General features: G+C 37.7%; 3 protein-coding genes across 3 annotated transcripts; 1 reads left to right on the top strand and 2 right to left on the bottom strand.

Moving 5' to 3' along the window:
• Positions 1-13,791: 13,791 nt before the first annotated feature.
• LOC129135625 (MAM and LDL-receptor class A domain-containing protein 1-like) lies at positions 13,792-52,155 on the bottom strand. The gene is made up of 4 exons (XM_054656488.2): positions 51,979-52,155; positions 42,442-42,588; positions 33,608-33,705; positions 13,792-14,202 (listed from the first exon to the last, which is right to left on the bottom strand). Exons 2-4 carry the CDS (start codon positions 42,506-42,508, stop codon positions 13,987-13,989), a joined length of 381 nt encoding a protein of 126 aa, XP_054512463.1. The 5' UTR covers positions 42,509-42,588; positions 51,979-52,155; the 3' UTR covers positions 13,792-13,986.
• Positions 29,919-30,496, top strand: LOC129135626 (peptidyl-prolyl cis-trans isomerase A). The gene has a single exon (XM_063816836.1). The coding sequence runs from the start codon at positions 29,965-29,967 to the stop codon at positions 30,460-30,462; it is 498 nt and encodes a 165-aa protein (XP_063672906.1). The 5' UTR covers positions 29,919-29,964; the 3' UTR covers positions 30,463-30,496.
• LOC129135627 (MAM and LDL-receptor class A domain-containing protein 1-like) lies at positions 52,099-68,879 on the bottom strand. Its single transcript, XM_054656489.2, has 5 exons — positions 68,676-68,879; positions 67,602-67,748; positions 60,378-60,544; positions 54,803-54,895; positions 52,099-52,186 (listed from the first exon to the last, which is right to left on the bottom strand). The coding sequence occupies exons 2-5, from the start codon at positions 67,717-67,719 to the stop codon at positions 52,163-52,165; spliced, it is 402 nt and encodes a 133-aa protein (XP_054512464.1). The 5' UTR covers positions 67,720-67,748; positions 68,676-68,879; the 3' UTR covers positions 52,099-52,162.
• Between the last annotated feature and the right edge of the window lie 75,300 nt (positions 68,880-144,179).

Here is a 144,179-nt window from a genome sequence, read left to right on the forward strand (position 1 = left end):
GAAAAATTTGAGAGGATTGTTGTTAGTTCTTTTTTACATACTTGGCAAACTTCACCACTGACACTAATGGGACAGTTCCAGGGCTTTACTTTGTTGGCAGATCTTTTATTACTCATCAAATCTCTTTGCTAGTTGTAGGTCCATTCAGATTTTCTATTGCTTTGTGCTTTAATCTTGGTAGGTTTTACATTTCTAGGAATCTGTTTATTATACTTAAGTTATCCAATTTCGTGGCATGTACTTGTATATGGTACTCTAATCTTATAATCTTTTTTATTTATGTAGAATTGAAAGTAATGTCCCTACTTTTTTTTTTTTTTTTTTTTTTTTTGAGACGGAGTCTCGCTCTGTCGCCCAGGCTGGAGTGCAGTGGCGCGATCTCGGCTCACTGCAAGCTCCGCCTCCCGGGTTCACGCAATTCTCCTGCCTCAGCCTCCCGCGTAGCTGGGACTACAGGCGCCCGCTACCATGCCCGGCTAATTTTTTGTATTTTTAGTAGAGACGGGGTTTCACCGTGTTAGCCAGGATGGTCTCGATCTCCTGACCTCGTGATCCGCCCGCCTCGGCCTCCCAAAGTGCTGGGATTACAGGCGTGAGCCACCGCGCCCGGCCATTAATGTCCCCACTTTTATTTCTGATTATAGTAATTTGAATCTTCTCTCTCTCTCTTTGTCTATCCCTCTCTCTGTCTCTCTCCATTTGTCTCTCTCCCTAGGTCCATTTCGTTAAAGGTTTGTCAATTTTACCAATCTTTTTGAAGAATCAATGTTTGATTTCTTTGATTTGCTTTATTATCTTTATATTATTTATTCATTTCTATCAAAGCTTTTCACTTCTACCTGCCTTCAGAATAGATCCAGAATCTGCCCACTTCTGACCATCTCTACTGCTCTCTCCCTACCTAGCTCAAGTCACCATCATTTCCTTATTCAGTCCTTGGAATACTCCCCAACTGCTCTTTCTGCTTCCATTTCTGACACTGGCCAACAGTTGGCAGTTTGCTGGTGATGTCGTCTAGACTTTGGTGTTGCTAGTACCTGAACTTACAATAACAGCTGAGCTGTAGTGATCTTCCGTTGAACATAAAGATTTGCACATATCAACAACATTAAACAAGGTCACTCCATAGACTGAGAAATAAAACCACACAAAAAGAAGGCCACTCTATTCATTTCTGAACACAGACAAAAAAAGATCACAGTGTAAACTCGAAACTCCTCAAATATTCATTCCCCTTTCCTGACTGACATGAGTATTGTATTTTAACCAATTATAACTTTAGTTCAATTTCTCTCACCTCCTAAATAAAATTTGTTCAGATATACAATTACAGAATTATCCTATTTCTTGAAAACATTCCATCAAAAGAAAATTCTTGCTTCCTTGAGCCCTTCTCTAAATGACCCAACACAAGTCCAAATCCTAGAACAAGTTCCTCTTGTTAAGCCACGTCCCAGTTTCTCCTAGTAGGCTATTTTCCTTGCTTAGCAACTATCAATAAACCCAATCTTGTTACAGGTGGTCATTGACGATGGGCATCAATAACCCCCTTCTATCTCTTCTCAATGTAGCAAACACAGTGATTGTGGCAAGTCAGATCTTGCAAGTCTTCTGCTCAAAATGCTCCCAGTCTCATTTAAAAGCTAGTGTCCTTACAATCACCCATAAGGCCTCGGCTGAAATGGTCCTCAACCTTGGCTGCACATAATTTAAAAACTGTGAATGCCAGGATTCTACCCTAGAGATTGTGATTTAATTAGCCCTGCCTCAAGACTTTTTATTTCGACTTTTATTTTAGATATAGTGAATACATGTGCAAATTTGTTACATGGCAATGTTGCACGATGCTGAGGTTTGGAGTACAGATCCCATAACCCAGGTAGTGAGCACAGTACCCAATAGGTAGTTTTGAAACCCACCCACCTCTCCACCCTCCAGTAGTCCATTGTCTATTGTGTCCATATTTATGTCCATGTGAACTCAATGTTTTAGTTCCCACTTACGAGTGAGAACATGTGGTATTTGGTTTCCGTTTCTGTTAATTTGCTTAGGATTCCGGCCTCCAACTCAATCCATGTTGCTGCAAAGAACTCTGAGTGTCTCTCACACACAGCCAATGTTGGGAACCATTGCTCTAGGTGGGCTGCTCTTCCTCAGCCTTATTATCCTATAATTGTTCTCTATAATCAACCTCGTCCAGCCACATTGGTCCCCTTGCTATTATTGTTCAAATTCGCCAGATGTATTCCTGTCCCAATCCCTTAGTTCCTTCTTTCTGCTTAGAACACTCTTTCTTTTCTTTTGAGATATCTCAAAGCTTGTTTCCTCACCTTCTCAAGTCTTTGTTACAATGCCACCTTGTAACTGAGATGTACTATGACCACTCTCTTGGAAATTGCAAAGTTCCCTTGCCTTCCCCCATTGCCCTTTCCTTGCCTCATTTTTTTTTCTACAGCATACATCCCTTCTAAAAATAGTACATAATTTATTCACTCATTGTAAGGGTCAGTCTCTCCCAAGCTAGGAAGCAGGGCCCTAATATTAATCCTCTTTATGCCTTATTTTACAGAGCTATAAATTAGTTTGTGCATGCAAATTTACTTCAAACACTGTCAGCTATAAAGTAAGTGCTTAAAAGTAAGCATGTGAGTATTTATACTACATAAATTAACTAAATTATTATGTGGTCTTTTAGGTGTCTTTCAACGTATAACCCAAAGAGATAATTATATCACATCAGAAGCAGTGTACATTTCACTCCCTACAGTGGTGTGTTTCTGCAAGGCAGGGAGACGTCGATTGCTTGGATGCTTGGAACACTTAGTGTTAGGTGGGGAAGGCTCTTTCCACCCCCTTTTTACCTGTCACACACATAGCTAACCTGAAAATGGAAACAAAATGAACTAGAGTGGTGGCATGTGAGAAAAGAGAAGAACTGAATAGTTTCAGCAGATAAGCAACAAAAAGAAAAGGAAAGGCAGTAATACTTCTAACACAATTTTAAGAGTGAAGAAGAACAATGATCTTGTCAAAAAAAATAATATCCCAGCCGAGCTCAAAGTATGACATGGAAAAAAAAATCCACTCTCTCCATAGTCACCATTAATAATCTAATGTATTGAAACTTAATCTTAAATAATTACAGAAAAAGGCTTTCTTGTTAAATGCCTGACTTTTATTCTCAATAGAATTTTCAATGGCGGAAGAAGAATCACTTATTTTCACTACTATCCTGAATTCTCCTAATTTAACAACATGATTATCTACAGCAAAGATTGATCAAAATAGCATGGGTTATTTATCAGATTTTACCTGACTATAGAAGTAGTTTTCACTTTTCTTTATTGGAGATCAGTGACTTCCATAAATGAGGGTGAATGGACGTTTTCTCCACTTCTTGATTTCATGCCACAGAAATGATGAGCCTTCACCAGAAACAACCTCCCATTAGGGTCTTTCACAATGACATCTGTCTAGAGGGGTTTGTCTGAATAGAAAATAGTTGTCTAGATTTTAAACTTGAGGACAATGAGAAGAGAATGGAAATCCAGTTTACTAAGGAAAAATAACTAGATAGCCTTTTTTTCCCTACAGAGACTTATTTGCCAATATGCATTTAATAAAAGGGGAAGATACTCAATAATTAGCAAGTGTAGGTATATTTTCAGACTTTTTTTCCTTGTATTCAGGGCTATGGAAAAAGAATATAAGATAGAACATAGAAAACCGCAGCTCATTTTTCTAGACCTTACAAAATTAAAAGTAATTTGTAATTATACAGAGAGACACATCATAGAAATCCTTTCATATTATAATTAAGATGAAGTATCTCCAATCTAGCCAAAAAGGCCTACTCAGAAACATTTTTCAGAAAATACACTGAAAAAAGTAGTCCTAATTCAAAGACTGACACGCGCACACACACACACACACATCTCAAAACATATAGAGCAGAGAGTTGCTATAGGAAATTCAAGCCTTCTCTTAATGCATTTATGTAATAAAAGAAAACATAAGTCTCAGTGCAGAGTAATGCAATTATTCTTGGTCAATACTGAGTACATAAGATACATGGCTTGCAAAGTATCAACACACATAAAATGACTTTGTCTCTATTATGCATCTCTGCTGTGGAAATGCCAGTGTCTAATGCACATATTTCTGTATTTAGCAGATATACTAGTTTGAGGAAAATATATAATCAGCATCTAAGATTGAATAAATAAATAAATAATAAATCACTCCTTTTCCTTGTACTATTCAACCTTGGCTAAGGTTTCATTGAATTCAACTACTCAGTAGAGACTTAGATGTTTTTTTTTTTTTCTCATGAGTAGACAGAAAAGTAGAATATAGGAAATTGTTTAGAATTTTTTCATAAAATTAGTACATGCACTTTGCACTAAATAGGTTTTAGACAGAAATAAATTATAGTGCTCACTAAATGTTGTTTGGAAATATTAAAATGTCTTTACAACTTACAGAGCTGCTTAAGTAAATTTTGGCTTTCTTGCCTGCATTACATAGCACAGCCAGAACAAAATAGTTTATATATGTCCTGTTAATACAATGTAGGTGTGAGAAAATGTACCATTTATACTATTTGACACATAATATCTTCATTTTCCAGTATACACATTATCTCTTGGAACGAAAGAAAGCACTACATAAAGTAGCATTATTTATTTTAGTCTTGAGGAAACAAAGTATTTGTTCACAAAAATAGGAACTTATAAATAGTATTTGCATAATCATGAAAAGTGAAAGTAAATTTCAAAATGGACTTCAAACACAGGGACACTGCCACAGTTTTACTTTGTTGATATGATTGTTTATTAGCATAATGTTTTGGGGAAACATTTGGCAAAATGTGTTGAATGTCATTAAATGACAATTTAGGCCAGGCATGGCAGCTCATGCCTGTAATCTCAGCACTTCGGGAGGCCAAGGCGAGTGGATCACCTGAGGTCAGGAGTTCGAGACCAGCCTGGCCAACGTGGCAAAACCCCATCTCCACTAAAAATACAAAAATTAGCTGGGCACGGTGGTGCTCACCTGTAGTCTAGCCACTAGGGAGGCTGAGGCAGGAGAATCACTTGAATCCGGGAAGCAGAGGTTGCAGTGAGCCAAGATCGCACCACTGCACCCCAGCCTGGGCAACAGAGCAAGACCCTGTTTCAAAAACAAAACAAAACAACAACTACAAAAAACTCAAACCCCAAATTTCCCTTTTTATGATCTATCCTAAAGAAACAATTCAGAGTAACAATTTTGATCTAAAAAAAAATAAAGATAAGCTTTCAAAAATGATGAGGTAGCATTTTGATTGGCCTCAACATCAAATAACCCGTCCAGGAGAAATGGACTTTTCAGAACACTGGAACTATGGGAAGACACCTAGGTACTGGCTCTGCTCTCTGGAGCTCACTCCTCATCTGCCTTCTTTTAGGGTTTGTCCTGATGCCAAGTTTGACTTGAGAGCTAAGATGTGCAGATCATGTTAAACATTCCCTTAAATGAAAACATACAGAGTATTTGTCTAGTTCCTCATAAATGGCAACATGATCCCAGGTCTAAAATCCACTCTGGCATTGAACTTTTCTGATACACTGTAATTTCGCTACGTCCAGGCAAAAATTACATCCAACAGTGATTCACCCTGCAGCCTGTCCCTTAGAGTTTCTGAAGGTCCAGAGAAGTTTTGTTGAGATATGTTGTATTTGTCATGCTATGTAGGTTTTTCAGCCCTTCAGTTATCATAAATAAAAATCAGAGATGATTTAACATCATAGTCAGTGTGTGGTGTTTTAACTGGCAGAGAGAGAGAGACTCCTTGAAAACCTGTACACCTGGGTTACATTTTAAGTAACTGCACTTTTATATCATAATATAAATAAGTATGGAAACATTCGATTAAATTATCCAAGGCTATCAAAATTCTGCAAAACTTCCTAACCTCTATGTATCCCAAACAGTTCTTGAACAAATCCAATAACTTGTTCTCTCATTTACCAAAATTGGTTGCAATTTATGTTTGCTATTTTTTTCTACAAAATCTGAAAATATTTCAAGGCACTGAAGACCTAAATTTTTAGCAAACTTAATAACCCGTTTGAAGTAGGTCATAATCAGTCTCATGTAAAAAAGAAACTAAATTGTGTTAAAGATGGTTGTGAAAGTGAGAAAAATTAAAATAAATAGCATTAAAATATTAAATGTTTGAAATTCAAGAATAGCAATGGTCCTTTTTAGGAGGATTTAAGTTCATAAATAGAAATCCTGAGGGTGGCACTGCCTTTTCCTCCTTTTAAGAAACCCCTGTTTTTTCAAGCAGTTAAGGTCTCTGTAAGAGAAGTGATATGCTCTTTTGTTCAACATTAGAATCGCAGCCTAAATTTTGCATGCTTCCTTCAAACCTTTTTGCTGCAAAGAAGACAAGAAAGAAAAAGACTCCTACTTCTCTGTATTCTTCACTGTGTCTTTACCTCACCTCCACTCATTGCCAGAATCTTTAATGAAAGGATTCACAAAAATGGGATGAAGAATTAGCATTTCTATGAATAAACAGATTCACAGTATAAAAATTAGTTTTTTCAAAAAAGCAGGCAAAAAAAAAACCCTCAAAATAAGACTTTAGAGAACTGGAGGTCGTTTGCTAATTTTCTAATTCAATTCCCTATGAGGGTGGGTCCCTTATCCAAATAGTGATCTTTTATTTTCCTTTTATGTCTAAAAAATTATCTTTTAGGTCCCCGAAAAGCACTATAAGAATTAAAAGCAATTTAATACATTTCAGATTATAAAAGGTACTGTGATTAAAGAAATAATTACTAAGGAGAAAGTATTAAGTATTATTTTTTAAAGACATTCATTCCTTAAACTTCTCGACAGCATTTACTAAGTGACCATTTGACATATTAGAGACTAAGGGCATCGGTTCTCCTCCAAAAGTGAAGTTTTGATCATTGGCTTCAAACTTCCCATTGCTTAAACTGCTCATGTAGGGAACTTTTCACATTTTCTAAAAACATCATTCTCAATGTAATGATGACCTTAAAAGGATAGAAAGGCTATACGATTTGCAGTTAAGAGCGTAGGTTTTGGGCCGAGTGCGGTGGCTCACACCTGTAATCCCAGCACTTTGGGAGGCTGAGGCGGACGGATTACGAGGTCAGGAGATAGAGACCATCCTGGCTAACACGGTGAAACCCCGTCTCTACTAAAAAAATACAAAAAAAAAATTAGCCAGGCGTGATGGCGGGCACCTGCTGTCCCAGCTACTCGGGAGGCTGAGGCAGGAGAATGGCGTGAACCCGGGAGGCAGAGCTGGCAGTGAGCCCAGATCGCACCATTGCACTCCAGCCTGGGCAACAGACTCCATCTCAAAAAAAAAAAAAAAAAAAAAAAAAGTAGGTTTTGGAGGCAGACTGTGTTTAAAATGGAATTCTAACTGATAAGAAACTAAATGACAAGAAAGTTCGTAAAATGAGGAAAATAGTACCTCTTATATTTATTTTGCTGATTAAAAGACTATATAGGTAAGGTTCTTAAACCATGTACATTTGGTAACAGTCTTAATGTATATCAGAGACAGGCCTAGAACTGTTAATCCCTGGCAGAACTTGCAATAGACACTCTTCTTACACAGCAAGAAAACTAGAAAACATCTTAAGAAATTTCTAAAGTATAATAATAATAAAATAAAATAAAATTGCTGCTGAGGACTTACCTACTTTCTATTGAATATATTCTCCAACTTCCTAGAGTTAAAATAGCTACTTGTTTACATCTCTATTCCAGTTATCATTACAACACTATTAAATCGATACATTTCTTACCTAATAGACTAAGCTTCTTTTCTTAATTTTTAAAACAAATTTTATTATGTATATTAAAGATATACAACATAAGGTTATGTGATACATACAGATAGTAAAATGGTTATTACAGTGAGGCAAATTATCCATTATCTCACATAGTTGCCCTTTTTTTTCTTTTTTTGTGGCAAGAGTAGCTAAAACTTACTCATTTATCAAATCTCAAATCTCAAATCTGTTATTAACTGTAGTCCTCAAGTGTTATTAACTGTAGTCCTCACGTTGTACATTACATCTCTAGACACATTTCTCCTCCATATCTGTTACATCATATCCTCCGAGCTACATATCTCCATTTCCTTCCCTTGGCCCCTGCCTCCGGTAACCACTGTTTCATTCTCTATATCTGTATATAATTTTTAGATGCCACACATAATTGAGATCATGCAATATTTTCCTTCTTGTGTTTGGCTTATTTCACATAGCATAATTTCCTCCAGATTCGCCTAGGATGTGAAAAATGGCAGAATCTCTTTTTTTAAGGCTGAATAATATTCCACTGTTTTTTAGATACCACAGCTTATCTATCTGTACATCAACAGACACTTAGGTTGTTTTCATATCTTGGCTATCAAGAATAATCCTGCAGCGAACATGGGAGTGCAGACAGCTTTATGAAGTGGTAATTTCATTTTTTCTGAGTATATACCCAAAAGAGAGATTGCTAAATCATAGGGTACTTTTATTGCTAATTTTTTTAGAAACCTCCATACCATATTCCATAATGGCTGCACAATTCACATTTGCACCAACAGTATGAGTACTCTTTTCTCCACGCTCTTACTAAAATGTGTTACGCTTTTTTTTATTATAGCTATCCTAATTGATATGAGGAGGTATCTAAAAGAGTTTTGGATTTGTATTTCCCTGATGATTAATGCCAATGAAATGTGGAATATCTGTTCATATACCAGTTGATTATTTTTATGTCTTCTGTGGAGAAATGTCTATTCAGGGCCTTTGCCCATTTTTTATCTATTTATCTATTTCTGAGTTGTATAAAATCTTCATAAATTTTGAATATTAACCCCTTATCAGATATATGGTTTGCAAATATTTTTCCCGATATGCAGGTTGCTATTTTATTTTGCTGAGTGTTTCCTTTACTGTGCAGAAGCTTTTTAGTTTGAGGTAATCCCATTATTTATTTCTTCTTTTGTAGCCAGAGCATTTGGTGTGATATTAAAAAACCATTGCCAACTCTAATGTCAAGGAGTTTTTCCCCTAAGTTCTCTTCTAGGAGTTTAATGATTTCAGGTCTTAAATTTAGGACTTTCTTACATTTTGAATTTATTTAAGTGTACGGTGTAAGACAAAGGTCCAATTTCATTCTTTCGCATGAGAACGACCAGATTTTCTGGCACCATTTATTGACGAGACTATTTTTTCCCTACTGTGTCCTCTTGGTGCCTTTGTCAAAACTTATTTGGTCTTTTATGTTTAGATTTATTTCTGAGCTCTCTGTAATAGATTATGTTTCTTGAGGGAAATGATCACACTTTCTTCTTACCAAATCTCTTGGTATAGAAAAGATGCTCATAAGGTTTTTTGTGGGTCGCAGCATGGCTGCTTGCCAATGTATTAACAATCAGCAATGGCCCTGATTTTTCTCGTCATTCTCATGTATGTTTTGAATGCAGAAGAAAGGGTCTCTCCAACTCTTTGCGCCACCACACTTCTGGAAAATGTCTGTGTTCCTCCACTGTCTTGACTCAAAACCACCTTGGTTTTCACCTCGGGTATGGGTAATCAATAAAATGGGATGCTTCTCTTGCCTTTCCTCTTGCCTTTTTTTATTGTGTTCAATAGCACAGTTATTAAAATACTTTTGGAAAAGCTTATCCACCAACAGACAACCTTCTTTTTTTTTCTTCTTCTGTATTACTTTTTCAGGGATGCTAGGATAGTTTTAGAATCATTTAAGTAGAATGCAGAAAGAATGGAGGCATTGCCCTGGAAAAGGACAAACTGAAAGGAGACTCTTAAAGGTGGAAAAATATATAGAACTAGGCAGGATCTATAGTTTTATGACCATAGAACTATTTATTGATACACTATCATTTGAAATAACATTTGTAAGCAGTATAAAGTCTTCTACTGCTAGTTGTACTGAAATAGCAACTGCTTACGATAAGAAGAATACTATGATGTTAAAAATAATTTAATAAATAAATGTTTATAATACATATATTGTGATAAGATAATATAAGATCTACCCTCTTTTTTATGGGGGGGGGTGGCAGACAGGGTCTCTCTCTGTCACCCAGGCTGTAATGCAGTGGTGTGATCTCAGCTCACTGCAACCTGCACCTCCTGAGTAGCTGGGATTACAGGTGTGTGCCACCATGCCCTGATAATTTTTATATTTTCAGTAGAGATGGGGTTTTGTGATGTTGGCCAGGCTGGTCTTGAACTCCTGGCCTCAAGTGATCCACCTGCCTCAGCCTCCCAAAGTGCTGGGATTACAGGCTTGAGCCACTGCATCCAGCCAGATCTACCCCCACAACACATTTTTAAGTGTACAATACATTGTCATTGACTTTAGATACCATGTTATACAGCAGATGTCTAGAGCTTATTCATCTTGTTTGACTGAAAATGTATGCCTGTTGATTAGTAATTTTCCACTTCCTCTCCTCCCAGAACCTGGTTACCACAATTTTACTCTGATTCTACAAATATAACTACATGGATACCTCATATAAGTGGTGTCATGTGTTACTTATTTTTCTACGACTGGCTAGATACATCCCTGCTCTTGTGTTTTGAGCGCTATCCTGCATATATTTCAAATGTTATTCTCCAACAGGGCAAAACTGAAAGTTAGCAGGACGTTTTCATTCATCGCCCTAGTTTAAAGAGAATCTGGTTTGTTCTCACCGGCAAGTCATTTCCATCATGCAGAGGTCTCTGTTCTGACTGTCTTCATCATACAATGCTCACTTGAGTAGTGTGCACTTTACGTTCAGAGAGTAAATATGTACATATAAATATCTGCTGAAGGAGTCAGTAATGCACTCACAGCAATTAGTTTCATGTGCTCCCTTTGGGCACTCAGTTGGAAAATCGCATATCTTCCTGGATGAAATACAACCTGCATCCTCACCAGGCACAAATCTGGCTTCAAAATTGAGATTAAGAGCGTAAAACAGGCTCTCTCCCTTTAACAAATAAACAGAATGTAAAATTATTTCATCAACAGTAGCTTTTAAATATTCTGAAGGAGAAGAAGCTTGATTAAAGGCCAAATCAAAGTAGCACTTGCGATTTTCATTACGCGGACTGTGAGCAGAAAACTACAGCTCTAAGACTGCTTTGAAGTGGTGCAGCCATTTTTATGCCTATTAAAGATTTCAAAACTTCAAGTCCTGTACAGGGTCTGGGTAGTCTGGGTAAACCTTTGGCCATTCTGCTCCATACATAAAACAATTTACTGTCAATGGAGCATGGCACGTTTTTAAATATTCCTTTCAGTTTCTCTCCATAAACTTCTGCCCATTACTAATACTGAACTCCACAAATGAGATCCTATAATTGTCTACTGGACATATTTGCAAAAACAATAAGAAACGCCTTTGTTTCCTTTGTGTACATCCATTGATCTTTCAGGAATCATTCATGTCATTTGTCCTAATTAGATATATTATCTATCCAACTGATCTGGTGTTCAGATGGATGCACATATCCATGAATCCTGAGTGAATTTAAGAAAAGAATTCTCCGTAAGCAAGATCAAGTGTCTCAAAAACTTTTGCTAAGGTTAACTTTAGTAATGATTTAAAACCTTTAACCACACTTTTGCCTCGGTAAGAGCTCAGGAAAGGCTGCCCCAAAGTACTTTGAACTGAAGGAGATTGGGAGGTACCCCAGGAGCAAGGTCACTCTGATCTTCCCTGACCTTTCTTTGTGAGCGCTGGTCATAAAGAAATTATCTGGCTTATCTTGCCTGAAATTAGGTCACAAGATCCTCATTCTAGAGGGGTCCTTTCCTGTTCCCAGGGGTGAAGAAATTCTACACAAAGGAGTCAAGGAGACTCTGAACACAGAGGCTTTGCTAAGTTTCCCTGCTCAGTCTGTTACCATTGGATCATACCCTTTTGTCCGATCACATTTCAAAATGGCTGTTTGTTCTTCACCAAAACTAAGCAGAAAAATACACAGTTTTCTAAATAGGAAAAGGGGCTGAAAAACAAATAAAAACGAAAAAATAAAATAAAGCACATGCTTTTCTCTGGGTCTTTGCATCTTCATTTCTGAAGGCTCCTGTGTCAAGTAAAACTTTGATAAACAAATTTGTTATGCTTTTCTCTCATTAAACTGTCTTTCATTCTCGGAGTGTCAGCTGTGACCCTTATGATGGGTGAGGAAAGGTTTTTGTCACACCTTTCTGCCCCTATACCTCCAAATACTACATTACAAGAGAATGCTCTTCAATGTCAACTTTAATGCTTTTCAGCTATTATGATTCTGGGGATGTGGTATTTAATTAGGAGAAAGAAAATCTTTAATTAAACAACAAAAATAAGGTAATCCTGTTTAACCCTTAAAAACTCGTGGATCTTTTTTTTTTTTTTTTTTTGAGAGGAATCTTGCTCTGTCACCCAGGCTTGAGTGCAGTGGCGCGATCTCGGCTCACTGCAAGCTCCGCCTCCTGGGTTCACGCCATTCTCCTGCCTCAGCCTCCCGAGTAGCTGGGACTACAGGTGCCCGCCACCATGCCCTGGCTAATTTTTTTGTATTTTTAGTAGAGACAGGGTTTCACCATGTTGGCCCGGCAGGTCTTGAACTCCTGACCTCAAGTGATCCGCCCGGCTCAGCCTCCCAAAGTGCTAGGATTGCAGGTGTGAGCCACCGCGCCTGGCCAAACTCATGAATCTTTAAATGAATCATTAAATCTGCTGCTCTGCACTCCTCGGTGTCTATCAGAATCATACACACATGTGCACAGACAACCATGCACACACGCATGCACACGCACACACACATGCACACATGCACGCACACACACGGACACACAGGCATGCACACACACATATGCAGACACACAGGCAGACACGCGCACACATGCACACACACACACTTGCATGAACACATGCGCAGAGCTTAGAATGGTCTATTATGCATGCAGGATACACATTCTGAACAAAGTAAATACACGTTAACCCAATATAAGTTAGCACCCAGAAATATACACTCTCTCGAATGAAAAATATCTTTAATAAAGGACCTTTAATTAAAAGTTCTTTAATCGTCTCAATCCAGAATCATGTGACCCAAATTTTTCTTGATTAGTCCATTCAGCTCCTGTAAGAATACAACTGTTGCACTCTCTAAATATGTTGTTTAAGTAAATATAACTTAGGAATATACAGTATGTCTGATTTTCATATGCAAATCTTTTCCATAGATACAGATTAAGAAAAATAAAGTGTGACACTTTTCAGAAAACATTTTTAATATTGTCAGATTCATTGAGATCTGAGGGTAGGAGTGGTCAGAGAGAAACATCAATTAGTACTAGAAAGAGAAAGTAACTGAAGGTATAGTGTAAATTCTTTCAATGTGTACATGATCCCAGAATCTAAATAATGATTAGGTTTTAAAATACATAGTTGACTATATGAGATCCATTTTTATGGCAACATTTCTGGCCTGCAATTGATATTCTCTCCAAAAAATTTAGTCAAAGAATTAGACAAACTCCATCTGTGATTTGAAAATATTAAATTTTGAATAGAAACACAGAATTTTAAGGTCCAGTTTTAAATTTTGGTTGGCCTTACATCATTTTCCCAAACACAACCTTTTTGCTTTTTTTGAACTCCTGGGTGATCCTGAAATATGAATATTATTACATGCTCATTTGAAGTTCTGAATAAAATTAATGGAGAAGTGAATATTTATAAGTGTATTTAAAATATGCAAAATAATTATAATTTTTTCATAATATTTATAATTAAAATATTTGGATGCAATAATTTCAGCTGCAAGCATAGAATATTTTCCATATTACTGGAAGAGAGGCCTAAGGACTAGACCAGTTGTTTACCTTTTAAAATATATATATATATTAGGTTTCAAGAACAGGTGATATAATCCACACCCTGTATTAGGTATTCGTGACTCTAATACATTTTATATTTTGATACTGAGAAGAGCTTAATTCAATGTTTAAAACAGCAACAACGACAAGGGAAAACTTACACTTGCTTTGTGTACTGGTCCTTGGTAGTGATTTATAGGAAATTTCACATTCCTGGGACACACTGATGTCATCTAGAGCAACGGTAGCATTTGATGACAAAACAGTAGCTTCCAAAATTAACTGTAATTACAGAAAGATAAAACTGTTAAAAACACATCACAAAAGTAATGTCTTACAATCATATTTCTTTGTGTAGAGGAACCCTATTTACATCTGTCCCATTCTCCAATCTAATTTTAGAAAACTGTTCTGACCACAACATCCTAATTTAAATTTATAAAACCATAACTGCTTTGACAGCGTCTTATGTACCTTAATGCCAAAGGTAACCTTGTTTCAATTAAAGTGGTAACATTCATCACGAGTGAAGGGCTCTCTTCTCATTGGAGCCATTAAGAGTCATATGCATTTATAATGAGCTCTTTGGGGTAATCAACTGTGTGACTTACAACTCAATTTAATTGAGATATGAATTGATTTGTAATCAGTGTGCTGAAGGCAATGATTTATTTCCATATTAAAATATTTAAATATTATATACATTCATACAAACATAATATATATTATATACATACACAGAAACATACTCACTGTAGTAAAGCACACATCAATAACCACATACAGTGGTTGATAATATTCATATGCTGAAGCACTCAGAGACATCTATTTAATTTTAGTTTATTCTAACGCTGAATAATGACTGATATAATTTGTTTTCTTTCTTGTTAATTACTCATATTATGATGTTATTCCAAGAAGAAACAAAGAGAGAGAGAGAGAGAAAGGAGGGAAAGGAAGAAGTAATTTATGCCAGGAATCTTATGAACCTGCATAGTGGACCACCAGTCCAGGACACAGACAGAAGGTACATTTCTATCCTATCAAGGAGGGTCTCCAATCTCAAGGATCATTAAATTTACTTGTGCCAGGGCTCAGAACATGCTATCTCAAAATACAACACCTTGGAGTCAGAACATGCTGTCCCAAAATATAGCACCTTGGAGTCCCTCTCTGCCTTCCCCTCTCTTTCCTTTGTGAGAGCCAGCCATAAAGGAATTATCCGGCTTACTTCTCCTCAAAATAGGTCATAAGAACCTCATTTAACTGGTGTCCTACCCTATCTATACCTGGATGAAAGAAACACTACACAGAGAGGCCCATAAAGATCTTTGCTGAGTTCTCTCCAAGTTTTTACAATGAGATCATATTCTTTCTGTCCATTTGTATTTCTTCATGATTGTCCATTCATTGTTGAACTTAAGCATAAACATAGAGAGTTTTCCCTGGTCTTCAGGCCTTTGTTTTTGAAGGCCCCTATGTCACATAAAATGTTAATAAATTTGTTATTTTTTTCTTTTTAACCTCTCTTTTGTTATAGGGGTTCCAGCCATGTCCCTTGTGATGAGTGAGGAAACGGTATTACTTTTCCTCTCCTACACTTCGTATGATACATTCACTACCCTACATCATAAATGCTGTATAAGAAATAAGTATAAGATCCTAGGAGACTCAAAGAAGACACTTCATTATTTCTGCCAATAATGAGAGTTTGGGAAAAGATTTGGTGGAGAAGTAATAGTAAGCCTCCATGATACCAAATTTTGTTGGGCAAAACATTTTACCTCGAGAAACTGAGGCAGCAATCGCAGCAAAAACACAGAGATGAGAAAGTGTATGGTGTGTTTAGAAAATGTTGATGGGTGTTAACGGAGTATAAGATTTTAAGAGAACAACAAATTAATCAGATAATAGATGGAGAGGAAAATTCCATGAGTTGGTACTGCTCAATTGGAGAGAAACTAGATAGCATTTGTTAAAAAGAAAAATTGCATAGACTATAAAAATTGAGTTAATTTCTTGGCATTTATCCTAGTGAGACACTCAAAGGTATACACATGAAGGCTTGTGCAGGAATGTTTATTTCAGTGCTGGTTTTGATGACAAATGACAGGAAAGAACTTACATGTGAATGAATCAATCAATAGTGATAAATACTATACCAGTTAAAAATAATATCTATCACCATGTGTCATTATGGAAAGAAATTCAACATGTGTTGTGGAGTAAAAAAATTAAGTTACAGAAAAATATTATAGTATAATATTACTTAGGCTGAAAACATACAATGGTTTAGATTTCCAAGTATATGTGGTACATTTATACATATTAAGTAAATAGAAAATGGACTGGAAGTAAAAATAAACTGGTATCTAAAGATACTCAAGATAAAATCTATGGTGGGTGATGAGGGTGGTCAGCAGGAACTGTTGCTTTATTTGCAATTTTTGATATTTAAATGTGATGTACATAATATTTTTTTAAGATTCTGATTAGAGATGATTTCTGTAGAATCTTAAACTAAGAAATTTAGCCTTCATTCCAGAGGCAGAAAATAACATACGTTTTGAAGAAGGATCTTGGTAAAATATACACAAGTATTGTACTTTAGAAATATATTGTGTTTAATACCATTAAGTGACTGTGATTTTTTTGGACAGCTTAACTTTTGAAAGAGTTTTTCTATATTCATTATTATAATACATCTTGCATTGATGTCAATTAAAATAGATGTTTAATTCTTCAGACTCATTAGACAAGCATTTGTTGACCATCATATTTGAAGGTCTGTGCTACTCAGAGAAAACTGGAGAAAAAAAAAACGACAGTTTGAGGCACTTCTCTATGCTCCTAAAGAGGTACACGCTCACATTATTTGAATGGAATGGGTGGGCCCTGGGATGAGGTGAAGTAAAATCCTGAGGTAGTCTTTAAAATGTGGTTACATTATTTTACCTGAAGGGACCCACCAGGTTCCTTTAGATATTCATATTAAAATGGAAGGATAAATCCAACTTCAAAAGCCAAATAAAAATAATATTAGGTCATTTATATTTTGCTTGCTGACTTCTACATAGTTAAATTCATAATTATACAATTAGAAATTGTAATTCTACCATTAATTAAAATCATACGAATTTTAAAATACAAGCAATTACTTCCTTCAAAAAATGTCTGTTACACCTGTAAATAATGACCATCTCATGGTTTCAAAATCACCTTGGCTGTTCCTATTTTTTATTGCTGGTTTTAACCAAACTGATATATACATATACATATATATGTATATATATGTATATATGTGTATATATGTATATATATGAATGTGTATATATGTGTATATATGTATATACATAACCAAACTGATATATATACACATATATGTATATATGATATATATATCACATATATGTGTAAATACACATATATTATATGATATATATATCACATATATGTATATATCATATATTATGATATATATCATATATATACGTATATACGTGTATATATGTATATATATGTGTATATATGTGTATATATGTATATATAACCAAACTGATATATATACATATATGTATATATGATATATATTCACATATATGTGTATATATATCATATATTATATGATATATATACGTATATAGACGTATATATACATATATACTTGTATATATGTATATATACACACATACACACATATATATGTGTGTGTATATATACACACATAGACATATATATGTGTGTATTTATATACACACATAGACACATATATATGTGTGTGTGTATATATATGTGTGTGTGTGTGTATATATATATATATATATATATATATATATATATATATATATATAAAATGTTGTGACCAATTCCCTTTCGGAACTACAGTCAGCATCAATTGGTAATCAGTAAGTGAGAAAGAGGTCACTCAGAAGAGCTGTTTCAACCACAGATGGAGGAAGAGTGAAAACCTCATTTGATAAGATTCTCAAGGTAATTGAATAATTTACATTTTAAATTGAATTAGATGACTCACTCTTCTAAAACTATTTTTTGGGATCTTGTTGATTTTTGTTTTATTCAATTATATTATTCCTTCTATGAACAAAATAATTTCTTGCTTTTAGGAACCACAAAAATTCATAAATGTTCATAATCAAGTGATTACTTTTTACAAGTGCAAAACTCAGGTGCTTTTCCAGACAAATACGCAATTAACATAGAAATCTTGTTTTCAAAAAAAATAACAGGAGCAAAAAATGAATATGAATCCAAGAGAAAATAGAGATATAGTAAGAAGGAGTAGAGAGTAGTAGGAATATATTAATTTTTGAAGAATGATGATGGTATCAATAATAAGAGCAGCAGCCACCTTTTATTTAGCACTTACTATATGCCAGTCACATTCACTTGTTTTAATCCTGTGAAGATGATGCTATTTTCATCTTATTTTAAGGTGAAAGAAACAGAAGATTAGAGAATAGAAGTAATTGGTTGAATGTCACATGTCAAGTAAGAAAAATATGTAAGCTGAGCCATTAATGATTATACTATCCTGCATCTCTCTAATGAAATAAAGAGATAACTGGGCTTTAGTGGATGCTGCAGAATAGGGCTGTCTGGAGAAACAAGATTTCATGCAGCTCTAGATTAAGCAGGCCAAGGACACAGCAACTTTACGGAGACTCGATCACCTTTTACTTTTGTGTTATGAATCTTACCCTTCACTGAATCGTCAAATAATGTCAGGAAATTGTTATTGATTTATATCATTGACTCCGATAAAGAGAGAACATGGTATCCATCATTGTGTGAAATTTCACAAAAGGTTCATTTCAAAATGAAATCTAAAATATGATACAATTACATTTTAATGGGAAGCTCGAATAAAGTAGAGCAACTTGAAATCAATGGACTACTCAGAAAAAGTGCCACCTTGAGATACTAAAACAGCACAACGGTTGGGGGGAAAAGAAATATTAAAAGAATCTATTTGTGTGAAAATCTGAACATAGCAAGTGGGCAGGCCAAGTTAAAACAGATTTGAAAAATACTATTAACTCTTTGACCTAAATTTTTCCAATAAACTCTCACAAGAAATAGAGGGAATATTGAAATGTCATTAATTTGCTGTTCTTACAGAGAAAACAGTAAACCTAATTCTTTGCCAGCAGGAAGAGCAAATGCCCTACCTAACTTGGGGTGCTTATTTGCTATGAAACCCAAAGCAATCTGTATTCTGTTATACTGTCTACAATTGACATCAAAAGAACCACACAGAATCAGAATTTCATGGCTAAAAGGGAACACAGAGGTCACGTGATTTGATGTCTTTCTTCTTTCCAATATTTGGACTGGATTACACTGTACTGTATAAATATGTTCAGAGCTTAGTCACGTGGAACTGAAAGCTAGACAATGACTAAGGTCACCCTTAAATGATTCAGGCTACTAATCTTAAATCCTAGCCTATATCCAAGAAGACAAACTTTAAATATTTGAATATTTAAAAAGCTAGATTAACTATTTGTAGGGAGAATATCTTTTTCATTTGTTGTCGATAAAAGAACAAAGTAGAACTGTACCTAGCTAGAATCCTCATGTATATTTTCATATCTTTAAAAATACACTCAGAGAAATCAGGTTAAAGCCAGCATAATATTAGCATCTTTTTTTTTTTCTGCAGAGGATAAGAAATGGGATGGAGAGAGATACAAGGAAGACAAAAGTTGCATCTTCATAAGCAAACAAACTTTAACATTATAAGCAAACAAAATGTTAACATTAGTTAATCCTGAGCTGTATTTAGGTATTTGTTTCTCTCTGTTTTAACTACTAGTTAGAAATATTTAATAGTAAATATATGCAATACTCAGGGATTAAATATTACCATGTATGTATCTGTGCAAGTGTATCTATTTTTATATATTGTGTATGTATAAAATCCAGACTGATTCACAGCAGAACATCAATGCAAGTCCACAGTTCCTTATCTAAAGTCTTTGGGGCCAGATGAGTTTTGAAATGTGAATAACTCAGAGCTGAGAATGGTAACATAACACCGAGAGTGTTTATTACATGACACCCTCTGGGAGATTGGGGGCAGCACTGTTTAATCAAACCTATCATGAAATCAGCTGCCTAAAGGCCTCACAGTGGTTCAGGGCAGCTTGGGTTTTGCCTCTAAACTCATTTTTAAAAAGCTTATTGCTTTCCAAACTTAATTTTCTAAATTGCTGATTGGATATTATAGGGCTGTCATGGGCTTCTTGAGAGTGAAATGTGAGGGGATGTTTTTTTCTTATTTTTCTTTTACTCATCTGTAGTTTCCAAAATAAATGTGTGCTGTAGCCAACTCATAGGCAGATTAAGTGGGGAGGCACAGAGGAAAAGTCTTAGCTTCTCTGGGGTGAATTCAATGTGACCGAGGCCTCGAAAGAACTCAGCATTGAGGCTGATTGGAGAGAAAAAGCAACACAAGGTGCTGAGCCACCAGCAGGGGGATGAAGGAAGAGGGATTAGCAGGGCTGGGTTAGAAACCCTCACACATCCATTGCAGCCACATCACAAAATCTAACCAAACCACTGCCCATCTACAAACTAGTTAATATGCCCCCAGATAATAAGGGATAGTCTCCATTTGCACTGCAAAGCAAAACCATTACTATATCCAAAAAGGAGAACATTAAAGAGAAAACAAAAATTGCATTCACTGAAACTCTTCAGTAATGCTGATGGGTCCATGAGAGCTTCCAGCTGTAGACAGAAATGGCATGTGTTTCAACTCATATTTCTAAATTACTTACTGCTAGAAAGGACATTCTATTTTCTTCTCAATATGTCAATTAATGACAAACTCTGAACGATCTTCTTGGTGAGTTTCATTCTAACTCAAAGCAAACCGAATGAAAACAATTTTCTATAGAATATAAATGCAGGAGGCAAAAGATCAAATTGTTCTGATTTCATTGCCCTGCTCCTTGCAATGGAGATTGACACCAAAATGATTCCATGACCAGCCTTTGTGTCAAATGCTTCCCAATTAAGAGCTGCTAGTATTCATGATGTCTTTGTCCATTAAATATGAGAATGGAATAAATTGATCTTTGAGAAGGGACGTTGGGGACCTTCACTGAGTAAAGAAGCCTTTAATGATCAAGCCTAGAGTTCTGATCAAGCGGGAATTCCCTTTATAAAACAGAGAACACTAAGATTTATTGAGTGTCTACTATTTCCAGACAATATCCAAGGAATAACTACAGCAATAAAAACAGCTGAATTCTGTGTTTGTGCCAGATTTGCTTCCATGTGCTTTACAAGTATACACCATATAATCCTCACAATAACTGTATAAAGTAGAGAACAGTAATTGATTACAGTTGATGCTTATGCCCTAGTCTTCCTGCTTTCATGGGGAGGTGGTTCACTGTAGTAACATTGCTGTTACTTACCCCTCACTCCGTGGGAGGAGGAAGATTTACCTGACTGTGAAGTTAGAAGAGTAACCTGGGGGAGCTCGATTCATCCTCTTCTCCCATTCAACACCCACTATTGGGAGCCAGCCTGTCCTCAGGAGGCATGCACACTGATATTACCTCTGGCTAAAGGTAAGAGACTTCGCCTAGAGTATGAGCTCTATATTTCTCCAGCACAGTCAATTGTCCTCTGGGTAATTCTATTTATTCTAAGATCAAGCATTATTTTAAATAAGTGACTCTACATTCTAAAGCCATCTGCTCCAAAATATGTATTCTCAACCTGTTTAACCTCTATATTTATCTCAATTTGTTCAGAAATGAGGATGAGATGACCTTAAATCCCCAACTATTATCCTCACACCCCACTAATGAAAGAGGCATAGAGGGCTTCTGTAACTTCCCTATAATCATACACTTTTTTGTTTTTGTTTTTTTAAGATGGAGTCTCACTCTGTTGCCCAGGCTGCAGTGCAGTGGCGCCATGTCGGCTCACTGCAACTTCCACCTCCCAGGTTCAAGTGCTTCTCCTGCCTCAGTCTCCAGAGTAGCTGGGACTACAAGCACGTGCCACCATGCCCGGCTAATTTTTTGTATTTTTTGTAGAGTTGGGGTTTCACCGTGTTACTCAGGATGGTCTCGATCTCCTGATCTTGTGATCCACCCGCCTCAGCCTCCCAAAGCGCTGGGATTACAGGCATGAGCCACCACCCCCAACCCTTTAACTTGAACCCAAGTTTCCAGAGCCCATGTTCATGGCTGCCATTTTAGCTATATTATCTTTAATATTCAGACTCCCCTGGAGTATTGCTTTTATCATCACTGGTTTTCACACATTAGGAAATTTGATGCACAAAGACAATATTTACACAGTCACTTAGCAACCAATGAGCAGAGCAGAGACTAAAACTCAGACCACTGACTCCAAAACAGTGTGCTTTCCACCATATTCCACTCCATCCAATCTAGTTTCCAAAATAGCTCTTTTCAAATGTCATCCAGAAGACTTATATACAGGAAGGTAGAAATTAGAACACCCATTTGACAAGATACAATTGCCTTCTTTTATTATTATGTTTTATTAATACATAGTAGTTGTACATATTTATGGGGTAAATGTGATATTTTGATACATGCATATAATGTGTCACTCTCAAATAAAGGTAATTGGGATACCATCTCCTCACACACTTCTCATTTCTTTGTGTTGGGAACGCTCCAAATCTTATCCCCTAAATATTTTGAAATACACAATAACTTGTTATAATTGCCCTACTGTGCTATCAAACACTACAGCTTATTCCTTCTATCTAACTAACTACATTTTTTAACCATTAACAAACCTCCCTTCCTAACCTCCTCCTCCCCACCTTTCTCAGCCTCTAGTAACCACCATTCTCCTCTCTACCTCCATGAGATCAACTTTTTAGTTCCCACACATGAGTGAGAACCTGCCATATTTGTCCTTCTGTGCCTGGCTTATTTCACTTTGTATAATGTCCTCCAGTTCCCAAAGGTGGATAACATTCTCAATGTTACCAGGCAGCAGAAAGTGAGGCAATAGGATTAAAATATTACAGCCCACGTCAGACTTTTTTTCACTACATCATATAATCCAATGTCTTCACTTAGAAATGATTTTAAGTTACTCTTCTCTCTGCCATCTTATTCATTTCTTATCTCCATTTTTGCTACTATTCTACACATGTCTTAAGTGCATAGTCAAAACAACCTCTCTACTCATCACAGATCATGTGTTTGATCTCTGAATGTGTTTGCTTCATTAATGTTGAATAAATTCATGAGCTGCGTGTGTTATTTTGTTATCTGAAAGGATTAGCATTAAATAAGTGTCTTCTGTTGCATTGTATTAATTTCATATGTGCTCACCTGAAAAGGTATGAGCTATGTGTGTTATATTGTTATCTGAAAGGATTAGCATTAAATAAGTGTCTTCTGTTGAGTTGTATTAATTTCGTATGTGCTTACCTGAAAAGGTAGAGTAGATTCTCCCGCTTCTGCAATGAGATCAATTTTTGCGTGGCTCCACTGAGATCCGGAGAATCTGATTATTTTGCCTTGCTTTTGCAAGTTTCCATCTAGAGACGTTCTTGTAAAAACTGAGAGATTTGAATGTTGAGACAAATGATACCAAAACTGCACATGTTGAAAACATGTTTTCAATGATATACATATTCCATTGACCTGTCTCTGGTAGTTTTTCCTATAATTTGAAATATTCCTGACCTCAGGTGATCTGCCTGCCTCGGCCTCCCAAAGTGCTGGGATTACAGGCATGAAACACCATCTCTACTAATAATACAAAAAAATTAGCCGGGTGTGGTAGTGCATGCGTGTAATCCCAGCTATTCGGAAGGCTGAGGTAGAAGAATCGCTTGAACCCAGAAGTCGGGGAGGCTGCAGTGAGCTGAGATCACGCCATTGCACTCCAGCCTGGGCAACAAGAGCGAGACTCCATCTCAAAAAACAAAACAAAACAAAACAACAACAACAAACAACAACAACAACAAAATATATATATATATATATGTATATATATATATTCCAAACAACTTCTGTGTTAAATATAATCTTCCCAATTCTCCTTTCCCCCAGATGTGTAACCCAGTCATGGGAAGTACCACTCTTTCCATGGAAGTTTCCAGAATCCTTCTCTCTGGCTTCTTACAAATATGAGAGGTACATGTTGAGACTCAACGTTACAAAATCAAGTATTACTATACAAACTTGATGTTTCAAACAAGAAAAACTTTCCTTAAAAATTATTTTCTTAGGTTAATTTTAAAAACTGTAATTAATACTTTATATCAATTTAGTCTCTGTGGTAGCATTAACAAATAACGGGGAAGCTCACAGGATACTGTTCATCAATAATTGAGCCAAGTAAGACAACATTCTTTGAGGGTAGGGAGGCTTAATCATTTCACTTCCTATTCACCATCAATAATGACACAATCTAAAGGTTTGATGGCTTAACTACATAGTGAAGAGAATAGAGAGGATTATGCCAGGTGCTGATAGCAGTAGCCCTAACATGAAATTGCGTACTGTTATTGATTCAACCAAAATTTACTGACCACTTTCTAAGTACCTGGAGCTGTGTGAGGCAAAAATTAATTCCCTCAATGTTGTCTGGATGATTCATTCTGTAAAATATGCCCACAAAACCTCCATTAAAACAAGTTCAGGTACGCTGCAGTCAAATTTTTTTGCTTCTTCTCATTATCATATAACAGGTCCTAAGGCTGTATGTTTTAAAGAAAAACCCAACATTTAAAGATGAGGTCCCACAAAAGTGGAATACTTCTCTTTAGATTCAGTGACATTTTTTCAGGTTCATTATATTTTAAATTCTTTTTTAAAAATGTTTTCCCATTCATCATTGTGCTTTTATACTGATACATGGACAGATACTAGTGTATATATAGGCAAGCCATGTATTTCACTGTTGGGACCCAATTCCAGTGATGAATGTTGACCAAAAAAAATGTTTTAAATGCTTTTTTAAAAAAATTGTTCATTTTAAAACACCAAGCGTCTATTTGGTACACATTTTTATCAATGTCTACTTAATTGTGACCACCTGATTTAAAAATTCTGATTGTTTATTTCATTTCAGATTTTATTACTGCGCTTACCTTAATTCACACCTTGACAGGTGAGTTAGAAACAAAAATAATGGAAATGTTTAATTAAATTCCATGGAAAGAGAGGATTCCTGTTTCTCAACTGCGATTACATTTTAGATCCCTGCTGTAAGTTTCACTATGTCCCAAGCTTGTAAATATGCAAAACAGAGCTTTAAACCTAGTTGTACAAGAGATGTGCATGTCCCATCAGAATTTTGAGCTGTCAAACTGTCACTCAGTACATCACCAGTGTGAAGTTATTTTAATAGTGTATTAAGTATAAATGCCAACGGGATCCATAGTCAATGGGATAAGAGCTCAGAACTTATATTTAATTTACTTTTTTTATAGAATTTGCATTATGCAGACTTAAATTCTTAAGTCATTAAATACCAAGGAATGTTCCATTATCTTTTGAATTTTTGAGGGTGAAATCACTGAACAAAAGTTATTGATGCAGCCCACAAATTTTTTTAATTCATTGTTTTCCCTTTTTACTTTTATTTTAGGTTCGGGGTACATGTGAAGATTTGTTACATAGGCAAACACGTGTCACGGGGACTTGTACAGATTATTTCGTCACCCAGGTACTAAGCATTGTACCCAATAGTTATCTCTTCTGCTCCTCTCCCTCCTCCACCCTCCCCCCTAAAGTAGACCCCCGTGTCTGTTGTTTCCTTCTTTGTGTTCATTGTTTTTATTATTTAGTTCCCAACTTGTAAGTGAGAACATGCGGTATTTGGTTTCCTTTTCCTGTGTTAGTTTGCTAAGGATAATGGCCTCCAGCTCCATCCATGTTCCCACAAAAGACATGATCTTGTTCTTTTTTTATGGCTGCATATTCCGCAGTACATATGTACCACTCTTTCTTTATCCAATCTGTCATTGATGGGCATCTAGGTTGATTCCATATCCTTGCTATTGTAAATAGCGCTGCAATGACCATTCACATACATGTGAATGTATCTTTATGATAGAATGATGTCTTTTTTTTTTTTTTTTTTTTTTTTTAGACAGGGTTTCACTCCAATTGTTCAGGCTGGAGTGCAGTGGCATGATCACGGCTCACTGCAGCCTCAAACTCCTGAGCTCAGGTAATTCTCCCACTTCAGCCTTCTCAGTAATTGGGACTACAGGCTTGCACCACCACATCCAGCTAATTTTTTTTTAAATTTTTAGTAGAGATGAGGGTTTCACCATGTTACCCAGACTGGTCTTAAACTCCTGGACTCAAGCACTCCACCCACCTCAGCTGCCCAAAGTACTGGGATTACAGGCGTGAGCCACTGCACCTGACCTACAGTAGAAAAATTTCTAGTACTGTAGGTATATGTACCCAGTAATGGGATTGCTGGGTGAAATAGTAGCTCTGCTTTTAGCTCTTTGCGGAGTTGCCATACTGCTTTCTGCAATGGTTGAACTAATCTACACTCCTATCAACAGTGTATAAGCATACTTTTTTCTCCACAACCTTGCCGGCATGTTATTTTTTGACATTTTAATAATGGCCATTCTGACTGGTGTGAGATGATATCTCATTGTGGTTTTGATTTGAATTTCTCTAATGATCAATTTTAAGTTATTGATACAAGCTGTGACTTCACATAAGTAGTAACCAAGTATGGAAACTCTGTGCCTCTCAACCTGGTACATGCCAGTAGCAGAACACTAAACCTTAAACTCCAAATCATGAAACGTGTCATAAATTCCTCACAGAACTTATTATAGTAATTTGTATTTTCTAAGTATTCAGTTAATTGCATTAAAAAAAAGAAGAAAGAAATGAGAAGACTGTCAGTAAATGCTTATAAACATTCAGAAATATATATAGAGAAAGTAACAGAGAGAGAGAGAGAGGAAAGAGAGGAAGAAAGATAATCTATTCTATGTCAAAAAAATGTATAAGGCATTACAGGTCCTTAGGGACCTTTGAGTCTTTTGGAGGAAGAGTGGCAAAAGAAAATGAACATTTAATTATAATGAGCATAACTACAAAATTGTGAAAATAGTGTGGCTGTTAAATTTAAATTAATTAAAATTAAACAAAGTGAAAAATTCATTTTCTCAGTTATGGTTTTGTTTTTGTTGTTGTTGTTGTTGTTCTTGAGACAGAGTTTCACTCTGTTGCCCAGGCTGGAGTGCAGTGGCGTGATCACGGCTCACTGCAGCCTCCACTTCCTGGGTTCAAGTGATTCTCCTGCCTCAGCCTCCAGAGTAGCTGGGACTACAGGCACGTGCCACCACACCCAGCTAATTTTTGTATTTTTAGTAGCGATGGGGTTTTACCATGTTGGCCAGGATGATCTCGATCTCCTGACCTTGTGATCCGCCTGCCTCAGCCTCCCAAAGTGCTGGGATTACAGGCCAGAGCCACTGCGCCCGGCCTCTCAGTTGTTTTAAATGCCCAATAGCTCTATGTAGCTAGTAGCTACTATACTTAACATAGGGAACATTGTCCATCATCCCAGAATGTTGCATGAAACAGGTCTGCAAAGCATGTAAGTGAAAATTACACCAAACATTCAAATTTTATTTACTACTTGATCATTTTTAAAGGAAATTTTCTTGATGCATGCCTGCTTCATTCAAAACAAGTTAAGTAAAATGTTAATAAAAAGGGCTTGCTTTTATTTTTATTGGGTCTCCACTAAGGCAGATTTTATATATAGTATGACTATTCAAGACTTTGAATCACTGCATTCAAGAGAATTTCATGTGGTTAAAAAAGTTTCCAACAAACAGTTCTTTCTGAATATTGAAGATAAAAATGGAAGCTCCAATTATTTCATTTTTAATTGTATCCTTATGATTTTAAATTATTTCTATTTTTAAAAACTATATATGTATACATTAAATCATATATTTTACTACCAAAGGAAAGAACATCTGGTGATTTACACCAGTTACTGCATATGGATGAGTACCTAAGCTGGAGAGGGGGTGATAGTCTTAGTTCCATTGGCTCTCGTGTCTGTACAGTGCCTCTGGGACCTTGGGCTCTCTGATACTTCAGTCTGGGACACCCAAGATCATCATTCAGAGGTTCAAAATGAATTCTTCCTTATTTTTCTGTTTTCTTTCTTTCTTTTTTTTTAATTTTGGTCATCTCCTGTTGAAACCCTCCTCTTCAAATTTTCTGCCAATTTTCTCAACTCTCCTATGGTCTTTGTTCTAATTCCTTCTCAATCTCAGAGCTCCTTGGTGAGATCTTCATGGCCATTCTCGATTTTACTCCAAACCCTCAGCCACCTCTGCCTTCTCTGCTTCACATCAGACCCTTTATGCCTTCCTCAGTCTGCTTATTGCCACACTTGCTGCACCTTTATAAGATCTAGAATACGAAGATACAGAAGGACAAGAATAGCCAAAAAAGCAAAATAAATAAATGGGAGAAAAGAAAAAAAAACAAGCGAAGATATCTATAGCTCCTCAAAATTCAGCTGGGAATAAGTATATATTGAAAGAGGGGATCATTCATCACATACATAAACACACAGACACACACACACATCCCTCACCATTACCATAGTGATTTTTATGGCTCCTAGTCAGTTATGCTTTTTCCTGGGCATTCTTTTCCTGAACAAGCTTATGTTGAGGTTTAGAATCTTCAATAAAACAGAATCTGTTTTTCCTGTTTAAATGATTAATCTTTATGTGCTTTGATATACAGATTGGAGAGAGCACCTGCTCGCCCTTTCCTCTGTAGACTGTTGCTTCCTCTAGAATCCATCAGCTATTCTAACACTGATCTTTGGATTAAACACAATGACCAGGGAATAGAGCACAACTGCACCATTGCAGGACATGATCCAAAATTACTTTTTTTCTAAATTGTTCTTTGACTCCGGTTCATTGTCCTACTTTGGGGACATTGTAAGACATGGCCTTTTAAAACTCTTTGAGAGAGATTTGTAGAGTGTTATTATTATACTGGACTCACCCTCTTGTAGTCTGCAGCATTTTACACTGAATTGCGGTCAGTATCCCCCACTAAACAACACTTTGTTAGAGCAAGCATGTGTTTAGGTTGTTGTCATTATATTCCCTGCATCGAGGACTGTGATCAACGCACAGTAGATAAGCAATATATATGTGTTGAATCGTAGGTATAATGTTTACTTTGGTAATATAGCAAGCACTCGGGAGAAGTCTCAGAAGAACTATTTTCAGTTTTGTTTATTTCTCTTTACTTCCTTGAATCTGAACCACATGTGGCCCTCTCTGCATTGGCAGACTCAAATGTGTAGGCTGGCCCTCATAAACTTTACTTTGGGATCCAACCTATCTCTGGTTTCAACTACCTTTGTCCTGACTTTCTCATTCATATTTGTAAAACAATCTATGAATTATCTTTTACTGAAGGAATATTAATGTACTTGCAAAACAAGTTGGAGAATTAAAAACAAAAGAAAGATCAATAGATGAACATACAAACTAACTTTGAAAGCAAAAGCTTCATATTATCCATCTTCCTGTATTTAATTGTGAAGTCCTAAAAGTAAGAGATTATGTTACTTACACAGTAACTCAAATATGAAAACTCAGAAAATATTAGTACCCACATTAATCCCCTTCATACTTTACATTTCCTAGTTAATTGTAAACAGTAACAGCATTTCAACAGCAGTAAGATAGAATAGCTTTGGGCTCCCTCGTGTTCTGTTTGTCCTATCTTGTATTTCAAAGAAAAATGCCAATTTTCCACTAGTGGCTGAAAGGACTTTTGAAGCATAAATTAAAGTCCGCATCTTGAACAATGATTAGCTGCAAGAACAACTGTCCATGCTGATGGCATGTGTTGGCCACATATGAAGTACAAGGTAATCCATGCAAAATGGCCCTAAAATCGTGCTGTTAGAAATGGCAACTCACGCCGTTTTGCAGACGCCGCCGCCGAGGAAAACCGTGTACTATTAGCCATGGTCAACCCCACCGTGTTCTTCGGCATTGCTGTCGACGGCGAGCCCTTGGGCCGCGTCTCCTTTGAGCTGTTTGCAGACAAGGTCCCAAAGACAGCAGAAAATTTTCGTGCTCTGAGCACTGGAGAGAAAGGATTTGGTTATAAGGGTTCCTGCTTTCACAGAATTATTCCAGGGTTTATGTGTCAGGGTGGTGACTTCACACGCCGTAATGGCACTGGTGGCAAGTCCATCTATGGGGAGAAATTTGAAGATGAGAACTTCATCCTAAAGCATACAGGTCCTGGCATCTTGTCCATGGCAAATGCTGGACCCAACACAAATGGTTCCCAGTTTTTCATCTGCACTGCCAAGACTGAGTGGTTGGATGGCAAGCATGTGGTGTTTGGCAAAGTGAAAGAAGGCATGAATATTGTGGAGGCCATGGAGCGCTTTGGGTCCAGGAATGGCAAGACCAGCAAGAAGATCACCATTGCTGACTGTGGACAACTCGAATAAGTTTGACTTGTGTTTTATCTTAACCACCAGATCATTCCTTCTGTAGCTCAGGAGAGCACCCCTCCACCCCATTTGCTCGCAGTATCCTAGAATCTTTGTGCTCTCGTGGCAGTTCCCTTTGGGTTCCATGTTTTCCTTGTTCCCTCCCATGCCTAGCTGGATTGCAGAGTTAAGTTTATGATTATGAAATAAAAACTAAATAACAAACAAACAAACAAAAAAGAAATGGCAACTCATGAGAAAGCTCAAGTTGCTTTAAATTCCTTTCAAAAAAAGAAAAAATTCTTAACTGTATTAGTCTGCTAGGATTATGTAGGAAAAAAAAAACCATATAATTTCAGAAAATGAAGGCTTTAATCATATCAAAGTACCCCACACTGGTTATCTCACTGCTTGACTCTACTACCTTATAATGAAGAACATTGGTTCCATGAAAGCACTATTATTAATACATTCCAATTCAGAGGATTGGCTAGATTTTCCAGTTACCCAAGAAGGTAAGAATTTGTTTTGTTTGCTTATTCTGTAACTTTTATGTAAGAAAATATCGACCGGGTGCGGTGGCTCACGCCTGTAATCCCAGCACTTTGGGAGGCCAAGGCGGGTGAATCATGAGGTCAGGAGATCGAGACCATCCTGGCTAACATGGTGAAACCCCGACTCTACTAAAAATACAAAAAATTAGCCAGGAGTGGTGGTGGGCACCTGTAGTCCCAGCTACTCAGGAGGCTGAGGCAGGAGCTTGCAGTGAGCCCAGATTGCGCCACTGCACTCCAGCCTGGGAGACAGAGTGACACTCTGTCTCAGGAAAAAAAAAGAAGAAAGAAAGAAAAAGAAAATATCACATATTGCCACAAACTTATTTTAAAAATTCATATTATAGTCTTAGAAAAATCCTGAGAACCTTAGCTATGTGTATCTCAGACTATCAATAACATTCTCCTACAGTCTACTCCTACTTCCTAAACTGGAAAGCATTACAAAGTAACTCAAATATCCTTCTCGCTAACTCAAAGACTCCTAAAATTCAAGCACATAGAGAAAAGCGTGAAAAACAAATATCTATTCTGGCAGTCTGCAGTGGCGCCTTGAAACAGTCTTAGTTTTTCAAAAACCAAGGCAAACCATTAAGTCAGTATCCATAGCCTTTAGAGATCGAAGCCTTGGTTTTGAGATAAACTACCAAGCACCCAAAATGTCCATGACAGCATTTTCACTGAGACCCCACCTAAATAACACCCCAACCCCAACTAAGTTATCAATTTAAGCAAAAATTAAGTGTCCTTAAGTGGAAACAATGATAAACTGAAACTCAATCCCAGTGACCACAAATCAATGGCTATCGGGAAGCATACAATGATGGGAAAGGTAGATTACATTTTAAAATCATATACATGCATATGATTTCTCAGTGACTCTAGGTGAGTCATAGGAATTTCTAATACACTCTTAATATCTTCAAATTTCTGTAAAGCAGGCAGAATTAACACATCATATTCCTTTACATTCAATTTTTTCTATATATCTAACATTTGTGATCTCATCACTTTAATGTATGACCTTGAATTAAATCTAAGTTAGCTTGTACTTTCAAAGAAGAAGTGCTTCTGGAGTTTCCCCTCAAAAAAAAAAAAAACACTCTATATCTATCTTTCTCTTTTTCTGTCTATCTTATAGGATTTAATTAAAATAAAGAGGTGGGAATGGGTAAAAGGCATTTGGATAAAATGGAAATGGAGACCAGGCATTTGCTTTAATTCTTATTCTCACAAAGAAATGGGAAGAAAAAAAAAACAAAAGAAAGGAAAAGAAAGTATCTTTAGGACTTTAAAAGAAAGTATCTAACACCACTATTAAGAACTCAGGGAGGGGGGAGGGGGGAGGGATAGCATTGGGAGATATACCTAATGCTAGATGACGAGTTAGTGGGTGCAGCGCACCAGCATGGCACATGTATACATATGTAACTAACCTGCACAATGTGCACATGTACCCTAAAACTTAAAGTATAATAAAAAATAAAAAATAAATAAATAAATAAATAAACAAATAAAATTTTTATTACAAAAAAAAAAAAAAGAACTCAGGACACTCCCACTTAGACTTATACCAAACTGAAAGTATAATTAGGTTTATACCTCGGAATAATATGTCATTTATCACCAGGAATGCCCAAGTAAACTGCTCTAACACTACACTTACAGGCAATGAATTTACTGTGTGGCACTATTGATCTCTTCATTATTTTCTGATAAGTAAAGATGAAAAAATTAGCTGAAATCCTAAGGGCCGAGAGGCATGTTGGAGCTCTCAAAAGGACTGAAAATAAGACAAGCTGAATACAGACCTCTGATTTAGGTGTTACTTTTATGGAAAGCAAAGGAATTATGTTTACTGAATTAACATTATATTTGGTACATATATACCAATGTTTGGTACAAACATTGTTTACCTACTATGTACCAAATATTTTGCCAGGTGCTTTATTTAATCACATTTTAATCCTTGACATTATTCCATATAATCGTGTATGCTTCCAATGTAAACGCTGACATTTAATCCATACAATCATGTATGTTTCTGGTGTAGACACTGAGTCTCAAAAGGAATATACAATTTGTCTGAGCCACAGTTAGAAAGTGGCAAAAGAGACTTGAACCAAGTCTAACTAGTCCATCCTCTCTAATATGCTGCTGAAATAAAATGGGTATTTCACTCCTTAGTTTGTGTTTGCCTGGCACCAGAGGACTCATTTAAAAAACTCAAATTTCAGTAAATATAATCATTTCCATTTGTCTTTCTTTCAACAAACACTTATTTAACTGACTTTATTTTTCTCAATGTACATTGTTGGCCAAAAATTTTGGCAACACGTATCCACAGCTTTAGATTATTGAAATGACTGTGTGAAAAGAATATAAAATAACAGAAAGCTTTAATAGCCCTCAAAAGAATGGTGCCAGTTATGTGTTACAAATGGTCTTCTAGAAGGACATAGCATTTTGTGTTGAAATAGCGCATGTAAATCTCTTAATTCATTATTAAAGTGCTAGTAAAACATGGCGGGCATTTACTAGCAGAGTAACCCAAGCTCAGCGATTTACAACCACAGAATGGCCAGTGGAAATTCGCAAGAGTTGATTACCTGACATGGGGTAGAGGCAGTGAGCAATTTTGTAAGAACAGGACTTCCAAGCTTGGCCACCCCGGGGGAGCGCTGTGCCTCCAAATAAATAAACGATCCTGCAAAAACAAAGGGAAAGTCATACGGATGCAAGTTCTCTTACACACTTAGCTGTTCTTTGCTCCACAATCTTATCCTTGCACATGCTAAACTATCAATTAGATAAAGAAAAGTACATTTTTTACATATTTACTATTATGGTTTGTAGAAAACAAATAGCATTTATACCGGTATAACATTAAATACCTAAAATAACATTTAATCAATTAAAACAAGGTCTTGATCCAAATCACCTAAACAAACATTTCTGTTGGCTTCATTTATGTCATACAGTTTGACATCAAATTAATGAAGCTTCTAAGCTGACAATTAGATATTCAACACGCCCTTATGAAATACCCACAAGAGCTTTATTTTTTAGTTTCCTCACAAAGTACCGAAGGATATGAGCTTATGGAATGAATTTTAGTTTCTCCCGGGTCTTACGTGTCTGACATTGTTGTCTGTGCTAGAGGGGATCAAAGCTTAATTAAAGATCTAATCTGAACATTAACAAAATCACCACTTTTAGATTTTAACTACGACGGATGTGCTCATGGCAAATGTGCAGGGGATAACATCTCTCAGCAGCTTAAAAGATCACAGGTTCAGAGCTGCTGTCTGGGGTAATTTCATTGAATATTGAAGACTTACAAGGAAGGCTATACCCAACAATGTCAAGGTCTGATACTGCCCTTTGATAATCACAGTGATAGGCAATTTGGAAAACCAACTATTTTCATTGGAAAATACCGTATTCAGAGAGTGATTTTCCTAGATACAAGTCAATGCCGACTGCACACAAAGGAAAGGATTTAGAATTAGAATGTATTATTTTATAGACTCCATCACATGTTTAACCAAACAACCAAGGATGTGAGTCAGCAGTGTCATCTTTGAGTGGGAAAAATAGAACCCAGTTTATATTGTTTTTAAATCTCAAAACCTACTTGGAAAGATAAAGTTTACTGTCCCCAAATTCCAAATTACAGGTAATGGAAACAGTGCATGCGAGCAAGTTCATGAAATTATCTATGCTTCACCTAAAAAGGAAAAGAATGGGAAAAGTTGATTTTGAAAAATTCTTCCACCTAAAAATGCTCAGGTTTAGGTAAAATTCAAATGAATATTTTTAAAAAGATGATCAAAATTCTAAAAACAAATGAACCGATATTCAAAGACCTTACTCCTCCAGTCATTCAAAAGAATATACACAATTTCAAACAAGCTGGTTAATGAAGGTGAGAACATGTACACATTAAGACGCCAAAATCTAAATGAAGCAAAAGGCCTGAATAAATCGTTTAGACAACAAAAGTAACTGAAAAAGTAATGAAAAGAAAATCTAGAGAGAAATGTATGGTCCCACATCTGAGTTAAATTTAATTTTCTTTTCTTTTTTTTTTTTCCTGAGACAGGGTCTGGCTCTGTCACTTAGGCTAGAGTGCAGTAGCATGATTGTGGCTCACTGCTGCCTGGAACTCCTGGGTTCAAACAATCCTCCAGCTTCAGCCTCCCACTGGGTGTACAGGAGCACACTACCAAATACATTTTAAATTTTTTTGTAGGGGCAGAGTCTCAAACTCCTGGCCTCAAGCAATCCTCCTGCCTTGGGCTTTTAAAGTGCTGGGATTTCAGGCATGAGCCACTGCATCTGGCTCCCTATTTAATTTTTAAAAAACAAATATTTGCAACATTATTCGAGAAACCTCAGATCTTAGAAAAATATGGAGAGCTCCCTGATTCATATTAGGTTGCCAGAATATCTTTAATTTTTAATAAAATGGATGAAAATAGGACAAAATTTAAAACTCTAGAGAGCAATCTCACTTGTGAGCATAGGAACAAATATTCTAATTAAAATGATGTCGAATAAATTTGAAATTGTTATCCAAAAATAGTGTGTCTTGATTAATCTGAGCCTTCCAAGAATGTAGGTTTGGTTTAATTTAGGAGCTCGGTCTCCATATTCAGTTACAACAACAAATGAAAGTGTCAAGTCATAGAATCCTATCTAAATGTTGAAAAGACTATGAAAAACCAGTGAACAATTTCAAGTTACAAATCTTAATAAAATAAAAGGAAATAATTAAATAAAGACTAGTGAACAACCTCAAAATAAATAGCATTCTAAATGGCAAATGATATAACAATATTAATTAAAATGGGAAATGACATATTTCTGTCACAACTATCAATTAGAGATAATATTAGGCAATATTTATAATCTTAGACTAATATTATCTTAAAGGTCTGGTGAGTGTAGAAGTCAAGGAAATAAAATATCTAGTAGACATTATAGAAAAAGAGAAGTAAATTTCCCATGTTTTACCAATAATATAATTGTAAAAATAGAAAGCCAAAGTATTCCATTTTTTATAATTACAGTATCATTTAGAAAATTTGGTAAGCTAAATGGAAACAGATATATTACACAATTACTTATCTTATCTTAGCAGTAAGTTTCCAGATACATAAACAGCAAGAAATGTCCAACTCCTGATAGCAAAATTAATTTTTTTAATGTAGGAATAAATTTAACAGAAAAGGGACACGATTCATATGGAGAACATTATAAACTTTGTGAAAGACTGCAAACTCTCTGGTTAGGTGAAAAGAGATAACATGTTTCTAGATGGAAAGATAATAGAATTAAAATATGAAGTTACTGACCATTGATTTGGAAGCTAAATGCTATCCTATAATTTTAACCAAATATTTAGAAAGTTGACAATATTGAGTTAAAATTAATATGTGCAGGTAAGGGGTATAGAGAGTCTAAACTCTGACCACAGGCCCAGGGACTTCTAGGAACATGTCCCTTGATTTATCTTTCTATCAGCCTGCTCTAAACAATGAGCCAAGTTAGAGAAATGTGGAATTTACCAGTTTTATTCCTGGTCATGGCAAGGAGTTTACTTCTGGTAATCAGAATTGTTTATTGTAAAACTCTTTCACACCCACATACCCCAGAGTGGCTATGTGACCAGCACAGTATAAAAATTAAAGGACAGAGTGAATAGTCTCCCTGGGTTAAAGTGTTCACATCTGGCTCGACCTCACCTTCTGCAAAACAGGTACCTTGTTAATGCACTGGCCTAGAAGTAACACCTTACATGTCTTAAGAACGTTAGAGGCCAGTCTCTATAACTTTCACAAATGCAAAAGTTATAAACAAGCATTACCATATAGAATAAAGAAATGAATAATAAATAAAATTACTCCAGTTAGGTTTGGTTCAGGAGTGCAAGAGGGGTTTAATATTTAAAAAATCAATTTACCTTATAGACAAAAAAGATAATCTGACAATCATATCATAATAGATGCTGAAAAATACTGAAAACTTTTAACATACATTCAATTTCTTAATTTTTTTTAAAAAGCACACTCTTGAATAGAAGGGAACATTTTTATCTGATAAAGAATACAATTTTTCAGTAAGCATGGCACTTAAGGTTCAACTATTGACAACTTTTCCTCTGAGAGAGAAATAAGACAAGTCTAGCAGCTACCACCAGTTCTATTCAACACATTCTAGAAATTCTGTCCAGTACATAAAACAACAAAAGGAAGATAGAACTGTTAATATTTAGAAAAAAGGAAATAAAATTGCCATTATTTGCAGACAAAATAATTGTGATCCTAGAAAATAAAATATATATGTATAAGTTCCTAGCTATGATAAATAAAATTAGCAAGGCCACTGGATACAAGGTCAATATTTTCTATAAAAATGCATTTCTATACGTCAGCAATAATCAAAATCAGAAGTTCTTTAAAAGTAACACAAAAACCCAGGAAAATATTAGCAAAAGATTTTCAAAATCTCTACCCTGAAAGCTGTAAAATATTACTTAGTTAAATTAAAGAACACAAATAAATTGAGACACTGGAAACATTTGAAAAACATATTTTTCAGTGAAATGCAAATAAATATTACATATGAGAAATCATTGTACACCCATTAATTGGAAATTTTTATAGAGAATTATAATGCCTCTTGCTGGTAGGAAAATAGGAAAAAGTAGTCCCATTTTGTCACTAAAAATTGGAGTACTAAAGTTTTAGGGTAAATGAATCTATAAATGTTTATTGAAAATATAAATACATATCTTGCTTAAAAAATATAGAAGTCTCACTCCTAGTTATTATCTATTGCATAAAATCGAAAGTATCCTACAGGAGGAAATGTGTACAAGAATAAATTTGAAACATCGTCATGATATTGATGTCACTGGATAGGGGAATAGCTAGATACATTATGGTATATCCAAATCAAATAAATTTAGCTAAATAAACAAACATGAATCCAGTATCACAGACTGGATTTTATCTTCTGTCTTAAATGAGCAAAAGAAAAATATTAGAAAAAAAGCATATTTAGCATGGACTGTCAAATATAGGACAATGGGAATGTAAGATAGTGATAGATCACAGGATAGTGATCTCTGAGAGAGAGGAAATAAATGAGTTAAGTCCTGTAATTCCCACAGCTTACTGCCTAGACAGAGTTTCCAGGTGCCTGTGCAGAGGGGAAACACAGGAGTGTGGTAGTCTCCTCAAGTTGAAACAGATAGAGTCGGTGCTTTGGGGAGACCCACATGGGTAGAATTCATAATACAGAGTGCCAGCTGCCCCTTTCAGGTACTGGAGCTTTGAAAAGACAGCAAGCTCCCGAGATCTGCAGACAGTCCCCCCTAAATTGCCATGTAAGGACCGATCGTGTGCATGGATTGGAGAAACTACCTGAGTCTGGGGGTAAAATCACCTGAAATGAATAGCTGGAACATTTCCCAAAGGTCACAGAAAGTCAGGAAAGGTAGAGTTCTCTCACCAACCAGAGTGCAAAAAAAAACAAAAACAGACATAGGCATTGGATACAGAACTCAAACCAAATAAACACTTATGTCCAGACGAAAACACGTATGCAAATTTAATGGTGTTTTTACTCATATTTGACAATATTTGGAAACAATCTAAGTGTCCTTCAGCTGGTTAGTGGATAAATGAAGTGTGGCTCATCCACACAATGGACCCAACTATTCAGCAGTGAAAAAGGAAGGAATTGTGGCTGAAGCCAGCGACATGGATGAGTCTCAAGTCCTTTATGCTAATTGAAAGAAGGCAGAATCAAAACGCTACATATGATATGATTCCATTTTCAAGACATTCTGGAAGAAGCATACACTAGGGCTAGAAATCAGATCATTGGTGTCAGTGGTGGGAGGTGGGAGAATTATTGAGTACATAATGGCACAGAACAATGTGTTGGGCAGGAATAGAATTGTTTTATATCTTCATTTTTGTGATGGTTACACAATTGTGTATGTATGTCAGAACTCAGTGAACTGTACACTAAAATGGTTGAATTTTACATTTAACCAATACTTTATCATAAGAAAATGAAAAAAAATAGATAGTATTTGATGACTTCGAGCAACTGCCATAAGCTATCTTTAGTAAGAAGATAGGGACAATAGTTACAAGATAATATATTTCTTAAAAAACAAACAATCACAGAAACACATATAATTTTGAATATGTATGTATCTACTATATATATATCTGTGTGTGACTATATGAACATAGATAAAAGTGGAACATAATTAACATGAGTTGCCTATTTCGATGGAAACTTAACAGAGTAGGAATAGGAAGGTAGAAACGAAGCAAAAAAAGGCAGGAAGGAAATTCGAGGCTTAATTACACACATACACACAAAAACTACATAATATCAACATATCCAGCCTGGTCAACACGGTGAAACCTCCGGCTCTACTAAAAATACAAAAACAAAAAACCAGCTGGGCGTGGTGGTGTGCACCTGTAGTCCCAGCTACTTGGGAGGAAAAGGCAGGAGAATTGCTTGAACCTGGGAGGTGGAGTTTGCAGTGAGCATGGATCACACCATTGCACTCCAGCCTGAGCAACTAAGTGAGACTCTGTCTCAGCTAGTTAGATAGGTAGATAGATAGATAGATAGATAGATAGATAGATAGATAGATAGACAGACAGACAGACAGATAGATTTAAAAACTGCAATCTATATGTTCAAGGCCCTAAGAACAAAATGAACTAGAACTCCACTTTCTTAGATATCGGAACTATTAGGCTGCCTCTGACTCTACCAGAAATTTCCATTTCACTTTCCTTTCCCTTCCTGGTCCTTTTTCATTTTTTTAAATTCTCCTCCTCACTTGCAATTTAAAACCACTACTGATTCTCTTTAAGGTTTGATCATGGCAAACATGGGTAAAGAGATGTTGACTCCGTGATCCAGATATATATATATATATATATATATATATATATATTTTTTTTTTTTTTTCATTGGCCCTTTCTAAAATGAGAAAGACTGCGTTTTTGTCCCTCACACTCTGGGTGAGACCAGCTGCCCCTAGTTTTATCAGTCATATTGTTATCTTTCACTATTCTTCAACTCACCGGAAAATAATGGGTCTTTCAACATCTAACACAGGGGCTCTATTAGAATCTTTTTAATGCAAATCATAGTTATGTAGTAATTATAAGATGGCAAAAGACTAAAGGTGAATTACAAACATATTTTCTAATTGTCTTATCTGGTGTTTTTCCCAGTCTTCTTATTAGAATGGACAACAAATATCTATTAATATTTATGGAGCTCTTACTACATGGAAAAACCTTCACAGGTGTTATTTCATTTAATCCTCATGACAACTCCACAGGGAAGCTACTTTTCTTTTCTCTATTTTCTATCTAATAAAACTGAAGCACCCTAATATTTAGACATGGGTGCAGTGTCAACATCGTGTCGGAACCCTGGGCAGCCCGTGCTCTTCCCTAACTGGTTATGGTATGCTCACATCAGACCATCATGACACACTGCCCACACAGCTTCCCTTTGAGAATCACTGCCTTGGCTTAGGCCTTCATCATCTCTCACTGATATTTCTTCAGCACATCCATGTTTTTTTGACTCCAGCCTTTCACCCTCTCCATTCTCCTCATCTCAGACAGAACAGCCCTTTAGAGCAAATTTGATTGGTCACATGCTTTAACATGACTACCTGGGTCACCATCATCCTGCAGACACATTTCCAATTCCTCAGCACTCTCTAGAGTCCCCTTCCTTCCTCTCCTGTTTCATCAGTTCTCTTCTCCCTGTCCAATCACACACGTCTTTCATCCCTAACTACTCCCATCTTTCTGCCCTCTTTGGGGATTCTTCCCTCCAATTAGGACATGATCCCTCCCACCTCTCTTTGGTTCCGTCTTCTCTCAGTAATTCCTTACTTCTGGCTTCCTGACTACTTTTCATTTCCCTTCAGTGCTCAGTTCAAGAGTCATCTCCTTCAACAAGGCATCTCGAATCCATCTGAATCACCTTCCATCCCTCTTAAAGCATCCTTCATAACCGATTGCAATTCCTTGCTTATCTACTTAAGCTACCAGACTGAGACCACCTCAAAGGCAGGGATCGTGGCATTCATCTTTGTGCATCCAGGTATCGTCTATGCTATGTATTTAATAATTGGCTTGAACAGAGAAAAAGAAGTAAAACATTATATGAGTTTAGAGAAAATGTGTTGTTAATACATAGTTCCAATGATTTATAGTCCCCTTTCTATTTTAAACTTTAAACTTAACTTTGTCTGCTACAAAATGTTAAAGAAATGAGTCATGGCACAAAAGCAAAAATTAAGAACTTACCATACTGTTAAACAATTAACTAGGTTTATGGCTGTAGCCAACAGATGGATGGTTGAATTTTCCCACCCCAACCCCTAGCACCCTTACCCACTACCACCAACCCCAATTTCCAATGGCTGTAATTAAAAATATGATCAACACTTATTTTTGGTATAATTCTTTGGAAGTCTGAAAGAAGAAACAAATAGGATAATGTTCAATGAGGTTGAAAGATGATCTACAGTACAAGTACAGTTGTGCTATTGTAAGGTTTGCCAGGTGTGGTGGCTCCCTCTTGTAATCCCAGCACTTTTGGGAGGCTGAGGTGAGAGGATTGCTTGAGGCCAGGAGTTTGAGATCAACCTGGGCAACATGGCGAGACACTCTTTACTTAAAACACATACATTTAAAAAGTAAAGTTAACACGATGCTAACGTATATGGGGGATGACATCCGATGATAAATGTGAACAAAACAAAAGAAAAAAGAGAACAATCCCTTTCTGTTTTATTGGAGTTTCACAGACACTTATTGGAATACCACAGGTAGTTATGGTTCCTCTATTTTAAGATGATATGTAAACACTGGAATGATGGTTAAAAACATATATGTGGAAGAATAAGACTGTTTATTATAAAGAAGCCCGAAGACTGATTAAATTGCATTCAAGTATTTGTAAATTTATTTCACAGATAGTGCTAAATCTCTGTTCTCAGTTCCCAGAAACAAGATTAGACTATTTTTCTTCCTGTTTTGAAAAAATTGGATTGCTCTAAAAAGAAGGCAAGCCTACTGTACTTGATTCTGGGCAACTTGAGAAAATGATCAGAAAACTTTTCCACCTCTTTATGCCTTTAACCCAACTTATAAAAATTGCAACAACAAACATGTTGGTGATTAAAACAATGCTCCTTTCAGGGAACTCAATTACCCGCCAATTATTAACTTGGTCAGGAGGTTTTAAAGCAAGACAAACCAGAGTTCCATGTATACAGTCTACAGAATAGAAATGAAAATACACAGTATCATCATTCCACAACATGCAAGAAAGAAAACTATTTTTTTTAAAGAGGAAAATGTCCTACCATGATTTATGTTTGCTGTGTGATCAGCTGCAGGAAAGTGGTGCTCTCCATTATTCAATCCTTTCATCAGCTTCCAGTGGGAATCTTCTGTGAGAAATGGCTCCCAACCGCAGAAACCCGACTCAAAGTCACAGGTGAGATGCTTTGCTGTTACACGTAGAAGAGAAAACAGGTGAGGAGAAATGAAGAGCATGCAGGCAAACACTGCTCTACGCTAGCTAATCATCTTAGGAGGCCTGCAAAATTATTCTGCTTGGTAGTGAATATTCTCTAATGATCGGAATAGCTTTCCTTTATCTAGTCACACACAATATCTCAGGTGCTGTGTGAGGTATGACCCTTCCACATGCTTCCATCTGTAAGTCTGGTACATTTCATTCTGGTTGGCCATCTCCATTTTATTTAATGATGCAAGGTGGAACTCCAAAGCTTTTCAGGGAGTAACTAATTTGCTTGCCCAGTATAAACCTGCTGAGATGGTAGTTTAAATGAAAAAAATCCACTGGGAAGGGGGAAGTTTAAATTAATTCTGGACACACAAATAACTTGAGGCCAGCATCTCAGTATGCATTTTATTATTCTATCCTAACACTTTCTCAAAAAAAAAAAAAATACCTAGCCATTTTGGAATTGCAGGTAAATTAGATATTCGGAACTGAGCTGGTGTTATCTTTTGTCTTTTTTTTTTTTTTTTTTTTTTTTTTAAGGCAGAGTCTCGCTCTGTCGCCCAGGCTGGAGTGCAGTGGCGCAGTCTCAGTTCAATGTCTGAATGCAATCTCCACCTCCTGGTTTCAAGCAATTCTCCTGCCTCAGCCTCCCAAATAGCTGGGATTACAGGCACATGCAACGATGCTCGGATATTTTTTTATTTTTAGGAGAGACAGTGTTTCACTATGTTGGCCAGGCTGGTCTCGAACTCCTGACCTCAAATGATCTGCTCATTTTGGCCTGCCAAAGTGCTGGGTTTACAGGCATGAGCCACTGTGCCCAGCCTAAGCCTGTCTTCTCTTAATACATAACTCAAAAGTTGCCAAGCACTTAATTTCCTCCATTTATCATAAAAGAACTGGTTCTAGAGAAAGTCGGGGTTTGGAGCATACTTTATAGGCACCTTTCACAGCTTTGACACCAAATTTATGAGAGAAAAATAGATGGTTTCATAAGACTGGGCATTCAACTAGAAAGTCTAAGAGCTTGATTTGTGCTTTCGAGAAATTCATTTTTATGTGCTTAAATTTCATTTTCCTAAAATAAGAATCATAGTATCAGATTATCTTAGTACTTTTGGGAATAAATTAATACAATCAATTTAAAAGCTTATTCCTAAATATTCCTCTTTATGCTGAGGCAGTTTTCAAACAGTGGGGAAGAAAAGGAGAATTAAGTTGTCAGAAAACACCCATAGTTTTGACAGGATTCCTACGATCTTCATGCTATCATCTTTAATAACAATAAAAACAGCCAAACTACCACTGAGTTCCAAGTATGCAGCAGGCATTTTACATATATTAACCTTAATTCTTACACTCTACATAGTAAATACCATTTCCTAAAAGAGAAAATTGGAACTCAGAACATGAAGCAACTTGCTTGTGGTACATTTTAGTAAATGGAACATCTAGACTTTGAACCTGTCTGACACCAAAAGCTCATACTCCGAAGCCTCCTTAAACCAGGAACTCTGTTTCATAATTAAAAAGACTCCATCACCATGGGTTTGCTTCTGACCATTGTGTTCAACTTGTAAATTTTAATACGGTCAATTTAACCAGCATATCAAATAAGCTCACTATATCTTAATAATCAAAGCATCTTCAAGTCTCTGTAATAGGGACACCTGATTTTATGACCACATATTTTATCACTGACATGTCAACTCTTAAAACATTGAAGTGCGGTATGCAAATGACAATGCCACTTCCGATTTCTCTACATGCAAACTGAACCTTTAGATCTGAAAGCCATGCTTGTTAGACAGTCATAGAATAGACACTGGGTCTTCCATATCTGTGGGTTCCTTCTTGCAGATTCAACCAATAGTGGTTCAAAAATATAGTATTAGCAGGATGTGCAACCTGCAGATACAAGAGCTGACTTTTCCCTGGGGCTCAAGTTCTCCAGGGACTTGAGCATCCATAGATTTTGGTACAGCATTTCTTTCATTACAAATGAATATTATTTTTCCCTCTAAATGGATTTCCCTACAAATAAAAAACAAGAAAGTTGACTACAGCATAATAATAAAAACATGTTGCACACCGCCTAATGGTGCACTGATATGACAAGGAAGTGCCGTTTGCCCATACACCTAGCTGCAAATCTATTGCTCTTGGCTATGTTTTTCTTTTCTCAGGTGTGTCTACATAATTTATAGGATATGGCTCTTGATAAAACATTACTCCACAGGGGAGAGTGCCTTCTGTTTTCTGACACAATCTTGAGCACTTACAACCTAGCCGTGACTTTCTCCCTGGGCATTTACAGAACCCTCTGGCCTAATCCCTCGGTCCTCTGTGAGCTCTGCCACCTTCTATGCCACCTCCAAAATGTTCTGTCAGTTGGTGGAGTATAGAAATATTTAAGACTCAAAGTACATATTTGGCCTCTGAAATGTGCTTCAAAGTTCCAAATTCTTGGCTGTGGATTTGACGAAGGAATCCTTCCACCTCTCTACAAGGTTACCTCCAATTCCTAGAACACACTTCCCTGGAATACAAAATCTTCCATGGGTAGAGTGACCACATGTCTTGCCTGGCCCAGGGTTGCCTCAATGCATGCCTGTTGTCCTAGTATAATAATTAATACTTCATCTCTTCTTTTCCCTCTCTCAGTCCCTGTTTGGGTAATAAACTCAATATTGCACTGTTAGGGCAGCAAATTATGCATTGCTATACAAGTCCATGCAAACAGCAATGTTCTTCATTCAGATAGCTGCTGAAGGCACCATCCTAATTTCCCCAACAAGGCAATGGTGTGAAATGGCAATGAGATCGATGAGTGTGAAAATGGAAAGTACCACATGACTGATGCATCCCACACCCTCACCCAGACTCTTCATAATTGAGCTAGTCGCTCAACCGCAAAGACATAAAGAAAGAAGCTCTCAAGATAAAAGCCACTTTTGATTGTATAAATGTTGAAATTTGGCTTTAGGACAAAAGTTCAAACCATTTCTTTGATTACCTAGATGTTTTATTGGTTAAAAAAAGTCAATCATTGTGCTTTTTACAGAATGCTAAACACCACCATCCTTTGAAAAATGAAAATTAGCTTTCAAAATCTGTCACCGTAAAGATGTGTGAAAGCAACATGGTGACATGGTGCAACCACCTCTGTAAAAACCTTGGTGAATTGATTGGCTGTTTTTACTAATGTGTTCCTGTACACGTAAAAGAATATTTTTTAAAGCTAAAAGTTCAAGAACTTCACTGTACTGTAAAATATAAATCAAATTCCGGTAACTAAATTGAAGTTCTTCCATTAATATCTCCCCTGTGTAATTCAAAAACTTTAAAGTGAACTTATAAATATCTGAAGAAAGCCGGGAGAGTCAAATGCATTCTGGCAATTATTAAATGTCTTATCATACTATATGTGTTAAATGTAAACATTTGCAAAATCTAAAAAAATCTATTCATGTTATAAATAAAGTACTTTCATTAAAACAATTATTTTGATTACTTAGTTGCTTTTATTTTAACTTTCTGTGATTACAGAATACGCTTCACCATCTCTAACCGCAGTATGAGATATGGCGCTGTTCACAGTTTTAGAGAAATTTTACTCAGAGTTCATCAGTGAAAGTAATATTTTAAGATTATGACAAAGCTTTCTCTTGCATATTTAACCACTGCAGCATATGGGCAGACAAGAAAGAATTTCATTGTTCAGCTGAGAAAAAATCTGGATCATGAAAAGTAAAATATTTTATGAATCCTCTAGAAGTTAATCAGCTCTCTGTGAAATAAGAAAAAAAAAGCTATGTATGGGAAATGAATGGGGAATATTTCATTTAATGACAATATGTTAGATTTTAACAGGATTACATTATAAATATTTTGTTAATATGTATTGGAAACCCACACAGATCATTGCTACACTAAATATTTTTATATTGGTATTTCCTTTCCCTTCATTAAGTGTTTTAGCATTCCACTTTTTTTTTTTTTTTTTGAGTTAGAGTCTCGCTCTGAGGCCCAGGCTGGAGTGCAGTGGTGCAATCTTGGCTCACTGCAAGCTCCACCTCCCGGGTTCACGCCATTCTCCTGCCTCAGCCTCCGGAGCAGCTGGGACTACAGGCGCCCACCACAACGCTCGGCTAATTTTTTTATATTTTTAATAGAGATGGGGTTTCACTGTGTTAGCAAGGATGATCTCGATCTCCTGACCTCGTGATCCACCCACCTCGGCCTCCCAAAATGCTGGGATTACAGGCGTGAGCCACCGCACCCGGCCCAACATTTTTTTTTACATGAAAGACATCTAGAGACAATATCACACTAAAAATTAATGAATCATACAAGATCCTTGGTTTAAATTTCTTTCATTTGACTATTATACCAATGTCCCCTGTGAAGGTACACAATTCTTATTAGCATTTAAAATTGTTTTTAAAGTCCTATAATTTAAAAAAACCCTTTTTCATGGAATTTCCTGAACTATTTTGATTTGAAGATATATCTATCATGCCAACTTTTTTGGAACACAGTGAAGTAGATTCTATATATATATTTTTTTTCCTATATGAGTTATTGAAAATTTTATATATAAATACAAATGTGTATTTTATTGTGGTAAAATATACATGACAGAAATGTAACATTTTAACAATTTTTAATGTAAGCTTCTATGGTATTAGGTACATTCCCATTGTTGTACAACCATTACCACCATCCATCTCCAGAACTTTTTCATTCCCAAACTGAATCTCCACCCCCATTAAGCAATAATTTCCATCTCCCCTCCCCTCAAACCCTGGCAACCACCATTTTACTATCTGTCTCTATGAGTTTGCCTACTTTAGGTACTTCATATAACTGGGACCAAACAATACGTGTCCTTTTGTCTCTGGCTTATTTCACTTAACGTCTTCAAGGTTCATCCATGTTGTAGCGCGTGTCTGAAAATTAGATCTATTTCATGTATAAACTGTTCAGGGATCCAACGTGTATCTTTGGACATGTTTGGCATGTTGTATTTTAATTATTTTGATAGAGATTTTTAAAACATATTGCATATATATGTATTAATTTTTTAAGCTTTATTGATGTATAAGTGACAAATAAAATTGTAACTAAGGTACGCAATGTAATGTTTTGATATACATATACGTAGTGAAAGGATTACCACAGTAAAGCTAATTAGCATCATTTCATCATATAGTTACCTTTTGTGTGTGTGATCAGAACAGTTCAGATCTACTCTCAGCAAATTTCAAGTATACAATACAGTGTTACTAACTATAGTCACCAGGCTGTACACTAGACTCCCAGAACTTATTCATCTTGTAAGTGAAAATTTGTATCTTTTGACCAACACCTCCCCATTTCGGCCAGGCCTCAACCCTGGACAACTGCCATTCTACTCTCTGTTTCTACAAATTCAACTTTCTTAGATTCCATGTATAAGTGAGATCGTGCTGTATTTGTCTTTCTCTGTCTGGGTTATTTCACTTTGCATAATCCCCTCCAGGCTCATCATTGTCACAAATAGCAAGTTTTTTTCTTCATTATTGCTGAATAATATTCCATTGTGAACACATATACATTTTACACACACACACACACCCCACTTGTTTGATCCATTCTTAGAGAATTCAGTTGTTTTGGCTGGATATTTTGAATAATGCTGCAATGAACATGAGGGTGCAGATATATTTTAATCTTAACTGTCCTCATTTAATACAGGATTATGTTAATAAACATCAAAAATCTATTGTTTGGTTTTAGAGAAATTTTACTCAGAGTTCATCAGTTAAAGTAATATTTTGAGATCATGACAAAGCTTTCTCTTGCATATTTAACCACTACAGCATATGAGCAGACAAGAAAGAATTTCATTGTGCAGCTGGGAAAAATTCTGGATCATGAAAAGTAAAATATTTTATGAATCCTCCAGAAGTTAATCAGCTCTCTGTGAAATAAGAAAGAAAGCTATGTATGGGAAATGAATGGGGAATATTTCATTTAATGAGAATATATTAGATTCTAACAGGATTATATTATAAATATTGTGTTAATATACATTACAAATACACATTATAAATATTTTATTAATATTGATGCTCTTAAGGACTAGCAAAGTAAAGAGAGTTTTTGCTTCTACCCTGAGAGAACTCTGACTTGTTTGCCTTTAGTTTTTCTCAATTTTTTTGGATGCCATCTGTTTCTTCCCCTAGCTGTCTTCCTTCCTGAAGCCTCTTTGGTACAGTGGTTCTCAAAGTTTCATATGCAGACAAATCACCTGGGACCTTGTTCCATGTAGCTTTTGGTTCCGTAAGGCTGGGCCAGGGCCTGAGGTTCTGCATTTCCGCTAAGTTCCCAGGTAATGCTGATGCTCTGGTCCATGGAGTCTGTTGTTGCAGCAAAACGCACAGGCCGTTTTTATTAACTGATTTTGAGAAGCCACCGGTCTGGAGGCTATGTTATGCCATATATTAAAATAATACCTAAAAGTAAGGGCAACTTGATAATGAGAGAAGACCTGAGTGAGTCTGCTTTTGGGGAAAAGCACACTGGCTGTGGAATACCAACTGACAATCCTCACGAGTTCATATTTACTCATTCTCCAGAATTTGGTAAGTATTCCTGGTGCTATTCAAACTGCCTGCACAAGCTATACCCTCCTAGAGATTCATTCTAAAGTGCAATAAAAAAAGATATAAAGATATTTTTCTTGTGCTTCATGAACATGGAAGAATCGTTTATGAAAAAAACTTGATATTACAAATAAAAATTTGTAAAATACAAATGTTTTTGTATGTGTAAAATGTTTCAATATGGTTTTAAATTTCAAAGGAAAAGCCTCTTTTATTTTGTAAGAATATACATATGCATGTGTCTATATGCACAAATATATTAAATACTTTAGTGCAGCAAATAGTGTAAATTTATATCAATTCTAATAATCCAAATCTATATAATTTCACAACATAAATAATTGTATATATATTTACATGAAACACTCATTTTGGTATCAAAATACATGAATACACATATATACTATATGCAATATGGCTACATTTTTATGACATATTCCCTATATCAAGTCAATCTCAATCATGCAAACATGACAGGTTTTCTTTGGACAAATGAGGTTACACTATTTAAAAACTTAAAAGATTAATAAGTAACACTGTTTTTGTTGAGAAACACAATTACTCATTCCTGCATTCACCCCAAGAAAATAGCAGAATACGGCATGAAGATCTACTGAATTGGAAAAATATCATATACATAATCAATGAAACTTCAGTAAATGAGAAAATATGTCAAAAATCAAATGCTAAACAATTTTTTAAAGGTGAACATAAAGTATGATTTACTACGGGGAAAACAATGGAGGGGAAAAAGCTAAGCTTCCAAATATACAAGTGCCCAGGTGCAGTGGCTCATGCCTGTAATCCCAGCACTTTGGGAGGCTGAGGCCGGTGGATCACCTGAGATCAGGAGTTCAAGACCAGCCTGGCCAACGTGATGAAACCTGTCACTACTAAAAATACAAAAATTATCTGGGTGTGGTGGCACATGCTTGTAATCCCAGCTACTCTGGAGGCCAAGACAGGAGAATCACTTGAACCCGGGAAGTGGAGGTTGTAGTGAGCCGAGATCATGCCATTGCACTCCAGCCTGGGTGACAGAGCAAGACTCTGTCTCAAAAAAAAAAAAAAAAATTATATATGTGGAAAGAAAGGAAATATATTTTCCTTCAGTTATTGACATTAAGAATTATAGAAACTGTTAGAAAGAAATATTTCCCCAACAGAAATGAAGCAAATTGTCTGTAAAAAATTTAAATAAAACATAGAAAGAAACTTCACATACATTGGAGTAAATAAATTGCTCTTACATCGCTTGTTTTGAACAAAAGAAGAGAGCAGCCCAAAAGCTCCGTTGAGCTCACACTGGTTAGCCGATTACTTGGTTTAAAGCTGGGAGTCTGAAGTATTAACTGGATTGCTGTTGATGAACATGGCAGAAGGGGATTTTAGCCTTACTTTCTCATCTCCTCTCTCCTGTGTCCCTCCGCATTGCTCTTAATAAAATCCAAGCTTCCCAGGAGAAACCAATTATACAGAGCTTTTCACTTAAAAGGTGGCATTTATCTTATTATAATATTTTCACCTCTGCTCAACAAAACATCTCACTAAAATAAGACACTGCAGTAAAATAAATGTCAAATCTTTAATATCTTTTAAAAACCACCTGTTTGTGATACAGAAATTGGATTCATATCCTTGGAATTCATGTTTTCTAAAGAGACACAGGGATCTCAGTTGCTAAGTTATCTCATATGAGAATTATCCTGTGGATTGTAAATTAAATTATATTTTTGTTGAACTATGACTATGCTTGAATAGTAATGGGATCTCTTGTCATCACTTCTATCAAAGACTCTTCAGAAAAGGCCTGAAAGAAAGGTGTTGGGACACTTTGGCCCTCCCAAACGCCAGTCATGGCTGAAGTGATTTCTTTTTTTTTTTTTTTTTTTTTTTCAGACGGAGTCTCACACTGTCGCCTGGGCTGGAGTGCAATGGCGTGATCTCAGCTCACGGCAACCTCCACCTCCCACGTTCAGGCAGTTCTCCTACCTCAGCCTCCCAAGTAGCTGTGATTACAGGTGCCCACCAACACGCCTGGCTAATTTTTTGTATTTTTAGTAGAGACGGGGCTTTCACTATGTTGGCCAGGCTGGTCTTGAACTCCTGACCTCGTGATCTGCCTGCCTCGGCCTCCCAGAGTGCTGGGATTACAGATGTGAGCCATTGCACCCGGCTGGCTGAAGTGTTTTCTAGGCAAGTAAGAGGAGAGCGGCCCTTCGTCCAGGGCAGCCATGATGGCTGAAGTGATTTCTACAGTCATGGTAGCTGCCCTGGAGGAAGGGCCACCCTCCTCCTACTCATCCCTCCCAGCTACAGCTTCCAAGATGATTGACTAGAGAGGAAAAAAGCATACACAATAAAAGTTAGCAACCCATACTATATGCCTCCAAGGCAAAGGTACAAAAAGTTTCCTTCTACCACCCATCTTCTCTTTAATCAAAGCACACACATTCGCACACCCAGCCAACAATAATCACAACTATTCATTTGTAGAATAAATTGAGAGATGTTGCAGACTTTGCAACAAGCACCAAAACATTAAGTTAAAATAGAGATCCCTGAAGGCATAGTACTAATAGTTTCAGAGCGATAATGCATATTTATCACATTTCATACATATGACTTACCTTTGCCTTGATAGAAACAAAGACTGTTTTAAATCCAACTAACAGTCTTGAATTAGAGCATGTAAACTAGTAAGCCATTCACTCACTTACAGCAAGTTGCTGGGTCTTCATCACTCTCATCGGAGCAGTCCTGCCGAGAGTCACAGACAGATTCTTTGGCAATGCACTGGCCACTAGTGCAAGGGAATTCGTCTGCAGAGCAAAGCTTTCTGGATTGGGTCTGTCCACAGGCATAGACCCAGAGGTGATCAAGGGCAATAAAACTTCTCTGGCTCTAAAGAGTCCCTTCAAAAATAATCTTTAGGAAGAAAAAGATTAATTTATGAGTTTGCAATCTCCTTAATAAGACAAAAAACTAAAGAAGGTTGATAAAGACAAAGTAGTCATTGAGAAAAAGTGTTTAAAGCAACCAAGGCAATATATAACAAAGTTCCTGTTTGATAAGCTCAACCCATGGTCATACGACTGATGTAACAAACCTGCACGTTGTGCACATGTGCCCTAAAACTTAAAGTATTAAAAAAAAAAAACTGATGGAAACATTTGCTCCACTAAAGGCTCAGAGAAACCTCCCAGGATCAGGCAAAACACAAGCATCCACTTAACTATCAAAAATGTCCCTGACTGCAAACTTGTTACTTGGTCATCATCTTTACGGCTCTCTTTCTTTCATTTTCAAGGAAAATAAGAAGTATTGTCATTACTTATAGAACAAGAGCTGTAACTGCACCTGACTTATTTTTTAACTAGTGAAATTAGTATTTGAATACATGAAGAAAAATATCAGCCAAATGGAAACAGACACAATATAGGAATAAAAAAATGTAAGGGAATAAACATAAAACTCTATTCAACTTACATAAAAGAGTAACTTCTTTAATGAGAAAAGAAGTGTCAATTAAAGTAAATAAATTTTGTTGTCACCAATTGAATTGCTAGCTTTTCTGGAGATAAGCAATATTAGCAAATGAAACAACCACACATTGCTGGTCAAGTGTAAGATAATGTCAAAGTATTAGCATTCCTTGAGTTTCTACCAAGAGCAATTATTACTTAACACCAAAAGTACAGAAGTACAAATAGCTGACTGTATCACAGATAACTAATTATTTGCTGTCCAGAACATTAGCCATGAGCTACAGAGGACTATTTCAATTCAAATTAATGAAAATAAAATAAAATTTAGTTCCCTCAGTCACAGTAGCCAAATTTCAATTGTTCAATAGCCTCATGTGATGAGTGGCTACCATACTGGACATCAGATATAAAGCATTTCCATTAGGCAGAAAGTTCTATTAAACAGCACTAAATGTGGTTAAAATTCCAGCCAGATACTAAGAATTAAAATTGACTTCCTTCAGTTTCATCCAGCTTAAAGTTTCTGAATAGATTTTCTTTTCAAAACACGAGGGATAGGTCAGGTGCGGTGACTCACACCTGTAATCCCAGCACTTTGTGAGGCCAAGGAGGTGGATCACTTGAGGTCAGGAGTTCGAGACCAGCCTGGCCAATATGATAAAACCCATCTCTACTAAAAATACAAAAAATTAGCTGGGCATAGTGGCACATGCCTGTAGTCCCAGCTGCTTGGGAGGCTAACACAAGAGAATTGCTTGAGCCCAGGAGGTGGAAGCTGCAGTGAGACAAAATCCCAGCACTGCACTCCAGCCTGGGTGACAGAGCAAGACTCCATTTCAAACAAACAAAATACGAGGGATATATATTTGTTTGTTCATTAATAATTACTTAAGGTCAGATTTTCAGTTTGCAAATATGTCTAATAATTTGGTTTAGAAAATAATATTAAATTTAAATCATATCCAACAATAAGAAAACTTTGTATGCTGCTACATACTTTTCCCATAATGAATATCATACATGTAAAAATTATTAATGTATAGCTGTATATTTTCATAGCAGCAAGAGATCAGAAATGCAGAAATGATATCAATTTGAGGTTCAAAAATTGATGGTTTTACACTTAGATCTCAAAGGCCTATAATTATTGAACAGCTAATTACATTACATATCCACTTGAGAACCTGGAATAATTCTCAAATTCATTTTCTTTACAGTTTACTTTGTTTTATCTTTGAGTTAAAACAAAATTTAATCTTCAGTTTATAAAAAAAGAAACTTGTTTAGTACCTGAGAAGTTATAAAAACAGATATCAGCCTATGAAAATTAAATAGTGTCAAAATGTTAACTCAATAGGCTGTGATAGGATGTATAAATGGAATATCACTATAAAGAAATGAAATTGGCTTCATAACCCACACATATAATCAGTATCATCATTTTATACTCACACTCCAGCATAAATAAACTTACGCATTCCGTATATCATGTTGGTGCAAAAATAATTGAGGTTTTGGCCATTAAAAGCAATGGCAAAAGCCACAATGGCAAAAGCTGCAATTACATTTGCACCAACCTAATACAACACAAATATCAATTTAATTTTTTAAGAGAAAGCATTCCTATTGAGCCTATGTATGTTTCATATGTTTCTTGGTGTACATAGAGCTTTCCATGTGTTATATAGATATGAATTATTGCATTCAAAACATTTGCCTATACTAAGTTTCAATACCAGTTTACTATTTACCTACTTCATAATGCAATTTGTTTCCCTGGGGCAAAGCATGGTGCTGTGGAGCAAGAAAGGAAGGCTGTGGAGAATGAGGAAGCTGTGAACAAGAGTGGATACACTCTATGTCCCCCGCCATGGGAAATTTGGTCTCAGAAGGAAAAGGTACAATTTAAAAAGTAAGCAATCACTCTCCCCAAATATACAAGCACGCATCCCTAACTTAAATGTTAATTTAACTTTAGCAGTGCATGATCAATTTATTACTGCAAAGCTAAAACTTAAACCATGATAAAAAAATACTTTTTTTTTTTCTTTCATACCTGAAATGTCTTCAGATCTTCTGGTATTAACACATCTGCTTTCACCCATTGGCTGTGAGTTGATATGTTGCATGTCCAAAATATTTCTTCTTCCTTTGATTTGAAGAGAAAGACATCACTCATTACCCATATTCTAATCTTCACATTTACATACATGCTCTTTTAATTACATTGTAGTAGGTATTACCTTACCTGTATGATATAAAGTACTAGGAAATCTAAAGTCTTGGTAGTCAAGTTGAAAAAGCTGAATATCATTAAAAAATAAGAAAATGAAGCATGTTTATGTAGTAAAGCTGCTTTTTGTAGATAAACAGTATTAGGATGGAACAAAAATTTGGATGAAATCTTTTAAAAAAACAGTACTGCGTTTCAAAAATAAAATTCTAAATAACAGTTAATAAGATCAGCAATTTAAATGTTGATCTCAATAACATTATTACATTTTGTAATATTGCCATGATACTAGAAAAGAAAAAGATTACAGGCAAACAATATAAAGGTTAAAAATGTTGTCAGATGCATTTTCTGCACAATTTCAATTTATACTAAATATTTTTTCTTGTGGAAACATTTGGTCCAAGTTCCAAACAATACAGTTACATTCTGAAAATTATATTCTTAATTTGGTCATTCTATCAAAGGCCTATTTACATCTTTTAGAGAAATCTATGTTATGTACCTGTACAATGATCATTTTTCAGATTGCAAAATCTATGTAAAATTGTTACTACATGCTATGAGTGTAGTAACAAGCCTTTACTGCATTCAAAACATGTATTGAATGTAAGAAGCTCAATAAAAGTCTATGGTGAAACTCCATCTCTACTAAAAATACAAAAATTAGCCAGGCGTGGTGGTGGGTGCCTGTAATCCCAGCTACTCAGGAGGCTGAGGCAGGAGAATAACTTGAACCTGGGAGGCGCAGGTTGCAGTGAGCCAAGATGCCACCATTACATTCCAGCCTGGGTGACAGAGCATGAATCCGCCTCAAAAAAACTAAATAAAATAAAAAAGTCTATAAGGTACTCAAAATTTTGTCTACAGCATGTATGGCATTGGTCTTTATGATTTATGTTGATGCTTTTATGCTCTGAAATCTTATTTTTATTTACATTTTATTAGACATTCAAATTCACATTTCTTCCCAAAAATAGACCAAATTGTTCATAATGTTTACATATAGAATGCATGAATTTTTAGGTAACAATATGGTAAAAATGTGAAGATTGACATAATTATGTCTCAGGTTGAGCTCTGAGCCTGGCTCTATCCCACTTTCTAGCATGAGATAGAAAACGGCCCTGAAAGGTAACATCTTGTTTTAATCCAAATGATAAGTGATATCAATATTTGTGTCCTCACTCAGCCTCACATATTTTATGCATGCCCAAGATTTTCTAAAAATGAATCTACTTTCAACTTAGTCCTGCACCCTCAGATGCCTACTCCAAATTTCCAAGACCTAAATATTTCAGAAGATAGTCTAAATCCATTACAATTTACTTCATTACTTATTCATATCAACTGTGAAGATTTCCACAAGACAATGAAGCACATGGGGTGGACATATTTTCGGCTGATAGCTTTCATGGCGGATCAGGATGAACTGGAGTTATAAAAAGTTGAGACAAGCAACTAATTTTTCTTCTGCTTATTTCTTACACAACTTCAGTTATTTAGCATCAAAACACTTACACCCTACACAGATGCTTTTAGTGACACCTCTTGGCAAATTGCATTCACCACTTTCCCCCGTTTTCATTTTATGAAAATAATTTAGAGCTATTGTACTCTTTTTTCACAGTGACTAATTGATTCCCCTCTGCTCCCCCTGAAGATGGGTGCACTTACATTTTTGAAAAGTGAGCAGTGTTCTTTCCAAACTTAAATGGTTTTTCATAAGCCAAGTTCATAGTACACAGTGAATGAGATCTAGATTTTTCTATACATTTTCCAGTCTGATGGCACTAGCAATGTTTTGTAAAAAGAATTTATTCTAAGTGAAATCAGGTTTCATTTTATTTCTGTTCTTACTCTTCCACTTTCTAGTTACTTTTCACAGGTGTTAATGTAAAAAAGAAATCTCCAACTCAGCAAAGCTTTTCAAGTGATGTTCTACTTTTATCTTAAAATCAGTAAATAATTTTTTTAAAATATATCTTTGCTCCGCCGGTCCAGAATCAATAATGCCGATTTACCTTTCAAGAAATATATTTAACATATTTATTAACACTCTATCTCTTAGAGATGCCAGTCTATGCTTTTCTCTTCCAGTGAAGAAATCAAGGGTACCAAAGTCAATGTTGTTGAGTTTCACTACTTTTGATCGCATCTAGGAATAAGACCATGTAATTTGGTAAAGAATTACAAGTAAATTTGGTTGTAAAGAAAAACTACATGTAAATTTCTTGGTAAATAATTACATGGAAACCCTACACAGAACAAAAGTAGGCTGTTGCTATGAGTATTATTTTATAGATCATGGACGCAGATCTAACCCAAGAATGGTTAGATGGTACAAACTAGAATTGCTACACACTTGAGCTGATTCTAAAGAGTGAACTTTTTATTTAACAACTTGCCTTCACCTGAGTTTTTCACTTCTCAAGTTCTAATGTCCTCTGGAAATAAGGAAAACAACCTTCAGCATTCTTGCTAGATATTTCTTGGCTTACCTCCTCACATTTATAGAGTAATAGATATTCGCAACACAAAACAGCATTCTGTTCATGGAAAGATGTAAATCATCATTTTCATCAAGAGCTACTTTTTTAAATGATAGGTTTGGAGTCCTTTTAAGTGTGTGACAAAACATTGACTAGGGACTTAAATGTACTTTGATGCAGATTTTGCATCAGTGAGCAACATATGTATAGAGGATAGCAAATAGTGTCAGAAAAGACAGGACACCTCACAGGATACTAACAGATCAAACATCAGTCAACAATCTCTAAGATGTACATCCATTTGGTTCTGGTTAATACACTAGATCATTTCCCTATGATTAACTTCTTTTCTTATAATATGAGAGACAGAATCTTGATAACTGTATTACTGATTAATAGAGTTGATGATGTGTGGTATCTAACGTCATTTTTATATGATGTAACACTTGAAGCCAATTTGTTTTCACTCTTTTCTTGTATGGTTCTAAAGCCACCAGAAGAATGGCATGGCTCATTTTCAGTAATTCCAATCTATATACATTCATAATTACATACATACTAAATACACACATTCATAATTACATAATACATATGCACATTCATAATTACATACACAATACATACTCACATTCATAATTAAATACACAATTCCATTCTACATGCATTGAAACTTTTAAAATACATCACTCATTTTCAGAGCAGATTAAAATAATCCTCAGGATTAGACCATATTATACTACAAATTTCCACTTAAATTTAGGCTAAAAATTCATTCAATTTTCATGAAATAATTAATTATCTGTCATCTGAAAAGCATTACCATAGGCCCACATATATAATTTAACCATTTTAACTGTAATTTAAACTCATCAAAATTATTCTAGAATTTCTCTACTATGCCTTTATTGAAGAAGGAGTTGGAAATTATAGAATGTTGTAGATTGCATGGAGGCTTGCTGGGATTGGTTCAAACAGCACAGGTGACAGCAACTGAAATATTGAGGCATGAATGGTGGAACATACGTGGATACAGTTAAATTTTTTCTCTCTTCCTTTTTGGTAAAATTGATCCCACGTATCTGGACAGTTTGTAATGCTGCAGGAAGGATCGGGAGATGTTGTCCCCTTTTCTTCCTCCCCCCACACCTTACCAAATGGAGTGAAATATATTAAATAGATTGCAGGGCAGTGACTACAAAGTACTATTGCAAAAAACACAAAAACATAACAAGTTCCAGAATGCCAGGAAAATTATATCTCATCCAATTAAAAAAGAATTTATATACATATGTATATTACTTTATATACCTATATGTGTGTATATGGATGTGTGGGGAGATAGATATATATATATATCACATTCACATATCTGCAGATATGTGATATATATATGACATCCATATTTATCTATCTATATATTTATATCTATATGGATGTGTAGAGATATATACCTATAGATATCTCACATACATATAGATGTAATTATGTGAATCATATAAATCTGGATACATAAAATAATGAATATATTGATATATATTATATTACATATAATTATACATTATATATTATTTATTATGAATATATTTATTCACCTCCAGTTTCTGGCAGATAGTTCCCAAAAACCTGTTAATTTCCTAATCAATAGGGATGTTAATAGAATCTTATGGGACTCATCACCAGAAAGATCAAGTTATGATTAGAAGCTTGGAACTTTCAGCCCCACCTCTTTGGGGAAGAAGAGAGGGGCTGGAGATTGAGCTAATAAATGATCAAACCTATGTGACAAATCCTCTATACAAATTCCTGAAGTACAGGTTTCAGAGAGCTTCTAGATTGCTGAACGCATTTTGGTTCCTAGAGGGTGCACCCCCGGGAATGCGTGGAAGCGAAGCACCACCCCTCTTCCCACATACTTTGCCCTATTCATCTCTTCCATATGGTTGTTCATCTACATTTTTAATAATAAATGGGTAACATGAGTAAAGTGTTTTCCTGAATTCTGTGAGTCATCCCAGCAAATTATCAAACCTAAGAAGGGGGTCATGGGAACTCCAATTTATAGCTGGTAGGTAAGAGGCACAATAGGAAGCTTGTGATTGACATCTGAAGTAGGGGTAGTCTTGTGGGCCTGAGACCTCAACCTGTGGAATCTGTACTATCTTCACATAGCAGTGTCAGAATTGAGGCAAATCAAAGGACACTCAGTTGGTGTCCACTAGAGAACTGAATTGCTGTGTTGGAAAAAAAACATGCATCTGGTGTCAGAAGTGAGATATTGGGAGTGCTGAGTGCATAAGAGTAGACAAAGCAAGGTGTTTTCCTATACTATGGAATCAGCTGTCAGTTTGTTTTTATCTGTTATACTAATTGGAGTACTCACCCAGCTTTACACTTTAGAACTCATTGAGCATATTGGACAAGGAGAGAGAGAAGAAGAATGGACTCACTCTACCCAGTGTGCCATTGTTCAATATTTAATCAATAATTACCAGTCTTAAAAATTATGTCTACTGCTACCCAAACAAGTAAGTTTTAACCATTATATTTATAGTTCTAATGATATATAGATGTAATGTCCAAAACAGATCACATCAGAGCTTCAATACAGAGCTCACAATACAGAATCTCAGCTATCCCATTTTTATTAGATCTATAGTTTCTTTAATATAATTCCATGAATTTTGAAAACTTTATGAAATAATATTGGGCAAGTTATCACATTAACTTTTGTACATGAGAGTGTCCCCTATCCTAGTTTCTTAATCATTCTTTTTAAAAGTACACCAAATAAAGTCAAGTTAAAGAATAAAAGCCTATGCGCAACTGAGAAATCAAAACACAAGTTGCCAAGAGTTAGAAACTTCATTGATTCAATGAATTTGAAATAAATGCAACTTTCTTCTTACCTCATTATTATACAGTCTTACTCTCAGGACACTGCTTTCCATTGCATAATAGAATTGAAGATGACAGCTCTTGCCCAGGCAATGACACACAGAGCTATTTAGGTAAGCCCTTCTGTCTAAATGGTTAAGAGTGAAAACATGCTTAGCGCCTACCCATACATAATAACCTGAAAGATAAAAGAAAAAAGAAGCAATTTAGGAAAACATTAGCTTCTTTCTGTCTGACTAAAACTATTACATTTCTGAAGTTTTCAAAACCAGACTTAGAACACAAATATTTTACTTAAAAGGATAGTTTTCAAATGATTACATCAACTACAAATAACAGGTTTTCATTTTTATATATTATTTCCAATATGTAGAGAAATCTCCTAATTTCTATAATCAAAATTTGACAGCACCCTTTTGTAAAAATTCAAAATTCCTATAAAAGAAACCTACATATACAAATTGCTATACCACCAAATTATTGTCATTTTCTTTTAAATATCACTATTCAATCCTTTTTTTAATCAAGAATTTCTCTTCATCCTTCCCAGAATTCTTGCCCCTCTGGATGATTTTTTGATTTACTTTTTGTAGAAAATCATTTATAGTTTTAGGAAATACAACTTAAAATGTCTTCTTTCTTACCAAGCCACATAGAGGTATGAGATATCTACAGTCCTTTTAAACGTCACCTATGGATTTTGTTTTACATAAAGATATTGTATATAAATTTTTCCCCATCTGATGTTTAAAACCAATTTGAGCTGTTCTTGAACTTAATAACAATGACAACACAGATTTATAAAGAGATTTCTATAATTTTACAACTTCATTTTCGAAAATAAAGTCTGAAATGCTTCTTCATGCTACTGAAACTGCTGCACGTCTCTGATGTTTATTTAAAAAGAAGTCTCTAAGGAAACCCAAATACAACAAGAAAGACAAAAACAAGAACATGAGACCAAATTTTAGCCTCAGATATTTACAGCTACAGCAAATACTAAACATAATATGATCCTTAACTGGATAAACGTAATGTAAAAGCTTACACTATTTACATTAACGTCTTTTGCACAGTAAATCATGTCTGACTTTCAACAAAAAATTACAAGACACTTGCAAGGCAAAAAGCAGTTTGAAAAGCATAATTCTAAAAAGTAAAGTCTATTAATCTTTTTAAAAATAGTCTGGGACTTTGCACCCAAGACTGTGTGGTAGATAGAGCTCCCTCTCCCCCTCTCCCCTCTCCCCTCTCCCCTCCCCCCTCTCCCCTCTCCCCACGGTCTCCCTGGTCTCCCTCTGATGCCTAGCCGAAGCTGGACAGTACTGCTGCCATCTCAGCTCACTGCAACCTCCCTGCCCGATTCTCCTGCCTCAGCCTGCCGAGTGCCTGCGATTGCAGGCGCGCGCCACCACGCCTGACTGGTTTTCGTATTTTTTTGGTGGAGACGGGGTTTCGATGCGTCAGCTGGGCTGGTCTCCAGCTCCTAACCGCGAGTGATCCGCCAGCCTCGGCCTCCCGAGGTGCCGGGATTGCAGACGGAGTCTCGTTAACTCAGTGCTCAATGGCGCCCAGGCTGGAGTGCAGTGGCGTGATCTCGGCTCGCTACAACCAACTCCCAGCCGCCTGCCTTGGCCTCCCTAAGTGCCGAGATTGCAGCCTCTGCCTGGCAGCCACCCCATCTGGGAAGTGATGAGCATCTCCGCCTGACCGCCCATCGTCTGGGATGTGAGGAGCCCCTCTGCCTGGCTGCCCAGTCTGGAAAGTGAGGAGCGTCTCTGCCCGGCCGCCATCCCATCTAGGAAGTGAGGAGCGCCTCTTCCCGGCCGCCATCACATCTGGGAAGTGAGGAGCGTCTCTGCCCGGCCGCCCATCGTCTGAGATGTGGGGAGCACCTCTGCCCTGCCGCCCCGTCCGGGATGTGAGGAGCGTCTCTGCCCGGCCGCCCTGTCTGAGAAGTGAGGAGACCCTCTGCCTGGCAACCGCCCCGTCTGAGAAGTGAGGAGCCCCTCCGCCCGGCAGCCACCCTGTCTGAGAAGTGAGGAGCGTCCTCCTTCCTCGTCCGGGAGGGAGGTGGGGGGGTCAGACCCCGCCCGGCCAGCCGCCCCGTCCGGGAGGTGGGGGGCGCCTCTGCCCGTCCGCCCCTACCGGGAAGTGAGGAGCCCCTCTGCCCGGCCAGCCGCCTCGTCCGGGAGGGAGGTAGGGGGGTCAGCCCCCCGCCCGGCCAGCCGCCCCGTCCGGGAGGGAGGTGGGGGGGATCAGCCCCCCACCTGGCCAGTCGCCCCGTCCGGGAGGGAGGTGGGGGGATCAGCCCCCCGCCCGGCCAGCCGCCCTGTCCAGGAGGTGGGGGGCGCCTCTGCCCGGCCGCCCCTACTGGGAAGTGAGGAGCCCCTCTGCCCGGCCAGCCGCTCTGTCTGGGAGGGAGGTGGGGGGGTCAGCCCCCCGCCCGGCCAGCCGCCCCGTCCGGGAGGGAGGTGGGGGGGTTAGCCCCCCGCCCGGCCAGCCGCCCCGTCCGGGAGGTGAGGGGCGCCTCTGCCCGGCCGCCCCTACTGGGAAGTGAGGAGCCCCTCTGCCCGGCCAGCCGCTCTGTCTGGGAGGGAGGTGGGGGGGTCAGGCCCCCGCCCGGCCAGCCGCCCCGTCCAGGAGGGAGGTGGGGGGGTCAGCCCCCCGCCCGGCCAGCCGCCCCGTCCGGGAGGGAGGTGGGGGGGTCAGCCCCCCGCCCGGCCAGCCGCCCCGTCCGGGAGGGAGGTGGGGGGGTCAGCCCCCAGCCCGGCCAGCCGCCCCGTCCGGGAGGGAGGTGGGGGGGTCAGCCCCCAGCCCGGCCAGCCGCCCCGTCCGGGAGGGAGGTGGGGGGGTCAGCCCCCCGCCCGGCCAGCCACCCCGTCCGGAGGGATGTGGGGGAATCAGCCCCCCGCCCGGCCAGCCGCCCTGTCCGGGAGGTGAGGGGCGCCTCTGCCTGGCCACCCCTACCGGGAAGTGAGGAGCCCCTCTGCCCGGCCAGCCGCCCCGTCCGGGAGGGAGGTGGGGGGGTCAGCCCCCCGCCGGGCCAGCCGCCCCGTCGGGGAAGTGAGGGGCGCCTCTGCCCGGCCGCCCCTACTGGGAAGTGAGGAGCCCCTCTGCCCGGCCAGCCGCTCTGTCTGGGAGGGAGGTGGGGGGGTCAGCCCCCCGCCCGGCCAGCCGCCCCGTCCGGGAGGGAGGTGGGGGGGTTAGCCCCCCGCCCGGCCAGCCGCCCCGTCCGGGAGGTGAGGGGCGCCTCTGCCCGGCCGCCCCTACTGGGAAGTGAGGAGCCCCTCTGCCCGGCCAGCCGCTCTGTCTGGGAGGGAGGTGGGGGGGTCAGGCCCCCGCCCGGCCAGCCGCCCCGTCCAGGAGGGAGGTGGGGGGGTCAGCCCCCCGCCCGGCCAGCCGCCCCGTCCGGGAGGGAGGTGGGGGGGTCAGCCCCCCGCCCGGCCAGCCGCCCCGTCCGGGAGGGAGGTGGGGGGGTCAGCCCCCAGCCCGGCCAGCCGCCCCGTCCGGGAGGGAGGTGGGGGGGTCAGCCCCCAGCCCGGCCAGCCGCCCCGTCCGGGAGGGAGGTGGGGGGGTCAGCCCCCCGCCCGGCCAGCCACCCCGTCCGGAGGGATGTGGGGGAATCAGCCCCCCGCCCGGCCAGCCGCCCTGTCCGGGAGGTGAGGGGCGCCTCTGCCCGGCCACCCCTACCGGGAAGTGAGGAGCCCCTCTGCCCGGCCAGCCGCCCCGTCCGGGAGGGAGGTGGGGGGTCAGCCCCCCGCCGGGCCAGCCGCCCCGTCTGGGAGGGAGGTGGGGGGGGTCAGCCCCCCGCCCGGCCAGCCGCCCCGTCCGGGAGGTGAGGGGCGCTTCTGCCCGGCCGCCCCTACTGGGAAGTGAGGAGCTCCTCTGCCCGGCCACCACCCCATCTGGGAGGTGTACTCAACAGCTCGTTGAGAACGGGCCATGAAGACAATGGCGGTTTTGTGGAATAGAAAGGGGGGAAAGGTGGGGAAAAGATTGAGAAATTGGATGGTTGCCGTGTCTGTGTAGAAAGAGGTAGACATGGGAGACTTTTCATTTTGTTCTGTACTAAGAAAAATTCTTCTGCCTTGGGATCCTGTTGATCTGTGACCTTACCCCCAACCCTGTGCTCTCTGAAACATGTGCTGTATCCACTCGGGGTTGAATGGATTAAGGGCGGTGCAAGATGTGCTTTGTTAAACAGATGCTTGAAGGCAGCATGTTCATTAAGAGTCATCACCACTCCCTAATCTCAAGTACCCAGGGTCACAAACACTGTGGAAGGCTGCAGGGTCCTCTGCCTAGGAAAACCAGAGAACTTTGTTCACTTGTTTATCTGCTGACCTTCCCTCCACTATTGTCCTGTGACCCTGCCAAATCCCCCTCTGCGAGAAACACCCAAGAATGATCAATAAAAAAGAAAAAAAAAAAAAAAACACCAGCCCGGCCAACGTGGTGAAACCCCATCTCTACTAAAAATATGAAAATTAGCTGGGTGTGGTGACGCATGCCTGTAATGCCAGCTACTCAGGAGGCTGAGGCAGGAGAATCACTTAAACTTGGGAGGCAGAGGTTGCAGTGAGCCAAGATTGCACCATTGCATTCCAGCCTGGGTGACAGAGCGAGACTCCAGCTCAAAAAAATAAAAACAAAAAATAAAATAAAAACTAGTACTGGATTTTGCAAGAAATAGCAAGTCACCCTGAAGTTATAATTGTATGGCATTTACAATAAAGAGAATTTTAGATTAAAAAAAAAATAGTCTGTACACTATTCACAATAGCAAAGACATGGAATCAACCCAAATGCCCATCAATGATAGACTGGATAAAGGAAATGTGGTACATATACACCATGGAATACTATGCATCCATAAAAAGGAATGAGATCACGTCCTTTGCAGGAGCATGGATGGAGCTGGAAGCCATTATCCTGAGCAAACTAATGCTGGAACAGAAAGCCAAGCACCACATGTTCTCACTTATATGTGGGAGCTGAACAACTTGAACACAGACACAGGGAAGGGGAACAACACACACTGGGGCCTGTTGAGGGGTGAGGGGAGGGAGATCACTGGGATAAATAGCTAATGCACGCTGGTCTTAATACCTAGGTAATGGGTTGACAGGTGCAGCCAACCACCACAGCACATGTTTACTTATGTAACAAACCTGCACATCCTGCACACGTAGCCTGGAACTTAAATAAAATAAATAACCATAATGATAATATTACTGCTACCCCCAAAAAATAAAAAAATAAAAAATAATAATCTGCACAGTAAAATATATAAATATAATACTAAAGACAGCAAAAACGAATTACATTTATAAATTGTACAAAAAAGAAATTAAATTTCATGCAATTCTAATACATTCTATTAAAAACATATTAAGATACACTAGGAAATAAATAAGAAAATATTAGCAAGTATATACTTAAAACAAAAATAAATTAAGACTTTAAATTAAATGCCCAATAGGCAGAATATAACCTAGACTGGCTGTAGTGTCAAAGAGAAAATTCATGTACCAGAAGCCCTGAAATGTAACTCAAAATAGAGTAAATTATATAGAAAATAAAAAGGAGGAATCAGGTTATGGAGTGTGAACATTAGTTGTGTTTAATAGAAACTCAAGATGAAAAGATTAGAGGGAGTAAGAGAGAATTACTTGAATAGAATAACATAATTTCTGCAAGTGATGATATATGTGCATTCTGAGCATTAAAAATTAAACATTTACTCATTCCTGCACTCATCATACTGAAATTTTCAAATAACAAAGATAAAGAAACATTTTTAAAATCTGCATTAAACTAAAAACCATTATATGCACTCAGACTTCTCCGTCACTACAGCACATATCAGGAGCTAAAGAGGGAAAATCACCCTGTACTTAGAAATTTAAAAAAAATTCTAAAATTGTATGACCAGATAAATTATTATTTCGAAGTGAGAACAATTTTAAAACATTTTAAGTTTACAGGTACTATGGGAGCTCATCACCACAGATCTTTTCTAAATAAAACTAAAATTGATTAAAGAATCAACCTTTGCAAGGGGATAAGGGAACCAAGAAGGAAAGCATAAAATCTAAAAGACAATGGTGAGTAAGAAAAATAATGAAATATATAAACTTACTAATTACAAGTATCATAACAAGATATTGACTTTAAAACTCTTTAAAATGTTCAACTGTAACTCAGGACCAAAAAATAATTAAATGATAGTTTGGTCTTTCTCATGTTCAAGAAGGCAGAAATACTAGAGCACTTTAGGTTTTGTTAAAGAAATTTCATATAAAGAATATACCCTAAAAATTAAGAACAGTCATAAAAATAAGATATATAAATTAAAGCTTCCAGATCAGTGAAAAAAATAAAAATAAAAATGTAACAATACTCACCCCTCCAAGAAAAGGAAGAAAGAAAATAAAGCAAAAAGAATAAAAGTAAACAGAAAATACAAATTAATATGTTAGCAAGAGGAAGAAACTCATCGACAACAGAGCAGTGTTGAAAGAGAGAAAGAAAGAAAGAAAGAAGGAAGGAAGGAAGCATGGATGGAAGGAAGGAAGGAGAGAAAGAAAGAAAGAAAGAAAGAAAGAAAGAAAGAAAGAAAGAAAGAAAGAAAGAGAAAGAAAGAGCTGGCCGACTTGGCCGGGCATGATGGCTCACACCTGTAATCTCAGCACTTCAGGAGGCTAAGATGGGTGGATCACTTGAGGTCAGGAGTTTGATACCAGCCTGGCCAACATGGTGAATTCCTGTCTCTACTAAAAATTCAAAAATTAGCCAGGCATGGTAGCACGTGCCTGTAGTCCCAGCTACTTGGGAGGCTGAGACAGGAGAATCACTTGAACCCAGGAGGCGGGGGTTGCAGTGAGCCAAGATCTCACCACTGCATTCCAGCCTGGGTGACAGAGTGAGACTCTGTCTCAAAAAAAAAAAAAAAAAAAAAAAAAAAAAAGCCTTTTAATACTTTTTGTTCACACGATAATAAATCCTGAAGCAAATAATAAAACTTAAAAATATTGTTAACCTAGTATAATTCTTGTTTTACACTGTTGGAAACATAATTGTTATTTTCACCTTCAGCTCCTATGGCAGAATGTATTTTCAATAAAATATACTCAGTATATTCACCAAGGCCTCCTATGTAATGTCTTATAACTACTCACCATAAAGCAGAATTCTGAAAGTAATACATAAAGATATTATTTTTTTTCTACCTTCATCATCACTTCCTTGATCCTGCTGAGGTGTGGATTCGAATGCAGGGATCTCTGTCGCTTTTGTGCGCATCCAGGAAATTTGGCCAGCAGATGCTTCTGACGTCCACTCACACATGTCAAATTCAAACCCACAGGCCTGACACACTAAACGGGAGAAAAAGATCTTGGTGGACTATTAGTCTGCTAGAGTGGCTGCTTAACCAAGTTATGTGTTGTAATCAACCAAAAGGCTTATATACACACATACACATCAGCACACACTAATTTATATCTGGAAATTGGGATTCAATAAGCCTTAGAGTGTACCAGCAACTCCATTTTGCAAAAATTTCTCAGTTGACCCACATGTACAATATCCTCTCAAATGTTACCCATTGCCATAAAAAAAGGAGATTCCTAGTTTTTGTTGTATGTGTCACCACTTCAGTCACAGTATGTTTTAATTTTTTTAAGAGACAGGGCCTTGTTCTGCCACCCAGGCCAAATGCAGTGTTGCAATCATAGCCCACTGTAGCCTCAAACTCCTGGGCTCAAGCAATCTTCCAGCCTCAGCCTCCCAAGTAGCTAGGACCACACGTGCATGCCACCATGCTCAGGTAATTCTTTTTTTTTTTTTCTTGGTAGAGATGACATCTTGCTATATTGCCCAGGCTAATTTTGAGCTCTTGGCCTCAAGCAATCCTCTCATCCCGGCCTCCCAAAGTGCTGGGATTACAGGCATGAGCCACCATACCCAGTCAACGATTTTTAAAATGGCTTTATATTTTACCTTACCTACTTTATGGGATTAGATTAGTTAGTTTAAATTATTTACTATTCATAATCACACTGAAATTTTATAGAAGAAACATTGCATACCATTCCACAATGGCTTTAGTTTGTTTCACAAAATGACATCGCCTTAAATTGATATATTTAGTATAAACCACCACAGCCTCCCAATAACACTCCAGCTAAAACTAGGACATTAATGTCAACAAAGGTTGGCGTGTGCACTTTCCTGTGAGTGGTCTCTGAGTCTCACATATTGCATATATACCAGAAAAGTGAATATCTCAATTTAACACTTACATCTCAACTCTTCATCTGTAGCATCAAATCTGCAGAGATCTGTATCTGGATGACATAGCTCCCGCTCAGCATTCAATGCTTCTTGACACAGTAAAATTCCATCTGTTAAATTTAAAGATTGGCAAGAAGTGAAATGCAGGTGCAACTGGAAAGACTCAAGTATTTTGCTTTAATGTTAATATTCATTCTACAAAGCACTCTGTAACCAATTACCCTTTAGGTAACCCTATCTCTCTCTCTCTCTCTCTCTCTCTCTCTCTCTCTCTCTCTCTCACACACACACACACACACACACACACACACACACCACTCAAATAGAGACAGAGAAAAACAGAACAAAACAACTATGCCAATGTTTCAGAATTTTAATCATATCTCCATAATGACAGGCAAGCCCCAAAGCCAATCCTTCATAGGAGTAAAAAAATTGCCCTAATGTTGGAACTCAGAGTCTACTATGTGAAGGAAAGTTGTACATGTGTCCAATACAAGATATGTTGCCCCTTAAACGTGGAAAGTGGATCTTCCCTGGAACTGCTTTCTCTGGAGCCTTCCCAGATTGTGCCCGTTGGCCGGCCATGGTGGCTCACACCTGTAATCCCAGGCATGGGCTGGCCTTTGGGAGGCCAAGGAGGGTGGATCACCTGAGGTCAGGAGTTCAAGATGAGCCTGGCCAACATGGTGAAACCCCGTCTCTATTAGAAATACAAAAATTATCTGGGCGTGGTGGCATGCATCCATAATCCCAGCTACTAGGGAGGCTGAGGCAGGAGAATTGCTTGAACCCAGGAGGTGGAGGTTGCAGTGAGCAAAGGTCACGCCACTTCACTCCACCCTGGGTGACAGAGCGAGACTCCATCTCAAAAAGAAAAAAATTGTGCCTGTGTTTTTGTTTTCTTTTCCCCAAGCCCCCCAATATAAGACTTGAAGGTAGACTAGGAGTCCTTTCTGCCCATACCACTTGCAGACAATTCTCCCTCTGACCTTCCTAAATACCCAAGCTTTGACTCTCATGTCAAATGGCACCCCTCACTGTTCCAGCTTGTTACAATCACCTACAGACACTGTAGGTGAGCCCTGAGGATGCCCTGCCCCTCAACCCCTGAAGATTCTAGCTCTGAGCTCACTGTCATTCTCTGTCATGTAAATATTCACTTTTATTTGCTTCTCAGTTTCTTCATCTCTTCTTATTGATTACTTTGAAGGAGAACTTTGATGAAAAACAACCTTTGCCACCACTCTTCAAAAGAAGTATTACCATTACTAATGATGATAACGTTTCCTTGTCTTCATTTCAAGTGGTCCACTCACCAACCATCACCCCTATCTGTCCAGCTCACTTCTTTTCATATCTCTACTCTAACAATATTTCAGCTGCGCCAGCTTCTACAAGCCCAGGATCCTAAATTATTTTCAGTTATTTCCCTCACCTATCTTGTCTTCATTCCCTTTATTAGAGATGTTAGACAAGCAATCACTCCCTTGCCATGCTCATACTTCTCCATACTCTCATGGCAAAAACTCTAGAAAATAAATCCCTTCACTTACTCTAGCCTGTATCTGTGCAGTTGAATGAGTGAAGAAATCATGCAGATTTCACTTTGTCCACAATCATGCAGACTGAAATGATTTCGTATTCATGACTACTCACTCCATTGCCATCAGGGTGACCCTCATTCTTTCCTTTTCCGCATTCCTAGACAACTATTCAAAGCTTTCTATTCCCTCTTTTAACTTCCAGCTCTTCCTTCCCTATTGTCATTCTCAGCTCACCACCTTGCTTCACATTTCATTGGGAAAATGAGAGAAATCAGAAGAAAACTTTACTAGTCGCATCATCAATCTCACTGGCCAGCTGTCCACACGCTTTGCCCCCTGTAGGAGCGGGTCAACTCTCCATGCCCTTCTCTGGATGACGTCTTCCATTTAGACAGAAATTTCATCTCTGCTTGGCTATTTAAGGAATCATGCTGCCGATTTCCTCTCCTCTCATTTACAACGATGTGTTCTCTTCCTCTACAAGATCATTTCCTTCAGGACCTAAATGGCCAAAACTTCATCCATCTTAGAAAAACATTCTCCTGATCCGACAACCTTCTCCAACTAACTTCTCAAAGTTCTGCCTATTCTCACACTGACTCAAACACCAGTTCTTTCCCCTCCTATTCTCTCTTGAATCTATGTCAATAACAGTTTTTTTAATTGAGATAAACTTCACAAAACATATCATTAACCATTTCCATTTTATCTATTTTAAAGTGTACAAGTAGGCTGGGCACAGTGGCTCACAACTGTAATCCCAGCACTTGGGAGGCCGAGGCAGGTGGATCTCTTGAGTTCAGGAGTTCGAGACCAGCCTGGCCAACATGGTGAAACCCCATCTCTACTAAAAATACAAAAATTAGCAAGGCATGGTGGCACACGTGTGTAATCGCAGCTAGGAAATCTGAGGCAGGAGAATTGTTTGAACCCAGGAGGCGGAGGTTGCAGTGAGCCGAGATCGCACCACTGCACTTTAGCCTGGGCAACAGAGTGAGAGTCCAACTCAAAAAAAAAAAAAAAAAAAAAGGCCGGGCACAGGCACAGTGGCTCATGCCTGTAATCCCAGCATTTTGGGAGGCTGAGGCAGATGGATCACCTGAGGTCAGGAGTTCAAGATCAGCCTGGCCAACATGGTGAAACTCCGTCTCTACTAAAAATCCAAAAATTAGCCAGGTGTGGTGTTGCATGCCTGTAGTCCCAGCTACTCAGGAGGCTGAGACAGGAGAATCAATTGAACCCAGGAGGCAGGGTTGCAGTGAACTGAGATCGTGCCACTGCACTCCAGCTTGGGCAACAAGAGCGAAACTCTGCTTCAACAACTACAACAAAAAACTGTACAAGTCAGCGGCTTTTATTAAATTTGAAATGTTGTGCAATCATCAAACTACCTAATTCCAAGACATTTTCATCACTTGTACCCATCAGTCACTTCACCATTCTCTCTTCTCCCCCCTACCCTGGCAGCCACTACATCTGCTTTCTATCTCTATGGATTTGCCAACTCTGCTATTTCACATAAATGGAATCATGCAGGCTGTAGCCTTTGTGCTTGGTTCCTTTCACTCAGCAAAATGTTTTTGAGGTTCATCCATGTTGTAGCATGGATCAGTATTTTATTCCTTATTTGTTTGTTTGTTTTTTCATCACCTTTACCACTCCCCTGAAACTGCATATATCAAGATTGACCTCTATATTGCTAAATCTCATATTTAATTTTTTTCATCAACATATTTGACATATCAGTAATACTGGACAGAGCTGATCCCTCCCTTTTTCTTGAAATATTTTCTTCACCAGGCTTTTGCATAAAACTCTTTTCTGGTTTTCTGATTGTGTTGCCACCTATTTTTTTTTCAGTCTCTCTTGTGGTTTTCCCTCATCTGCTCAACATGAGACTGCCTGGAAGCTCAGTCCCTCCATCTCTTCTCCTCTCTACACACCCACAACCTTGTTAATATCACCTAGTAACATGCTATTAAACCCTTTCCTAAATGCTGGGGAGTCATAAAATTATACCTCAGGCCCAAAATTTTTGTGGACTCCAACTCTACACTCCAGCAGTATCCTGATACTGACTTAAGCCTCTTCCCTCGGGTCACAGAAATAGGTCTAAATCTTGAAACCACCTTTGCAAAAGTATGACTGAGACAGTGAAAGAGATCTAATTTAATCGACTCCATCTTGCTTCTAACTTCCAAGCTGTCCTTGCTCATTCCTGGGTAGAGACTGGACTAACTTTGGGAGGAACTTAGCTTATAGTTTAAACAAGGACGGTAACAGCCCTTTCCCAAAGCAGACCTCTTTCTTGTCTGGGGACTAGATTGCCTTTGTAGGACTAACATTAGCCACAAGAATAGAAATTATAGTTTAGGAGTCATGCAGCTGGAGGCTACAAGATTCTGACCCTCCCTAAACTGCTTCTAAGATCAGTGCTTGACATATTTCACAGAACCTGCACTTGATGGATCAACTGGCACCATCCAGGTCAATAAATTGGCTCATCTGATCTTGTGGCCTCAACCCAGGAACCGACTGAGCACAAGAAGACAGCTCCGACTTCCTATGATTTCATCTCTGACCAGTCAGCACTCCTGGCTCACTGGCTTCCCCCCACCCACCAAGTTATCCTTAAAAACTCTGATCCCTGAATGCTCAGCGAGACTGATTTGCGTGATAATATAACTCCAGTCTCCCACATAGCTGGCTCTGCATGAATTACTCTTTCTCTATTGCAATTCCCATCTTGATGAATTGGCTCTGCCCAGGCAGCTGGCAAGGTGAACCCCTTGGGCGGTTACTATCTCAATAAACTTCTGATTTTTCTCAATGTAAACTTTCTCTTCCCACAGCCTTTCTTATCCCAGTTAATGAAACTCCATCCTTCTAGTTAAGGCGAGAAATTTGGGGTCTTCCAAGACTCATCTCTTTCTCTCTCTCTCACCAAACATGCAATCCATCAGCAAATTTCTGCATTATCAATAAACCACATCCAGAATCCAACTACATCTTACGACCTCCACTACTACTACCAACTCTGGCTCAGGAAACATCATCTCTTTCCTGATCATCTTAGTAACTTCTTAATTTGTCTTTCTGTCCTTGTCCCTGCTCCACTATAATCTTGAGGGTCAGATCATGTCTCCTCTGCTTAAAGCCCTTCCATGGGTTTTCATCCTACGTGAAGTAAACATCAATGCCTTACTATGACCTTCCTCATATAAACCAAAGCCTCTTTCCTCAAGGCCTCTGCATTTATAGCTGGATATATAAATAAAAAAATTAAATCCTAAGCCCCCAACCATCTGAATGGACTCCTCCTCTCATCTACAGACATTCCGAAGTTAACCTGTAAAACTAGTTCAGGCCATGATGGGAAAGTGAAGCCAGACATGCCTCATTATACCCTCCTCCCTTTTGCAATTACTGGTAGAATAAACTAAGTATGATAAGAAACATCTACAGTCTATTTTCTCTGAAGCTTGCTATCTGGAGGCTTCATCTACATGGTAAAACCTTGGTCTCTACGAGATCTTATTGTAACCTAGACATTACTTTCTATTGATTCCAGGTCTTCAGATAATAACTCAACCAATGGTCAACCAGAAAATCTATGAATCTACCTATGACCTGGAAGCCCCCTCTTCCAGTTGTTCTGCCTTTCTAAACTCAACCAATGTACATCTTGCATTCATTGATTGATATTTTATGTCTCCCCAAATTGTGTAAAACCAACTTGTAACCCAACTACCTTGGGCACCTGTTCTCAGGATCTCCTGAGGACTGTGTCATGAGCCATTGATCACTCATGTTTGGCTCAGAATAAATCTCTTTTAATATTTTACAGAGCTTGACTCTTTTTGTCAACATATGTAATATTCACATGGCTTATTTCCTCTATTGTTTGGCTATTTTTCTCAGATTATATGTTTTAATGTGACCATACTGACTATTTAAACATCACCATCTCATCCTCATTTCTAGAACTTCTTATCACAGTTTTTTGTTTTACTGTTCTCCATAGCAAATATCACCACTTGACATAAAATATATTTTTTATTTATTTGCTTAGTATCATTTTTCTCCCTGACTAAATTGTAAGCTTGGTGAACGCAATGATTACTATTTGCTTTTTCACTGCTATCACACGACTATCTAAAAAACTTATTGGCATAATAGGTGCTCAATGTATACTCGTTTGATAAATGAATAAATGGCCTAAGAACAACCTGATGAAAAATTTTAAAACATTGTAGACTCAATATACATCATGTTCACTTTTATTTGTGATAAAACTGAAGCAATTGGTTATGGAAATGATTTATGAATGCATCCACAATCTGGTTTCTCATAATGGGAGTTTACAAATGATGAATATGCAAATCCTCTTGAATGTAAGATGCACTGAAAACAAAGCTGCATATGCAATTAAGGGAATGTTGGCAATAAATGAAGCTAAGATTGCACAATAACGATTACCATGAAACAATTAAAACTGTAATTTTTGTAGATTCATATAATAGCTACAAATCTTCTGTCCCTAGAGCTACATAACTGAATATTGGCCATAGTTCAGTTAAATGTTGCATATTATCTCTAATTCATCACTATTTACACAAGACAAAAAAAAAAAAACCCAGAAGCACTATAAACAAAAATAGCAAAACAGTTGAGTACAAATTGCATGGAATTAAAAACGTAGCTTTTGTCAAAAGTATTACATTTCTTTCACCAGTGTCTACCACTTTAACTACCTTTGGCCTGAAAACTGGAATTTACAACCATAAAACCGGTGGTATATGAGTAAGTATTTTGGCCTGGTATGCATAAATTGTCAATTAATGAATCTGGACAGCTATTTTTATTTTAGTGCATTTAATCCCAGAGCTCAAAGTTATTAAAGATGTCAGTTATTTATACTCATATTAATTCTCCCTTCTTCCCTCTCTCCTCTCACTCTTTCTTTATTTATTTCTTTTTTTTTTTTTTTTTTTTGAGACAGAGTCTCACTCTGTTGCCCAGGCTGGAGTGCAGTGGCACAATCTCGGCTCACTGCAACCTCTGCCTCTCAGGTTCAAGCGATTCTCCTGCCTCAGCCTCCCCAGTAGCTGGGACTACAGGGGCCCACCACCACGCCTGGCTAATTTTTGTATTTTTAGTAGAGATAGGGTTTTGTCATGTTGGCCAGGTTGAGGCTGGTCTCGAACTCCTGACCTCAGGTGATCTGCCCACCTCAGCCTCCCAAAGTGCTGAGATTACAGGTGTGAGCCACTGTGCCCAACTCTCTTTCTCTTATTCTTACATTGTACCACAATCTGGCAGTACAATATTATTTTAGGGGTTTTCAAATCCTCCGTCAATGATACATGATTGGTGGAATAAGGCTTTGCCAACCATTTCAAGGTGTCTGTACCACTGAAGTCACATGTCTAGGGCCTGCCATCCTTCCAATCTTATCTTGCACAAACAGATTAAATGAAATTGTCCAGACTCTCTCAGAGGGTAGAAAATGAAGTCCACGTGTCAAGGCCATTGTGGTAAAAGTTATAATTGACACCGAGTTTTTACTCCAGAGGTTTTAGACAATGTGTCAGTTATCCTTATTGGTAGAGGATTTCAAGGAAGGAACAGTTACTGTCTCCTAAAAGAGAACTGGAAGCTACTAAAATAAAAAAGGTCCTTAGTTATTTAACTGGATAATATATATGCATCATTCAGATTCTAATAAAGGGATGATTGGTATATTTGAGGGCTTTACAAATAAGACTTAAGCAAAGTTCTGAAAAACCAATCTAAAAATATTCACAGAATATTCAAAATATTCTGATTGTGAGCCACAGCATGAAATCGTTATACAAAATTATAATCAGCTGTTTCTTTAAGAATCAGTGTTATTCAAGAATCAGTGATTAAACATGTTCTTATTTAATCACAATAGCAAGGCTTGATTTTTTTTTCATACTAGCTACTTTGGTAAAATCTAAAGTGATCCTGTTTTCAATAAATGTACAATAAAATTTCATATCTTGGAAGGAGCAGAGGTTAGAACGGTATTGTTTGAAAATCTGGAAATAGGCTAAACAATTTCTTTCATATTAAAAATTAGTTTTATTGTCCAATTTGCAAAGTGTTCAGAAACTGTGAACATACCTAATACTAAGCAGTTTTATAAATAAAACAGCTTATATGTATTTTTTTCTTTTTTCTTTTGTTTGAGATGGGATCTCACCCTGTCACCCAGGCTGGAGTGCAGTGCCATGATCTCAGCTCACTGCAACCTCTGCCTCCTGGGTTCAAGCGATTCTCCCATCTCAGCCTCCCCAGTAGCTGGGATTACAGGTATGTGCCACCACACCTGGCTAATTTTTATATTTTTAGTAGATACAGGGTTTCACCATGTTGCCCGGGTTGGTCTCGAACTCCTGACTTCATGATATATTTTTAGAGTAAACAGAAATATATATGGTAAAATAATAGTTTCATTTTCATAAATAATGGTATAATAAATAAGCCATATATTATAAACTTCCTCAACTCAGAATTTTTCAACTTTAAAAGTTGGTCATTTCATTTTCAAATTTATTTATAAATTTACATATGGTAAAGTTCCTATTTTCCAGTATTCAGCTCTATGAGTTGTTTTTTACTTTTAAAAAAAAGCTTTTATTTTAAATTCGGGGTACATATGTGGGTTTGTTATATAGGTAAATTCGTGTCATGGGGGTCTGTTATACAGATTATTTGGTCACCCAGAGTATAGACCTCCTCTTGGGTGTCTCTAGACACCTCCTCTCCAAGAAGAGGGAGCACGTGGGAAAGTCCCAGCGTCAGTCAGGAGGAAGAGGAAGAGGAGTGAAATGTGGGTAAGAAACTTTCTTCTGGTTTCTAGGAGAAGAAGCAGGGGAGGCAGGGTAAGCAAGCCTAGGACTGGCTAGTTTTAATGATGTCAGCAGGCCCTAGAACATAGAAGCTGTTTCTAGTTGTCTGGAACTTGGTTATTATGGGCTAAATCATGCCTCCCAAAATTCCTATGTTGAAGTGTTAACCCAAAGTACCACTGAAAGTGACTGTATTGGAAATACAGCCTTTATAGAGCTAACTAAGGTAAAATGAGGTAACCAGGGTGGCCCTAATCCAATATGGCTGGTGTACTTAAACTAGAGTTTAGGTCATAGTCAGGTATAGAATGACCATGTGAAGACACAGGGAGAAAACAGCCATCTATAAGCCAAGAAGAAAGGACACAAAACTCAATCAATCCTGCTGACATTTTGAACTTGGATGTCTGGCCTCAATAATCAAGAAAAAATAAATTTCTATTGTTTGAGTAACATAGTCTGAGGTACTTTGTTATGGCAGCCATAATAGACTAATATACTAGCCCTGGGGTGTGTAGGGCAGGTGCATAGTGGCCCACGTATGTGAAAAGAAGTCTTTTTAGGAAATCTAAATATCATTTTTTTTCCAGGACAGAGTCTTTTTTTGTCACCCAGGCTGGAGTGCAGTGGTGCCATCTCAGCTCACTGCAACCTCCACCTCCCAGGTTCAACCCTCTGGAGTAGCTGGGATTACAGTGGCACGCCATCATGCCCAGCTAATTTTTGTATTTTTAGTAGAGATGGGGTTTCACCATGTTGGCCAGGCTGGTCTTGAACTCCTGACCTCAAGTGATCTGTCCACCTCAGACTCCTAAACAATCATTTCTATAAACCAAAAAGACTTACCACAAGACGGCTATGTTACAACTTAAGTCCACTCATTTTCTTTAAGTCCACTCATTTCTAAATACAATATTTCTGTTATAATATGGCAAAAGTACCTGTATGTATATTAAAATATGGGAAATGCTTGGCCCAGATTAATTCTTCTTCAATAAAGCCTCATTATATACTTTGAGGACTTAGCTTCATTTTTCATACTAAAACAAAAACCTAGAAATAATATAATATTCTTAGCACAAATGTAAGTACTGTTAAAAACATCTTCCCTTGATATTTTATTTAAATCTGATTTTTTATGGAATAGAGCATATGTATCTCACAAGGAAGAAGAAATAATCCAAAATCTCAAATATTTGGCATTTGAATAACTGCACATGTTCTTTGTTCAATCATTTGGTCAATCTATATTTATTAAGTCCTTGTACGGTTCTAGGGTCCACAAATGAATTAGACAGGGTAGGAGCTATGCCTCAAGGCACTTAGAATTTAGTCATGGAGATAAATCAATACACGTGTGTCTGTGTGTGTGTGTCTGTGTGTGTGTGTGTGTAGGGGGTGGTAGTGGCAATGTGGAGGGATAGTCTATAAGGGAAAATTCCCTGCACAAGAAACCTCAACTCACAAGAAATTTTGCTCAGAAATCTGAGCATAAATGGTGGAAGGACATATCAAAACAAAGAAAAGAAAGAAAGAAAGAAAGAAAGAAAGAAAGAAAGAAAGAAAGAAAGAAAAGGAAGGAACAAAGAAGGCAGAAGGGAGAAGAAGGAAGAAAAAGGAGAGGAAGAAGGCAAGGGAGGTGGAGGAAGGAGGGAGAAGAAATGTAGGAGGAGGACAGAGGGGAGAGGAATGGGGAGAAAAGAGGGAAGAGAAGGTGGGGAGGATAGGGAGAGGACGAAGGAGAGGAAAAATGAGAAGAAGAAAAAGAAAAGTCATGGAATGAGGCTTTCGGGCAAAGGAAAAGAGGTTTGCATAATACCCAAGAATTAGAGGACACTGTGTTGCTGAACTCACAAGTAATTTGTTTTGACCAGAGTATGGGATTCTTGGGGGAATTGTGAAGGAGGACATTGGACTACTGAAAAAGAGCAGTATCATGAGGAGCTAATACCATGATAAAATATTTGAATTCTGTCCTGGAGGCAGTAAGACTTATTGATGGATCTATGAGAAGTGCAGACCTGGCCATAGGTGTCTGTTATAAAGTATAATCTGTTGGAAGTAGATTGTTGAGTAGAATACATTAAAATTGGAAGAAAAAAATATCCCATGGGGGAAAAAATGTGGGCTGGAACAAAGTCAGGGTTGGATAAATAGTAGTAATAAAGAAGAGGAGAAGATTTAAGAAATAAGGTAGGACATTCCCTCCATAATATTTTTTAGCCAAATTCATATAAAGGTGAAAAAAAGAGAAGAATATGTAAAAATTACTCTTAACTTTTTGAGTGAGAAAAAACAACTGCCAATGACTAAAACAGGGAATGAATGAGAGGGAACAGATTTTGAAAGAAAGTAGGAGTTTACTTCTAAACATTGATGATTTCCAGTTTCTGTAGCAAATATATTTGCTTATTCCACTCATAAATCTGTTCTCCTTACTTACCTCTATTTCAAAGGCTAAAAGTTAAATATTCAGTTTTGTTAGCCTGCCTAGCAAATAAAGTTACCCAGATAAAATAGTCAAGCCAATGATATGGCCAAAAACTTTGCCCCTTCTTATGTCTACCTTCTTCCTGCCCAAAATAAACTTGGAAATATCTACACCGCTATCGGTATAAACGTGGAAATATGTACACCGCTGTCTGTACAAACGTGGAAACATCTACACCGCTATCTGTATAAACGTGGAAATATCAACACCGCTGTCTATATACACGTGGAAATACCTACACCAATGTCTGTATAAACGTGGAAATACCTACACCGCTCTCTGTATAAATGTGGAAACATCTACACCGCTATCTGTATAAATGTGGAAATATCTACACCGCTGTCTGTATAAACGTGGAAATATCGACACCGCTGACTGTATAAACGTGGAAATATCTAAACCGCTATCTGCATAAACTTGGAAATATCTACACCGCTGTCTCCATAAACGTGGAAATATCTACACCGCTATCTCTATAAACGTGGAAATATCTACACCGCTATCTCTATAAACGTGGAAATATCTACACCGCTGTCTCTATAAACTTGGAAATATTTACACCGCTATCAGTATAAACGTCGAAATATCTACACCGCAGGCTCTATAAACGTGGAAATATCTACACCGCTATCTCTTTTAACGTGGAAATATCCACTCCGCTGCCTCTATAAAAGTGGAAATATCTACACCGCTATTTGTATAATCGTGGAAATATCTACACCGCTGTCTCTATAAACGTGGAAATATCTACACCGCTATCTGAATAAACTTGAAAATATCTACACCGCTGTTTCTATAAACGGGGAAATATCCACATCACTATCTGCATAAACAAGGTAATATCTACACCGCTGTCTCTATAAACGTGGAAATATCTACACCGCTATTTGTATGAACGTGGAAATACGTACACCGCTATCTGTCTAAACATGGAAATAGCTACAACGCTATCTGAATAAACGTGGAAATATCTACACCGCTGTATGTATAAACATGGAAATATCTACACCGCTGTATGTATAAACATGGAAATATCTACACCGCTATCTCTATAAACGTGGCAATATGTACACCGCTATCTCTATAAACATGGAAATATCTACACCGCTATCTGTATAAACGTGGAAAAATCTGCAGCGCTTTCTCTATAAGCGTGGAAATATCTACACCGCTATCTGTATAAACGTGGAAAAATCTACAGCGCTTTCTCTATAAGCGTGGAAATATCTACACCGCTATCTGTATAAATGTGGAAATACCTTCACCGCTATCTCTGTAAACGTGGAAATATCTACACCGCTATCTGTATAAACGTCGAAATATCTACACCGTTATCTCTGCAAACGTGTAAACATTTACACTGCTATCAGTATAAACATGGAAATCTTTAAACAGCCATCTTTATAAACATGGAAATATCTACACTGCTAACTCTATAAACATGGAAATCTCTACACCGCTATCTCTATAAACATTGAAATATCTACACCGCTATCTCTATAAACATGGAAATATCTACACCGCAATCTGTATAAACATGGAAATATCTACACCGCTATCTCCATAAACATGGAAATATTTACACCGCTATCTCCATAAACATGGAAACATCTACACCGCTGTCTGTATAAACATGGAAATATCTACACCGCTGTCTCTATAAACATGGAAATATCTACACTGCTATCTGTATAAACCTTGAAATATCTACACCTCTGTCTCAATAAACATGGAAATATCTACACAGCTATCTCTATAAACCTTGAAATATCTACACCACTTTCTGTATAAATGTGGAAATATCTACACCGCTATCTCTATAAACGTGGAAATATCCACAACACTATCTGTATAAACGTGGAAATATCTACACCACTCTCTCTATAAACGTGGAAATATCTACATCGCTATCTGTATAAACTTGGAAATATTTACACAGCTATCTCTATAAACATGGAAATATCTACACCGCAATCTCTATAAACATGGAAATATCTACACCGCTATCTGTATAAACGTGGAAATATCTACACCGCCGTCTCTATAAAAACGGAAATATCTACACAGCTATCTGAATAAACATGGAAATAACTACACCGCTCCCTCTATAAACATGGAAACATCTTCACTACTATCTCTATAAACATGGAATTATCTACACCGCTGTCTCTATAAACATGGAAATATCTACACCACTATCTCTATAAACATGGAAATATCTACACCGCTGTCTCTATAAGCATGAAAATATCTACACCGCTTTCACTATAAACGTGGAACTATCTACACCACTGTCTCTATAAACATGGAAATATCTACAACGCTATCTGTATGAACATGGAAATATCTACACCGCTGTCTCTATAAACATGGAAATATCTACACCGCTATCTGTAAAAACAAGGAAATATCTACACCGCTCTCTCTATAAACACGGAAATAGCTACACCGCTATCTGCATAAATATGGAAATACATACACCGCTGTCTCTATAAACATGTAAATATCTACACCGCTATCTGTATAAACATGGAAATATCTACACCGCTGTCTCTATAAAAACGGAAATATCTACACGGCTATCTCTATAAACATGGAAATATCTACACCGCTGTCTCTATAAGCATGGAAATATCAACACCGCTGTCTCTATAAACGGTGAAATATCTACACCGCTGTCTCTATAAACATGGAAATATCTACACCGCTCTCTCTATAAAAGTGGAAATATCTACACCGCTGTCTCTATAAACATGGAAATAACTACACCGCTATCTCTATAAACGTGGAAATATCTACACCCCTGTCTCAATAAACGTGGAAATACCTACACCGCAATCCCTATTAACATGGAAATATCAACACCGCTATCTGTACAAACGGTGAAATATCTACACCACTGTCTCTATAAACATGGAAATATCTACACCACTATCTCTATAAAAGTGGAAATATCTACACCGCTGTCTCTATAAACATGGAAATATCTACACCGCTATCTCTATAAACGTGGAAATATCTACACCCCTGTCACAATAAACGTGGAAATATCTACACTGCAATCCCTATTAACGTGGAAATATCTACATCGCTGTCTCTATAAAAGTGGAAATATCTACACTGCTATCTCTATAAACGTGGAAACATCTACACCGCTATCTGTATAAACGTGGAAATATCTACACCGCTATGTGTATAAACATGTAAATATCTACACCGCTATCTCTATAAACGTGGAAATATCTACACCGCTATCTGTATAAACGTGGAAATATCTACATCGCTATCTCTATAAAGGTGTAAACATTTACACGGCTATCTGTATAAACATAGAAATATTTACACTGCTAAGTGTATAAACATGGAAAAATCTACAACGATATCTCTATAAACATGAAAATATTAACACCACTATCTGTATAAACCTGGAAATATTTACAATGCTATTTCTATAAACAAGGAAATATGTACACTGCTATCTCTACAAACATGGAAATATCTACAGCGCTATCTCTATAAACAAGGAAATATCTACATGGCTATCTCTATAAACATGGAAATATCTACACCACTGTCTGTGTAACCATGAAAATATCTACACCGCTATCTCTATATACATAGAAATATCTCTACCGCTGTCTGTATAAACATGGAAATATCTACACCGCTATCTATATAAACATGGAAATATGTACACCGCTGTCTCTATACACATGGAAATATCTACACAACTATCTCCATAAACATGGAAATGTTTACACCGCTCTCTCTATAAACATGGAAATATCTACATCGCTCTCTCTATAAACATGGAAATATCTACACCGCTGTGTGTATAAACATGGAAATATCAACACCACTGTCTGTATAAACATGGAAATATCTACACCGCTATCTGTATAAGCAGGGAAATATCTACACCGCTGACTGTATAAACATGGAAATATGTACACTGCTATCTGTACAAACATGGGAATATCTACACCGCTCTCTCTATAAACATGGAAATATCTACACTGCTATCTGTAGAAACATGGAAATATCTACACCGTTGTCTCCATAAACATGGAAATATCTACACCGCTGTCTCTATAAACTCGGAAATACCTACACCGCTATCTGTATAAACAAGGAAATACCTACACCGCTGTCTCTATAAACATGTAAATATCTATACCGCTAACTGTATAAACATGGAAATATCTACACCGCTGTCTCTATAAAAACGGAAATATCTACACAGCTATCTGAATAAACATGGAAATATCTACATCGCTATTTCCATAAACGTGTAAACATTTACACGGCTATCTGTATAAACATGCAAATATTTACACTGCTATGTGTATAAACATGGAAAAATCTACAACGCTATCTCTATAAATATGAAAACATTAACACCGCTATCTGTATAAACCTGGAAATAATTACAACGCTATTTCTATAAACAAGGAAATAGGTACACTGCTATCTCTACAAACATGGAAATATCTACACCGCTATCTCTATAAACAAGGAAATATCTACACCGCTATCTCTATAAACATGGAAATATCTACACCACTGTCTGTGTAAACATGAAAATATCTACACCGATATCTCTATATACATAGAAATATCTACACCACTGTCTGTATAAACATGGAAGTATCTACACCACGATCTATATAAACATAGAAATATCTACACCGCTGTCTCTGTAAACATGGAAATACCTACAAGGGTATCTCCATAAACATGCAAATATCCCCACCGCTGTCTCTATACACATGCAAACATCTACACCGCTATCTCTGCAAACATGCAAATATCTACACCACTGTCTCTATAAACATGGAAATATCTAAACCGCTATCTCTATAAACGTGGAAATACCTACACCGTTGTCTCTATAAACATGGAAATATCTACACCGCTATCCTTATAAACATGGAAATATCTACACCGGTGTCTCTGTAAACATGGAAACATCTACACCGCTATCTCTATAAACGTGGAAATATCTACACCGCTATCTGTATAAATGTGGCAATATCTACACCGCTATCAGTATAAACGTGGAAATATGTACACCGCTATCTGTATAGACATGGAAATATCTACACTGCTATGTCTGCAAACGTGGAAATATCTACACCGCTATCTGTATAAACGTGGAAATATCTACATCGCTAAGGGTATAAACGTGAAAATATCTACACCGCTATGTGTAGAAACGTGGAAATATCTACACCGCTATCTCTATAAACGTTGGAAATATCTACACCGCTATCTGTATAAACGTGGAAATATCTACATCGCTAAGAGTATAAACGTGAAAATATCTACACCGCTATGTGTAGAAACGTGGAAATATCTACACCGCTATCTCTATAAACCTTGGAAATATCTACACCGCTATCTTTATAAACGTGGAAATATCTACACCGCTATCTCTATAAACGTGGAAATGTCTACACTGCTATCTGTATAAACGTGGAAATATCTACACCGCTGTCTCTATAAACACGGAAATATCTACACCGCTATCTCTATAAACGTGGAAATATCTGGACCGGTGTCTCTGTAAACTCAGAACTATCTACACCGCTATCTCCATAAACGTGGAAATATCTACACCGCTGTCTCTATAAACGTGGAAATATCTACACAGCCATCTGTATAAACTTGCAAATATCTACACCGCTATCTCTATAAACGTGGAAACATCTACAATGCTATCTGTATAAACGTGGTAATATCTACACCAGAATCTATATAAACGTGGAAATATCTACATCGCTATCTGTATAAACGTGGAAATATCTCCACCGCTATCTCTGTAAATGTGGAAATATCTACACCGGTATCTGTAAAAACGTGGAAATACCTATAACACTATCTCTGTAAACGTGTAAACATTTACACCACTATATGTATAAACATGGAAATATTTACACCGCTATCTCTATAAACATGGAAATAACTACACCGCTATCTCAATAAACATGGAAATATTTACACCGCTATCTGCATAAACATGCAAATATTTACACAGCCATCTCTATAAACATGGAAATACCTACATCGCTATCTCTATAAACATGGAAATATTTACACCGCTATCTGTATAAAGTTGGAAATATTTACACAGCTATCTCTATAAACATGAGAATATCTACACCGCTATCTCTATAAACATGGAAATATCTACACTGATATCTGTATAAACACGGAAATATCTACACCGCTGTCTCTATAAACATGGAAATATCTACACGGCTGATTGTATAAACATGGAAATATCTACACCGCTATCTCTATGAACATTGAAATATATACACCGCTGTCTCTATAAACATGAAAATATGTACACTGCTCTCTGCATAAACATGGAAATATCTACACCGCTGTCTCTATCAACATGGAAATGTCTACACCGCTATCTCTATAAACGTGGAAATATCCAAACCGCTGTCTCTATAAACATGAAAATATCTGTACCACTCTCTGTATAAATTTGGAAATATCTACACCGCTGTCTCTATAAACATGTAAATATGTACACCGCAATCTGTATAAAGATGTAAATAACTACACTGCTGTCTCTATAAAAACGGAAATATTTACACCGCTATCTGTATAAACAAGGAAATATCTACACTGCTGCCTCTATAAACATGGAAATATCTTCACCGCTATCTCTACAATCGTGGAAATGTCTACAATGTTGTCTCTATAAACGTGGAAATACCTACACCGCTGTCTCTATAAACGTGCAAATATCTCCACTGCTGTCTCTACAAACGTGGAAATATCTACACCGCTATCTCCATAAACGTGGAAGTATCTACACTGCTGTCTCTACAAACGTCGAAATATCTACACCGCTATCTGTATAAACGTGGAAATATCTACACTGCTATCTGTATAAACGTGGAAATATCTACACTGCTATGTCTACAAACGTGGAAATATCTACACCGCTATCTGTATAAACGTGGAAATATCTACACTAGTATGTGTATCAATGTGGAAATATCTACACCGCTTTGTGTATAAACGTGGAAATATCTACACCGCAGTCTCTATAAACGTGGAAATATCTACACCGCTATCTCTGTAAACGTGGAAATATCTACAATGCTATCTCTATAATCGTGTAAACATTTACATGGCTATCTGTATAAACATGGAAATATTTAAACCGCTATGTGTATAAACATGAAACAATCTACACCGCTATCTCTATAAACATGGAAATATCTACACCGCTGTCTGTATAAACATGAGAATACACCTCTATCTCTATTTACATAGAAATATTCTCACCGCTGTCTGTATAAACATGGAAATATCTACACCGCTATCTGTATAAACATGGAAATATCTACACCGTTGTCTCTATAAACATGGAAATATCTACACGGCTATCTCTATAAACATGGAAATAACTACACCTCTGTCTCTATACAGATGCAAATATACACACCGTTGTCTCTATAAACATGGAGATATCTACACTGCTATCTCTATAAACGTGGAAATATCTACACCGGTGTCTCTGTAAACATAGAAATATCTACTCCGCTATCCCTATAAACGTGGAAATATCTACAATATTTGTATAAACATGGAAATACCTACACCGCTATCAGTATAAACGTGGAAATATCTACACCGCTATCTGTATAAACATGGAAATATCTGCACTGCTATGTCTGCAAAAGTGGAAATATGTACACCGCTTTCTGTATAAATGTGTAAATATCTACACCCCTATGTATATAAACCTGGAAATATCTACACCACTGTCTGTATAAACGTGGAAATATCTACACCGCTGTCTGTATAAACGTGGAAACATCTACAACGCTGTCTGTATAAACGTGGAAATTTCTACACCGCTATCTGTATAAACGTGGAAATATCTACACCGCTGACTGTATAAATGTGAAAATATCTAAACCGCTATCAGCATAAACGTGGAAATATCTACACCACTGTCTCTATAAACATGCAAATATGTACATCAATGTCTCTATAAACATGGAAATATCTACACCGCTATCTCTATAATCATTGAAATATCTACACCGCTGTCTCTAGAAACATGGAATATCTACACCGCTATCTCTATAAAAGTGGAAATATCTACACCGCCGTCTCTATAAACATGGAAATATCTACACGGCTATCTCTATAAACGTGGAAATATCTACAATCCTGTCTCAATAAACGTGGAAATATCTACACCGCAATCCCTATTAACGTGGAAATATCTAAATCGCTGTCTCTATAAACGTGGAAATATCTACACTGCTATTTGTATAAACGTGGAAATATCTACAACGCTATGTCTACAAACGTGGAAACATCTACACCGCAATTAGTATAAACGTGGAAATATCTACACCGCTATCTGTATAAACATGGAAATATTTACATCGCTATGTCTGCAAACGTGGAAATATCTACTCCGCTATCTGTATAAACGTGGAAATGTCTACACCGCTATGTGTTTAAACATGGAAATATCTACACTGCTGTCTGAAGAACAATGGAAATATCTACACCGCTGTCTGTATAAACGTGGAAATATCTACACCGCTATATCTATGAACATGGAAATATCTACACCGCTATCTCTATGAACATCGAAATGTCTACACGGCTATCTGTGTAAACGTGGAAATATCTACACTGCCATCTCTATAAACATCGAAATGTCTACAGGGCTATATGTATAAACGTGGAAATATCTACACCGCCATCTCTATAAAACATGGAAATACCTACACCGCCATCTGTATAAACATTGAAATATCTACACCGCCATCTATATAAACATGGAAATAACTACACCGCTATCTGTATAAACAGGGAAATATCTATACCTCTATCTGTATAAACATGGAAAAATATACACCGCTGTATGTATGAACGTCAAAATATCTACTCCTCTATCTGTATAAACGTGGAAATATCTACACCATTATCTGAATAAACATGCAAGTATCTACAACTCTATATAAACGTGGATATATCTACAATGATTTCTGAATAAACATGTAAATATCTACTACGCTATCTCTGTAAACATGGTAATATCTACAATGCTATCTGAATAAACATGGAAATACCTACCCCGCTATCTCTATAAACATGGAAATATCTACACCGTTATCTCAAAAAACATGGAAATATCTACAACACCATCTGTATAAACATGGAAATATCTACACAGTCATCTGTATAAAAATGGAAATGCCTACACCACCATCTGTTTAAACATGGGAATATCTACACCGTCATCTGTATAAACATGCAAATATCTACTCCGCCATCTGTATAAACATGGAAACATCTACACTGATATCTGTATAAACATGGAAATATCTACAATGGCATGTGTATAAACATGGAAATGTATACACTGCTATCTGTATAAACATGGAAATATCTACAGTCCTATCTCTATAAACATGGATATATCTACACCGCTATCTGTATAAACATGGAAATATCTACACGGCCATCTGCATAAACATGGAAATATCTACACGGCCATCTGTATAAACATGGAAATGTCTACACCGCCATCTCTATAACCATGGAAATATCTACACCGCCATATGTATTAACTTGAAAATAACACCACCATCTGTATAAACATGGAAATATCTACACTGCTATCTGTATAAATATGGAAATATCTACACGGCCATCTGAATAAACATGGAAATATCTACAACGCCATCTCTATAAACATGGAAATTTCTACATTGCAATGTGTATTAACATGGATATATCTACACCGCTACCTCTAAAAACATGGAAATGTCTACACCGCCATCTATATAAAGATGGTAGCATCTACACAGTCATCTGTATAAACATGGAAATATCTACACCACAACCTGTATAAACATGGAAATATCTACACCGCGATCTGTATAAGCTTGGAAATATCTACACCGCTATCTCTATAAACAGGGAAATAACTACACCATCATCTGTATAAAAATGGAAATATCTACACCGTTATCAGTATAAACATAGAAATATCTACACCGCTATCTCTAAAACCTGGAAATAACTGCACCGATATGTGTATGAAAATGGAAATACCTACACTGCTATCTGTGTAAACTTGGAAATAACTACACGGCCACCTGTATAAACATGGAAACATCTACACATCCGTCTGTATAAACAGGGAAATATCTACACTGCTATCTCTATAAACAAGGAAATATCTACACCGTCATCTCTATAAACATGGGAATATCTACACCACCATCTGTATAAACATGGAGATATCTACACTGCTATCTGTATAAATATGGAAATATCTACACAGCTATCTGTATAAACATGGAAATATCTAAACCGCTAACTCTATAAACATGGAAATATCTACTCCGCTATCTGTATAAACGTGGAAATACCTACACCGCCATCTCTATAAACATGGAAATATCAACACGGCTATATGTATAAACGTGGAAATATCTACACCGCTGTCTCTATAAAACATGGAAACACCTACACCGCCATCTGTATAAACATTGAAATGTCTACACTGCCATCTATACAAACATGGAAATAACTACATAAGTATCTGTATTAACATGGAAATATCTATACCTCTATCTCTATAAACATGGAAAAATCTACACAGCTATATGTAAGAACGTCGAAATACCTACACAGCTATCTGTGTAAATGTGGAAATATCTACACCGCTATCTCAATAAACATGGAAATATCTACACCCTTATCTGTATAAAAACCGAAATGTCTACACTGCTATCTGTGTAAACATGGAAATATCTACACCGCCATCTCTCTAAACATTGAAATATCTACACCGCCATCTGTATAAACATGGAAATATCTACACCGCTATCACTATAAACATGGAAATATCTACACCGCCATCTCTATAAACATGGAAATATCTACACGGCTTTCTGAATAAACATGTAAATATCTACACCGCTAAATGTAAAAACATGGAAATATCTACAACGCTATCTCTATAAACGTGGAAATATCAACATCGCTATTTGTATACACAGGGAAACATCTACACCGATATCTCTATAAACATGGAAATATCTACACCGCTATCTGTATGAACATGAAAATATCTCCACCACTATCTGTATAAACATGGAAATATCTACAACGCCATCACTATAAACATGGAAATATCTACACGGCTATATGTATAAACTTGGAAATATCTACACCACCATCTCTATAAAACACGGAAACACCTACACCGCCATCTGTATAAACATGGAAAAATCTACACCGCTGTCTCTAGAAACGTGGAAATAACTACACTGCTATGCATATAAATGTGGAAATATCTACACCATTATCTGTATAAACATGGAAATAGCTACACTGCTATCTGTATAAACGTGAAAATATCTACACCACTATCTGTATAAAGATAAAAATGTCTACACCGCTATCTCTATAAACGTGGCAATATCTACACAGCTATCTCTGTAAACATGGAAATATCTACACCGCTATCTGTATAAATGTGGAAATATCTACTCCCCAACCTCTACTAACGTGGAAATAACTACACCGCTATCTGTACAAACGTGGAAATATCTCCTCCGCTATCTGTATAAATGTGGAAACAGCTACACCCCTATCTCTATAAACGTGGAAATGTCTACACCGCTATCTGTATAAAGATGGAAATATCTACACCGCCATCTCTATAAACATGGAAATATCTACACTGCTATCTGAATAAACATGGAAACATCTACACCGCTATCTGTATAAAGATGGAAATATCTACACTGCTATCTCTGTAAACAAGGAAATATCTACACCGCTGTCTGTGGAAACATGGAAATATCTACACCGCTATCTCTATAAACATGGAAATATCTACACCGTTATCTGTATAAACATGTAAATATCTACACCGATTTCTGTGTATACATGGAAATATCTACACCGCTAACTATATAAATATGGAAATATCTACACCACTATCTCTATAAACATGGAAATATCTACACCGCTATCTCTATAAACATGGAAATATCTACACCGCCATCTGTATAAAGATGGAAATATCTACACAGTCATCATTACGAACATGGAAATATCTACACTGCCATTTGTATAAACATGGAAACATCTACATGGCTATCTCTATAAACATGGAAATATCTACAATGCTATCTCTATAAACATGGAAATTCCTACACCGCTATCTGTATAAACATGGAAATATCTACACTGCTATCTGTGTAAACATGGAAATATCTACACCGCTGTCTGTATAAAGATGGAAATATCTACAAGGGTATCGTTATAAACATGGAAATATCTACACCGCTATCCCTATAAACATGGAAATGTCTACACCGCTATCTGCATAAACATGGAAGTATCTACACCGCTATCTGTATAAACATGGAAATATCTACACCGCCATCTCTATAAACCTGGAAATATCTACAATGCTATCTGTAGAAACATGGAAATATCGACACCGCTTTCTCTATAAACATGGAAATATCTACACCGACATCTGTATAAACATGCACATATCTACACAGCCATGTGTATAAACGTGGAAATATCTACACCACCTTTTCTATAAACATGGAAATATATACACTGCCATGTGTTCACACATGGAAATATATACACAGCCATCTGTATAAACATGGAAATATCTACATCGCTTTCTGTTTAAACATGGAAATATCTCCACCGCTATCTGTATAAATATGGAAATATCTACACCGCTAATTGTGTAAACATGGAAATATCTACAAACCTCTCTGTGTAAACATGGAAATATCTAAAAAGCTATCTGTGTAAACTTGGAAATATCTACACCACCATCTGTGGAAAGATGGTAATATTTACACCGCAATCTGTGCAAAGATGGAAATATCTACAAAGCTACCTCTGTAAACATGGAAATATCTACACTGCTATCTGTATAAACATGGAAATACCCACACCGTCATCTGTATTAACATGGAAATATCCACACCGCTATCTGTATAAACATGGAAATATCTACACCGCTATCATTATGAACATGGAAATATCTACACCGCTATCTGTATAAACATGGACATATCTTCACTGCTATCTCTATAAACACGAAAATATCTAGACCGCCATCTGTATAAACATGTAAATATCTACACCGCCATCTCTATAAACATGAAAATATCTACAACGCCATCTCCATAAACATGGAACAATCTTCACCGCCATCTGTATAAACATTGAAATATCTACACCGCTATCTGTATAAACATGGAAATATCCACACTGCCATCTCAATAAAGATGGAATATATACACCACGAGTTGTATAAACATGGAAATATCTACACTTCCATCTTTATAAAGGTGGAATATATACACCACGAGCAGTATAAACATGGAAATATCTACACCGCCATCTGCATAAACATGGAAATACCAACACCGCTATCTGTATAATCATGGAGACATCTACACCGTTATCTGTATAAACTTGGAAATACCTACATCAGTATCTCTATAAACATGGAAATAACTACACCACCATCTCTATACACATGGAAATATCTACACCGCTATCTCTATAAACATATAAGCATCTACACTGCCATCTCTATAAACATGGAAGTATCTAAACCGCCATCTGCATGAACATGGAAATATCTCCACCGCTGTATGTATAAACATGGCAATATCTACACCGCTATCTGTATAAACATTGAAATATCTACACCGCTATCGGTGTAAACACGGAAATATCTACAACGCTATCTGTGTAAACATGAAAATATCTACACAGTTATCTGAGTAAACTTGGAAATATCTACACCGCTATCTGTGTAAAGATGGAAATATCTACATCGCAATCTTTGCAAAGATGTAAATATCCACACCGCTATCTCTGTAAATATGGAAATATCTACACCGCTATTTGTATAAACATGGAAATATTTACACCATCATCTGTATAAACATGGAGATATCTACACCGCTATCTGTATAAATATGGAAATATCTACACCGTTATCTCTATATACATGGAAATATGTACAGCGCTATCTGTATAAACATGGTAATATCTACAACGCTATCTCTATGAACATGTAAATATCTACACCGCCATCTGTATAAACATGCAAATATCTACACTGTCATCTGTATAAACCTGGAATTATCTACACCACCATCTCTATAAACATGGAAATATCTACAATGCCATCTGTATATACATGGAAATATCTACACAGCCATCTGTATAAACATGGAAATATCTACACCACTATCGCTATAAACATGGAAATATCTACACCGCTATCTGTATAAACATGGAAATATCTACTCCGCTATCTGTGTAAACATGGAAATATCTACGCCGCTATCTGTATACACATGGAAATATCTACATAACTAGCTGTATAAACATGGAAATACCAACACCGCTACCTGTATAAACATGGAAATATCTTCACCGCTATATCTATAAACACGGAAATACCTACTCCGCCGTCTCTATACACATAGAAAAGTCAACACCGCCATCTGTAAAAACATGCAAATATCTACACAGTCATCTGTAAAAACATGGAAATATCTACACCACCATCTCTATGAACTTGGAAATATCTACACTGCCATCTGTATATCCATGGAAATACCTACACAGCCATCTGTATAAACATGGAAATATCTACTCCACTATCTCTATAAACATGGAAATAGCTACACCGCCATCTCTATAAACATGGAAATATCTACATCGCAATCTGTATAAACATGAAAATATCTCCACTGCTATCAGTATAAACATGGAAATATCTACAACGCTATCTGAATAAACATGGATATATCTACAACGCTACCTGTGTAAACATGGAAATATCTACATAGCTATCTGCGTAAACTTGGAAACATCTACACTGCAATCTGTGTAAAGATGGAAATATCTACACCGCGAGCTGCATAAACATGGAAATATCTACATCGCTATCTGTATAAACATGGAAATACCAACACCGTTATCTGTATAAACCTGAAATATCTACAATGCTATCTGTATAAACATGGAAATATCTACACCACTATCTCTATAAACATGGAAATAATTTCACCACCATCTCTGTAAACATGGAAATATCTACACCACTATCTGTATAAACATGGAAATATCTACACCACTATTTGTATAAACATTGAAATATCTACTCCGCTATCGGTATAAATATGGAAATATCTACAAGGCTATCTCTGTAAAGATGGAAATGTCTACAACGCTATGTGTATAAACATGGAAATATCTACACCGCTATCTTTATAAACCTGAAAATATCTACACCGACATCTGTATAAACATGGAAATATCTACACAGTCCTCTGTATAAACATGGAAATATCTACACCACTACCTGTATAAACATGGAAATACCTACACTGCCATCTGTATAAACCTGGAAATATCTACACAGCTATCTCTACAAACGTGGAAAGATCTACACCGTTATCTGTATAAACATGGAAATAACTACACCGCTATCTGTATGAATCTGGAAATATCTAAACCACTATCTGTATAAACAAGGAAATATCTAAACCGATATCTGTATAAAAATGGAAATATCTACAACGATATCTGTGTAAACATGGAAATATCTACATAGCTATCTGTGTAAACTTGGAACTATCTACACCGCTATCTGCGTAAAGACGGCAATAACTACACCGCAATCTGCGCAAAGATGGAAATATATACACCGCTATCTCTATAAACATGGAAATACCTACAACGCTATCTCTATATTCATGGAAATATCTACTCCACAATCTCTATAAACATGCAAATATCTAAACCGCCATCTTTATAAACATTAAAATATCTACACCGCCTTCTCCATAAACATGGAAATACCTACACCGCCATCTGTATAAACATCGAAATAACTACACCGCTATCTGTATAAACATGGAAATATCTACACAGCTATCTGTATGAACATGGAAATAACACCGCAATCTGTATAAACATGTAAATATCTTCACCACTATCCCAATAAACATGGAAATAACACCGCCATCTCTATACACATGGAAATATCTACACCGCTATCTCTATAAACAAAGAAATATTTACACCGCCATATCTATAAACATGGAAATATCTACACCGCCATCTGCATGAACATGGAAATATCTACACCACTATCTGTGTAAACATGGAAACATCTACACTGCCATCTGTGGAAAGATGGAAATAACTACAACGCGATCTGCATAAACATGGAAATATCTACACTGATACCTGTATAAACATGGAAATATCTACAACGATATCTGTATAAAGATGGAAATATCTACACCACGATCTCCATAAACAAGGAAATGTCTCCACCGCTATCTGTATAAACATGGAAATATCTACACTGCTATCTGTATAAACATGGAAATATCTACACCACCATCTCTATAAACATGGAAATATCTACACTGCCATCTGTGTACCCATGGAAATACCTACACAGCCATCTGTATAAACATGGAAATATCTACTCCGATATCTCTATAAACATGGAAATAGCTACACCGCTATCTCTATAAACATGGAATTATCTATACGGCAATCTCTGTAAACATGGAAATATCTACACTGCCATATCTATAAACAAGGAATTATCTATATCGCTATCTCTATAAACATGGAAATATCTCCACCGCTATCAGTATAAACATGGAAATATCTACACCGCTATCTGTATAAAAATGGAAATATCTACACCGCTATCAGTATAAACATGGAAATATCTACACAGCTATCTGTGTAAAGATGGAAATACCTACACCGCAATCTGTGCAAAGATGGAAATTTCTACACTACTATCTCTGTAAACATGGAAATATCTACAGTGCTATCTGTATATACATGGAAATATCTACACCACTGTCTATAAATATGGAAATATATACACCGCCATCTCTATAAACATGGAAATATCTACACCACCATCTGTATAAACATGGAAATATCTACTCGGCCATCTGTATAAACATGCAAATATCTAGTCAGTCATCTGTATAAACATGGAAATATCTACACAGCTATCTGTGTAAAGATGGAAATACCTACACCGCAATCTGTGCAAAGATGGAAATTTCTACACTACTATCTCTGTAAACATGGAAATATCTACAGTGCTATCTGTATATACATGGAAATATCTACACCACTGTCTCTATAAATATGGAAATATATACACCGCCATCTCTATAAACATGGAAATATCTACACCACTATCTGTATAAACATGGAAATATCTACTCGGCCATCTGTATAAACATGCAAATATCTAGTCAGTCATCTGTATAAACATGCAAATATCTACACAGTCATCTGTATAAACATGGAAATATCTACAAAACCATCTCTATAAACATGGAAATACCTACACTGCGTTTTGTATACACATGGAATTATCTACACAGCCATCTGCATAAACATGGATATATCTACACCGCTATCTCTATAAACATGGAAATACCTACACTGCTATCTCTACAAACATGGAAATATCTACACCGCAATCTCTATAAACGTGGAAATATCTACACCGCCAGCACTATAAACATGAAAATATGTACACCACTATCTGTCTAAACATGGATATATCTACACTGCCATCTGTATAAAGATGGATAGATCTACACCACGAGCTGTATAAACATGGAAATATCTACACGGCTATCTGTATAAACATAGAAATAACAACACCGCTATATGTATAAACATGGAATTATCTCCACCGTTATCTGTGCAAACATGGAAATATGTACAACGCTATCTGTGTAAACATGGAAATATCTACACAGCTATCTGTGTAAACATGGAAATATCTACACCGCAATCAGTGCAAATATTAAAACATCTACACCGCTATCTTTATAAACATGGAAATATCTACACCGCCATCTGTATAAACATGGAAATATCTACACCGCTACCTGTATAATTTTGGAAATATCTACCCCGCTATCTCTATAAACATGGAAATACTTACACCGATATCTCTATAAACATGGAAATATGTACACGGCCATCTCCATAAACATGGAAATATCTACACTGCTACCTATATAAAGATGGAAATATCTACACCGCTATCTGTATACACATGGAAATATATACACCACTATCTGTATCAACAAGGAAATATCTCAACCACTATCTGTATAAACATGGAAATATCTACACCGCTATCTGTATAAACATGGAAATGTCTACACCGCCATCTGTATAAACATGCAAATATCTACACTGCCATCTGCGGAAAGGTGGAAATACCTACACCACGATCTGTATAAACATGGAAATATCTACAATGCTACCTGTATAAATATGGAAATATCTACGCCACGATCTGTATAAACATGGAAATATCTACACCACGATCTGTATAAACAAGGAAATATCTCCACCACTATCTGTACAAACATGGAAATATCTACACCACTATCTCTATAAACATGGAAATATCTACACCGCTGTGTGTATTAACTAGGAAATATCTACGCTGCTATCTGTATAAACAAGAAAATATCTACACCGCCATCTGTATAAACATGGAAATATCTACACCGCCATCTCTATAAACATTTAAATATCTACACCGCTATCTGTATAAATATGGAAATATCTACACCGCTATCTCTATAAACATGGAAATACCTACACCGCTACCTCTATAAACATGGAAATATCTACACCGCCATCTCTATACACATGGAAATATCTACACCGCCATCTCTAAAAACATGAAAATATCTGCACCGCCATCTCCATAAACATGGAACTCTCTACACCGCCATCTGTATAAACATGGAAATATCTACACCGCTATTTGTATAAGCATGGAAATATCTACACCGCTACCAGCATAAATATGGAAACATTTGCAACGCTCTTTGTATAAACATGGAAATATCTACACCACGATCTGTGTAAACATAGAAATATCTACACCGCCATCTGCATGAACACGGAAATATCTACACAGCTATCTATATAAACATGAAAATACCTACATCGCCATCTGTATAAACATGTTTATACCTATACCGCTATCTGTGTAAACATGGAAATAACTACACCGCCATCTGTATAAACATGGAAATATCTACACCACCATCTCTATAAACATGGAAATATCTACACTGCCGTCTGTATACCCATGGAAATAACTACACAGCCATCAGTATAAACATGGAAATATCTACTCCGCTATCTCTATAGACATGGAAATACCTACACCGCTATCTCTATAAACATGGAAATATCTACACCGCAATCTCTATAAACATGGAAATATCTACACTGCCATCTCTATAAACATGGAAATATCTACATCGCTATCTGTATAAACTTGGAAATATCTCCACCGCTATCAGTATAAACATGGAAATATCTACACCGCTATTTGTATAAACATGGAAATATCTACAACGCTATGTGTATAAACATGGAAACATCTACAACTCTCTCTGTGTAAACATGGAAATATCTTCACAGTTATCTGTGTAAACTTCGAAATAACTACATAGCTATCTGTGTAAAGATGGAAATATCTACATTGCAATCAGTTCAAAGATGGAAATATCTACACCGCTATTTCTGTAAACATGGAAATATCTACACCGCCATCTGTATAAACACGGAAATATCTACACCGCTATCTGTATAAACAAGGAACTATCTACACCGCCATCTGTATAAACATGGAAATATCTACACTGCCACCTAAATGAACATGGAAATATCTACACCGACACCTGTATATACATGGAATTATCTACACCGCTATCTGTATAAATATGGAAACATCTTCACCGCTATCCATATAAACATGGAAATATCTAAACCGCTATCTTTATAAACATAGAAATATCTACACCGTTATCTCTATACACACGGAAATATCTACACCGCCATCTGTGTAAACATGGAAATACCTAGACAGTCATCTGTATAAACATGGAAATATCTACACCACCATCTCTATAAACATGGAAATATCTACACTGCCATCTGCAAACACATGGAAATATCTACACAGCCATCTGTATAAACATGGAAATATCTACACAGCTCTCTCTATAAACATGGAAATGCCTACACTGCTATCTCTATAAACATGCAAATATCTGCACCGCAATCTCTATAAACATGGAAATATCTACACCGCCATCACTATAAACATGAAAATATCTGCACCGCCATCTCCAGAGACATGGAACTATCTACACCACCATCTGTATAAACGTGGAAATATCTACACCACTATCTGTATAAAGATGGAAATATCTACACTGCCATCTGTATAAAGATGGAAAGATCTACACTGTGAGCTGCATAAACTTGGAAATATTGCCACCGCTATCTGTATAAAGAAGGAATTATCTACACCGCCATCTGTATACACATGGAAATATTTACACAGCCGTCAGTATAAACATGGAAATATCTACACTGCCATCTGCATGAACATGGAAATATATACACCGCTATCAATATAAACATGGAAATACCTACACCGCCATCTGTATAAACATGGAAATACCGACACCACTATCTCTGTAAACATGGAAATAACTACACCGTCATCTGTATAAACATGCAAATATCTACACAGTCATCTGTATAAACATGGAAATATCTACACCACCATCTCCATAAACATGGAAATAACTACACCGCTATCGGTATAAACATGGAAATATCTACACAGCTATCTGTGCAAACTTGGAAATATCTACACAGGTATCTGTGTAAAGATGGAAATATCTACACCGCAATCTGCGCAAAGATGGAAAAATCTACACCGCTATCTCTGTAAACATGGAAATATCTACACCACTATCTGTATAAACATGCAAATATCTACACTGTCATCTGTATACACATGGAAATATCTACAAAGCCATCAGTATAAACATGGAAATATCCACACCGTTATCCTTATAAACATGGAAATACCTACAGCGCTATCTCTATAAGCATGGAAATATCTCCACCGCAATCTCTATAAACATGGAAATATCTATACCGCCATCCCTATAAACATGAAAATATGTACACCGCCATCTCCAGAAACATAGAACTATCTACACCGCCATCTGTGTAAACATGGAAATAACTACACAACAATCTGTATAAACTTGCAAATATTTACACTGCAATCTGTATAAAGATGGAAATATCTTCACCGCGAGCTGTGTATACTTGGAAATATCTACACCGCTATCTGTATGAACATGGAAATACCAACACCGCTATCTCTCTAAACATGGAAATATCTACACCGCAATCTGTGTAAAGATGGAAATATCTACACCGCAATCTGTGCAAAAATGGAAATATCTACACCGCTATCTGTGTAAACATGGAAATATCTACACCGCTATCTGTATATACATGGAAATATCTACACCACTATCTCTATAAACATGGAAATATCTACACAGCTATCTGTATGAACATGAAAATATCTACACTGCTATCTGTATAAATATGGAAATATCTACAAAGCTATCTCTATAAACATGGAAATAGCTACACCGCCATCTGTATAAACATGGAAATATCTACACCGCTATCTCTATAAACATGGAAATATCTACACTGCCATCTGTATAAACATGGAAATATCTACAGAGTCATCTGTATAAGCATGGAAATATCTACACCATCATCTCTATAAACATGGAAATATCTACACTGCCGTCAGTATAAACATGGAAATATCTACACAGCCATCTTTATAAACATGGAAATATCTACACTGCTATCTCTATAAACATGGAAATACCTACACCGCCATCTCTATAAACATGGAAATATCTACACCGCAATCTCTACAAACATGTAAATATCTACCGCGCCATCTCTATAAACATGAAAATATATACAACGCCATCTGCATAAACATGGAACTATCTACACCGCCGTCTGGATAAACATGGAAATATCTACCCCGCTATCAGTATAAACACGGAAATTCCAACATCGCTATCTAAATAAACATGGAAATATATTCACCACCATCTCTATAAACATGGAAATATCTACACCGCCATCCGTATACACATGGAAATATCCACTCCGCTTTCGGTAAAAACATAGAAATATCTACTTCGCCACCTCTATAAACATGGAAATATCTACACCGCCATCTACACGAATACGAAAATAACTACACCGCTATCTGTATAAACATTGAACTATCTACGACGCCATCTGTATAAACATGGAAATATCTACACTGCCATCTGTGGAAAGATGGAAATATCTACATCGCGATCTGTATAAATATGGAAATATCTACACCGCTACCTACATAAACCTGGAAATATCTACACTGCTATCTCTATAAACATAGAAATACATACACCACGATCTGTATAAACAAGGAAATATCTCCAACGCTATCTGTATAAACATGGAAATATCTCCACCGCTATCTGCATAAACATGGAAATATTTACACCGATATCTATATAAACATGGAAAAATCTACAGCGCTATCTCTATAAACATGGAAATATCTACACCGCCATCGGTATAAACATGCAAATATCTACACAGTCATCTGTATAAACAAGGAATTATCTACACCTCTATCTCTATAAACATGGAAATATCTACACTGACATCTGTATACCCTTGGAAATACCTTCACAGCCATCTGTATAAACAAGGGAATATCTACTCCGCTATCTCTATAAACATGGAAATACCTACACCGCTATCTGTATAAACATGGAAATATCTACACCACAATCTCTATAAACGTGGCAATATCTACACCGCGATCTCGAAAAACATGAAAATATCTACACCGCCATCTCCAGAAACACTGAACTATCTACAACATCTGTATAAACATTTAAATATCTACACTGCGAGCTGTATAAACATGGAATTATCTACACCGCCATCTGTATATACATGGAAATACCAACTCCACTATTTGTATAAACATGGAAATATCTACACCGCTATCTGTATAAACATGGAAATATCTAAACCGCTATGTGTATAAACATGGAAATATCTACACGGCTATCTGTATAAACATGGAAATATCTACACCGCTATCCCTATAAACATGGAAATGTCTACACCGCTATCTGTATAAACATGGAAATATCTACACCGCTATCTCTATAATCATGGAAATACCTAGACAGCTATCTCTGTATACATGGAAATATCGACACCGTAATCTCTATAAATATGGAAATATCTACAACGCCATCAATATAAACATGAAAATGTCTACACCGCCATCTCCAAAAACATGGATCTATCTACCCTGCCATCTGCATAAACATGGAAATATCTGCACCACTATCTGTATAAACATGGAAATATCTACTCTGCAATCTGGGTAAAGATGGAAATATCTACACCGCTATCTGTATAAACATGGAAATACCAACATCGCTGTCTGTATAAACATGGAAATATCTACATCGCTCTGTGAACAAACATAGAAATATCTACACCGCCATCTCTATAAACATGGAAATATCTACACCGCCATCTGCATAAACATGGAAATATCTACACTGCCATCTGTATAAACATGGAAATAGCTACACCGCCATCTGTATAAACATAGAAATATCTACAATGCCATCTGGAGAAATAGGGAAATATCAAAACCGTGATCTGTATAAACATAGAAATTTATACACCGCTACCTTTATAAACATGGAAATATCTACACCGCTATCTGTATAAACATGCAAATATGTACACCACGATCTGTATAAACATGAAAATATCTACACCACTATCTGCTTAAAGAAGGAAATATCTACACCGCTATCTGTAAACATGGAAATATCTACAGCGCTATCTCTATATACATGGAAATATCTACACCGTTATCTCTATAAACATGGAAATATCTACACCGCCATCTCTATTAACATGGAAATATCTACATCGCCATCTGTATAAACATGGAAATATCTACATTGCTATCTGTATAAATATGGAAATAACTACACCGCTATCTCTATAAACATGGAAATAGCTACACCGCTATCTGTATAAACTTGGAAATATCTACACCACCGTCTCTATAAAAATGGAAATATCTACATTGCCATCTGTATACACATGGAAATGTCTACACTGCCATCTGTATAAACATGGAAATATCTATATCGCTATCTCTATACACATGGAAATATCTACACCGCCATCACTATAAATATGAAAATATCTACACTGCCATCTCCAGAAACATGGAACTATCTACACCGCCATCTGTATAAACATGGAGTTATCTACACCACTATCTGTATAAACATGGAATTATCTACATTGCCGTCTGTTTAAAGATGTAAAGATCTACACCGTGGGTTGTATAAACATGGAAATGTCTTCACCGCTATCTGTATAAACATGGAACTACCAACACCGCTATCTGTATAAACATGGAAATATCTACGCCGCTATCTGTATAAACATGGAAATATCTAAAACGCTATCTGTGTAAACATGGAAATATCTACACAGCTATCTGTGTAAACTTGGAAATATCCGCACAGCTATGTGTGTAAATATGGAAATATCTACAACGCAATCTGTGCAAAGATGGAAATAGCTACACTGCTCTCTGTGTAAATATTGAAATATCTACACCGTTATCTCTATAAACATGGAAATATCTACACCGCCTTCTGCATAAACATGCAAATATTTACACAGTCATCTGTATAAACATGGAAATAACTACACCACCATCTCTATAAACATGGAAATATCTACACTGCTTTCTCTATACACATGGAAATATCTACACAGCCGTCTGTATAAACATGGAAATATCTACACCGCTATCTCTATAAACATGGAAATACCTACACTGCTATCTCTATAAACATGGAAATATCTACACCGCTGTCTCTATAAACATGAAAATATCTACACCGCCATCACTATAAACATGAAAATATCTTCACCGCCATCTCCAGAAACATGGAACTATCTACACCGCCATCTGTATAATCATGGAAATATCTACACCACTATCTGTATAAACATGGAAATATCTACACTGCCATCTGTATACAGATGGAAAGATCTACACCGTGAGCTGTAAAAACATGGAAATATCTACACCGCTATCTGTATAAACATGGAAATATGTACAATGCTATCTGTGTAAACATGGAAATATCTACAGAGCTATCTGTGTAAACTTGGAAATATCCACAGAGCTATCTGTGTAAATATGGAAATATCTACAACGCAATCTGTGCAAAGATGGAAATACCTACACCGCTATCTCTGTATACATGGAAATATCTACCCCCCTATCTGTATAAACATGGAAATATCTACACCGCTATCTGTATAAACAAGGAATTATCTACACTGCAATCTTTATAAACGTGGAAATATCTACACCGCCATCTGTATAAACATGGAAATATCTACACCGCTATGTCTTTAAATATGGAAATATCTACACCGCCATCTCTATAAACATGGAAATATCTACACCGTTATCTCTATAAACATGTAAATATCTACATGGCCATCTGTGTAAACATGGAAATATCTAGACAGTCATCTGTATAAACATGGAAATATCTACACCACCATCTCTATAAACATGGAAATATCTACACTGCCATCTGCATACACATGGAAATATCTACACAGCCATTTGTATAAACATGGAAATATCTACACCGCTATCTCTATAAACATGGAAATGCCTACACTGCTATCTCTATAAACATGCAAATATCTACACCGCAATCTCTATAAACGGAAATATCTACACCACCATCACTATAAACATGAAAATATCTACAACGCCATCTCCAGAAACATGGACCTATCTACACCGCTATCTGTATAAACATGGAAATATCTACCCCACTATCTGTACATACATGGAAATATCTACACTGCCATCTGTATAAAGATTTAAAGATCTACACCGTGAGATGTATAAACATTGAAATATCTACACCGCTATCTGTATCAACATGGAAGTACCAACACCGCTATCTGTATAAACATGGATATAACTACACCGCTATCTGTATAAACATGGAAATATCTACACAGCTTTATGAGTAAACTTCGAAATATCCACGCAGCTACCTGTGTACACTGGGAAATAGATACACAGCTATCTGTCTAAAGATGGAAATATCTACACTGCAATCTGTGCAAAGATGGAAATATCTACAACGCTATCTCTGTAAACATAGAAATATCTACACCGCTATCATTATAAACATGGAAATATCTACACTGCTATCTGTATAAACCAGGAAATATCTACACCACCATCTGTATAAACTTGGAAATATCTACAATGCCATCTGTATAAACATGGAAATATCTACACCGCTACCTGTGTAAATATGTAAATATCTACACCGCTATCTCTATAAACATGGAAATACCTACACCGCTATCTCTATAAACCTGGAAATATCTACACTGCAATCTCTATAAACATGGAAATATCGACACAGTTATCTGTATAAGCGTGGAAATATCTACACCACCATCACTATAAACTTGGAAATATCTACATTGCCATCTGTATACACCTGGAAATAACTACACCACCATCTCCAAAAACATGGAACTATCTACACTTCCATCTCTATGAACATGAAAATATCTACACCGTTATCTATATAAACATGGAAATATCTACACCGCTATCTGTATAAACATGGAAATACCAACAACGCTATGTGTATAAACATGGAAATATCTACACCGCTATCTGTATAAACATGGAAATACCAACAACGCTATCTGTATAAACATGGAAATATCTACACCGCTATCTGTATAAACACGGAAATATCTTCACCACTATCTCTATAAACATGGAAATAGCTACACCGCCATCTCTATACACATGGAAATATCTGCACCGCTATCTCTATAAACATAGATATATCTACACAGCCATCTCAATAAACATGGAAATATCTTCACCACCATCTGCATGAACATGGAAATATCTACACCGCTATCTGTATAAACATGGGAATACCTACACCGCCATCTGTATAAACATGGAAACATCTACATTGCCATCTGTGGAAAAATGGAAATATCTACACCGCAATCTGTATAAACATGGAAATACCTACACCGCTACCTTTATAAATGTGGAAATATCTACACCGCTATCTGTATAAACATGGAAATATCTACACCACAAACTGTATAAACAAGGAAATATTTCCACCACTATCTGTATAAACATGGAAATATCTACACTGCTATCTGTATAACATGGAAATATCTACACCGCTGTCTGTATAAACATGGAAATACCTACAACGCTATCTCTATAAACATGGAAATATCTACACTGCCATCTATATAAACATGCAAATATCTACACAGTCATCTGTATAAACATGGATATATCTACACCACCATCTCTATAAACATGGAAATATATACAAAGCTATCTGTGTAAACTTGGAAATATCTACACAGCTATCTGTGTAAAGATGGAAATATCTACACCGCTATCTGTACAAACATGGAAATATCTACACCTCTATCTGTATAAATATGGAAATATCTACACCTCTATCTCTATAAACATGGAAATATCTACACCACTATCTCGAAAAACATGGAAATATCTGCACCGCAGTCTCTATAAACATGGAAATAACTACACAGTCATCGGTATGAGCATGGAAATATGAACACCACCATCTCTATAAACATGGAAATATCTACACTGCCATCTGTATAAAAATGGAAATATCTACACAGCCATCTGTATAAACAAGGAAATATATGCACCTGTATCTCTATAAACATGGAAATACCTACACCGCTATCTCTATAAACATGGAAATATCTACACCGCCATCTGCACGACCATGGAAATATCTACACCGCTATCTGTGTAAACATGGAAATATCTACACCGCCATCTGCATAAACATGGAAATATCTACACTGCCATCTGTGGAAAGATGGAAATGTGTACACCGCGATCTGTATAAACATGGAAATATCTACACCGCTACCTGTATATATATGGAAATATCTACACTGCAATCTCTATACACATGGAAATATCTACACCGCCATCTCCAGAAACATGGAAGTATCTACACCACCATCAGTATAAACATGGAAATATCCTCACCACTATCTGTATAAACGTGAAAATACCTACACTGCCATCTGTATAAAGATGGAAATATTTACGTCACGAGCTGTATAAACATGGAAATATCTACACCGCTATCTGTATAAACATGGAAATACCAACACCGCTAATTGTATAAACATGGAAATATCTACAAAGCTATCTGTGTACACTTGGAAATACCTACACAGCTATCTGTGTAAAGATTGAAATATCTACACCGCCACCTGTATAAACATGGAAATATCTACACCGCTATCTGTATAAATATGGAAATATCTACAACGCTATCTCTATAAACATGGAAATATCTACACCGCTATCATTATAAACATGGAAATATCTACACCGTTATCTCTATAAACATGGAAATATTTACACCGCCATCTGTGTAAACATGGAAATATCTAGACAGTCATCTGTATAAACATGGAAATATCTACACCACCATCTATATAAACATGGAAATATCTACACTGCCGTCTGCATACACATGGAAATACCTACAAAGCCATCTGTATAAACATGGAAATATCTCCACCGCTGTCTCTATAAGAATGGAAATGCCTACATTGTCATTTCTATAAACATGCAAATATCTACACCGCAATCTCTATAAACATGGAAATATCAACACCGCCATCTGTATCAACATGGAAATATCTAGACAGTCATCTGTATAAACTTGGAAATATCTACACCACCATCTGTATAAACATGGAAATATCTACACTGCCATCTGTATACACATGGAAATGTCCACACAGCCATCTGTATAAACATGGAAATATCTACACCGCTATCTCTATACACATGGAAATACCCACACTGCTATCTCTATAAACATGGAAATATCTTCAACGCAATCTCTATAAACCTGGAAACATCTACACCGCCATCACTAAAAATATGAAAATATCTACACCGCCATCTCCAGAAACATGGAACTATCTACACTGCCATCTGTATAAACATGGAATTATGTACACCACTATCTGCATAAACATGGAAATATCTACACTGCCATCTGTATAAAGATGTAAAGATCTACACCGTGGGCTGTATAAACATGGAAATGTCTACACCGCTATCTGTATAAACATGGAAATACCAACACCGCTATCTCTATAAACATGGAATTATCTACAGCGCTATCTGTGTAAACATGGAAATATCTACACAGCTATCTGTGTAAACTTGGAAATATCTACATAGCTATCTGTGTAAAGGTGGAAATATCTACACCGCAAACTTTGCAAACATGGAAATATCTACACAGCTATCTGTGTCAACATGGAAATATCTACCGTGCTACCTGTGTAAACAAGGAAATATCTACACCGCCATCTGTATAAACATGGAAATATCTACACCGCCACCTGTATAAACATGGAAATATCTACACCGCTATCTGTATAAATATTGAAATCTCTACATCGCTATCTCTATAAACATGGAAATATCTAGAATGCTATCTTTTAAAACATGGAAATATCTACACCGTTATCTCTATAAACATGGAAATATCTACACCGCTATCTGTGTAAACATGCAAATATCTACACAGTCGTCTGTATAAACATGGAAATATCTACACTACCATGTCTACAAACATGGAAATATCTACACTGCCATCTATATACACATGGAAATATCTACACAGCCATCTGTATAAACATGGAAATATCCACACTGCCATCTGCACGAACATGGAAATATCTACACCGCTATCTACATAAACATGGAAATACCTACACCGTCATCTGTATAAACATGGAAATACCTACACCGCTATCTCTGTAAACATGGAAATAACTACACCGCCATCTGTGTAAACATGCAAATAGATACACAGTCATCTGTATAAACATGGAAATATCTACACCACCATCTCTATAAAGATGGAAACATCTACATTGCCGTCTGTATACCCATGGAAATACCTACACAGCCATCAGTATAAACATGGAAAAATCTACTCTGCTATCTCTACAGACATGGAGATACCTACACCGCTATCTCTATAAACATGGAAATATCTACACGGCAATCTCTAAAAACATGGAAATATCTACACTGCGATCTCTATAAACATTGAAATATCTACATCATTATCTGTATAAACATGGAAATATGTCCACCGCTATCTGCATAATCAAGGAAATATCTACACCGCCATTTGTATAAACATTGAAATATCTACACCGTCACTTGTATAAACATGGAAATATCTACACAGTCATCTGTATAAACATGGAAATATGTACGCCTCCATCTGTATACACATGGAAATATCTACACTGCCATCTGTATACACATGAAATATAAACACAGCCATCTGTATAAACATGGAATTATCTACACCGCTATCTCTATAAACATGGAAATATCTTCACCGCTCTCAGTATAAACATGGAAATACCTACACCGCTATCTGTATAAACATGGAAATATCTACACCGCAATGTGTATAAACTTGGAAATATCCACACCGCCATCTGTATAAACTTGGAAATACCTCCACCGCTATCTGTATAAACATGGAAATATGTACACCGCTATCTGTATAAACATGGAAATATGTACACCGCTATCTGTATAAACATGGAAATATCTACACCGCTATCTCTATAAACCTGGAAATATCTGCATCGCTATCTGTATAAACCTGTAAATATCTACACCGCTATCTCTATAAACATGTAAATATCTACACCGCTATCTTTATAAACATGGAAATATCTCCACCGCTATCTGTATAAACATGGAAATATCTACAACACTATCTGTGTAAACATGGAAATATCTACACAGCTATCTGTGTAAACATGGAAATATCTACACAGCTATCTGTGTAAACATGGAAATACGTACACCACTGTCTGTGTAAAGATGGAAATATCTACACCACAATCTGTGCAATTATGGAAATATCTACACCGCTATCTCTGTAAACATGGAAATAACTGCACTGCTATCTGTGTAAACATGGTAATATCTACACCGCTATCTGTACAAACATGGAATTATCTACACCACGATCTGTATAAACGTGGAAATACCTACACCGCTATCTGTATAAACTTGGAAATATCTACACTGCTATCTGTATAAACATGGAAATATCTACACCGCTATCTATATAAAAATGGAAATATCTGCTCTGCTTTCTCTATAAACATGGAAATGTCTACACCCCTATCTGTGTAAACATGGAAATATCTACATGGCTACCTCTATAAACATGGAAGCATCTACACCGACATCTGTATAAACATGGAAATACGTACACAGTCATCTGAGTAAACGTAATATCTACACCACCGTCACTATAAACATGGAAATATCTACACCGCCATCTGTATAAACATGGAAATACCTACACCGCAATCTCTATAAACATGGAAATGTCTACACCACCATCTCAATAAACATGGAAATATCTACACAGCCATCTGGATAAACATGAAAATATCTACACCGCTATCTGTATAAACATGGAAATATCTACACCGCTATCGGTATAAACTAGGAAATATCTACACCGAGATCTGTATAAACATGGAAATATCTACACCGCTATCTGTATAAATATGGAAATACCTGCACGGCTATGTCTATAAACATGGAAATATCTACACCGTTATCTTTATAAACATGGAAATATCTACAACGTTATCTCTATAAAGATGGAAATATCTTCACCGCCATCTATATAAACATGCAAATAGCTACACAGTCATCTGTATAAACTTGGAAATAACTACACCACCATCTCTATAAACATGAAAAATCTACACTGCCATCTGTATACAGATGGAAATATCTACACAGCCATCTGTATAAACATGGAAATATCAACACCACTATCTCTATTAACATGGAAATACCTACACCGCTATCTCTATAAACATGGAAATATCTACATGGCAATCTCTATAAACATGGAAATATCTAAACTGCCATCTGTATAAACATGGAAATATCTACCCCACTATCATTATAAACATGGAAATATCTACACTGCCATCTGTATAAAGATGGAAATATCCTCACCGCGAGCTGTATAAACATGGAAATATCTACACCACTATCTGTGTAAAGATGGAAATATCAACACCGCAATCTGTGCAAAGATGGAAATATCTACACCGCTATCTCTATAAACATGGAAATATCTGCACCGCTATCTGTATAAACATGGAAATATCTACACCGCTATCTCTATAAACATGGAAATATCTACACTGCCATCTGTATAAACATGGAAATATCTACACAGTCATCTGTATACACCTGGAAATATCTTCACAGCCATCAGTATAAACATGGAAACATCGGCACTGCTATCTCTATACACACGGAAATACCTACTACGCCATCTCTATAATAATGGAAATATCTACGTCTCTATCTGTGTAAACTTGAAAATATATACACCGCTATCTGTATAAACATGGAAATATCAACATCACTATCTCTATAAACATGGAAACACCTACACCGCCATCTCTATAAACATGGAATTATCTACACTGCTATCTCTATAAACATAGAAATATCTACACCATCTCTACAAACATGGAAATACCTACACTGCAATTTCCATAAATATGGAAATATCTTCACCGCTATCTGTATAAACATGGAAATACCAACACCGCTATCTGTATAAAAATGGAAATATCTACACCGCTATTTCTATAAACAGGGAAATACCTACACCGCTGTCTCTATAAACATGGAAATATCTGCACCGCTATATCTATAAACATGGAAATATATACACCGCCATCTCTATATACATGGAAATATCTACACCGCCATCTACATAAACAAGGAAATATCTACACCGCCATCTATATAAACATGGAAATATCCAAAACGCCATCTGTATAAACATAGAAATATCTACACTGCCATCTGTGGAAAGATGGAAATATCTACAGCGCGATCTGTATAAACATGGAAATATCTACATCGCTATCTTTATAAACATGGAAATTTCTACAACGTTATCTGTATAGACATGGAAATATCTACACCATGATCTGTTTAAACATAGAAATATGTGCAGAGCTCTCTGTATAAAGATGGAAATACCTACACCATTATCTGTAACCATGGAAATATCTACACCGCTATCTGTATAAATATGGAAATATTTACACCGCTATTTCTATAAACATGGAAATATCTACACTGTCATCTGTATTAACACGGAAGTATCTACAGAGTAATCTGTATAAACATGAAAATATCTACACTGCCATCTTTATAAACATGGAAAAATCTACACAGCCCTCTGTATAAACTTGGAAATATCTGCAGAGCCATCTGTATAAACATCGAAATATCTACACCGCTATCTGTATAAACATAGAAATATCTACACCGCTATCTCTATAAACATGGAAATACCTACACCACGATCTCTATAAACATGGAAAGATCTACAGCACCATCTGTATAAATACGGAAATATCTACACCGCTATCTCCATAAACATGGAAATCTCTACTCCGCCATCTGCATAAACATGGAAATATATACACCGCTATCTCTATAAGCATGGCAATATCTACACCGCCATCTGTAAAAACATTGGCAAATCTACACAGTCATCTGTATAAACATGGAAATATCTACACCGCCATCTGTATACACATGGAAATATCTACACTGCCATCTGTATACACATGGAAATATCTACACAGCCATCTGTATGAACATGGAAATATCTACACCGCTATCTCTACAAACATGGAAATACCTACACCGCTATCTCTATAAACATGGAAATATCTACACCGCCATATGTAAAAACATGGAAATACCTACACAGTGATCTGTATAAACATGGAAATATCTACACCACCATCTGTATAAACATGGAAATATCTACCCAGCTATCTCTATAAATACGGTAATACCTACACCGCTATCTCTATAAACATGGAAATATCTACACTGCCATCTGTAGAAAGATGGAAATACGTACACCGCGATCTGTATAAACATGGAAATATCTACACCGCTATCTGTATAAACATGGAAGTATCTACACCGCGATCTCTTTAAACACGGAAATATCTACACCGCTATCTGTATAAACCTGGAAATATCTACACCGCCATCCGTATAAACATGGAAATACCTACACAGTCGTCTGTATAAACATGGAAATACCTACACTGCTATCTGTATAAACATGGAAATACCTACACTGCTATCTGTATAAATATGTAAATATCTACAGCGCCAGCTGTATAAACGTGGAAATATCTACGACGCTATCTCCATAAACATGGAAATACCAACACCGCTATCTGTATAAACATGGAAATATCTACACCGCCATCTCTAGAAACATGAAAATACCTACACTGCCATCTCCATAAACTTGGAACTATCTACTCTGCCATCTGTGTACACATGGAAATAGCTACACAGCCATCTGTATAAACATGGAAATGTCTACACCGCTATCTGTATAAACATGGCAATATCTACACCGCTATCTGTATAAACATGGAAATACCTACACCGCTATCACCATAAACATGGAAATACCTACACCACTATCACTATAAACATGGAAATACCTACACCGCTATCACTATAACCATGGAAATACCTACACCGCTATCACTTTAAACATGGAAATACCTACACTGCTGTCTCTATAAACATGGAAATATCTACACCGCTATCTCTATAAACATGGAAATATATACACCACCTTCTCTATAAACATGGAAATATCTACACTGCCATCTGTATACACGTGGAAATATCTACACAGCCATCTGTATAAACATGGAAATATCTACACCACTATCTGTATAAACATGGAAATAACTACACCGCCATCTGTATAAACATGGAAATATCTACACCGCGATCTGTATAAACATGGAAATAACTACACCGCTATCTCTATAAATCTAGAAATATCTACACCGCTATCTCTATATACATGGAAATATCTACACCGCTATCTGTATAAACATGGAAATATCTACACCACTATCTCTATAAACATGGAAATATCTACACCGCCGTCTTTAAAAACATGAAAATATCTACACACTCATCTGTATAAACATGGAAATATCTACACCACCATCTGTATAATCATGGAAATATCTACACTACCAGGAGCTCAAGAGCAACCTGGGCAATACAGCAAGACCTCATCTCTACAAAAAAATAAGAAAAATTAGCTGGCCATGGTGGCGTGCACCTGTAGTCCCAGCTTCTTTGGAGGCTGAGGTGGGAGGATCCACGGAGCCCAGGAGTTTAAGGCTGCAGTGAGCTTGGGTAACGTCTGCACTCCAGCCTGGATGACAGAACAAGAACCTGTTTCAAAAAAGAAAAAAAAACCTAAAAACTAAAAACTGGATGTAGTTTGCTAATAACTAAACAGCAAATTAATTTTAACATGCTTACATATCAACAATGTCTTTCTTCTTTGATCATAAACCTGCTCACTAAGAAGCTGCTGAAGTCCATGGTAGTGACAGGTACATGTCTGCATCCTTGTCCTGACCTGCATCTTCTTTGATTGTCCCCATCTGTGTCTCTGACTGTCACTGCCGAACCCGCTTGCTACCTGATCAATGTTGTACTGAACCGGACTGCTAACTGATCAATGTTGTTGAGCACACTGCACAAAGCTGTTCTTACAAAGTTGATTTCTGCCTGGAATAGTCATACTTACACTGTTTATATTCCTTACTCCTGACCCATCCAACGCAGCACAAGTTCTATTTATTGCCATAGAAACATAGGTCATTTGGAAACACCTCCTTCATTTCTATGGAATGTTCAAACATTTCTGACATTTTGGACTCTGTTCTAGCCTCTTGTTAAATATATCCAGAAAAGAGACAAAGCTTTATGGGGGGGCTATATGCACACATATGCTATAGAATAAGCTATCTAAATGTTTAAAAATACTTTCCATCTGGCTCCGCACCTTAATAGGTAGACAGAAATTAAGTATGTGTATATCTATCTGTATAGATACGTATAAATATATATCCCCAAAACAAAAACTCATTCTCTTACTTATACATAGGTAGAATATAGTTGAATATACATATACATTTATAGGTAGAACAAAAAAACCCCTCAGCCTCTTTAGGGCCATGTGTTTTCTCTGAGTAATTGTCACAATTAATTAAAATACATGTGTATGCCTTTTTAGATAAATTCCATCAGACCAGTTTCTGTCTGGTTGGAAAATAATAACTGCCTATCTGCTAAGTGCCCCTGCCCCCATACTATGTTCCAGTGAACTAAAGACCTCTGGCAATCATAGATTTACAACTCAGCAAGATTAAACCATTTATTGTTATTTATGACAACCAAGCTGGATCTTCTGTATTATATTCCACATTAGCATCTATCACTTTACATTTGGGAGATCCTGTCCAAAAAATGATTATGCCTCCTAACCAAACATTCAGCAGGGCTGCAGGAACAGGCCCCCTGAACAAACATCCTGCCAAAGTACTCTAAAGCACCGTGAGCTCCCACAGCTGTGCATTTTCAGATGACTCAGCAGATTAGCGTGGAGTCTCTTAGCCTCTGCTTGGTCTGTTCCTTTCAGTGATCTCTCACATGGCCCAGTCCACTCGGTTTGAAAATCCTCATGAAATGAGCAGATTATGATCTGGCTTCAGTAGAGGGCCATGGGGTGGGCATGGAGGGGAGAGGGTTTGCTCTTAACACAGCCTGAGCCTCAGAAAGGTTTCAGATGGAAAAGCATGGCACTGACTCAGCTCATGCTTAACAGGAAATAATGCACAGACCACACCAAAAAAGCCCTTTATGTTGTGTGAAAGTCTATGCCGGAACAGCTGCTGCCACCTCATGTACTGTGATAGAGTGTGCATGTGTGTGTTTGTGTGTGCGTGAGTGTGAGTATGCACACAAATGTGTGCTGGGAGGGGGAGGAGATCACACCTTCCACAGTCGCCACCTCAGCCTTAGCTAGCAGCATGGAGAAATGCCAAAAGTCAATAGGAAGCTGCACCAAAGCAATGTGATCACCACATCAGCAGGCGCTTTCTGGTTAGTAAAGCTACTGGGACTGAAAAACACACACGATCTCGTCCTTCTTTTATTTTAATCAGAGCAAAATATTTTTATAATAATTGTGTTATATGAATAAATAATTCATAATGCTGTAACCCATTATCACATTCAATCCTCCCAACCCTAGAAGATATGTAGACAAGTATTATTACTTTCCCTATTTTTATAAATGAGGAAATAAACCCCAGGAGGCTAGGCGACTTCCCCACGGTCATAGAAGTTGCAAACAGTAGTATCATGATTCAAATCCAAAGCTTCTCCTTTTGTCTTTATCATTTTAATTTTGAAGGTAATGCATATGCATGCATGATCTTTTAAATCCAGAGATGTATATGGAATAGATAGGAAAAGGGACTCTACTTCCCCATTATACACCCCCTCCACCCAAGCTATATACACTGTTGACTAGAGTATGTCCTTTCAATCCTATTTTCTATGCCTACATTATATACAGAAAAGCAGGATTACGTTACACACAATATTCCAGTCATTGCTGTTTTTCACCAACCAGCTATCATTCACATCTTTTTCATACTACATATAAATTTATATCCTTTATTTTAGTGGTGTATATTGTGCAGTTGTGTCATAAATTATGTACCTGTTCTCTGTTGAACATATAGATTTTTTCTGAGTTTTTCCTTAGCAAAATGCTGCAGTGAGTACCCTTGTACACAGATGTTTGTACATTTGTTCTAGAAAAATCTACAGTAAAGATTCTTAGATTAAGAGATTCCCAGGTTATTAGAAAACTACTCTATTAATTTAGATATATACTTCCAAATTGCCTGACCAAAAAGTTATGTCAATTTAACTTCTATGAACAGTATACAAACATGACAATATTCCATCACCTACACCAACTCTGGGATTGTTTTAATTTATATTTCTCTGGTTATTAATAAGGTTAGCCACCTGTTCAAGTGTTATTATTGATGATATTTGCATTGAATTGTTTGAATTTTCTTGATTTCAAAAAACGTTTTACATGTCATAGATATTAAATATTTGTTGTAAAACTCTCCTTCCAGTATTTTGTATGTGATTGGTCAAGTAGAATAAACTCTCGTCCTCTGATTTCAGATTCCTTTCTCTTTCCATTAGAAATCCCTAAATGTAAAACTACATATTGATAGCTAAAAACCAGGACGTTTATTAGAGAAAAAGAATATAAAGGCAATAATTAAATATTATATTTATACAAAATACCTACTAGTACAAACTTAAAAAGAGAAAGTAAAAGTCAAATGCTTCTACGACTTCAGACTAAGAAAAAGAACTTTTGAGGTTGAATGTTCCTGAAATTTTTCTTTTCATACAACTACGGACATGACTTCAAAAGTTGATGTGACTAAAAATGTAAGATATGAAAGATATTTGAAGACCCAGAGAAGGTGGATTTTCATTTTAACAAGTCACATATATATTCTAGATATCCTCTTATTCGTAACTAAGAGAGTCAAATCAGATGAAAAAATCTAAAAATTTCCCTTTGACTGTGTTAAGTAGAAGTAGTAGAGGCATATTGGCCAAATCTCGAGTGTTTGCAAATTGACTCTTAAGGCTATAGGCTGGCACAGGTCATTGAAGCCCTAGCTTTTGATCTTTAATTTTAAAATCCCCAAACAATTTATACTAATTTTTCTTGTCCATTATTTCCAAATCATCTTGTTTAAAGGTTATTATAGTGCTTGCTCATGTTACTGTTGTCTAACAGAAGGGTATCCGGGGCCTTAAAACTGAGAGGGTTAGGATTAATGATTCCAATACCTATTCTTGGACATCTCCAAAAGTGGGTTCCAACTTCTTGTCCTCAAGTCTGTATAGAAACTAGCAAACTTCCAGAGTTCACAAAAGGCTCAAAGAGAACAGATGTTTTATAGAAAATTCTTAGAGCAAGTTTCACGCATAATGTTGCTGATGCGTGTCTGCCTTTTCAATAAACATCACTATGCTTTATCACAAGATTTAATAAAGCACCTTAGTTAAAAATGCCATCTGGGTCTCTGGACACATTAAACAAAGCTTAAAATAACCACCCCAGCAACTGGGAGGACCCAGCTGTTCTCATAATCTGTCCCACTCCTTTTACTTCCCCATAAAAAGAGTGAATGAAGACCACAAACTAAAAGCATCCAGAATGAACTGACACAAACAGGGAGACAGATGGAGCCAAGGGCTCCTGTAAGTTTGCTATTGCTCACATAATAGATTTGCTAATTCCACAACCTGCGGATGGTGATTAAGAACGGGAAGCAGAAAGAGGGAAGAGAGAATCATAGAAGGGCTCATTCAAGTTTTCTAATGTATCACAAACCTGTCCTCCCTAATGTCTGGATCATAGCAGCCCATTCCATTCACCTATTCTGTAGTGAACTCCAATAGAAAATACAAAGCCATCACCACCCAGTTCTTTCTCCCTTCTAGAGATGAGATATTAGCCACCCAATCCCAGATTCTCAGATCCATTCCAGGAAAGAAGCCCTAGGTATTGAAGCACAGCTTTCCCTCCCTCCCTTCTTTCTTCCACCCCAAGATTTGTTCCCCAGATAGTTCTAGTAAATGCAAAACCAAGTATATTCTGATTCTTTAGAGCAACCAGCTTTTCATGGCCAACTGCAATCAAATACAACCTGCACAAACATCTATCTGGAGGACACTCCCAAGGCTCCTACTGAGCCAGCCTTCTGCATACCACTGCATTTCAGCTTCCTAGTTCACAAGACACTGAGACATTCTTGAATTCTGCAAGGTGCACTCTGTGGTAATATCTTTGCTGCTCATCATGTGGCCAATAAAGGGCATGACTAGTCAACAAATAAATTTTCTCTTGGCTAAAACTTGCAACAAAACTGTAAGCTGTTTACCAAGGGGCCCACTACAGGTTATATTCAATATATACAGTCAAATCATAACTATCTGAGATATATTCAGTTGACCATACACCTTTATATTTCAGTAAAAGGTCTTTACATTTCCCAGTGCTATCGATGTTACAAAGTGCTTTCATATGCAGTGCTTCATCTGATTTCCAGGATAATTAAATAATCCTGTCATACCTGATTTTTAGATGAGGAAACAAGTGGTTTCTGGGTATTTCAAGAGGCTAATGCATCTGCCCTCCAACTTGTATGTGAAAACCAAAAACAAAATTCCAAGGCCCCTCAAACATCTGAATGGACTTTGACTCTTTTGGTCAATATATGGCAGAGCTAGGAAAAGAAGGTGAGTCTTCCAGCTGCTGATACAGGGTTTTTTCTGCCATACTTCATTACCTCCAAGGCTAAAGTCAAAAGAGGGTGTGGTTATCACATGAAAAAATCTGGTTTGGATTTCCCAAATGTGTATGTAGTATTTGGTGATTTACCTTAATTTAACCTACAGTTCTTTTGGGTTGTAACAGTCTGACTCCATTTTTGAAAACAAAACAAAATCGATTTTAAATGCTGAATTATAGATCTTTGCTGTCCAGTATGGTAGCTACTAACCACTTATGGTTATTTGCATTTCTATTTTAATTAATTAAAATTCAGTAAAATGCAAAATTCAGTTCTTCAGTTGCTCTACCCACATTTCAAGTGTTACAGTAGTCACATATGGCTAGTGGTTGGGACAATGCAGATTATAGAACAGTTCCATCATCAAAGAAACTTCTATTGAACAGTGCTATTATATAATGTCATCTCCAGAGAAAGAAGACTTTAGAAAAAGTCAGAAACGGCCGGGCACAGTGGCTCACACGTGTAATCCCAGCACTTTGGGAGGCCAAGGCAGGCAGATCCCTTGAGGTCAGGAGTTCAAGACCAGCCTGGCCGACATGGTGAAACCCCGTCTCTAGTAAAAATACAAAAAATTAGCTAGGCGTGGTGGTGCATGCTTGTAACCCCAGCTACTCAGGAGGCTGAGTTGGGAGAATCACTGGAACCCAGGAGGCAGAAGTTGTAGTGAGCCAAGATTGTGCCACTGCACTCTAGCCTGGGTGACAGAGCAAGACTCCATCTCAAAAAAAAAAAAGAAAAAGAAAAAGAAAAAGTCAGAAACATCTTGAGGCAGGCATAGTGCTGTCATCTGTCCAAAATTGAAGATGATTTAAGAATAAGAAAGAAGAAGAGAACAAAGAAGAGAAAAAGAAGTTGCCTTAGGTGTACCTACCCAGAAAAGGACAAAGGCATTCTTGTAGTCATTGTGTTGTATTTTAGCTCTTAAACTTTTTAAGAGATTAGAATAATTTGACACATAGAAGATCTAAACCACTGAAGAGGCTCTGAAGCAGATAAAAGTAGAAAGAAAACAAAAAACTAATTAGGTACAAACTAAGCTTAACCACAATTCGTTTAAACGGTACTATTTACTCTTCACATGATTGGTTTTTCTTTTGCTTTATAGTATGACATAGTTTATATCTTTAAAGGGGAATTAAAATATTTCTGGGAATTTTTAAAAGTAAGTTCACACAGCCACATAAAAACTACAGAAACAGATAAAACCTATCTTCTCATTTATTCCCTAATCCATTCAAATTAAATATAAAAATCCAAGCAGCCACAGTGATATTCAAAAAAGCAAAAGTGAGACAAAACAAAATTCATTTGTCACCTGTGGAGGTAGTTAGCTCACCTAATCTTCACTCCAAACACCAGTAATTTTTAAAAGACAGAAATAAACATATGTTCTGCCTTCCCGGAAGGAACTATGTTTCAGGGTAGCCAAATAACCCAGTTGTGAAGAAAATGGTCTGCTTATAGAAAAATGCCAGCTAAAACATGTAGATAGAATTAGAGAATTAGAAATTCACCATTTGGAAACCCCTAATGAAATAATCAACTCAAGCAAGGATCATTAATAAATGCTAAAACAATCAAGTAACTATTGATACAGAATATAACTGAATATACACATGGTACAAAGTTCACTTCACAGACTACTGGCTTGACCCAAGGGGGAATATAGCAGAGGAGATAGGCAGTGATCACCCTAACCTTGCGATCATCTCACCATCACTAATGATGGGATGTGAATACACATTATTGCCTATGAAATAGTCTTTAAAAAAAGAAGTTGAACCTGAATCTAACCAAACCTTGCAATGGGCTGAACGTGTATGTCTTCCCAAAATTAATATGTTGACATCCTAACCCCAAAGGTGCTGGTATTAAAAGGTGGGGCCTTTAGGGGGTCATTAGATCATAAGGACAGAGGCTTCATGATTGGAATTAGTGCCCTTATAAAAGAGTCCCCAGAGAGCTAGCTAGTCTCTCCCACTATGTGAGGGCCCAGCAAGAAGGCCAATCTATGAACCAGAAAGTTGGTCCTAACCAGATATCAAAACCACATGCTCCTTGATCTTAAACTTGCTAGCCTCTAGAACTGTGAGAAATAAATTTCTGTTCTTTATAAGTCATCCAGTTTTTGGTATTTTGTTATAGCAGGTCTAAAAGCCTTTAGAACTAACTTCCAGTTAACCAGGAAAAAACAGAGTGAAAAGTTAAATGACACCATAAAAAGCAACCAGAAAATTCCAGAAGGGGAAATATTCTACAGGACAACTGACTAGTTTTTCAACAAGTCAATTTCACTAAATAAATACATAAACAAAGAGTATGGGTATTTTCCAGGTTAAAAAAGTCTTGAGCTAAATAATCAAATGCAATGTGTGTCACTTGATTAGAAGAAACTAATTTGAACAAACCAGCCACAAAAGATATTTCAGGGAGACCAAGCTGGAAGGATCACTTGAGGCCAGGAGTTTCAGACCAGCCTGGGCAACGTAGTAAGACCTCCATCTCTACAAAAACAATAAATTAGCTGGGCATGGTGGTGTGCACCTCTAGTCCTAGCTACTCAGGAAGCTGAGGCAGGAAGATCACTTGAGCCCAGGAGTTTGAGGCTGCAATGAGCTATGATTGTTTCACTGCACTTCAGGCTGTGTGAAAGAGCAAGACTTTGTCTCAAAAAATAAAAGGACATTTCATAATAATTGAGGAAATCTGAATGTGGACTGGGTACTAAATGATATAAAAAAGCCATTTTTTATTTTGTTTGAAAAGATGATTTTGTAACTATACAGGAAAATGTTCTTATTTTTTTAGAAATCTGTACTAAAGAATTTAGGGGTAAAATATCATTTTCTTTAATATACTTTCAAACACAAGCAAAAAATAGTCATGACACAAATATAGCAAAATGTTTACAATCTATGTTCTATGCTTGCCTGTGAGTGCCATTAATCTCATCTCTCTGCTTTTCTGAAAGTTTGAAAATTTCAAAGTTTTATAATAAATTTTTTTACATCCCATAATTTTATAATAATTTTTTTAAAGTTTGAAGCAAATCAACAACTATAGCTTCAAAAATATCCTGACCCACAATAAACATTGAACAGGGTATATTTCTCCCATTTCCTAAAAAGCTGGCCCAGGAAGGAGTATGAGAGCTGCCATAGCTCTCCCAAGGCTCATTATTCTCCATCACTCCATGGGAAATCCCAAACTAAATTTTTTAAAAAGTTGTTTAAATTTATAATGTTTTTGATTCTATAATAATTTTATAATAATTGTAAAATGTTTTTGATTTTATATTTTAATTTATAAAAATTTTTATACATGTTTATGTTTGAAATGTCTATTTCAAACTTTATGAGATATTAAAATATAAGTAATATAGTTCATCATTTTAGAAATGCCATGCTTTTCTTCTCCAGCAATTACATAATCAAAGAGTAACTGTAGTTTTTCCCAGAACATTGCTTTGTAGGCTGGGCATGGTGGTTCATTACACTTTAGGAGGCCAAGGCAGACAGATCTCTTGAGATCAGGAGTTTGAGACTAGACTGGGCAACACAGAGAAACCCTATGAGTAGTAAAAACACAAAAATCAGCTGTGCGTAGTGGTGTGCACCTATAGCCCCAGCTACTCAGGAGGCTGAGGTGGGAAGATCACCTGAATCTGGGGAGGTCAAGGCTACAGTGAGCCAAGACTGTACCATTGCACTCCAGCCTGGGCAACAAAGTGAGACCCTGTCTCAAAAAAAATGAAATTTAATTTAAAAAAAGAAAATTGCTTTGTAAAATTAACTTTTTCAATCAAAACCAAGATTTTTCAGATATAGAGAATGCAGCCCACTGGTCAGATTTGTCAGTTCAAAGAGAATAAATTCTAGTTTCCTATTTTTCTAGCCTGCTTATGATTATCCAATAGGATATCAAAAAAGACCAAAGCCTTTGGGATCCATGTTCAGTATTCCTGAATCTAACTCAGGATGCCAAATCAGGAGACAAGCACATTCTCAGCAATTTTCAATCATTCGACACCAATTTTGCTTATAATTATCCAGTTCTTTTAGACCACCTTTCTCCTGAAGCCAGCCTTATGGCTATTCACTTCACTTCAGCATAAGCCCCCAAGAAGGTGAACAAAATGAGGAAACGATTGGTTAAAGTTGGCGTTTGAAATTCTGAAACATGTCCACCATTCCCTTCACCCATGCCCGCCCCTCTTAGAAGTAGTACTTTCAGATTATTTAAGAGTCGATGCTTCTATGTGGATTTTGTCATCTGTCCTTTATAACAGCTAGTAGGTTTAATTTGACTCTATTTTAAGCATATATTGACCTATGCTAATTATCTGTTAAAATAAATTCCACTCTTAGAGTTAATAAAGTGTGTTTGTCATGGAAGACCCATTGAAGTAAGAAGCTGAGGAGCACTTATGGTAAAGTGGGACAAGAAATAATAAGACATAATAATTTTCCCATGCAAATCAACAATCGTAGCTTCAAAAATATCCTGACCCACAACAAGTATTGGACAGCCCATGTTTCTCTCACTCCCTAAAAAATTGGCTCGGGAAGGAGTATGAGAGCTCCCATAGCTCTCCCAAGGCTCATTATTCTCCATCACTCCACAGGAACAGCCTGTCAGAGAAGAGTGAAAGACCATTTGTCAACCTCTCTTCAACTCCCTGATTCTAGCCAAACTTCATCAATCTCAAGTGAGGAGCCAGAGAGAAATCAAACTCCATATATCCAGCATCATTGTCTACTGGAGTCAAAAATCACAATTCCACTACCCACCCCAACACCACTGGCCCTGTTTCTCCCAATTGCTTTTTATTGTGTTTTTTTAAAAATCCTCTTTCCCCATCCCTGCAACACCGAGAAGGAGGAATTATAGTAGGTAAATATGAAGCATGGAGATCCTTTAAAAATGTTTTTAATAATAAATGAGAAAATGAAAAGGAGAGGGTTGGGAAGGAAGGAGGGAATTCAAATGCCAGGGAATTGTTCAGTTTCGCCTTTAAAGATGTTAACACTCACTTATACATCTGCAAGACACTCCCCTTAAAGAAAAGTTCTATGAGTGTGGGTCTGGTTGCATGAATAAGGATAAAATTACTTTTTTAGACGATGTTTCCCACATATCATTCAGAGACCCCTGAAGTTGGGTATCCCTCTTGTAGATGTCCTTGAGATGCTGCTGGACCTGGGAAAGAGGAAACTGGGATACGGGTCTATGCCAAAAGGTGCTTCTAGTTATAGGACAGAGAGGAAAGGGGCAGAGGGAGAAAAACCCGAAGTCTGAGAATCTGGATTGCAGAAGACTACCGAGGTCGTGGGAGAAGGGAGAGAAAACAAGGATGAAAAGTGAAAGGGGAAGAGGCATGAAATGTTGTCAAATGTCAAAAGGCATTTGGAGAGAAGTTGGGAATTGCATTAAGAAAACCACTGCAAATCTCATTTCAGACCATTTAGAGATATGCCCCCTGGGAACTGCGAGCTCAGGCTGTTTAGCATCAAACAAATGGATCCACTCCATCCCTACCCTAATTAAATAAATCATTCAGTAATTCCACTGGGTTAAAGAACCAAAATATTAAAAACCTTCAGGACCTACTCTTGCCAAATATGTCAGGGATCGTGTGTGTGTGTGTGTGTGTGTGTGTGTGTGTGTGTGTGTGTGTGTGTGTGTGTGTGTTCTGAGACACCACTACTGTTAAATAGGCAGAGCTAAGACTTAGGGGACTGGCAGATTATTGCAAAAAGGGCACGGGGAAGAGGGACTATGTTGTGAGCCTGGGAAAGAAGTTTGTGTGGGGACTGTGGGCAGTGAACGCGTTGGGAACAATATGGAAAACTGGGAGCTGCCTTGGAATCTACAGGGCCGGGTAAGAGAATGTCCGAAAGAAAAATGAGCAGGTGCGGGATGTGTGCAGAGTCGGAGAAGAGTCCAGGGCACCCGGAGTGGCTCCAGGAACGACGGACACCCCTCAAGGCTTTTGGGGGCGGTGGGTACTAATAGAACCCAGTGTCCGGGGTGCGCCGGGGAGGCTGCGAGCGCGGCGGGAGTGGGGCGCTGGAGGGTGAGGACGCGGGAGTGAGGAAGCAAAGCCTGGGCCGGGCAGGGGCCTCCCAGCTGGGCCCGGAGGCAGCAGGGGGACAAGGGCTAGGAGAGGGCATGGCGGCAGCGCAGCGGGAAGCGAGGGGCATCCGGACACTCACCCCGTTGGCCGCAGCCATCTGCCCCACGATCTCGATGGCCGTCCTGCTAAAGTACCTGCCGTCGCTGCCCACCACCGTGGTGCAGCCCCGGCGGTCGCGCAGGTCGATGGACGATAGCACGCTCTGGATGAATTTGGGCAGGTAGTTGCGCTGGCCCTCGAAGAGGCCGGTAGGTCGCCGCAGACCCCCGCCGCCGGCCGGCCGCGGGTCCTCGTAGGGCGCGGTGGGCACTGTCAGCACCGGGATGGGGCTCCCCTCCGTGGCGCCTCCTGGCCGGTCCTGCTGAGGCTTCCGGGGCCGGAGGCAATCTGCAGCCTGCCGGGGGCCTCCGCCCGCCTGGCCGCGCACCGGGACTCCGCCTCGCGCCCAGGCCCCCTCTCCGGCAGGTCGGCACCCTGCGCCCTGCGCCCGCCCGCCTGGGGACTGCCCGCCCCTCCTCTCCGTGCGGCCGCTCGCTGACTCCCTCGGCGGAGATTGCTTCTGCCTTCCTGTAAAGTTTTCTCCCGCCCACCTTCTCCGCTGCCAGACCGCCCGAGGTGTCCTCAGTTTCTCCCCAAGTTGGACTCACTTTCGGGGTGTCCCAAAAGCCTGATTCCAGGGCCTGCTAGCCCGACCCCGGTGACGCCTGCACCCGCGCCTGGCCCCAGCCTTCACGCGCGATCGCCGCCCTCCGGGGCACACCCTCCGCCAGAAAACAGCCGGCGGGCGGCGAGACTTTGGGCAGAGTCCGGGTTCCTCTCCGGCGCCAGGCCCGTCTCCCTGTCTCCCTGGGAGTGCGCAGCCTACACGCACCAGTTTCTCTTTAGAACAAGCACGGGGAGGGATTTGGGAGGGGGCTGAAACCTTTTGCCATCAGCGAACAGCCTCAGCCAAAAATAACCCTGGAAAGGCGAGCTAAGAAGGTTATCTCCTGCCAGCGCTGAAATCGGAGGCTGGGCGCTGCGTGTGGGGTGTGTGTGTGTGTGTGTGTGTGTGTGTGTGTGTGTGTGTACCCTCCCACCCCGACCATTTGTTGAAGGGAATCACCACTGTCAGACTTCAATCCAACAGGACCCACTCGAGCCATCCACACTTTCCCCAGCCTCCTCCAAAACAGCACACTTTCCGGTATGGACAATTTTTTTTTTTCACTTGTTTGTTTGTTGTGGTGGTTGCAACAGCAGCAACACAGACGACACATATTTCCCTATTCTTCTCGCCCTTCTCACCCTCCCTACCCAGCTCCTGCCTTAGAAACAGGCTTGGCCTACACTGTATCTGTCCACACTGCCTGAACTCTTCCCTGAATTAATCGTTTTCAATAGGAGGGGGCTAAATCCCTTATTAATGCCCTACCAGGAGTGAATGAATAAAGCCAAGTTAAAGGGGAACTGGGTACCACATACTGTGCTAGGTTCCTTTGCATGTATCCTTTCATTCTGCTGGAGCTAAAGATGTTCTGCCTCCTCTCCATAAAACGCACCCAAACTCCAAAACCAGGAAATTCTCCATAGAAAATAGGAGTGAAGAGAGAAAAGACTAACAGGATAAACCCCAAAGCAGGAAGAAAGTTTTGTCTCCCATTTCGCTCAAGGAATTTTTGGACCCACCAAGGCTACTGTCCTGAAAGATCCTGCTGCTTCTCCTTCCCCAAATATTGTCCACTTCCTGAGAGTAAGGCTGACTTGCCGCAGGCTTATAAAGTGTTTGGTCACAGTAAGACAACTGTGAGTAATAACACACATTGTATACTGTTTTGCAATTGATAAAAGGCTTTGCATCTGTTTTTTCTTTGGAGGCTGAAGAAAAGAAGAATGGTATTCACGCAGTTCCCATTTTACAGATGAAAACAAGAGGACTTTTTCTGTGAAGTCAGGAAAGTGGTTACAATGGTACTTTCCGCCTGTCCGAATTATGTATTGCTCCTCCCCTTTCTATTAATAACATTGAAGTGTGATGGGACAACCACTGAAGCCGTCAGTTGAAACCTGCTGGGACTTTTTAGCCATTCTCTTCAACATAAAGAATGGGTGTTTTTGGAGGGGGTGAGAGGAATGGGGAAATGTTGTCAAAGAGTACAATGTTTTAGTTGAGACAGGAAGAATACATTTTGTTGAGATCTACAGCACAGCATGGTGACCGTAGTTAACAATGAAGTATTGTGTATTTCAAAATTGCTAAGACAATAAATTTCAAATGTTCTCACCACAAAAAAGATAGGTTTTGAGGTGATGAATCTATTAATTCTCTGGATTTAATTATTCCACAATGTATACATATATCATAACATCACATTATACCTCCGTAAATACATACAATTTTAATTTGTCAATTAACATTTTTTTAAAAGAATAGTGTGGCCAGTTGGAGAGGTAGTTTTTTTTTTTTCCTCTAGTCTCTACTCAGTCTCCAAGATCCCATTCCCCATAAAGTTCCTGTCACCCAGGTGGAGTGCAGTGGCACAATCATGGCTCACTGCACCCTCTCCCTCTTGGGCTCAAGCGATCCTCCCGCCTACAGGTACATGCCACCACGCCCAGCTAATTTTTGTAGTTTTTGTAGACATGGGGTTTCACCATGTTGCCTAGGCTGGTCTCGAACTCCTCAGCTCAATCAATCTGCCCACTTTAGCCTCCCACAGTGCTGGGATTACAGGTGGGAGCCACCAAGCCCAACCCATAAAGTTCCTAACTTTTTATCTCCCTGGGAGTGCACAGCCTACACACACCAGTTTCTCTTTAAAACATACTTAAGAGTCTTGGCTTAGCATCCAACAGACAGAACTTTAACACTTCTACGGATCTGTGCACCTGTCTATGGTGTGGGGTTTTTAAGATCTCTTTCTAATGACACTTTATTTTGCAAAGCAGGACAGTTTCATTCCCAGAAGAGCAGGTATGGTAAATCCTTTGTTCCAGTAACGAAGACAATGATCCAAACCCTAAGCCTCAGAGAAGCCCAGAAACCCTCCAGGCCTCCATCTCTCTGCTCCTAGCACCTGCCTCTCTCTTGACATCAACATCATTCTTCCCTCTCACAGCCCAGCTCCTTCCACAGACCCAGGGATTAGGCACCAGCACCTCAGACTAGATTTTAGAGAATTACCATTCAAGAGGCAATCCTCTTCCCTTGGTTCCAATTTCAAGGTTCTCAAAGACTGGAACAGGGCTAGTTTGAGGCAATGTGCCCCATCGCATAGCCAGAAAGAACCTTACAGTGAAAAGGAAAACAATTCTTCCAAAGTAAGGGGGTGCTGATCCCCAGAGGGAGGACAGATGGGCAACCAAACAGTAACCGGGCCACCACATGCTTCACACTCACTGATCAAGGATTTCTAAAACCAATTTTCTTTTCTCTGAATTTATATAGGACTTTGTATCACTCATAAAGGAATGTCTTATAGGCTGATAACACCTTTCTATTCATGCTTATACTTAACATTTAGGCTAGGATAATTTCCTAACCTCAGTGTCCTCACTATAAGATGGGAATTATTATAATCCCTACCTCATAAATTGTTGGGAGGATTAAAATACTTAGTAAAGTGCCTGACTAATAGAAAGGCATTCAATAAATGTTAGCTATTCATGGTGTCATCATCATTATATTTACCATTATTACTAATCTCCTGTATTGCAAGAATTACAGTTTATATTTTTGTAGACCATCACTGTAGCTAAAGGGTCTTTGGGCCATAGGTGATATTCCATAAAGGTTGGTTAAATTGATCTGTGGTTTTTGACTATGGAAACTCAGAACTCCCTCAAAATGTACAAAACAGATTTACCTGCTAAATAAATCTCTTCAAAGCTGACCCCAAGTTTGATTGAATTAATTCCAATGAATTTGTCACAATGATGGAGAAAGGAAACTTAGAGGGCCCCACAGTTGTTTGCTGGTAAAATGAGAAGTTTGGATTAGATCAATGTTTCCCAAAATATTTTCCTCAGAATGTTAGTGCCCCTCGAATCCTGCACAAAGCAAGAGTTTCATGACCAAGTAGCTTTTAAAACTCCTGTACAATCTACTCCCATTCTTCACAATGCACACTTTCATATTAAAAGTTCTGAGAGGTCCTCAACAGAAGACATCACTTAACTTTTTTTTTTTTTAAGACAGATTCTCACTCTGTCACCCAGGCTGGAGTACAGTGGCCACCACTCCTGGCCTAAAAATTTTTTAACCTGGTGCTTCCCAATCTAAACTCACAGGGACCAGTTTTCTTAATGAAAGAGAATCAGACTAGCTTGTAACCATAGCTGGTGACACTCCCCTGCCCCATTCTTTGTATGTCCTCAGTGGACTAGGTCAGGAATAAATAAATTTTCCTGATTCTCAAGGGCTGGTGACTCCTTTGCACTGAGCTCAAAGCTTCTCTGTAGCATGGGTCACAATGAATGGTAGCCCTGATAGCCTAGAGTAGCCTTTCAGCCTTCTCTGAGCCTCTAAAGACTGAGGATCCTTGGCATGAAATGGAGCAACTGATATACCCTTGCTTCCCCTGGGGACTCTCTTGCTCTCAAAAAGGCATCAGCCATCATCTCCATCTAGAGAATATACTAGCTGACTCAGCTTGACCAGCCTGTCCCAAAATGAGAATCTGGGTAAAATAAGCATTGAAACACTTCATTCCTTGTAGATTCACAAAACATATTAGCATATTAAAGACTATGAAGTTCTGCAGGAAAAAAAACCTATTTAACTTTAATCCAACATTGCCAAGTTTTATTTGACCATCGAAGATTTTTCCAAAACACTTACAAACAGATCAAGGACATTAATCTTTCATGAAACACTAGATCCCCAGGGTCCTCTCCAGCTACATCATTCTGTGATTTTCTTTTTTATTTATGATGCATTAAAAGATTACTCTCTATCAGACTTCCATTTAGAAATTCACCAGAATGTGCAAAGGCAGCAGGTAAAATTGCTGAAGGGTATTATAAAAATACCCTCCAGTGATTTTTGAAACTTAAACTGAAATATTTATATAACTATATATTTCAGTTTGTATATTATATATATATGTATATACACATATATGTGTGTATATATATTGGTGTATGTATATCTATATCTATGTATATATGGCATTATATCCATTTTACAGATGCAGAAACTGAGCTTTAGAGGGGGTGAGCAATTGGTCCAAAGCCACACAGCACACAGGTAGTCATTGATAAAGGTAAAAACAAGAGTTGAAGCCTGAGGTGTAAGGACACAGAGACAAGTACACAAATGTTTACAAGTTACACATATGACACGTGCCTTTAACATGAATTTCTTGAACATTCATTTAGAGGCCTTACAATGAAGACATCAGAGTGGCAGCAAGTTCTGTTGGAATCAGGGGAGCGTGTTCTTCTATAATCCCCTGGCTAACAGGAAAGCACACTGATTTGGCCCATGGTAGTTATACACTCCCATTGAGTCAGGGGCCACTTCTATGCACACAGGAGGTGCTAAAAATATGCTGTTGACTCATTGCCTCTAAGAGCAGAAGAAATGCCAAAAGTATAGGACAAGAGGCAGAAAAGCACACGGAAAAATGTCGTAGGGCAGTCCTCTGAGGAAGTGTTAGATCCCTTTGAAATCTGTCCAAACACTTTCTTGTGCTGGGGAAAGTCAATTACATATTTCAAGCAACCCCACATGTCATACGAGTATCTTGTACGTGTTTGTGTACTCGTGTCTGTGAACTTACATCTCAGACTTCAACTTCTCGCTCCCCACCCTTATCAATGACTGCCTGCATGGCCTTGGGCAAGTTGCTTTCCCTCTTCAAAGCTCAGTTTCTGCATCTATAAAATGGACATAATGCTACCTACCTCATGGGGTTAGTGATCACATTTAGGGAGCTAATATGTGGAAATTGCTTACACAGTACCTATCACATAATAAGGGTTTAATAAGTGTTTGATGTAATTGTTTTGATTATTACTACTATTACTAAAATAATAATACTACAATAATAATGATTCTTATTCTCTATATTAGTATTATCTTTGAAAATGGGCATGGATTATGTCTATGTAACACTTTTGGCACAATATCTAGCATTATATCACACACAAATTAGAGAATTCATGTTATTAAGGATGAAAAAATATTTTTACTGACCCTTAAATTCTTCGTAAGTAACTGCAAAAGAAGCCATTATCCCAACACATGAAATAAAAAAAAAATTCAGTTCCTCTGGAGTTTGGTTTTGGAGGTAGCCACAGGATACCTAAATTTTTTTTCTTTTCAGAGAGACCGAGGGGCTCACTATGTTGACCAGGCTGGTCTTGAACTCCTGGTCTCAAGCCATCCTCCCACCTCAGCCTCCCAAAGTGCTGGGATTACATGCATGAGCCACCACATCCAGCCTACCTAAAATATTGAATGCTGTTAATAAATCTCCTGAGGCCAGCATAAGAAGGTGATGGGCAAAACTAATGCAGGTATGTTTTTCTGGCTTTTTCATGTATTGGGCCAAACTTTGAAAAGCACTTACTATTAATGGCTAACTTGCAAAATTTGTGATTTATTAAAAGCAGATTTTAATTGTTTTACCTAAAAATAATAGGCCTCTGATCTGCCAAAGATGAAGATTTAATTTCTAGGTGTTCCCCACAATACCTAGAAACATCAGTGTAATCGATTATTAAACACTTTAGAACTATTCTCATCAAAGTTCTTTAATATATAATACAGCAAAAGAAAAGTTTCTTTTCTAAAGGCTTCTCTATACTTTTTTTAATAGTTGAATTTCATTTCTGAAGGCTCCTAAAAAGAATAGAATTTAGATCTTTATTAAAGAGGAAATATATTTTCCATGTTTAATTTAAATTACATTCCATCAGTCATTTGCAATCTTAGCCTACACGGAATTTTTTTTTTTTTTTTGGTAGTTTTTATGTTTGGGCTTTAGGAGGGGATTCCCAATAATCTCTATATAAATATTTCTAATCTCTATATAAATATTTTAACATTTCAATGTAAATTAGTTTTTTAAAGCTATTTTATCCATAAAAATAATGAATTTGCATGGCTAAGGGTGAAATAATGTGTTACCAGGACCCCTCAGTTTTGGGGGTTGTGAGTAGATCCCATCTTCATGTTCCTCCAGCCCAGCCCAAGCCTGGCTCAGGTCCTCCTCCCCCATTTGTCAGGAACCACCATCCCCAGGGATTCTATGTGCCCTGCCTGACCAGTGTTCTCCATCAGAGTTTACCAATCTTTTGTTCATTCCCTCAGAGCACAGCTAAGCAAGAGTTCACTAATTTGAAAATTAACTCAAGGAAATAGAGGAACAATATCCCCAACACATTGCATTTTAACATAGGGTTTCCTGGACACACTGTTTCAACCCAAGAGTTGGGCTAATAGTAGGAGTTCCATCTGCTAAAATACGGCTGTCAGCTTCAGAGGGAAATTCATGAACATCTTCGTAGTTTGTTTTTACGTTTCACTTGGCACTGTTTCTAAAATTTCCTCTGAAACCAAAAAATAAGTTATTTCCCAGCACACTGGGCACTTTTCATTTATCATTGGATTGATTTTTGTAACTTGCAGTAGGAGCTGAAATCGACCAGGGGGTTCTTATCCAACAGACAGCAGCAAAACTCTTTGTGTATCTGCGTTCCTTTCAACAAGCGTGACTTCCTCAATGGCATCATTCGTGAGTGTAACACAGAGCTCAGCAATAACGTTTCTTCACTAACCCTACCAGGTATCCAACATAGGATGTTACTTCCTTTCACTGTTTTCTGACTCCTGGCAGATATTAATCATTGGGATTTGGGAACAAGGAAATAGAATTTCTGAGAATGCTTGGGAATTCCCAAATTCATATGATTTTCATAACACTTCACTTACAAGTTTTTGAAAAATAATAAGTGACTATAATAACAAGCAAATAGTCGTTTTTTTCTGTAACAGGATTATATGAAAAGTTTTAGTAGTCTTCTGTTTTAAAAAGATATGATAACAAATGATGATTTATTATTATTATGAGCCAACATATTGTAACAAGATTATAAAATCCAATAGCATTAATAGAGAAAACATTAAAAAGAAATGAATATTATCACAAAATAAATGCTAAAGAAAAGTCCTTTAAAGATTGAAAGGTAACACCACAAATACTTAATGCTTTAATCATTGTTTACATGACATTGTTAAACAAGGCATCAATCATCCCCTCCAATACCATTTAAATAACATAACATTCTGATCTCCTGGCAAGATGAATAGCACTAGAAAGAAGCAACTGTCAAAATTGCCGATTTAAGGGCATATTTTGTTTCTAAAACTTGGCATTTCTTAGAAAACCTCTCATAGGATTTGTAAAACATATACTATGCCTATGAACACATTAATATTTATTTGCAGAAATGGTTCACTGTTAGCAGTGGACAAGGCCATGAACACACACTTGTAACACAGCAACAGATACAAGAAAGTCTGACTGAGGCTCCTTTACTGCTCCTGTCCTGTTCACCTTAACTTTCATCTCCACATGTCAGTGCTTCCTCATCTTGCTTGACTTGAAGTCAGTGCATTTCTTCAAGCCAGTAAGTTCTCTATACTGACTATTAAGCTGTAATTTTCACAGGAAAATTAGAATGTTCCTTCCCATTTTCCTAATTTCTCAACTGATTTTTCTCAGAATTCAGAATCCATAAATATTGAAATGCCAGGAGAGAATTTCCAAATGGAAATGCTGTTCCCTTCGTCCATTTTCAGAAGAAACCGTAGGATAGTGTTATCCTTCTCTTCTCCAATTTTTTTTTTCCTGCAAACTTATGGTTATCACCTGTTTAAGTGAGTAGCTCACAATTTTGCCTCCCCTGCAAATGGTCCCAAAACAGTGAAGTGGGTCCTCTTTAGCTGTGTCTTTAGTACATAATCCTGCATTTCTGACCATATGCAGGGAGTGTGACCCAGGGAAGGATCCCTGACTCAGTGGGATTTCTCTTGCTGTCTCTAGAATTTGAACACCGGAACCCAGACGTACAGAGGCTGGGAGCCATCGTGGTGTGCTATATTGATGACAGCAGCAGTGGGTGGTGTGGGGGCAGTTAATTGACAGCTACCTGTTGCTGACATCCCAGGAACTGCCTGAACCTCCTCTTTCCCAGTCATAAGATATCTAAGATTCTGCAGTATTCTTCATTAAATGCTAGCATGGTTTAAGCTAGCCAGAATTAGGTTCTGTTGCTTTCAATCAACAGAACCTTAGCTAATACGTTGTTATTTCCTGGTCTTTGTTCCTTTAATTTTCCAGGAAAAGAAGGGAAAATGGCTTACTGGTTTTAAAAAGAGACAAGGGACAACATACCATTTATGCAAAATTTAGAAGCACTCAAAGGAAACTCTGGAAAGTTCCTGAGACATATATAGGTAGGATCAGCATAAAACTTGAACAGTGTATCTAGATCATGGTTGCCATGGTTGCCTTGACACAATGAACATCTGTATCAAGATCATATTTTCTTGGTGGGACAGAGAGAAGCACAAGGCGGGACTCACATTTACAGTAATCCTTGTTTTCCAGGGACCATACAACCCAGTTTGTCCAGAGCTGTTCATCTTAAGTTTGTTATCCCACCATAATTATAAATAGAACCTCCTTTTTCTCTCAAGAATATCCCACTTTGGATGATAATTTCTGTGACTACCCATTAAGAATATTTAATAACTATAGAAAACTGCTTCTCTATATTTTTTGTATGTTTGAAACATTTTATAACAAAAATATCTTTAAAGTTATCACCTACACAGAACATAGCTGCCAAATGCTCCTACTCTGCTATTCTAACCATGAATCCCTCTGGGGCCCCTTCCTCCTACGGCGCTTGGGAGGATGAAATGAAATAAGCTCTATGAAGTGCCCAACAGTGACCAACACTGAATAAAATACAGCCACCATAGGTGGCCTTCCCTTATGTTCACCAAACTCCTGATAAGTTATTCGGTGATGTTTTAATCTTAATATTTTATGTAGATTATACATTCATCTGATTCAAAATGCAAAAGGTACAAAAGCGTATACAGTCAAAAGTTTCCCAACCCACTACCATTTATCTTCCTGGAGGCAACTGTTTCCAGATTTTTGAATATCCTTAAAGAATATCATATGTATGGAAAAGAAAGATTATATATTTATATGCATCTGTGTATGCATTTTCCTATGAGAGGCTCACAAAGTCTCCTTGAAGAGATATCATTATTACAAATGCCCCTCAATTTACAATGGGGTTATATTCCAATAAACTTATGCAAATATTGTAAGCTGAAAATGCATTTAATACACTTAACCTACTAAACATCATAGCTTAGCTCGGCCTACCTTAAACACTCACATTAACCTACAGTTAGGCAAAATCATCTAACAGAAAGCCCATTTTATAATAAAGTGGGCTTTGAATATCTCATGTAATATAATGAATACTGTACTGAAAGTGGAAAACAGAATGGTTGTATGAGTACTCAATGTACAGCTTCTGCTGAATGTGTATTGCTTTCAAACTATCTTAAAGTTGAAAAATCATAAGTCAAAATATTCTAAGTCAGGGATTGTTTGTACTTCTACTTTACATGATGAAATTGAGCCTTGAAAAGATTAAGTGACTCGCCCAAGGTCACACTGGCAGTTAAATAGTGAAACTTGGATCCAAATTGTTCAGTCACTACATGTATCGTCTTGAAATTTGAAAAAGAGGAAGAGGAATTAAACTACTAAATTGAAGGACTATTTTAGGCATAGAAGAAGCAGATGCCTTCATGTCCAAGTGATTGTGAAAAGCCCACTTGCCCCAAAATATGTCTCCTGGTCATATGAAATTCCACCATTTCAGATTTTTACCTGGGGATTTAGAGTAATCTGCTGTTTTCCTAGAGCTCCCCTAAAATAGAAATAGAAAATTTTGGAAGGCTAAATATATGCTAACATTGGAAAACTCATTTTCTCCCCTTCGTAAGGCAAGGTACTGAAGGAGGGGGCCCTACGGGCTGTGCAGGGACATCCTGGAGGCATGGGGAGAAGAAACTGAAAGGCAAGTTTCTATGGAACAAAGAATACCGATCTCAGGATTCTCCCTTGAACCTGCCCTAACTTTTTTCAAATAGACTTAGCCACTGACCTGCTGTCAAAATACCACAGCCAATCTGACTTGTTTTCAATATAATGATGAATATTGATTTGGTCCCTTCATCCAACATTCTCAGCTGGATCTTTTTTGACCAAGGATATACATTACTAGGTGAGTACAGGCAGTTAATTCTTCCACACGGGACTTCGGAGTTTCTGAGTTAACCAGAATCACCCACCTTAACATCTGCCAGTTTATACCCCAAGTCCTGACCAGTGCCCCCTACCTGCTATGCCTCATGTTTTCAATAGAGCATAAAATCAGAAATGAAAGATGAAACATCATAGCCAATATCACAGAAATACAAAGGATCCTAAGAAACTGCTAGGTATAATTACACACTAACTAATTGGATCATCTAGAAGAAATGGATAAATTCCCAGACACATAAAACCTACCAAGATTGGCTCATGAAGAAATTTAAAAATCTGAACAGACTAATAGCAAGCAAGGAGGTTGAATCAGTAAGAAAATGTCTCCTATCAATGAAAAACCCAAAACCAGATGGCTTCCCAGATTAATTCTACCAAATATTTTAAGAAGAACTAATACCAGTCCTTCTCAAACTCTTCCAAAAAGCTGAAGTGGAGGGAATACTTCCAAACTCATCTTACAGGGCCAGCATTACCCTGATTCCAAAGCCAGACAAGAACACTACAAGTAAGGAAAATGACAGGCCAATATCCTTGATCTACATAGATGCAAAAATCCTCAACAAAATCCTAGCAAACCAAATTCAATAGCACATTGAAAGAATCATTCACCATGATCATGTCATGGTTCAACATAAGCAAATCAATACATATAATATACCATATTAGAAAAATAAAGGATAGAAACTATATGGCCATCACAATAGATATAGAAAAAGCTTTTGACAAAATTCGAAACCCTTTCATGGTGAAAAAAAAAACACCCAACAGATCACGTATTGAGGGACTGTATCCCAACAAAATAAAGGCCATATATGACAAACCCATAGCTAACACCATAATCAATGGTGAAAAGTTGAAACTTTTCCTCTACCATCAGGAACAAGACAAGGATGCCCACAGACACCACTTCTCAGGGTAATTAGGCAAAAGAAAGAAATAAAAGGCATCCTAATAGGAAAGGAAGAAGTGAAACTGTCTCTACTGACGGCATGATCTTGTTCTATATAGAAAACCCTACAAACTTCACTAAAAAAAGGTTAGAACTCAACACAAAGAAGGGAACAATAGACACTGGGGGACTCCAAAGGTGGGAGGGAAGGATGGTGGGAGCAAGGGTTGAAAAACTACCTATCGATTACTATGCTCACTGCTTGGGTGGTGGGATCATTAGAAGCCCAAACCTCAGCACCATGCAATATACCTGTTTAAGAAACCTGTACATCTACCCTCCTGACTCTAAAATGAAACATACAATATTTAAAAAACCAAAACAAATGAATAAAATTTGAAAACTGTTAGAACTGAACTGATAGGTGAAATCAGTAAAGTTGTAGGATACAAAATCAACATATAGAGCCTTGAACACAGCAACATCCAGCTGTCTGACACGAAAGTCTCAGGGGCAAGAAAACCTCTATATGAACTCAGAAACAATGAGCTAAGTTGTGTTTATGTCTGAAAGGATGTTAAGAACTTCATTCATGTTACATCAGAGCCAACAGAAAGAACCAACAGGAAACCTGTACCCAACAAACAGAAATCACAAGATGAAGGGAAAGCAGAGGTAAGGGCTTACCTTAGAAAGGGCAAGTGATTAGCTCAATATGCAATACAATGTTTGCTCCTGAGCCAAAACTTTGTACAATAATTTGGATATTACTTGCACAACCAGAAAAATCAGCCACTCATTAGGAAAATGTGTTTCTGTATAAGTCTTAGGACTCAGCTATCTATAATAACATGAAAAGACAATATTTTCATCCAAAATGAGTATTTTTGTTTGTCTTGGCTTGTTATTCTAACGTCAACAGCCTCTAAATAAACTGTTGAAGTACATGATATAACCACCTCTTTCTCCATCTTTCCCATTGCTCCCATAGGGTTTCAGTTGTGCAATTTCACCATTAGCAAAGCTTTTTGCTGAAATCTGGCTTTTCAAAGGGAGAGTATCCAGAAACAGAAGATGCTGATCTGGGAGGCTCTTCCTAATAGAGCTGCTGCTTCAGTTTAACTTGAAAAAGCCCACACCCAGTTCCTAATAACCAACATCTGAACACCGGGTCTTCCCATGAGCAAGACCATGCTATGCCTCCTGCTCGCTCTGTTCTATAAGCAACCCACAGATTGCTCCCTGTGAAGAGGAGCCTGCAAGGGGAGCAGCATTCCACCAGACCCTGATTTAGCAAGATATTTCTGTATCATTCCCCCAACCAGCTGGAAGTCCTCCACTGCTCTTGTGTAAAAATCTAACTCATCTCGCTGAATTTCCTGATTTAAAAGTCTAATTCATTTCACCAAAAGTGTGACAGAAGGAAACCAAGTACACCATCTCTCTCTTACCAAACCAAAGCTATTGCATGTGCATTCTGGGGGAAAAACATGGTCCAAATATGTTATGGAGGGGGTGCCAGCCCAGTGTCATCCTCTTACTATTGCCATAGGATCTTGGCTGATGGCATCAGAGGAAAAACAAGTTTATCGATTACTTTCAACCATTAAGCTCACTCCTCCATGAAAAATAAGTCACAAGTCCAATGTCTCTTATTAAAATAAGCACTGCAAAATATAAAGGAGTCACAGTTTTAAAATGGGACGCACGTTCTCTAAGCGGTGAACCACGTTAGAGGTGCACTGTTTACATTGTATAAAGTCCCCTGGAGCCAGGGTTAGGAAGCGCATCTGTTCTTTGATGTTCTGGGATGAAGGAGAAAGGAAAATGTGCTGCCAGAAGTGAGTGGGAAGGAGCCCATGAGATAAAGGAAGTAAATCCATTTGCTGATTGCAATAATAATGGTAATACACGAAGCTATACATACATACATACATACATACATGCATGCAAACTTTCACATTTTTTAAAAAAAAAGAACTTAAGGCTTCCACTCATGTAATCAGCCCTTATGAACTCTCCTGATTAGCTGCAAGGAAAATCTTCCTTTCTCCTCTTTCTTGCACCATCCTGGGCTCCCTTTTGACTTGTTTTTTTTTTTTTTTTTAACTTATAAACGATCAGCTCATATTCTGAAGTTTGTAGTCCCCTCCCGCCCCCTCTCTCTCTATACGGCTCATTTACATTGGCAGCTGTCGTGCTGCTGAGCATCCTCAAACCCACAAGTTTCCCTTTAATGTTTGAGCAGACAAACATGATCATGCACTAGGCATCACTGTGCCACTCAAAATGCTTTTTTGTTTTTTTTTATTGCATCTGAGAGAAATCTCAAGGTTGCAAACCTGGAGTCAGAATTGTCTCCATGTGTCTCAGTGGGAAGAGTATCGTGTGAAGAAACAAGTTGATTCTACTAATCAAAAGGAATTTTTTTTGATATCAGGTCATCCTCCGAATGAATTTATATTACCGAGTGGAGGGTCACATGAAGAAAATGGTCAAACAGCACCACCTACAGCAAGAGCTGAGAAGTGCAGCGGAGCCGGGCTGTGTCAGGAAAGAAAAGCAAGCTGGGGCCTGGCTCAGCGCTCTCCCCTCTGCTCCTGTCTGCACGGAAAGATTAGGATGACAGTGGCAGGAAGCCTGTGCACCTAGTATGCATCACTTGAAGGGAACACACAGATTCCAGTAAACAGTTGGAAGGAAATGTTAATACCAGGCTCTGCTAAACAATATGAAATGACTCCTAGATGAGACAAGCGACTTTCATCAAAGTTTCCTGATACCTGAAAAGACAGCCCAGGGGATCCTACACTACATGTGGTGTATGTAAATTAAGCGGGTTTTTTTCCCCTTTGTAATCAAGGCTCATACACAAACAAAATCACACTTTAGAAACGGCCTATTTCAACTTGTAACTAGCTTGCTTTCAGGGGCTCCAGGTCAAAAAGAAATAGAGCACAAAGACGCTTTCTCCTTAGGGATCATACACAAATTCACTCTGTCCGTTTCTTTCCCACATGGAGCAACAAAGCCGTCAGACCGCTCCATCCACCCATCGGGTCCTTCCTGATTAAAGTGAGATAAATCACAGCCCTCTCTCTCCAGATGGCAGGCGACAAGAGGGGGATGCTTGCCTCAAGAAGTCCTCCCCATCCCTCTGCATTCATGCAAGCCCGAGCGGAGAGATGCAAGAAATTACGGATGCATTTTAATTCCCCAGACCCTGCAATTAAAAATGGAAATTTTTTGGCCACGCGTGTTGGCTCACGCCTGTAATCCCAGCACTTTCAGAGGCCGAGGTCGGCGGATCACCTGGGGTCAGGAGTTCGAGACCAGCCTGGCCAACATGGTGAAACCCTGTCTCTACTAAAAATACAAAAATTAGCTAGGAATGGTGGTGGGCGCCTGTAGTCCCAGCTACTCGGGAGGATGAGGCAGGAGAATCACTTGAACCCGGGAGGCAAAGTTTGCAGTGAGCCAAGATCGCACCACTGCACTCCACTCTGGGTGACAAAGGAAGACTTCATCTCAAAAAATGTTTTTAAAAAATGGAAGTGTTGTTCTTTCATTTGTAAATGTGTTTTGGTAAAAGAGGGGCAGTTTAAGCAACCCTTTCTATTGTCTACATTGTTAAAATTCATCCGACATGGACTCTTGACTCCGTTTTGCCTGGGCAGACCCAATTCAAGCATTTACAACAGCTATAACCTCCTCAAATCAAAAAGAGGAATCAGCATTATTGCTAAGTTCAAATAAGGTCTTGTTTTCTTTCATTTTTATTTTTGAATACAGCCATTCCTCCAGGTGCTGTCATCAGGTAAGATTGTCAGTCCTGATTAGGTAAAGGTATTATTACAAAATGCAATTCTTAAAAATTCAGTGTCTAACTACACTTTTAATAAGCCTTTCCCCCTCCCCTATGTATTCTCCCTTAGACACCCCTTCTCAAATTTAAAATCACAGAAACTAAAATATGATGCCTAAAGAGAGCCTAGCGACTGCCCAGTCCTCTAATTTGATGAGTGGGAGTACTGAAGCCCAGAGGAGGTCAAGTAATTTGTTCCCAATGTCTTAGATAAGAAGAAAATGACCAGCTGGGAAATCCCACTCATGTCAAGGCAGAGGCACAGGGCCACAGACTGTGGTTGAATTGTGCCACACTCCTACATCCTTCTTTAGGAATCACAGAACATTCCTGTGTTGAGTCGGAGTCACTGACTTCCTTTTCAGGCTGATTGAGTTCTGTCCTTATGGGCTGCGACAAGAAGTTTTGGTATTATGCTACACCAAGACCATTTATCTAGTTCAAGAAATGAGCACAGTCCTTAGAGCCCAGCAACTTTCCCCATGTCCAGTAAATGTAGCTTCTCCATTAGAAGCTGTCAGAATGGAGCCTTCTGGCTCATCTTGATTTTGATTTGTGCAAGAATGAATGGTTGTGCTAAGACAGCTTTCCCAGCTGATAGAGAGCGAAACTTTTTTCTCATAATCTATAAAAATTAAATTAGAACTTTTTTCTCATAATCTGTGAAAAAATATTAAATTAAATCTGGCTCATCTTGATTTTGATTTGTGCAAGAATGAATGGTTGTGCTAAGACAGCTTTCCTAGCTGATAGTGAGCAAAACTTTTTTCTCATAATCTATAAAAAAATATTAAATTAGAAGCATAGAGTTTATTTCATGACTTTTATCTTCCTGCAATTTTCTTGTGGGCATAAATGATTTGTTTTTATCCTGCCTGCCCCCCAATCCCTTTTCCAAGAGACTAAAAGAGTATCTAGTGCAGAGTAGAGACTCAAATATTTTTTAATAAACAGTGATCCCAGCCACCCAGTGCATGTTGCCAAATGCCAACCCCATAAATGATCAAACACATCATCTCATTCAGCCAATCAAAATCAAGTGCTACCTATTTTTTTAAGTTTTCATAGCCCTTGGGCATCTGCTTTCTCAGCATTTCCAAAACTTGAGTCATTCTCATCCTGCCTTCCTAATTTTGCTCTGTCAATTACCTCTACTATTATTTATTTCATATATTTTTAAATAGCCCCACTTTTGAAACTTAAATACATGCCTTTTAATAGGAAGCTTTCTTACTACTATACATCAAAAGCCATTATTACTTGTTCTAAGTACTCACAACAACATGTTCACAACTATTAAAATTTACTAATGTGCATCCACATACTCTCTAAATTCATGGAGCATCTGCACACACTTTAAGAAACAATTCTGCATTACTCACTCAATTTTCTTGACATCCTTCTGAGGCAGGACAAACCTTGGGCCCAAAGAATTGAGGTAGGAGTCCAAGCAAGTTGCCAGCCACATAAAGGCAAACCTTGGCTCGGAAGTCAGGACTACCAGCCCCTAGGTTATGGTTCATGCTCTTTCCTCTGCTCTCCAGAACCTCCTATCTCCAAGTGTAGTTAGCAGCCCAGATGCAGCAGCATCCTCTAGAGACTTGTTAAAAATGCAGAAGCTCAGGCTCCACCCCAGGCCTATGCAGACTGAATCTGCATTTTAACAAGGTCCAGGTAATTCACGTGCACATTAAGTTTGAAAAGGCCTGGTCTAGATCAGCGG

The sequence above is a fragment of the Pan troglodytes genome, chromosome 7 (assembly GCF_028858775.2).
Source record: "Pan troglodytes isolate AG18354 chromosome 7, NHGRI_mPanTro3-v2.0_pri, whole genome shotgun sequence".
In the NCBI taxonomy this organism is placed as follows: Eukaryota; Metazoa; Chordata; class Mammalia; order Primates; family Hominidae; genus Pan; species Pan troglodytes.

Bases quoted from the DNA above. Each gene is read 5' to 3' on its own strand.
- LOC129135626 (XM_063816836.1), top strand. From the start codon at position 29,965: ATGGTCAACCCCACCGTGTTCTTCGGCATTGCTGTCGACGGCGAGCCC.
- LOC129135627 (XM_054656489.2), bottom strand. From the start codon at position 67,719: ATGTGTGAGTGGACGTCAGAAGCATCTGCTGGCCAAATTTCCTGGATG. The intron at 54,896-60,377 runs GTAAGAAGAAAG...TTCAAATCAAAG, and splicing joins TAAGACTGTATAATAATGAG to GAAGAAGAAATATTTTGGAC. The intron at 52,187-54,802 runs GTATGAAAGAAA...TTCTTCCTAAAG, and splicing joins AAGATCTGAAGACATTTCAG to ATTATTTTTGAAGGGACTCT.
- LOC129135625 (XM_054656488.2), bottom strand. From the start codon at position 42,508: ATGAAAGGATTGAATAATGGAGAGCACCACTTTCCTGCAGCTGATCAC. The intron at 33,706-42,441 runs GTAGGACATTTT...TTGTTTTTGCAG, and splicing joins CACAGCAAACATAAATCATG to GATCGTTTATTTATTTGGAG. The intron at 14,203-33,607 runs GTAATCAACTCT...CTGTAATTACAG, and splicing joins CTGCCTCTACCCCATGTCAG to TTAATTTTGGAAGCTACTGT.